Genomic DNA, 127,055 nt, shown 5'->3' with positions numbered 1-127,055 from the left:
TACCACCGCCTGACGTCATTCACACATGCAATAATAACATGAAAAATAATAAAGTCCGCCTCGAGGAGGAGGAGGAGCAGGAAGCGAAAGGGTGTCACGCCCTGGTCGAAGTATTTTGTGTTTGTCTTCATTTATTTGGTCAGGCCAGGATGTGGCATGGGTTTTTGTATGTTGTGTGTTTGTATTGGGATTGTAGCTTAGTGGGGTGTTCTAGATAAGTCTATGGCTGTCTGAAGTGGTTCTCAATCAGAGGCAGGTGTTTATCGTTGTCTCTGATTGGGAACCATATTTAGGCAGCCATATTCTTTGAGTGTTTCGTGGGTGATTGTTCCTGTCTCTGTGTTTGCACCAGATAGGACTGTTTAGGTTTTCCCGGTACGGTTTTTGTATTGTTTGTGTTTATTTGTTTATTAAACATGTATGAAAATTACCACGCCGCATTTTGGTCCGATCCTTGCTACACCTCTTCGTCAGAGGAGGAGTTAGAAGAAAACCGTAACAAAGGGTGAAAGCAGAAGGAGAAGAGGAGGTGGAGGAGCAGGAGGAGGAGGAAGGGTGAAAAAAGGAGGAGAGGAGGAGGAGCAGGAGGACGAGGAGGAAGGGTGAAAGCAGAAGGAGGAGAGGAGGAGGAGGAGCAGGAGGAAGGGTGAAAGCAGAAGGAGGAGATGAGGAGGAGGAAGGGTGAAAGCAGGAGGAGAGGAGGAGGAGGAGGAAGGGTGAAAGCAGGAGCAGAGGAGGAGGAGGAAGGGTGAAAGCAGGAGGAGAGGAGGAGGAGGAGGAGGAAGGGTGAAAGCAGGAGGAGAGGAGGAGCAGGAGCAGTAAAGGGAGGATGAGAGGAGGAGGAGAGGAAGAGGATGAGGAATGACTTTGATAGCAGCAGTGTGTCGTGGAAATTTCCTTAATTACCAAATGATGAGAGAGCAAATCACACACCAGTCAGAGTTATGCTTAATCTTCACCTTTAATAATAATTAAGCTTTTGCAATAGCATTTTGACTTTCAACATTTCAGTATCTCTAATGAAAAGTTGAGAGTGGTCAACATAATGGCAACTGAGATCTTTTATAACAAAGATCCACCCCCCTCGTCGACATGACAAACCACAGGTCTTAGGAACTTACACAAAGAAAGACTTTACTTCAGAGAGGAGTATCCCATAGCCAGACAGCATTGGCTATAAATTATCGTTCAGTTTGGTGTCCTAAACGAAGTTCTTATCTCGTTCTTGGTACAATAGACATTAGTTCTTGGTACCAAGACATTACCTCATCCAATGGTATATATCAATTGTCATTTTAGACACTCCCATCCCAAATACAGCAAGTGAGCCTCTAGGTCAAGATTAGGGCAACCAAAGAGGGAACATAGAATGGTTCCAGACACTGCCATCCTCCTCTCCCCGATGTGAAAAGTAGGGAGTGACTGGCACACAGACATTGTGGAGCCAAGAGATAATTGGTTCCCGCTCAATCATCCCTTCACATGGTTTAAAAGATACGTTTACATATGATGACAAGCCTGACCTCTCCCCTCTGTGTGGCCCCAGTAACTGAACCCTGACAGAGAACAGATAACTGCAAACGGCCACCACTATAGTACAACAAGATACATTCTAAATTAAAATATCTCACAAGCATATTCTGAAAATAAAACATCTTATCTATATTACCCAACTAATTCTGATTCATCCCCAACAAGTGAATCTATTTAGTTATTAAGTGGAGATCTTTCAGCAATCATTCTCATGAAAGCACATTGGTACAGTAGTCAGTGACAAATATCTAAGCTAAGCAGGGCTGGGCATGGTGAAAAACCTTGATGGAAGAACAAAAGGCATAGTTGAAGATAAATCAACTGTCCAGTAGGAAGTGCTGCCCATGCTTAACTATGGAAATCCATGCCTTTAAATGAAAATGTATATACAAATATTGTATTTTTCTTTTAGTATTTGGCATGTTTAAAAACAAATTAAAACCTATAAGGAAAGGGTTTATTTTGTAGAGTTTGCATTCTCAGAACATCACATTTTCTTATAATATTCATAAAATACTCATATAATTCATATATTGTTTCTAAAATATGTCATACCATATCTTTTTGGGAAATTCACCTAAGTCATGTACTAAATTGTGTATGTCATATAAGGCATATTCTTTAAGTCAACACATGTACAAATACTGTTCAACTCTGAAATATAAAGCAAAACATGCACAATCTTACCAGATCCTTATTAGATTACGTATTAGATTTATTTTCAATTTCGAGACAACAGTGCACAGAACACTGAAAAATACAGTAACCAAATAAAAAATAGAAAATAAAATGTTATTGGTCACATACACATGGTTAGCAGATGTTAATGCGAGTGTAGTGAAATATTTGTGCTTCTAGTTCCGACAGTGCAGTAATATCTAACAAGTAAACTAGCAATTTCCCAACAACTACCTAATACACACAAATCTAAAGGGGGGAATAAGAATATGTACATATACATATATGAAAGAGCGGCATAGGCATGGAGCAATAGATGGTATAAGGTAAAGTATATACATATGAGATGAATAATGTGAGATATGTTAACATTATTAAAGTGGCATTGTTTAAAGTGACTAGTGATCCATTTATTAAAGTGGCCAGTGATATGAGTCTCTATGTAGGCAACAACCTCTCTGAGTTAGTGATTGCTGTTTAGCAGTCTGATGGCCTTGAGATAGAAATAATAACTGTTCCAGCTTTGAAGCACCTGTCTTGACCTCGCCATCTGGATGGTAGCGGGGTTAACAGGCAGTGGCTCGGTTGGTTGTTGTCCTTGATTATCTTTTTGGCCTTCCTGTGACATCGGGTGCTATAGGTGCCTTGGAGGGCAGGTAGTTTGCCCCCGGTGATGCATTGTGCAGACCGCACCACCCCCTGGATAGCCTTGCGGGTGAGGGCAGTGCAGTTGCCATACCAAATGGTGATACAACCTGACAGGATGCTCTTGATTGTGCATCTGTAAAGGTTTGTCAGGGTTTTAGGTGACAAGCCAAATTTCTTCAGCCTCCTGAGGTTGAAGAGGCACTGTTGCACCTTCTTCGCCACACTGTCTGTGTGGGTGGCCCATTTCATTTTGTCGGTGATGTGTCATCAGAAAAACTTCTAACTTTCCACCTTCTCCACTACTGTCCCTTTGATGTGGATAGGGGGGTGCTCCCTCTGCTGTTTCCTGAAGTCCACGATTCACTCCTTTGTTTTGTTGACGTTGAGTGAGAAGTTGTTTTCCTGACACCACACTCCGAGTGCCCTCACCTCCTCCCTGTAGGCTGTCTCGTCGTTGTTGGTAATCCAGCCCACTACTGTTGTGTTCTCTGCAAACTTGATGATTGAGCTGGAGGTGTGCATGGCCATGCAGTCATGGTGAACAGCGAGTACAGGAGGAGGCTGAGTATGCACCCTTGTGGGTCCCCAGTGTTGAGGGTCAGCGAAGTGAAGATTATGTTTCCTACCTACACCACCTAGGTGAAGCTTGTCAGAAAGTCCAGGACCCAATTGCACAGGGTGGGGTTGAGACCCAGGGCCTCAAGCTTAATGATGAACTTGGAGGGTACTATGGTGTTGAATGCTGAGCTGTAGTCAATGAACAGCATTCTTTGACTTGTTTTTGGCCAGATGGGATAGGGCAGTGTGCAGTGTGATGGCGATTGATCATCTGTGAACCAGTTGGGGTGGTATGCAAACTGAAGTGGGTGTAGGGTGGCAGGTAAGGTGAAGGTGATATGATCCTTGACTAGTATCTCAAAGCATTTCATGATGACAGAAGTGAGTGCTATGGGGCGGTATTCATTTAATTCAGTTATCTTTGCCTTCTTGGGTACATGAACAACGGTGGCCATCTTGAAGCATTTGTGGACAGCAGACTGGGATAGGGAGTGATTGAATATGTCCATAAACACCAGCTGGTTGTTTTGAGCATGCGGCTTGGGATGCCATCTGGGCCAGCAGCCTTGCGAGGGTTAACACGTTTAAATGTCTTACTCACAAAAGCCACAGAGAAAGGGGGGAGGCATAGCGGGCCATGACGGTGGCACTGTATTGTCCTTAAAGCAGGCAAAGAAGGTGTTTTGTGGAAGCGAGATGCCAGTGTCCATAACGTGGCTGGTTTTCTTTTTGTAGTCTGTGATTTCCTGTAGGCCCAGCCACATACATCTCGTGTCTGAGCAGTTAAATCACGACTCCACTTTGTCCCTATGCCAACATTTCACTTGTTTGACTGCCTTGCGGAGAGAATTTTGAATTTGACCTTTATTTAACTAGGCAAGTCAGTTAAGAACAAATTCTTATTTTCAATGACGGCCTAGGAACAGTGGGCCTAGGAACATGGCTCTAACCACTAGGCTACCCTGCCACCCCGGAATAACTACACTGTTTATATTTGGCCATATTCCCAGTCCTCTTTCCATGGTTAAATGTGGTGGTTCGCGCTTTCAGTTTTGCGCGAGAGCCGCCATCCATCCACGGTTTCTGGTTAGGGTAGGTTTTAGTAGCCACAGTGGGTACAATATCTACAATGCACTTCCTTATAAACTCACCCACTGAGTCAAAACAATCTTGTAGCGCGGATTCCGATTTGTCAGACTAATTACCAAGGTAAATTCATATGTAGAATATAAGGGGTATACAGAATACCCATGAGTCAACTTTGTGATTGTGAAAGCCTCCTCTGATTTTGGCCCCTTTCCCAAAACTGATTGTATTGTGTTTGGAATGATACCATTTGCTCCAGTCTACAATCTCACTCTACATGCACAATAAAGATAAACAAGTAAAATAGTGATATTTTCCTTTCTTTTTGTTTTGTCTGCAGCCTGGCTGCTGTTCACTCTACCGTTCCTGTATTAGGAGCTGGAATTGATTAAAAAAAATATATATATATATATTTACTTTTTCATTTCCAAGTAACTGCTTATTTTGCACCTTTAACACGGGTTGAACCCTCTCCCTCTTGACCTTTAGTCATGCAGAGTTTTTATGACATTTATTCATTTTATTCACCTTGTTCTTGACCTCACATTGTTTTTCGTAGATATTTTCAGAACTACAGCTTTACATGAAAAACATTCCATGCAATGTTGTTTGTCCTGGCTTGTGCATTGACATTATTCAGTATATTTATTTAAAACTAGGAATAGGGACTTTGTTGGAAGGTTCAAAATAATTTTCTGTTGCCCACCTATGAAACATCAGTGGCTAAAATTCAGGTCACACTATTTATTTATCTGATTAATTATGAACTTTCTATAAAATTTTACAATCGACATTATCAACCTACATTTATGCCAAAATAAGTTTGTTTTCCCTGCATGAATGCAACGGCCTACAGCTAATAATGAGTGGGAGTCAATGGGAAGAGATTTAGTGATGTTAGGAAACAGCTAGCAGCATGGGTGTGAGTCACACCTGTCCTCATGCATCTCCTCACACACATAACTGCTGATGTCTCTCTTTCCTTAGGCACTTAGGCAATGGATTCCTCCGTCTCAGGGGTGATGGGCCTCTTTTAAAATGGCTGACTGTATTAACAGTTATTCTTCTCATACGATTGTAGGATCATCACTTACTGTATTTTCACCTTGGCCCGTGCAATGCGCAGACTCACAATGTATCAAAATCAAATCAAATTCAATTTTATTGGTCACATACACATGGCAAGCAGATGTTAATGCGAGTGTAGCGAAATGCTTGTGTTTCCAGTTCCGACAGTTCGGTTGTATCTAACAAGTAGTCTAACAATTCCACTACAACTACCTAATACACACAAATCTAGGTAAAGGAATGGAATAAGAATATGTACATATAAATATATGGATGAGCGATGACCAAGTAACATAGGCAAGATCATAAGCCAATAGCAAGTGGTGTGCCAGCCAAGGAGTGTTTTATAGGCCTATGTATTACAATAATACCATTACAAATTCCGATATTATATGAGACGTACTTTGAAATGTGTTAGCGTAACTGTATAGTATTTTAAACTATTGGGGAAATTGTTAGGGGTCTTAAAATAAGTTAATGTCACCGTGACATTATGAAACCAAAACAACTTCCTCCTCGCCTCTTCTTCCATCACACCATCCTTCCCTCTGTTGTGTCTGTTGAGCATGCTTCTCGTCATGTGTCTGGACAGAATGCTCCTGCTGTGTACTGTGATCTTTGGTGAGTTGCTTATGATGTTATATTTAAATACTAACTGCCATGTTTTAAAATGTGAAGAGCCTTATCACTAGGATAATAGGGATAGTCAAATTGTTTATCTTAATTAACAACTCCTCAACTAACTGTAAGTTGGTCACTTTCTTACATTGACATAACATTACATATGATGCAACATGGAGATTTGACCAGTAATCCAGTTTTATATTGTGGCATTTTAACATAAAGTAAGGGATATATTGACAAATATATATATATTTTTTAGATATGACAAAAATGAGCTGCAGAGCAGTTTGCCCCATGTATTGAGGCCCAGGACTATTATAAATAGAGGGAAAATTACTTCTGTACAATTCTATCCATTCACTGATGCAATTGTGTATTCAACCATATAAAAGGGGACAGAATAAGGAGTTAAAGCGCAGAGACCACGTTCGTACAGTAGGATGATAATGCAAGCAAAGCAAAACGAAGCATGCCCCTTCCCCTTTTCTTAATTTATCTCTATTGTGAAATGTCCCACCATGCCACATTGTACCAGACTACCCGGCAACAAACAGCCGGACAGAGAGTCATTATTTAAATGTTGTACAATTCTATTTAATTTCATTGTTCATTGATAATTGATTGTACTGTGAACACAATGTTCTTCCTCCATAGCATGACTTTAAGATTTAGTTTTAGCTAGGATTAATTGTCTGTAGGATGCTATTTGTTACTTCTGTTCTGTTATAGTGTGGTGCTACTATTTTTACTTGTACAGTATCTTCTTCACATCTACCAGACAGTGACATAGTTGCAAAGTCACATTGTTGCCAAGTCATATTGTTGCACTACGGGGCTTTAACTTTTGGTATAGCTCATGTTTCTCTGCTACTTCATCCCAACAGGCTTCTGGAAGGACACCTATGCTGTGTCCCCAGTGCCCTCTGTCCCAAACGATGTCCCTGCCTTTGCAGGCTCCTGCGTGGTCATCCCCTGCTCCTTCACTCCTCCAGCCTCTCACTCCATCCTGGGCAGGCAGGGGAAGGTGGTGGGCGTGAGGCTGCGCTACAGGACTGGTCACATCTTCCTTCTGTGGAGTACAGCTTTCAGTTCGGATGACAAATCCACGGTCAGCAAGGAGTTCCAGGGCCGGACATCCCTCCGGGGAAACACGGACGATGGAGACTGCTCTGTAATGATTGACAGGGTCCACCTGGCTGACTCCAATGTCTATCAGCTGGCACTGAAGGGCCATGGACAGAAAGACTGGGGGAAGGAGAGGAGTGTCAAAATCATTGTGTCAGGTGAGAGGGATCTCATTGCACAGAATTACATACACTGAGTATACCAAATATTAGGAACACCATCCTAATATTGAGTTGCATCCCCCCCTTTGCCTTCAGAACAGTCTCAATTAGTCTGGGCATGGACTCTACAAGATGTCAAAGCGTTCCACAGGGATGCTGGCCCGTGTTGACTCCAATGCTTCCCACAGTTGTGTCAAGTTGGCTGGATGTCGTTTGGGTGGTGAAACTGAGGGAAACTGTTGAGCTTGAAAAACCCGGCAGCGTTGCAGTTCTTCACACAAACTACTATAGCCCGTTAAAAACGTATGTTTTGCCAATTCATCCTCTAAATGGCAGACATACACAATCCATGTCTCAAGGCTTAAAAATCCTCCCCTTCATCTACACTGATTGAAGTGGATTTAACCGGTGACATCAATATGGGATCATAGCTTTCAACTGGTCACCTGGTCAGTCTATGTCACGGGAAGAGCAGATGTTCATAATGTTTTATAATCTATTGTTACTTAACAGAATCTCTGCCTCTCATCTGTTATTATATAGAGAAATAGTAACTGCTATCATTTTCGTTGTTAACATGTTTAATACGTGATAAGAGGGTTATTTTATATGGCTCATGGTAATACACCAATTTTTACACAACCTGAGTTGAATTATCGCTAATGCTAATGGACGAAACATTTACTTTATCCCCATTTAGACTATGTTCATCAAGTCAGTTCTTATCTCTCTTTGTCCCCATCACTGCCAGAGTCCCCAGAGCTCCCAGTGATCAGCGGTGTGAGGGCAGCTACAGAAGGACAGATGGTGTCACTAAACTGCAGCATCAGTTACTCCTGTCCCTCCCAGGCCCCCACCCTCCAGTGGCGGTGGGAGAGAGGAGCTCAGGAGAACAGCAGCGAGTACAGGGAGCCTCATGTACTCCAGCCCCAGGGTCAGGGGCCTACACTACAGACCTCTCTCACCTTTATCGCATCGTATCGCATCAAACCCAGAATGAGGTGTGAGGCAGTATATCCAGGAGGAAGAAGAGTATACACCGTAAAGGAGCTCCATGTGACATGTAAGTACTTTCTATGTAAATGTATGATTGTTTGCAATGCTAAGCTAGGGCCCATATTCATAGTGTTTCAGACTGCTGATCTAGGATCAGATTTTACTTAATTAAAAATACTTTATAGGCTGGGGGAGCTGATCCTAGATCAGGACTCCAACTCAGAGATGTTTTATGAATACTGGCCTTGATTGCTATTGCATCTCTCCTCTAGTCCCTCCAAAAGATGTCACAGTCCAGGTCCATACCCTGACTGTCCAGGAGGGGTTGAACGTGTTACTGGCCTGCTCCTGTAAAGCTGACCCGCCTGTGACAGAGTACAGGTGGTCATACACCCAACATGGGCTAACTGTAGACCTTCACCAGCGCACATTTACGGTCCGGGTATACAATGTGACCCGAGACATGAGGGTCCGCTGCACAGCCCAGAACCTCATTGGACGGGCAGAGTCCAAATTGACTTCCTTAAACATTCAATGTAAGCATTTTATACAGTCAATGTTTGATCGATTATTTTGCTTCCAATTCCTGCGTATGGATTTAAACGGCTGCTGTTTGTACACTTGTACACTTTACATTGTGATACAAGAACAATATTTTGGTACTCTAACGTCCCTGATACTTCCACGATGCTCTCTCTCTTTCTCTTGCTCTCTCTCTCTCTCTCTCTCTGTCGCTCTCCCTTCTTCTATCCCCCAGACAAGCCTGTCATCCTCCATCTCTCCTCCTACTGTGTTGTGGAAAGGTTGGAGGTTCTGTGTCGCTGTTCTGTGGACTCCAACCCCCGGCCTGCCGTCACCTGGAGTGTCAACGGTAGTGTTCCACCATACAGATACAACACATCAGTGTGCTCAGAGAATGGTACACTAACAGCCATGCTGAAGGGCCACATGGACACTCCACTGAGGGTAGTCTGCTTCGCCATCAATGCACTGGGCAATGACTCCCACACACTGCTTCAGGCAGAGGATGGTAAGCATCGGGGCACCACACCACACAAGAGAAATACATGGGTGCATCTTAATTGTATTTCCTTTACTCCTCACATCCCCTTTCCTCACTTCCTTCTCAAAGCACATTGGAGGAGAAGGTCAGAGGAAAGGATCCTCTGACCTTGTCCTCCAATATATATTGAGAAGAAGGCGAGGACATGTGGAAACAGGGAAACACAATTGAGATGCACACACATGGTGTATTGTAGGAAGCATCTGTACTGTGAGTAAAATATGAGGGTGAAATACTAAGCATGAATCGTTCAAGGTCGCTAAGGCCTATTCTTTCAGATTCTCCTTACAAATGTATGAATGATTCCTGCAATTTCACTAGTTGGTTGACCTGTTCCATTAATATAATATAATAATACAGTATAATATAAGATAAGATCATCTGTTTGCTGAAAGTTGAAGAGCAAAAAAGGTGATATCTTTAGTTTGCATAGCTGTGTTTTTGTTGTTGACTGACAGGTTCTCTGCTGTGGAAAGTGATACCTGCAGTATGCATCTCTTTGGCCACCTTCCTCCTCTCTCTACTCCTTCTGTTCTGCTGTCGAAAGAGGTCAGGGAAGTAAGAAACATATTTTCTGAGCGTTGCTTTCTCTGACTTCTCTAACGTCTGCCACCATTGTGCCTCAGTTACTTCAGATGTCTTACAAACTTGGAATAACCAAATGACATACCAGTACATCAAACATATGTTGTTTTATTTAAGATAACATTGAATAGAATTATGAAATAGGAACATATAAAACCGTTCCAAGAGGAGAAATTTTACATCTTAAAAGTAGATGTTTCATGATCATGTCCTCTCTAATCCAAACTCTTGTCTTTAACTTCATTCCTTAAAGACGTGTGCTGACCTGCAGACCTCCGGTGTATCCTGGGGACATGGGGATCTACCAGGATCGGATGCCCCTCTACATCAACTGCACTGAGGTCACCAACATCTACAACAATGGCAGTTACCAGTTGGTTTACCAGAACAGCACCCCTCTTTTCGTCCAGACCAAACAGGTACATCTACTATTGTACCCAAAAAGTATTTTTGCTTGTAAATGGGTATGTTACAATACAATACAGTAGCTTTATTATCCATTGAAACATAAATATCCAATTGAATGGCTGATTAACCACATTGTGTTGTGTCTCAGACACATCCGATGGGGAGGCGAGATGGGGGGAGACGAGGTGGAGAGAGGAGAGGGGGAGAGAGAAGAAGAGGTGAGAGACGAGGAGGGGAGAGAAGAGGAGGAGAGAGTCAAGGGGGAACGGTGGACAGAGGAACAAGAGACAGACAAAGCCCTGCCTCCAATGACAATAACACTGAAACAGCTATCTACCTGGAGATCATCTGAGTTCATCTCTCAGTGAGGTATGTCATGGATAGCTCTGGTCCAGATCGTTAGCACTAACGGCTTGGACTAGAGGTATGTCATGGAGTGGAAGAAAGCTCTTGCAGTGTATAACAATACAAGCACGAACGTACTGTTTGACTGATGAAGATAATGGCACAATGATATCATATCCATTTGATATCATTTTGCATGATTATACATACTGTTATGCAAAATTATACAAAATGGGTTAAGTGGCACATTAAGATGATCCTTCTCTCCTTTAAAATGATATATACAGTTGAAGTCAGAAGTTGACATACAACTTTGCCAAAAACATTTAAACTCAGTTTTTCAATATTCCTGACTTTTAATCCTAGTAAAAATACCCTGTTTTAGGTCAGTTAGGATCACCACTTTACTTTAAGAATGTGAAATCTCAGAATAATAGTAGAAAGAATGATTTATTTCAGCTTTTATTTCTTTCATCACATTCCCGGTGGGTCAGAAGTTTACATACACTCAATTAGTATTTGGTAGCATTGTCTTTAAATAGTTTAACTTGGTTCAAACATTTTGGGTCGCCTTCCACAAGCTTCCCACAATAAGTTGGGTGAATTTTGGTCCATTCCTCCTGACAGAGCTGGTGTAACTGAGTCAGGTTTGTGTGCCTCCTTGCTCGCACACACTTTTTCAGTTCTGCCCACACATTTTATATTGGATTGAGTTCAGGCTTTGTGATGGCCACTCCAATACCTTGACTTTGTTGTCCTTAAGCCATTTTGCCACAACTTTGGAAGTATGCTTGGGTTCATTGTCCATTTGGAAGACCCATTTGCGACCAAGCTTTAACATTCTGACTGGTGTCTTGATATGTTGCTTCAATATATCCACATCATTTTCCAGCCTCATGATGTCATCTATTTTGTGAAGTGCACTAGTCCATCCTGCAGCAAAGCAACCCCACAACATGATTCAGCCACCCCGTGCTTCACGGTTGGGATGTGGTCTTCAGCTTGCAAGCCTCCCCCTTTTTCATCCAAACATAACAATGGTCATTATGGCCAAACAGTTCTATTTTTGTTTCATCAGACCAGAGGACATTTTTCCAAAAATGATGATCTTTGCCACAGTGTGCAGTTGCAAACCGTAGTCTGGCTTTTTGTAATGGCGATTTTGGAGCAGTGGCTTCTTCCTTTCTGAGTGGACCTATCAGGTTTATGTCAATATAGGACTTATTTTACTGTGGATATAGATACTTTTGTACCTTTTTCCTCAAGCATCTTCCCAAGGTCCTTTGCTGTTGTTCTGGGAATTGATTTGCACTTTTCTCACCAAAGTACGTTCATCTCTAGGAGACAGAATGCGTCTCCTTCCTGAGCGATATGACGGCTGCGTGGTCCCATGGTTGTTTATACTTGCGTACTATTGTTTGTATGTTCCCAAGGATGAACCAGACTTGTGGAGGTTTCTTGGCTGATTTCTTTCGATTTTCCAATGATGTCAAGCAAAGAGGCACTGAGTTTGAAGGTAGGCCTTGAAATACATCCACAGGTATACCTCCAATTGACTCAAATTAGGTCAATTAGGCTATCAGAACTTCTAAAGCCATGACATAATTTTCAGGAATTTTCCACCAAGCTGTTTAAAGGCACAGTCAACTTAGTGTATGTAAACTTCTGACCCACTGGAATTTTGATAAAGTGAATTATAAGTGAAATAATCTGTCTGTAAACAATTTTTGAAAAATTACTTGTGTCATGCACAAAGTACAGTGGGGCAAAAAAGTATTTAGTCAGCCACCAATTGTGCAAGTTCTCCCACTTAAAAATATGAGAGAGGCCTGTAAATGTCTTCATAGGCACACTTCAACTATGACAGACAAAAGGATAATTTTTTTCCCAGAAAATCACATTATAGGATTTTTAATGAATTTATTTGCAAATTATGGTGGAAAATAAGTATTTGGTCAATAACAAAAGTTTATCTCAATGCTTTGTTATATACCCTTTGTTGGCAATGACAGAGGTCAAACGTTTTCTGTAAGTCTTCACAAGGTTTTCACACTGTTGCTGGTATTTTGGCCCATTCCTCCTTGCAGATCTCCTCTAGAGCAGTGATGTTTTGAGGCTGTTGCTGGGCAACACAGACTTTCAACTCCCTCCAAAGATTTTCTATGGGGTTGAGATCTGGAGACTGGCTAGGCCACTCCAGGACCTTGAAATGCTTCTTACGAAGCCACTCCTTTGTTGCCCGGGCAGTGTGTTTGGGATCATTATCATGCTGAAAGACCCAGCCACGTTTCATCTTCAATGCCCTTGCTGATGGAAGGAGGTTTTCACTCAAAATCTCATGATACATGGCCCCATTAATTCTTTCCTTTAAACGGATCAGTCGTCCTGGTCCCTTTGCAGAAAAACCCCAAAGCATGATGTTTCCACCCCCATGCTTCACAGTAGGTATGGTGTTCTTTGGATGCAACTCAGCATTCTTTTGTTACTTTGTTACTTTGGTCCCAGCTTTCTGCAGGTCATTCACTAGGTCCTCCTGTGTGGTTCTGGGATTTTTGCTCACCGTTCTTGTGATCATTAAGACCCCACGGGGTGACATCGTGCGTGGAGCCCCAGATCGAGGGAGATGATCAGTGGTCTTGTATGTCTTCCATTTCCTAATAATTGCTCCCACAGTTGATTTCTTCAAACCAAGCTGCTTACCTATTGCAGATTCAGTCTTCCCAGCCTGGTGCAGGTCTACAATTTTGTGTCTGGTGTCCTTTGACAGCTCTTTGGTCTTGGCCATAGTAGAGTTTGGAGTGTCACTGTTTGAGGTTGTGGACAGGTGTCTTTTATACTGATAACAATTTCAAACAGGTGCAATTAATACAGCTAACGAGTGGAGGACAGAGGAGCCTCTTAAAGAAGAAGTTACAGGTCTGTGGGAGCCAGAAATCTTGCTTGTTTGTAGGTGACCAAATACTTATTTTCCACCATAATTTGCAAATAAATTCATAAAAAATCCTACAATGTGATTTGCTGGATTTTTTTTCTCATTTTGCCTGTCATAGTTGAAGTGTACCTATGATGAAAATTACAGGCCTCTCTCATCTTTTTAAGTGGGAGAACTTGCGCAATTGGTGGCTGACTAAATACTTTTTTGCCCCACTGTAGATGTCCTAACCAACTTGCCAAAACTGTAGTTTGTTAACAAGACATTTGTAGAGTGGTTGAAAAACAAGTTTTAATGACTCCAACCTAATTGTATGTAAACTTCCGACTTCAACTGTATATACACTACCGTTCACAAGTTTGGGGTCACTTAGAAATGCCCTTGTTTTTGAAAGAAAAGCACATTTTTTGTCCATTGAAATAACATCACATTGATCAAAAATACAGTGTAGACATTGTTAATGTTGTAAATGACTATTGTCGACTGAAATGGCAGACTATTCATGGAATATCTACATAGGCGTGCAGAGGCCCATTATCAGCAACCATCACTCATGTGTCCTAATGGAACGTTTCGTTAGCTAATCCAAGTTTATAAAGGCTAATTGATCATTAGAAAACTCCTTTGCAATTATATTATCACAGCTGAAAGCTGTTGTTCTGTTTAAAGAAGCAATAAAACTGTCCTTCTTTAGACTAGTTGTGTATCTGGAGCATCAGCATTTGTGGGTTACAGGCTCAAAATTGCCAGAAACACAGATTTTCTTCTGAAGCTTGTTGGTCTATTTTTGTTCTGAGAAATGAAGGCTTTCCATTTGAAGAATTGCCAAGAAACTGAAGATCTTGTACAATGCTGTGCACTACTACCTTCACAGAACAGCACAAATAGAAAGAGGAATGGGTGGCCCCCGGTGCACAACTGAGCAAAAGGACATGTACATTAGAGTGTCTAGTTTGATAAACAGACACCTCACAAGTCCTCAACTGGCAGCTTCATTAAATAGTAACCACAAAACACCAGTCTCAACGTCAACAGTGAAGAGGCGACACCGGGATGTTCCTCTATCCAGTGTCTGTTTCTTTCACCCAACTTAATATTTTATTTTTATTGGCCAGTCTGAGGTATGGCTTTTTCTTTGCAGCTCTGTCAAGAAGGCCAGCATCCCGGAGTCGCCTCTTCAATGTTGACGTTGAGACTGGTGTTTTGCAGGTACTATTTAATGAAGCTGCCAGTTGACAACTAGTGAGGCATCTGTTTCTCAAACTAGACACTCTAATGTACTTGTCCTCTTGCTCAGTTGTGCACCGGGGCCTCCCACTCCTCTTTCTATTCTGGTTAGAGCCAATTTGCACTGTTCCATGAAGGGAGTAGTACACGGCGTTGTACAATGTTTACACTGTATTTCTGATCAATCTTCTGTTATTTTAATGGACAAAAATTGTGATTTTCTTTCAAAAACAAGGACATTTCTAAATGACCCCAAACATTTGAACGGTAGTGTATATATATATAAATATATTTTGTGTACATAATTGTAGACTTAGCAGTCCTTCATTCAGTCCTACATACAGTGCCTTGCAAAGGTTTTCATCCCCCTTGGTGTTTTTCCAATTTTGTTGCATTACAACCTGTATTTTAAATGGATTTTTATTTGGATTTCATGTAATGGACATTCACAAAATAATTCAAATTGGTGAAATTAAAAAAAAAATAATTACTTATTAAGAAAAGTTGAAAGAATGAAAAATTAAAAAGGGATGTGTGCATATGTATTCACCCCCTTTGCTAGGAAGTCCCTAAATAAGATCTATTGCAACCAATTACTTTCAGAAGTCACATAATTAGTTAAATAAAGTCCACCTGTGTGCAATCTATGTGTCACATGATCAGTCACATGATCTCAGTATATATACACTTGTTCTGAAAGGCCCCAGAGTCTAGCCTCGGGGGATGCCTTGCTTGACCACACCCTCCTTCCGTGTTCCCTGCCCTGCCCTGCCCTGCCCTGCCCTGCCCTGCCCTGCCCTGCCCTGCCCTGCCCTGCCCTGCCCTGCCCTGCCCTGCCTCTTCCACCAATCCAATTGTTTTTTTATGGACAGAAAAGAGCAGAGGCTCTGAGCTGTCTGATCAGGTCCATTGTCTACTGAGCCCCAGAGTCTGCAACACCACTAAGCAAGGGGCACCACCAAGCAAGCGGCACTATGAAGACCAAGGAGCTTTCCAAACAGGTCAGGGACAAAGTTGTGGAGATGTACAGATTAGGGTTGGGTTATTAAAAAAATATCCAAAACTTTGAACATCCCATGGAGCATCATTCAACCCATTATTAAAAAATGGAAAGAATATGGCACCACAACAAACCTGCCAAGAGAGTGCTGCCCACCAAAACTGAGGGACCAGGTCTAGGAGCTGCAGAGCTGCAAAACTCCACAGAAGAGCTTGGAGTATCTGTCCATAGGACAACTTTAAGCCGTACACTCCACAGAGCTGGGCTTTATGGAAGAGTGGCCAGAAAAAAAGCAGTTTAAGGGGAAACATTTAAATGTCTTGGAATGTCTTAGTCAAAGCCCAGACATCAATCCAATTGAGAATCTGTGGTATGACTTAAAGATTGCTGTACATCAGCAGAACCCATCCAACTTGAAGGAGCTGGAGCAGTTTTGCCTTGAAGAATGGGCAAAGGTCCCAGTGGCTAGATTTACCAAGTGTATAGAGACATACCCTAAGAGACTTGCAGCTTTCATTTCTGCAAAAGGTGTCTCTACAAAGTATTGACTTTTTTTTGGGGGGGGGGGGGGAATAGTAATGCACGCAGAAGTTTTCTGTTTTTCTTTTGTCTTATTTCTTGTTTGTTTCACAATATAAATAATATATTTTGCATCTTCAAAGTGGTAGGAATGTTGTGTAAATCAAATGATACAAACCCCCCAAAATTGTAAGGCATCCAGGTTGTAAGGCAACAAAATAGGAAAAATGCCAAGATGGTGAATACTTTCGCAAGCCACTGTAGTTTGTGGCTGATGAAGATAATGGTCCACACATGATATTCACCTATTTCATGCAGTACATTTTGCATCATTACATGTATAATGTCTGTATAATGATATTCTAGATGGGATGAACATGATTGTATGATGTGATGATGATAAAGGTGTTGGACACACTTCTCTTATTAAACAATCACTTTTGCATGTGTTTTATATAAATGTGCCTCTCTTCACCTCCCATCCTGACCTTGTACTCAAGAGGATTGATGGTTACTAAACCAAAAGCCATTCTTCACTACAGTAAAAAGCTATTTCATATTCTTCCATATGTATGTTCTGGTTCTATATTCATGTGACAAAATAAAGCTTTTTTCTGTGCTTTTAATGTTGTTAAGAATTTATAATATTTTGTTTTACCACCAACATGAAATACAATCCAATAAGTGGCAGAGTATACCCACATACTGGTTGCAATATACACTATCATACATAACCCCGTAAGAGCTTTGCTACTACAACCAATTCAATCTTCTGGGATTTCCTTTCCATCTGTGCGGTACAATTAATGACCATAGCAATAAATGCAAAGAAGCCAACCTTACTAAAGCACAAACTGTTCTGGTCACTCTGTACTGGCCTACTACTCACAGTGATCCTCTCAGTCTCCCTCCCCCTTTCCCCACCATCCTCTACTTGCTTCATTGCCTCAGAACCTCTTCTCAAACCCCCCTGTAGTTCTTCTGCCTAAAATCTCTGACCCCCAAAAACTTATTTGCTGGTTGTTTCAGAACCCACTATGGTGTTTCGGGTGCCAGGTTGATGGTCATGTTGCAACAGTATGTAGGAGGGAGATTCTGTTGTATGAAAAGTGTGCAGAAAGGCATGGGACAAAGGAGTGTGTAGTTTCAGTGGGAAAAGTGGAGTGTTTCAATTGTGGGTGTGGCCATGTTGCTTGGGATCAGAAATGTCCTGTGCGGTTGAGACAGGTTGACATTTCGAAGGTGCAATTAGTGCAGAAAGTGTCATATGTGTCCAGGTACCCATGCCGACAGCCTAGTGTAGTATCTGTTGGGGCCAAAGTAGTGGGAAGGGGTGGTGGGGTTTGTGGGGATAGTGGTATATATTGTATATATAAGTTTAGATGGTGGTGCAATTTCCTTTTCTCCCCATTTCCCTTTTTTGTGAACAATGTGCAATGCTCTTTTCGAACTGTTAAAAGGCAGAAATAAGCAACAAAGCCTCAAGTTGGCCGTAAAACCACACGAAGAAGAATAAGAAGAAGCGTCAACTGTTTTGATTGGCTAAATAAAATATCAACCGGAAGTCTCATCAGAGGTTATGAATTGAGAGGGATTTTGGTGTGAAATTCAGGGGGCACGGTTCAACTTCCAAATACGTTTCTGCTGTTTTTGTCCGCCTGTACATTAGAATAAAATTCACAGGGAAGTCAAATACAATGCATGAAACACATAAATGTCAGACAGGGTACTTCTATTGAGCATTTAGAGGCGTTTTGCTTTCTATAAACTAGCTATGAACGTGTTCCATTGTTTGTTTCCCAGGCAATTGCTAACTAGCTAGCAAGCGTAGAGGTTTGGTTTTGATTAGCTGAAAAAAACACAAATAAAGCGGCACCACTTTTTTGACAAGTTAAGTGACTAGCGCAAAATGCCGGAGATAAAACTCAAGCATGTAGTGTCTTGCAGCACCGAAGACAATGTAAGTTGTCCAACTACTATCTAGACTCATTAGCTAATACAGTATTCGTTAGCCCGCTTGCTAGCTTCCTAACGTGTTAGCTAGCTAAGTTTGCTTGCTGTCTGATTGAGAGATAATGTCGACTGTCTAGCCCTCTACTGTATATAAGTACAGTCTGACCATGGCTATTTTTTAAGCCCACCAGAACAAAATCATTGTGATAATACTGAGCAGTATTTGCATGCCCCATTCGAAGTAGCTAGCTAGCTACAGTACACTTCCCAGTCATTTCTTGTTGTCAAAAAGTGTATTTTCTTGAATGTAAACAGTAACACTCATTTCCAGTGGTGACAACACCAGATGGTAATTGAAGATCATGGGGTCCTAGCTATTCTTGTTGTTTCCTTGCAGACTCACAAGGCTGACAACCTGCTGAGCTCAGACACATACAGAAAATGGAAAGCAGCAAGGCCAGGGGAGAAACAAACCTCAGTCATTATACAGGTAATAGGCTACTTTTCCTCTGCTCTGTGTTTTCATGGGATTGTGTAACAATTCACTGACTCCAATTCATACAGTAAATTTGTGAGTGTTAAATTCTCGATTTTGAGGTCAAAAGTGTTGTGAGTGTTATATCTTAGTGTTGATTCTAGTGGGGTTAACACCAGTGGGATTTACAGGTGTCTTTACTCAACTGAGTTAATTTCTGTTAATTCTCTGTATTAAAAATACTTTGGACTGGCCCATCATATTTCCCAGCATGCTTTGTTGCGGGTTGATTTTCTGAATAGTTTGTTTTAATATGTCCTGTATATTTCTGCATGCACATTAATTAATTGATCTAAGACAAATAATGTGCATTTTCCTAAAATATTCCAATCTGTAAGTGGTTGGACTTATTGCACCCGTACTGAGATAGTTGTTCCAGTTTAGATGTTTTAGGTAGTCTTGTTTGATGAGTTCTTCACCATAGCAGTTATTCTGAATGCAGATTGTAGATAATCAATTGTTGAATATCTTCCCTACTAGGGGTGTAAGTAAACGTTAACATTTTTAAAATAATTGTGATTTTCAACCTTAAGAGAAAAAAACCTAACTGAATAACTATCACTAACAGGTCCCGATTGCCGTCATCATAAAGGGAAAGTAAAAGTTGAATAAATGGCAGAATAAATGGGGGATAAGTAAATAAGTTGAATAAATGGGGGATAGCGACCATGTCAACTTGTGCTGGTAGACCACGTACTGCTAGTTATTTATCATTTCATCTGATTACATCAGGTGCTCTTCAACCCCAGTTGGAGAGCTACTCTCCTATAGGTTTTCGCTCCAACCCCAGTTGTATCTAACCCGATTTGGTTTATCAACCAGATAATTATTATAATCAGGTGCTCTAGATTATAGTTAGAGCGAAAACCTACAGGACAGTAGCTCTCCAGGAACAGTTTTGGATAGCCCTGGATTACATAGTACCTGTATTGACTGCATCAAACCAAGGGAAGCTAGTTAAGCAAGCTAGCTAGCTAATGTTAGCTAGGCTAATTGAAACTATTTAACTTTAACTATACACTTTCTCCCCTTCTCAATCTTACAGTAACAATTCATATTATTATGTAGAAGCCTACCTGTTGGATCTTGGTGTTGTAGCCTGTCCTTCATTTAACTTATTTTTCTGTAATCTTAATTCTCCCATATATATATATATATATTTTTTTTTTACCATTAACTTGGCAAGTCAGTTAAGAACAAATTCTTATTTACAATTACAGCCTACACCTGACGATGCTGGGCCAATTGTGCGCCACCCTATAGGACTCCCAATCATGTCCAGTTGTGATACAGCCTGGATTCCAACCAGGGTGTCTTTAGAGACACCTCAAGCACTGAGACGCAGAGCTTTAGGCCGCTGCGCTACTCGATAGCCCAGTGGCTAACAACTTGCCACATGGAGGTTCCAGCTCTGACTTTAGCCTAGTGCCGGTATGATGACTTGTGATTGGACGACAAAAACGAGCAACATGCGACACGTGAAAAGCAAGAGCAGCAGTAGCGATACAAATTTCTCTCCGCAGGAAGCACGATGTAGACCATCTACATTGTGAATTCACTTGGAATTAGAGGAATGTTTCTTATAGTTTTAATGGAAACCAATAAAAAATGTCTGTTCACTGACAAGAAAACATTTCCAATTGTCACATCCCTACTCCCTAAAGATTGATTCCAATAGGAATGACAAATTACTAATTATCTAATTGAAAATTAGATATTTCTGTATTTAATTAGAAAACATTTCTAAAATCATGTTTTCACTCTGTCATTATGCGTTATTGTGTGTAGTTGGATGTGAAATACATCTATATAATCTATTTTGAATACTTTTCTGAAGGCACTGTATGTATTGTAACACTGTATTGCCCTGTTTGTTTTTTTCCCTAGTTTGTACTAAATACGGTAATGCTCTTTCCCCCATCGTTTCAGTTTGAGAAAGAAGAGCAGGTGTACAGCATAGACATAGGAAATGAAGGGTCTGCTTTTATCGAGGTGCTGGTGGGACACTCAACCTCTGTCAAAGACCAGGACTATGAGGTATGCCACCCCCTTACTGTATATTGTAGTACCTGTATACCTGGCTGATATCTACCACACCGAATGCACTGAGTGAAGGTACTAGTCTCTGCCTCTTTATTATGGACAATGCATACTGTAATGCATAATGTAATGCATACTGTAATTGCGCACCTGAATATAAACTGCACCCACAGAATCATTAAAAAATATGTATTTTGTACATAAATAAGCCGCACATGTCTATAAGCCACAGGTGCCTACCGGTACATTGAAACAAATGAACTTTACACAGCCTTTAAACGAAACACGGCTTGTAACAAAAATTAAACAGTAGCCTACCAAGAAAGTCATTGGTCACTATCTTCCTCCTCCTGTGTACTGAATCCACTGAAGTCATCTCCTTCGGTGTCGGAGTTGAATAGCCTCAGAATTCCTTCATCCGATGTTGGATCGCTGCCCTCTTCAACACGCAGCAGTCCAGCCTTTTGAAACCCGTTGATGATAGTGGATTTTTTGACAATGCTCCACGCTGTCAGCAGCTCTATTTCCTTTTCCAACAGCCAGATCGATCGCCTTCAACTTGAAAGCTGCATCATATGCATTTCTTCGTGTCTTTGCCATGATGAGGGTGACAAAATGACTACCATAATAAGAATGATGGGAAGTTTGAGCGCTCTCGATTTATGTCACATTATGTGACGGTGCTCAGTTTTTTGCCGGCATGAATTTTGTGAAAGCGGGAAAAATCCATAAATTAGCCGCGTCATTGTATAAACCGCGAGGTTCAACGCGTGGTAAAAAAGTAGCGGCTTATAGTCCGGAAATTCCGGTAGTTGTGGCTTTACTACCATCAGGTATAGTGTGCTGCTTAATTCCTAAGAGAACTTCTCACTGTCTCTCCCAGGTTTTGCTGGCCACGTCCTCCTTCATGTCCCCCATGGAGAGCCGTAACGGCACCAACATCAACCGCGTGCGCTTCTTTGGCCCTAACCAGCTGGTGAAGGCTCATGCCCAGGAGAAATGGGACCGCGTGAAGATTGTGTGTAGCCAGCCGTACAACAAGGTGAGCTGCACAGCACTAAAAGCGAACATTAGTGGACAGAGAGCATTGTGTGTCTATGTGATGCCACCTAAATCAATGTAAACCAGGGTCGTATTCATTAGGCAGCAAACAGACTGAAACAGGGTGGGACTAACAACACTTGTCCAATAAGAAACGTCCATTTTTGTTTTCCTTTGGCATGTCTTACATTCAGTGTCTCAGCTAGGATTTTGACATCATTGAATTTGAGGTTACGGTAATTGGCCAGGCCAAGGTCACTGGCATAAGGGGGGTCTGCTTCTTGAAAAAAGCCATTACACTTCATTATTATCATGGGTTTTCGTTGTTATTATTCAGGTTATTACTTATTAACGGAGTCAAAATAAAGATGTATGTCCTTTTCTGTTGGTTTTTCTTGCTGTTGGTTGTTCTTGCATATAATAAATTCTATACAGATCCTATTTCAACACAAAATCATTGAAATTAAGTCTGGTGGGTTTTCTACCACTTTCCCCTAAAATAGTCGCATAACGTCACAATCCGTGCTGCTGTCATTCGATGGCATTGGCATATGTTCTTCAAAAAGAGGACGCTGTAATGAGAGAAATAATGTAGCATAAGCTACTGAAATAGGCCTTGACAAGATTACATCATGACAGGAGTGTTTGATTTTATTAAAGTAATGGAGTCCAGACAGGCTGCTTTAGGACATTTTCTGAGTGGTCATATAGCCCTATAGAACCCCCCCCCAGGGGCGGTGTCCATAATACCCATAAAAACTTGGTCAAACAGGGAAATTGTTCCAATCGTTTTTCCACCATTCATTTCCCCAATAGGGTTTTTTATAAACACTTAAAATAGGGGCTGTGTTTCGTGTAGGCTTACCCTTGCGTGACGTTTTGATAACCATGTAAATCTCTCTCTGACTTTTTCCAATATTCCGCTCTATTTACTCTCTAATTTCAAAATTGACGTTATGTTATACTACCAATCCCTGCAATCTCTTACATGTCATCTCTAGCTGACACATTTGCTAACAGTTATTGTGTTAATTTTAAACTTGTACAAGACAGTTCATAGAATTGACAATTTTTTGAGAAATGTAGCCAATTGATTCATTGCTACATTTAGCTAACATTATATAGTTAATCCAGAGATTCTTACCTTTGCCTCAATTCGTCAGTCTCGTCCAGATCATCATGGCATTTGTAGTTCTTTATGACAGCCACATTAGCAGCTAATTAGTGTTTCATTTTTAGTGGGGGAAGTACTGTCAAATATATTGATAAGTCACCTTGTCCTAGAGCGATTTACACGGTTATCAAAACTAGAGGTCGACCGATTAATCGGAATGGCCGATTTCAAGTTTTCATAACAATCGGAAATCGGTATTTTTGGGCGTCGATTTCCGATTTATTTAAATGTTTTATTTATTATTTATTTTTATACGTTTTATTTAACTAGGCAAGTCAGTTAAGAACACATTGTTATTTTCAATGACTGCCTTGGAACTGTGGGTTAACTGCCTTGTTCAGGGGCAGAACGACAGATTTTCACCTTGTCAGCTCAGGGTTCCAATCTTGCAACCGCACAGTTAACTAGTCCAACGCTCTAACCATTGCACTCCACGAGTAGCCTGCCTGTTACGCGAACGCAGTAGAAGCCAAGGTAAATTTGCTAGCTTGCATTAAACTTATCTTATAAAAAACAATCAATCATAATCACTAGTTATAACTACAAATCCAGTTTAGCAGGCAATATTAACCAGGTGAAATTGTCATTTCTCTTGCATTCATTGCACGCAGAGTCAGGGTATATGCAACAGTTTGGGCTGCCTGGCTCATTGCAAACTAATTTGCCAGAATTGTATGTAATTATGACATACATTGAAGGTTGTGCAATGTAACAAGAATATTTAGACTTAGGGATGCCACCCGTTAGATAAAATACCGACCGGTTCCGTATTCCACTGAAATAATAAACGTTTTGTTTTCGAAATGATAGTTTCCGGATTCGATCATATTAATGACCAAAGGCTCGTATTTCTGTGTGTTATTATGTTATAATTATGTCTGATTTGATAGAGCAGTCTGACTGAGCAGCAGCAGGCCCGTAATCATTCATTCAAACAGCACTTTCGTGCGTTTTGCCAGCAGCTGTTCGCAAGCTGTTTATGACTTCAAGCCTATCAGCCTAATGGCTGGTGTAACCAATGTGAAATGGCTAGCTAGTTAGCTGGGTGTGCGCTAATACTGTTTCAAACGTCACTCGCTTTTAGATTTGGAGTAGTTATTCCCCTTGCGCTGCAAGGGCCGCGACTTTTGTGGGGCGATGGGTAACAATGCTTCGAGTGTGGCTGTTGTCGATGTGTTCCTGCTTCGAGCCCAGGTAGGGGCGAGGAGGGGGACGGAAGCTATACTGTTACACTGGCAATACTATAAGAACATCCAATAGTCAAAGGTATATGAAATACAAATGGTATAGAGAGAGATAGTCCTATAAATACTATATTAACTACAACCTAAAACCTCTTACCTTGGAATATTGAAGTCTCATGTTAAAAGGAACCACCAACTTTCATATGTTCTCATGTTCTGAGCAAGGAACTTAAACGTTAGCTTTTCTACATGGCACATATTTTACATGGCACATATTACTTTCTTCTCCAACACTTTGTATTTGCATTATTTAAACCAAATTGAACATGTTTCATTATTTATTTGAGGCTAAATTGATTTTATTGATGTTTTATATTAAGTTAAAGTGTTAATTCAATATTGTTGTAATTGTCATTATTACAAATAAAAAATTGTAAAAATAATCAGCCGATTAATCGGTATCGGCTTTTTTGGTCCTCTAATAATCAGTATCGGTATCGGCGTTGAAAAATCATAATCGGTCGACCTCTAATCAAAACGTCAAGCCAGGGTAAGTCTACACAAAACACTTATTTGAAGTGTTTCTAAAATGAATGTTGGAAAAACGATTGGAACCATTTCCCTGTTTGACCGCTAGGTTTCAAGGGTGTTATGACTCATTCTGTGGTTCCTCCCCCCATAAAAGCACCTGTCACTCAAAGCCACCAGTGTATGTCAGACACAAGACAATATTTCTCCTTTACTTAAAACGTATAAAAATAACCTTGGCCTATCTTAGGCTTTCCGAGGCTATAATATTTATTAATTTACTTTTATTTAACTAGGCAAGCCAGTTAAGAAAAAGTTCTTATTTTCAATGACTGCCTAGGAACAGTGAGTTAACTGCCTTGTTCAGGGGCAGAACGACAGGTTTTTACCTTGTCAGCTCGGGGATTTGATCTTGCAACCTTTCGGTTACTAGTCCAACGCTCTAAACATTAGGCTACCTGTCTAGTGAATGAAGGGAAGTATGAAGGGGACAGCTATCCTATAATATGAAGATTAAATTGACAATCCTTAAAATAGAAACAAATACACACAACAGCCTATTTATCAACAAAGCTGATTATCGAGAGGGAGAGTGTTGGAAAGATTTCTCAAACGACAACGGCTCAGCCACGAAGTGGTAGGCCAACACAAGCTCTCAGAACAGGACCACGAGCGCTGACACACTCACTTGCGAGTTAAAAACTGCCTCTGGAAGCAATGTCAGCACAATAACTATTCGTCAGGGGCGTCATGAAATGGGTTTCCATGGCCGAGCAGCCACACACAAGCCTATGATCACCATGTGTATTGCCAAGCATCGGCTGGAGTGGTGTAAAGCTCGCCACCATTGAACTTTAGAGCAGGAGAAACGCGTTCTCTGGAGTGATGAATCAAGCTTCACCATCTGGTAGTCCGACGGACGAATCTGGGTTTGGCGGATGCCAGTTGAACGCTACCTGCCCCAATGCATAGTGCCATCTGTAAAGTTTGGTGGAGGAGGAATAATGGTCTGGGGCTCTTTTTCATGGTTCGGGCTAGGCTCTTTTAGTTCCAGTGAAGGGAAATCTTAATGCTACAGCATACGACATTCTAGACGATTCTGTGCATCCAACTTTGTTTCAACAGTTTGGGTCAGGCCCTTTCCTGTTTCATCATGGCAATGCCACTGTGCTCAAAGCGAGGTCCATACAGAGATGCTTTGTCGAGATTTATGTGGAATAACTTGACTGGCCTGCACAAAGCCCCGACCTCAACCCCATCGAACACCTTTGGGATAAATTGGAACGCCGACTGCGAGCCAGGCCTAGTCGCCCGACCTCACTAATGCTCTTGTGGCTGAATGGAAACAAGTCCCCGCAGCAATGTTCCAACATCTAATGGAAAGCCTTCCCAGAAGAGTGGAGGTTGTTGTAGCAGCAAAGGGGGGACCGACTACATATTAATGCCAATGATTTTGGAATGAGATGTTCAATGAAAAGGTGTCCACATACTTTTGGTCATGTAGTGTTTTTCTATCAGTGCTCAGGTGTGCTTGCTCCGTCAACATTAACAGGACAGAAACCAGACGCATGCTCATTTCTCAGATGGAGAGTGTATGTGATCGTATGAAATAAACCAAAAACGTATTTCTCACAAGTGTAGCAAGTTGTGATCTCCGTAAACATTTCTATTCTGGGAATGTGAATGGTAAATTACTGTGATTAGTAGATGCATTAACAGAGATGAATGTAACAATGACAGGGTTTGACGGTAAATTGCTTGTTTTAAAAATGGAAGGCTACTACATGGGTATTCATAAAAGTGCATTTCGGACGACACTGTGTGTATATATTGCCCAGGTTACTATTCTACTTTGGTGGGGTAGGGGGGCAGCAATTTTTTCCGTCTCCTAGGGCAGCATATCGGCCAGGAACGGGCCTGATCAGCATTGATTAGTCTATAAATTAAGGAAAGATTACATATGAAGTTATACCATATCAGGTTGGAGAGGATTAGCGCATTGTCCATTTGACACATGAGTGCATTATATGCCTCGGAGCCAGAACAACCTTGTCGACCGCTGTTGAATAATTAATGAATAGTCAGACACCTCCAACTTTTTGTTTTTTTAAATAACAATTTATTTATTTACTAGCAAGCAATGAAAACATGCATTGTATAAAAGAAAGTCAACACATCAAAGCTTTTTTACTGAAGTGCCATAGCCTATAGCGCTCTACACCCCCGCTATTCTCTGGATTAGCTGCTCAAACATCAAAGGACAGTTGGAAAGAGGAGATGAAGAACATTTAGTTGACAACGTTAGCAAAATATTTGCTTAGAATCATTAGTGAACACTCCTGCTATTAGGTAAAGTTTATCTGCATGAAAATTAAGTTAATAAAACATTTTATAAATCCTAAAAATGAATGTCGATGACAGACTTCATCCATAACAGTCAGCTACACAGTTATTCAGTTACTGTCACAGCCCTAGTCTCAGCACAGTTCCTATTGTATACACTTATGAAAATGATTCAGGTTGGAGCGACATGACGACAAATGGCATTTTCCACCCTCAGAACATAGCATACGGAGTGGCCTTCGTGAAGTTCCATTCACCACCAGACAAAAGTGATCCACCAACCTCAACAACACCGGTAAGAGAAGCTAGCCGCAATCTTGAACCTTCTTCTACATAGCCAATGTCGTGGTAATTTCCTGTATTACTAAACATTGAGAGAGCAAACCACACACAAGTCAGATTATATTATAAAGTCCATATTTAATTATATATGAGCTTCACCATAGCCCTGTGACTCTCGGATCAATTCAGTGTCTATAAATGAATTCTCTGAGTGCTTACAAAACAGTTCATAGTATCATTTATAGCCAAGACACACCCATCTCAACTCACATGACAAAACACAGATCTCAGGAACAGTTCACAAAGAACATTTTACTTGAAAGAGGAGTATCCCATAGCCAGATAGCATTAGCTATAAATGATCGTTCAGTTTGGTCTCCTAAAGGAAGTTCTTATCTCGTTCTTGGTACCACTTAGGACCAAAACATTACCTCATCCAATGGCATATATCAATTGTCAATTCCAGATACTCCCATCTCAAATACACTTCCTCCTGGACAAGATAAGAAAAGACAGTGAGCCTTTTAGGTCATATACTACACTGCTCAAAAAAATAAAGGGAACACTAAAATAACACATCCTAGATCTGAATGAATGAAATATTCTTATTAAATACTTTTTTCTTTACATAGTTGAATGTGCTGACAACAAAATCACACAAAAATAATCAATGGAAATCAAATTTATCAACCCATGGAGGTCTGGATTTGGAGTCACACTCATAATTAAAGTGGAAAACCACACTACAGGCTGATCCAACTTTGATGTAATGTCTTTAAAACAAGTCAAAATGAGACTCAGTAGTGTGTGTGGCCTCCACGTGCCTGTATGACCCCTACAATGCCTGGGCATGCTCCTGATGATGTGGCAGATGGTCTCTTGAGGGATCTCCTCCCAGACCTGGACTAAGGTGGTGGATGGAGCGAGACATGATGTCTCAGATGTGCTCAATTGGATTCAGGTCTGGGGAACGGGCGGGCCAATCCATAGCATCAATGCCTTCCTCTTGCAGGAACTGCTGACACACTCCAGCCACATGAGGTCTGGCATTGTCTTGCATTAGGAGGAACCCAGGGCCAACCGCACCAGCATATGGTCTCACAAGGGGTCTGAGGATCTCATCTCGTTACCTAATGGCAGTCAGGCTACCTCTGGCGAGCACATGGAGGGCTGTGCGGCCCCGCAAAGAAATGCCACCCCACACCATGACTGACCCACCGCCAAACCGGTCATGCTGGAGGATGTTACAGGCAGCAGAACATTCTCCATGGCGTCTCCAGACTGTCACGTCTATCACATGTGCTCAGTATGAACCTGCTTTCATCTGTGAAGAGCAAAGGGCGCCAGTGGCGAATTTGCCAGTCTTTGTGTTCTCTGGCAAATGCCAAACGTCCTGCACGGTGTTGGGCTGTAAGCATAACCCCCACCTGTGGACGTCGGGCCCTCATACCACCCTCATGAAGTCTGTTTCTGACCGTTTGAGCAGACACATGCACATTTGTGGCCTGCTGAAGGTCCTTTTGTCAGGGCTCTGGCAGTGCTCCTCCTTGCGCAAAGGCGGAGGTAGCGCTCCTGCTGCTGGGTTGTTGCCCTCATACAGCTCGCATTGATGTGCCATCCTGGATAAGCTGCACTACCTGAGCCACTTGTGTGGGTTGTAGACTCCGTCTCCTGCTGTGAGAGTGAAAGCACCGCCAGCATTCAAAAGTGACCAAAACATCAGCCAGGAAGCATAGGAACTGAGAAGTGGTCTGTGGTCACCATCTGCAGAACCACTCCTTTATTGGGGGTGTCTTGCTAATTGCCTATAATTTCCACCTGTCTATTCCATTTGCACAACAGCATGTGAAATTTATTGTCAATCAGTGTTGCTTTGGACAGTTTGATTTCACAGAAGTGTGATTGACTTGGAGTTACATTGTGTTGTTTAAGTGTTCCCTTTATTTTTTTGAGCAGTGTAGATCAAGATAAGGGCAACCTCAGAGGGGACACACAATAGTTAGACACATTCCCATAAGAAGACAAGCCTGACCTCTCCCCTCTCTGGGGCACAAGTAACTTTACCCACAGAAGCATACTTATTTATCAATGTTACCTAAATACTTCTGATTCTGCCACGACACCCACTCTCCACTGAGACCAAGTCTCAATAGACTTATTCAGTATATAACTAAACTCAGCAAAAAAAGAAACGTCCCTGTTTCAGGACCCTGTCTTTCAAAGATAATTTGTAAAAATCCAAATAATAAAAATCCAAATAATAACTTCATGGATCTTCATTGTAAAGGGTTTAAACACTGTTTCCCACTGTTTCCCCATTCAATGAACCATAAACAATTCATCAACATGCACCTGTGGAACGGTCGTTACAGCTTTGTGGAATGGTCGTTATGGTCGTTACGGTCATTACAGCTTACAGACAGTAGGCAATTAAGGCTACAGTTTTGAAAACTTAGGCCACTAAAGAGGCCTTTCTGCTGACTCTGAAAAACACCAAAAGAAAGATGCCCAGGATCCTTGCTCATCTGCGTGAACGTGCCTTAGGCATGTTGCAAGGAGGCATGAGGACTGCAGATGTGGCCAGGGCAATAAATTGCAATGTCTGTACTGTGAGACGCCTAAGACAGCGCTACAGGGAGAACGGACGGACAGCTGATCGTCCTCGCAGTGGCAGACCACGTGTAACAATACCTGCACAGGATCGGTACATCCGAACATCACACCTGCGGGACAGGTACAGGATGGCAACAACAACTGCCCGAGTTACACCAGGAACGCACAATCCCTCCATCAGTGCTCAGACTGTCCGCAATAGGCTGAGAGAGGCTGGACTGAAGGCTATTAGGCTTGTTGTAAGGCAGGTCCTCACCAGACATCACCGGCAACAACGTTGCCTATGGGCACAAACCCACCATCGCTGGACCAGACAGGACTGGCCAAAGTGCTCTTCACTGACAGGTCGCGGTTTTGTCTCACCAGGGGTGATGGTCGGATATGCATTTATCGTCGAAGGAATGAGTGTTACACCGAGGCCTGTACTCTGGAGCGGGATCGATTTGGAGGTAGAGTGTCCGTCATGGTCTGGGGCAGTGTGTCACAGCATCATCGGACTGAGCTTGTTGTCATTGCAGGCAATCTCAAAGCTGTGCGTTACAGGGAAGACATCCTCCTCCCTCATGTGGTACCCTTCCTGCAGGCTCATCCTGACATGACCCTCCAGCATGACAATGCCACCAGCCATACTCCTCGTTCTGTGCGTGATTTCCTGCAAGACAGGAATGTCAGTGTTCTGCCATGGCCAGCGAAGAGCCCGGATCTCAATCCCATTGAGCACGTCTGGGACCTGTTCACAATGCTTCACTGTAGGGATGGTGCCAGGTTTCCTCCAGATGTAATGCTTGGCATTCAGGCCAAAGAGTTCAATCTTGGTTTCATCAGACGAGGGAATCTTGTTTCTCATGGTTTGTGAGTCCTTTAGGTGTCTCTTTTTTTAAATCGAACTCCAAGCAGGCTGTTGTGCCTTTTACTGAGGAGTGGCTTCCGTCTGGACGCTCTACCATAAAGGCTTGATTGGTGGAGTGCTGAAGAGATGGTTGTCCATCTGGAAGGTTCTATCATCTCCACAGAGGAAATCTGGAGCTCGGTCAGAGTGAACATTGGGTTCTTGGTCATCTCCCTGACCAAGGCCCTTCTCCCCCAAATTATCAGTTTGGCCCTGCAGCCAGCCCAGGAAAAGTCTTGGTGGTTCCAACCTAATTTTGTTTAAGAATGATGGAGGCCACTGTGTTCTTGGGGACCTTTAATGCTGCAGACACAATCCTGACACAATCCTGTCTCGGAGCTCTACGGGCAATTCCTTTGACCTCATGGCTTGGTTTTTGCTCTGACATGCACACACCTATATAGACTAGGTGCGTGCTTTACCAAATCATGTCCAATCAATTGAATTTACCACTGTTGGACTGCAAGTTGTGGAAAAATCTCAAGGATGATCACAATGGAAACAGGATGCACCTGAGCTCAATTTCAAGTCTCATAGCAAAGGGTCTGAATACTTATGTAAATAAGGTATTTCTGTTTTTATTTTTAATATATCTGCAAAAAAATCCAAAAATCTGTTTTTCGTTTTGTCATTATGAGGTATTGTTTATAGATTGAGGAATACAATTCAAAAAATCAATTTTAGATTAAGGCTGATTTTTAAGGTCTGATTAGATTAAAGTCTGATTGCACTGTAAGTCCATATGCCACCATCTGTTGCACAGATCCAGTAATATGCTTCAACAGCAAATTACTGGGTACTGTTTTATTTCTTTATTAGATGGTGCTTGTCTTTCCCATTCATTTGGGATTTATGCATAATGCTGGATCCACACAGCAGATGGGCTAGGCTGTGGAACCTTCTTTGATTTTGAGTGACCTGGAATTTATACCATCAAAAATGATATTTATGTGCACTGTCCTGTGCTTTCCTAACATGACTGACTGATCAGACTCTCTCACAACACTGTCTTTCTTGCCCCCTGACAGAAGTTGACCAAGCTGGGCCAGTTTCGGCTGAAGGATGAGTCCCCCTCGGCTTGCCCCAGTCTACAGCCAGGCAGCCTCTTCTTCAACAGAGAGAGCACCTCCAAAGCCAGCCCAGCGCTCAAGGGTACTACTACTGTACTCAAGCTAAAGGCCTAGTTACAGCTAATTTCAGATTGCATGTTTATTAGTGCGCATTGATGTGATGTGATTGAGTGAGCGAAAAGCACCATAGGGTCTGCTGGTGGGGTGAGAAATGTGAAACAATATTTCCCAACTTCTTTCTCTGTCTTGTCACCTCTTCTCCCCCCACAGTTTCGCCACAGACTGAGAAGCTCAGCTATGCAGCTGCCGCCCTGCAGTCTGGATCAGGGTCTGGCCACTCCTCAGCCCCACCGTCCTCCAACTCTCCCCCACCACAGGTAAGGACCAAGGCTTGAACTGCATCCCAAATGGCACCGTAATCCCTATATAGTGCACTACTTTTGATCAGAGCCCATAGTGATGCATCATTGGCTTCTCTAAGACCAGAACTGATGGTGAATCATTCATTAAGTCCTTCCAGGCTAGTGCGAACTGACCTGAATCTCCAGGCTATGATACTAGTTATGTCCCAAATGGCACCTTATTCTATTCCTATATAGTGCACTAGTTTTGCCAAGCGCCTTATGGGCCTTGGTCAAAAGTAGTGCACAATATAGGGAATAGGGTGCCATTTGAGAGGCAGATACCATATTGATTTCTTTAAAAAGAGGTACACGGTGATTGTTTTTTAGTCCTGCAGCTGTGTTCGGTAGACTGCGCCCTTGTAGCTAATGTAGTATAGATTTAATGTAAACATTGTAAATCATCGATAGTGAAAAGAGATGACGGTATTGAGGCATATGTTTGCTTGTGGTCCTTTTTTCCAGAGGCTCAGAGATGGAACATTCTTTCAAGACATTAATTTACATAAGTGTAAACATAATTAGGACCTGCGATTTGTTTGCTTGTTTGTTTTCTCTGCTAATTTCTGTCAGTTATCCCACTTATAGAAATTATAAGCCGTTGTCATTCTAAATTTCTTGTTTTCTTAATTGAAAAGTGAGTGTTCTCTTTGAGTACGTATTTTTCTCATGGTTTTACCGTAAGGACAAATTGCTTTATCCATCCTCTCCTTTTTCCTAGGCAGCAGTGAAGAGGAAGTTTGAGTTCACTAAAGAGCGTCAGACTGCCCTCGCCCCGCCCCCCTCAAAGAAACCCAGCCCTATGGGCTCTCCTGAACGGGGCACTACCACCCCCAAACCCAAGGCCAAACCCAGCACAGCCAGTACTCCCAGCCCCATCGCTGCCAAAGGTAAAGACACCCTGCAAGTCAGTCAGCTATCCAGCCAGCCACTCACTGACTCACTCTACACATTTTTCACCTATGCTTGTGTGAATAAAGTAAGTTTAATAAATCGATGCAAATACCCTGATTGTTATATATTCTTATTTTCCCCTCTCCTCATCTCTGTCATTCTTTTCACCCCAGTCTCCCCTGCCCAGAAAACCCCAGACACCAAGAAGAAGGAGAGCCTGTCCAAACCACAAGCCAAGCCCAGAGCCAAACCCTCCAAAGCCCAGTCCAGCTCTTCCGAGGCCACCGTTCCCCTCAACAAGATCATGGAGGGGGTGGTGTTTGTGCTGAGTGGCTTCCAGAACCCCTTTCGGGGGGACCTGAGGGACAAGGCCCTGGCCATGGGGGCCAAATACCGCTCTGACTGGACCCCTGACGCCACGCACCTCATGTGAGTGGAGGAGATGGAGATACTGGGAGGTAGTAGTTTGGGAAGTACTCTTAAGTTGGGTTCTCATTGTAATCTGAAATCTTATTGATAATTTAAAGATGCATGAAAATGGTAATAGAGTGAGGTAAGAACATATTGGAAACAGGTCAAAAAGAATTGTGTGGAGTACAACCAACAATGGGGCTAGTATTATAGCGGTAGTAATGTTTTTAGGAGTAATATTATCAAGTATATTCTCCATCTCATATACAACCAAGACTAGTGTAACTAGAGGAGTATCACGATAACAGCATGCAAAGCAAAGCAGACCATATCACCCTAATCACACTCTGCCATAGTAGCAGTGGGCTGTCCCTGGCTTCCTTCCTGTGCCTGCATCCCATATGGCACCCTATGTATTGCACTATACAGGGAATAGTGTGCCATATTTTGGATGTAGCCATGGTCACTTTGGACCCCCGTCGAAAGTAGTGCACGATATAGAATGCCATCTGGGACGCAGCTGTGCTAACCAAGGGTTTATCATCTGCTTTATCCAGCTGTGCCTTCTCCAACACCCCCAAGTACAGCCAGGTGAAGTCAGCAGGGGGCGTCATCGTCCGGAAGGAGTGGGTGCTGGACTGTCACAAGAGGAAGCAGAAGATCTCCTTCAAACGGTAAGGGGAGGGAGGGGGAGGCTGTGGGAGGCAGAACAGGGGAGGGGGGGACTGTGGGTGGCAGAATGAGGGGGAGGGAGGGGGAGACTGAGGGAGGCAGAACGGGAGGGAGGCGGAGGCTGTGGGAGGCAGAACGAGGGAGGGGGAGACTGTGGGAGGCAGAACGAGAGGGAGGGAGGCGGAGGCTGTGGGAGGCAGAACGAGGGGGTGACTGAGGGAGGCAGAATGGGGGGGGTGGCAGAGAGAGAGGGGAGGAAGTTAGACTGTGTTAAGTCTGCTTCAAATAAATGGGTCATTTGACTCATTGCCACCCATTCTCTATCAGAAAGCTTCTTTGAATTCAGTGAATTAAGTGAAGTTGGCAGTTAATGGTGTTTAGAAGCACCTATTGCCAAGACTTTACCTGTACCCATGCAGCTCACTGAAGAATGTTATCTTGAAGAGCTGAGGCCTGCTGTGATGTATTCAGTCAACTTCTACTAATGATTTTTGTCACGACAAGCGGACTCTGTGTAAAACTGTGTATTGAAGAATATGGCTGAATCTCGAGTTAGTCAAAGCAAGGCCTCAGATAATATGAAAAGGGTATTTGAGGGTTTCTTACCGCACCTTTCTTCAAAGTGAAAATGTCTTTCACATAAGGTCTTCACTTCTCGTCTGTCGCCTGAGGTGAAATCACTGCTTCCACGGGTAGTTTCGAGACCTGGTTTCAAATACTATTTGTAGATCAAAAAGACCTAATTTCAAATACGTTTTGAACGATATGTTTAGACAAAAAATGTTTTTTAAATACAAGTTGAATTTTGGAAAGTATTGACATGCATTTACAACTACTTATATTTAAAGTTGTTGTTTTGGGCTGTGTATTTCAAACTACTCAAATACACAGAAAAGTGTATTTTAAAATGCTTATAAGCGAAACATGCAACAATTTAAATACTTTTACTGAGTTACAGTTCATATAAGGAAATCTGTCAATTAAAATAAATTCATTAGGCCCTAATCTATGGATTCCACAACTGGACAGGAGTGCAGCAATGGATGTGCCTGGGCGGACTTAGGCCCACCCACTTGGGAACCAGGCCCAGCCAATCAGAATGAGTTTATCCCCAAAAAGTGCTTCATTACAGACATAAGTACAACTCAGCACCCCCCTCAGACAATCTCGCAGGTGAAGATGCCATATGTGGACGTCCTGCGCTGGCGTAGTTGTGTGACACAACTGGTGCACCTGTGTAATGATCATGATGTTTAATCAACTTCTTAATATACCACACCTGCCAGGTGGATGGATTACCTTGGCAAAGGAGAAATGCTCATTAACAGGGATGTAAACAAATGCACAACATTTGAGAGAGACAAGCTTTTTGTGGGTCTGAACATTTTTTGAGGATCTTTTATTTCAGCTCATGAAACATGGGACCAACACTTTACATGTTGCGTTTATATTTTTGTTCAGTGAAAATATGCATGTATTTGAACTTAGGTCTGGTACTTTCTTGGCAAGGTCAGGTCTCAGTGATTGCTGCCTGCATCAGTCACCTCCTTTGTTTTTCTACACAATTTCCCTACTCCTGTACAATGCTCTCATTTTCTCTAGTCAGTATTGGCATCATGTCTGTGTAATTGGCCCTCAGATACAAATGAATATCCGCTCATCTAATTTGATAGCGGTGTGCGAAATGATAAAGTACTATTGTAAGAGGGTGTCGCGGAAATAAGTCCAATTAACACTGTTGAGGTATTAACACGCTAATTGTGTGTATTTTTTCTCTGCGTTGGCATCATAATTCTACATTGGGACGCGCACACACACACCCCACTACCGCCGTTATTTGGCTGTGTTTACTGACCCCCTTCTGCTGTAGACTGCTCTCCATCTCCCTCAACCACTCTCCTTTTTGTATAGAGAATCCCTCTCTCCTCCTCATCTATCCTCACTCTCATCCCTCGTTCCTCATCCATCCATCCATCCATCCAAGCCATCTCGTCTCCATTGTGCAGCTCTTGTTTGGAGTGCGGAGCTCTAATGATTTATTCCTTATTTAAAAGCTGCATCTGCTATGGGTAATTGAAGGGTCCACTTCCTTTGAAGAACACTAGTGCTCACACACACACACACACACAGACAGAGACGTAGACACACACGCATACTCAAACGCAGAGAGACGGTCGTCGCACGCTCGTACACAAACACACAGGCCAACTCAAACCAGACGAACACTGCTATGCATCTAAATGTTTTGGGCCTTTTGTCCTTTCGAGAACACTTCAAAATGAAAGGAGGAACAGAGAAGAGGAGAGGAGGGGCGCACGCTTCCCTCAAGTGGCATCAAGATAAACCGGCAACACAATGGAATGAATGGGGGAAAAATAAGTAAACTTTGCGTTAGTGTAGATTATTGAAGGTTCCGTCTATCTGTAACATCTGAAGTGCCTCGGAAACCTTTTTAGATTCCCTTTTAGTTATCACAGACCTAGGTTGCATCGCAAATTGCACTCTATTCCCTAAATATATTTTTTTCTCTTAACAATTAGAGCTTTGAGAATTCTATTCCTTAACTCAATTCAATACATTTCTTTAGGTAATTCGCCATACTGCATATGAAGTGAAGTGTCCTAAGAGGATTGAGAAGCTTAGAGAGTCTCAGACCCCGTCTCTGTAAGCTAAGCATATAGCCAGTCCTGTGTGCACCTGCTACACTACATTAGGAAACCCTCTACTTTTTCATTTTCCAATCTAAACCGTGCTGTAGGATATGAGGACTCGATGCACAGAATAGAGCGGTAACAGTGTGAGTAGTGATGACCCTTGATAGCCGTATTTCATCTTAGCGGTCGTCTTGGAGACTTGAGGGGCTGGAGAGTGTGTGTGTGTGGAAAAGGTAATGCATCTTTGATTGAGAATGAAGTGGCGTGTGTGTGAGGGTTAGCACTGTCGCTGTCGAGGCTGAAGCTTCATTTCACCTGGGTGCCACAGCCAGACGCTTTTCCGCCGCACCTCTTTCTCCTCATCCAGACGTATTGTTTTATTCTGTCATATATTCGCTTCACAGACAGCCTAATCTAATGCAATTTAAGTCATTTAACTTTTTCATAGTGCACGTTAGCCGTTCAGTCGTGCCTGAGTGGACAAGATTAAGGACTTTCCCTCAAGGGCACTGCCACCAGGCTCGCCCGTCATAGGACCCTCTCAGTCCCTCTCTGTGGGGTGGCTCGGAGGGCACCGCCACCAGGCTCGCCCGTCATAGGGCCCTCTCAGTCCCTCTCTGTGGGGTGGCTCGGAGGGCACGGACACACCGGCGCCCCTTGATAGGTGTCTCAAAACCCATTTACTGTTGTGAATGGCCTGGTTCCATTCCAACAAGGGCAATTGTCTTGTCAGTAAAGGACTTTGATACTGCAGTAGACAGTATGTCACGTTCTATTGATGGTACGGAGGTAGATGTAGGCCCAGTAAAATAACGTAACGTCCACACACTTACTTAGTTCGACCGCCTTTGAATTCCTCACGGAACATAGCTCATCGAATTCAATGTAGTGCATAAATGTTTGTGTTTCCGCCCTGTTTGCGTAGTAGCACTTCTAACGTTTGCAAAACGACATGTACAATTACATTTACAGTAGTGTGTCAAGTGTATATCTTCCATTAGAGCTGGAACGGTAAACCGAAAATGATCGACACCGACCATAGCGATCACTTATCACAGGTTCATCCCTTTGCTGCCCATCTAGTAGGAATCTTCTTGTTTAACCCAGTCAGATGTTTTGCTTCTTTTCCCTTCACCCCTTTTTTTTGTATTTCTTTATTTAATGCGATCTTTCTCTTCTTTCCCGCATTCCTCTCTTACTGCCAGGTACCTGATGCACGGAGCGGCGTCCAGCTCGGAGGGGAGCGACGTAGAGGAGGGTGAAGAGAGTGAGGAGGAAAAAGAGAGAAGGGTAAGGGCTTCTTAAACCGTTCCACGACCTAGCAGTATGACATGATGACCCAAGAAAGAAAAAAAAAACACAATTCTGCTTCAAGTAACTGTAATTGTTTTGATTTACATGATTGCATTTGTTTTATTCCCACCCCGGTACTGCCTTCTCCGTCGTTGGCAGACTCCACAAAAGAGGAGAGAAGAAGAAAGGCAACCCACTCCCAGAAAGACCCCCATCAAGAAAGAGGAGGAAGATCTGTATGGTGGCTCCACAGACGCAGATGAACCAGGTTCCCATTATACACACCTCCATTGGAGCTGGGACGATAAACCTAAAATGACTGATTTTGCTACACAGTGTTCCTGTAGATTGTTCTAAAATAATTTGGTCAACAGTAATACCCTATGTATTATCTTGATTCCTGTTATAAAAGTATCTGCCTGTCCTTGTTTCTCTATCAGCTGCTGACTCTCACTCCCTCTCCCCACTGTGCGCACAGAGGAGCGAGAGATGAATTCTGAGAAGCACAAGCATATTGCTCAAAATGCTAATACGGAAAAAATAGTTTTCAAAGGAACTACTGTTCTATACTACTGAACTACTGTTCTATACTGCAAAAATGTAAAGACACCATGCAACAATTTCATTGATCTTACTGAGTTACAGTTGGTATGAGGAAATCAGTCAATTTAAATAAATTCATTAGGTCCTAATCTATGGATTTCACATTACTCTTTTTAATATGCCTTAAAGAAATGGGCCTCATGATCTCGTCACGTTTGTTTTGAGCATTCACATTGCCATCAATAAAATGCAATTGTGCTCGTTGTCCGTAGCTTATGCCTGCCCATGCCATAACTCCCCTGCCACCATGGGGCACTCTGTTTACAACTTTGACATCCGCAAATAACTCGCCCACATGACGCCATACACGTGGTCTGCGGTTGTGATGCCGGTTGGACGTACTGCCAAATTCTCTAAAACAACATTGGTGATGGCTTATATTTGAGAAATGAACATAACATTTTCTGGCAATAGCTCTGGTGGACATTCCTGCACTCAACATGCGAATTGCAAACTCCCTTATCGCAATATATTTTTTGGTCCATTTAGCCCAGCTCTATCTAGCACCTCCCCAAATGTTTTTTTTACTGTAATTTATCACTTATTTATCGTTGGAGAAAAAGTGTAAATATATCACTATGGATTTTTGGCCAGCTCTAACATTACACACTGCCTAGGTCCAGACAGACAGAATCACTGAACAAAATGCATCTCAACGCCTCACCCCCAACCACTGTCTCTTGATTTTCCCTGGGGTTGAATGTATGAATGAATTAGTTAATGCGTGAATGAATTAATGCTTTAATTGTTCTGTAGGGAACTCTGATTGGCAACATATGTGACATTAAAATTAATTAGTTCATTCATTTGTTCGATAATTCATTCATTTGTTCGATAATTTATTCGCTCATTCTTTCATTCAAATGTTGTTTGACAAACTTTAATTGGATTTCACTCCCTACGACTTCCCCGTTAAAGGTAGCTAATAGTAAATAAATACTACCACAGGAGATGGGCCTAACGTTGAGGATCAACTGCTAGCTATGGCAATATTTTGTGTAGTGCTGTTAGAGGCACTAGCAGAGTAGTCTTACTTAAGAGAGATTCCTGCTACATCTGAGACAGAGGTGAGAGGAAGGATGAACAGATTGGGAAGGAGGGGGAAGTGTGGAAATGTATGAACTCACTACATTAAGTTGCTCTGCATCAGAGTGTCTGCTAAATGACTTAAATGTAAATGTAAGTGGACAGCCAGGATAGAGGAAATGGAGAGATGAGCTAAGAGTTATTTTGACTGATGGGCGGGATAGAGGATTCTGAGGGTGACATTTTTATCATCCTAATCATTGAGGCTGTAGTCAAACCAGTCAGGATCACTTCAGATTTTCAGTGCAGCACTGCTTTTGAAACGAACAACAGAACAGATACTAATTTGCGTAGCGGACATTATTCTCTCCACTTATTTATGTGTAAATCATTGCTGCCAGTTTTCTCACAACGGACAACTACACACTTTTGATAGCAGCTGAATCACGTGTCAGAATGGATGGACCCTGACATGGTGTTGGAAAGGATAGGAGAAAGGAACATACTCTCTGGCCATACTCATTTCCAGAGACTCGTTTCATCACCTTTTCCTGACAGCCATTATTGCCGTAAATGTGTTTCGATGACCATGTAGTGAATGAAATCGCTCAATGGGCTTAATACATTTGCTCTAGTAGAGGAAGAAAGAAAGACTAACCCCACAAAAACTAACCCCACAAAGACTGAAGAGGATGGACATGAAAGAGGGTGAAATGGACAGAGGGAGAGAAGTTGGGAAAAGACTGCTTTAATGAATTGTGTGGAGGGATGGACGGATTGACAACGCCACCATTTAAAAGGACAGGAAGAGAGGGATGCGTGTCGAGAGGACAAGGAGAGTGAAAGAAGCACTTGCGTAGAGCAATTGCTGCCGAGAGACTTGTGCATGATTCTAATTTCTATGTTAATGAAAGGCCAGCAGTAAGTGGTCTGGGCGCATTAGTGCGCCGAGAACGTCTTTACTAACGCATCACATGCCTGGAAAGAGGGAAGAAGAATGAATCGCGACTGGGTGGATTTCAATAGTCTAGAAGTAGCTTATTTTCCTTGTCTCCATCTGCACTGGTTGGAAAATACATATGAACAGTATTAAGGGAACCGAGCCTTTAACTAGGGCCTAAGTACAAGGCCTTTTAATTTTGGAAGAGCAAAGCTTAGAGAGGTATGGGTGAAACACTTAGATATGTTTCTACAGCGTAGTATAGACTTAAGTTATGACCCGATGTAGATTAGTAAAATGGAATGCTTCTGATGTAGGTTATGTTCTTCTGATGTAATAATATGTTGTAATTCTCCTGTCTCCTACAGAAGATGAGTCTGGCATGGACACGGAGGACGAGCTAAAGAGGTAACTAACATCACGAATGGGATAGTGTTCATGTTTGACTGTAGCTGGGATCGAAGCCATGTCCTACTGCAGGACCTCTGGGTTGACAGTGCTAGCCTGGTTTCAGATCTCTGTCCTGTCTCTGTGCTGTCGGAGTTGCCCAATGACCATAGGAGTTGCCCAATGACCATAGGAGTTGCCCAATGACCATAGGAGTTGCCCAATGACCATAGGAGTTGCCCAATGACCATAGGAGTTGCCCAATGACCATAGGAATGACCATTGCCCAATGACCATAGGAGTTGCCCAATGACCATAGGAGTTGCCCAATGACCATAGGAGTTGCCCAATGACCATAGGAGTTGCCCAATGACCATAGGAGTTGCCCAATGACCATAGGAGTTGCCCAATGACCATAGGAGTTGCCCAATGACCATAGGAGTTGGCAAGACAGCACCAGGGTCTGGGTCCATGACACCTTGATCCTCTTGTTGCTCATCATGGTTATTATTACACATATTTGTTATTTTGCTGGGGTTGCCAACTCGCCATATATAATTTTTCCATCTGTTCTCATTTTGATTTATTAGTTGTCGGATTGCGCTGTCGTCGTGAATGTAAATGAATTGCCGAGCTTGTTGGTGGAAAGGATTTTTGTTGTAGAGCATCAATACAAGTCTTAAACTCCACAATACTGAAATGGTCTTGCATCAAACATTCCCCTCGCTCTTGAGCTCTTTCAGTAATCTGAAAAGTGCGTGGGTGTTTTGTTTTTGTATGTGGGCTGAAATGTCTGGTTCTGTCAGTTGTGTTTGTTGTGCTGCATCACAACAGAATGAACAGATGTGGTGTCTCTTCAGTCAAGGACACCAGCAGAGCATCAATCGGTAATTTCTTAACCCCCATTTCATAAACAGTTTTTTTCTCTCTCATCGGCAGGGTGGAGAGCGCGAGTCGGCAAAAGGAAGTAGAGAAGGAGAGAAAAGGAGTGAAGGAGGAGGACCCTTTTGGGGGGTCGACTGACGAGAACACTGACGCTGAGGCCGAGGAGGACAAGCCCATCCCTGAGTTACCAGGTCTGTCTCTGTCTGTCTGACCTTGTCTGCCTCTCTCTGTGTGGTCTGTGCTGGCTGTGTGTGTCAGTTTGTTCTTGCTAATTGTTCATGTTATTCAACATCAATAAAGAACTTTTCTGTAAGCCACGCTGGCTTTTCACGACGCTTGCAAAACCTAATCAAATTGCACACCATTTCTTCTCTTTTTTTCTCCATCAGTGATGAACAATGAGGATTACTGTAATGCTCTACAGGGAGTCTTTGCACTCATGCTGATCTATAATTTTCTTACTACCCTTTAGATTTCCTAACTGGAAAGCGATTCTTCCTCTATGGCAAGTTCCCCAACAATGACAGGCGCCTACTCCTGCGGTACATCATCGCCTTCAACGGGTAGGGAGAAGAAAGACTCCAGAATGAGAGTAGGGCAGATTTTCCTGTAACAGTAGTACTTTACTAGTACTTTTAGAGGTAATGCAAGTGATCAGCGGATGAGGGCTTGTGTGTCATTGTACCTTTTATAAAACAGTGTTTGGGATCTCCAGCGAGACGTGTAGCTTTCTCACTCTCTTCCTCCTCTTCCCCTCCCAATATCTCCCGCTCCCCTTCTTTGTTCCTCTCCCTCTCTTCAGGGAGGTGGAGGACTACATGAGTGAAAAGGTCCAGTTTGTCGTCACTGGCGAGGGATGGCACGACTCCTTTGAAGACGTGAGTGTTCTCTCCCTTTTGTTTCCTTCGAAAGACCTCTTGATTTGATGTTAAACACACAAATATGAGAGTGCGATACACAAGCAGGCAGGCACACACTCGCACACCACGAACATGATTTGTGGAACACACACACTTATAAAGGTCTCGTCTCTTTGTTAAAAGGTAACGACTCCAGGGAGTTAGAATGCTAGTCATCTATGTAAAGTGCTCAATTCATAGTCTGCGCCCAAAAAAGAGACAAGAGAAATGTATAATGATATTTTCCCCTTTTGAAAGACTTGGAATGAAATGGAAGTGCCACTCTAGCTATCACGTGATCATCTTAAGTGAAATAAGTAGTACATTTTTCCTAATGAGGCCAGACAAAGTTGATTCACTGTTTTAACGTATTTTCCCCCCAGAAAAGTGAGGCGAGCGAGTGGGGTAAAAAAAAAAATAATAATAATAATCCTAATAATAATCATTAGGTGGATAAGGTATAACAGTACTTTACCACGCTGTCCTAGGCTATATGGACATTAACAATAGGCAAAATGTTCCATTTCAGACTATTATCATTAATACACGATTTAACATTAACATTATTCACATTGAATGTAATAATAGAATGCATTATTCTATCATTTTCAAAAATGATTGAAAACAAAGTCATGTATGAATATATTATCAGTTCATTAATCTACTTAAATGTATATCCTACCAAATTCAGGAATGATTAACAATAAATAATTGTAATCAAATTGAAATGTTGATGCATAATGAGTTCATTATCTGAATGCATCTCTATAGCCCAGGCGTTAACAAAATATTCATACAAATACGATTAGACCCTCTCATAGGCTAGGCCTGGTAGAAAGAGGGTCTGCCAAATAAATGTGGCACTGGAAAATAATACATCAATCCAGCCATAGAGTATAACCTTTCATCATCCTTTCATCATCATCCATATAACATGCAACAATTAGAAGCATCAATCTATATAGATGAAGTGTGACTCAATTCGAGCCCAGTAACTTTGCTCACCGCATCCTCCTTCGACTGCCTCGTCTGGCTGTCACGAGAAGCATGTGGGTGCCACTGGCGATGTACTTTGCTGGACACGCTAGCTGTTCTAGGCGGCGCGTCATCACTTCAAACGCATTCCTTCGTGGTGTTATCGTTTGGCCTACTACCAGTCAATTGGTTAAATGACATTGTTGTTTTGTCTATTAATCGCTTCTCATAGATCTGAAAATGATGCAATAGCCATGAATTTAACCGTCTGTTTGTTTATAATGCGGGATGTCCCATGTTTAACCTGGACACACAAATAGTAGGAATTTGCGCTGGCTTCAGCCATGACCGCATGAGAGAGAAATGAAACATCTGCACGTCACCTGCAGGTGCCAGCGTGTGTGTTTCACTGTCCAATCTGAGGCTCGAACGTGATCTAAGCATGTGATCTGAGTCTGTTTGGTCTCTTGGGCATCAACTTGGGAAAGCCTCAAGGCAGACCGGACAGTGCATGATAAACAAAACAAACGGACAGTGCATGATAAACAAAACAAATGGACAGTGCATGATAAACAAAACAAACTGACAGTGCATGATAAACAAAACAAACAGACAGTGCATGATAAACAAAACAAACGGACAGTGCATGATAAACAAAACAAATGGACAGTGCATGATAAACAAAACAAACTGACAGTGCATGATTAACAAAACAAACTGACAGTGCATGATAAACAAAACAAACGGACAGTGCATGATAAACAAAACAAACGGACAGTGCATGATAAAACAAATGGACAGTGCATGATAAACAAAACAAACGGACAGTGCATGATTAACAAATAGCTGCGTATATTGGCCAAAAAACAGCACATCTGATTGTTATTATGTTTAATTTTTTGGGGGTGTGGAGAAAAGTGAGGCGTGGCATCCGTTAAACAGTAATTCAACTTTGTTCGGCCTAAGTATTTATTTATATTTAGAAAAAATATCCCAAAAAGGACGGATTCTAGGACATGGATTATTTTAGGAATACGTTTGATGTTCTGTTTACCTACCTCAGGGCCTTTTTTGTGCATCACTGATGTTTGATTTGATATTGGACATGCATGGTTAGTTGCTTTTTGATGTAGGTCTGTTACACAGACATCTGTGTTCCACACCAGCTCATTTGCAATGGAAAGTGCTTCTGCCAAGTCACGAGCTATTGAAATACAGTGGGGCAAAAAAGTATTTTGTCAGCCACCAATTGTGCAAGTTCTCCCACTTAAAAAGATGAGAGAGGCCTGTATAACTTTCATCATAGGTACACTTCAACTATGACAGACAAAATGAGAAAAAAAATCCAGAAAATCACATTGTAGGATTTCTAATGAATTTATTTGCAAATTCTGGTTGAAAATAAGCATTTGGTCATCTACAAACAAGCAAGATTTCTGGCTCTCACAGACCTGTAACTTCTTCTTTAAGATGCTCCTCTGTCCTCCACTCATTACCTGTATTAATGGCACCTGTTTGAACTTGTTATCAGTATAAAAGACACCTGTCCACAACCTCAAACAGTTACACTCCAAACTCCACTATGGCCAAGACCAAAGAGCTGTCAAAGGACACCAGAAACAAAATTGTAGACCTGCACCAGGCTGGGAAGACTGAATCTGCAATAGGTAAGCAGCTTGGTTTGAAGAAATCAACTGTGGGAGCAATTATTAGGAAATGGAAGACATACAAGACCACTGATAATCTCCCTCGATCTGGGGCTCCACACAAGATCTCACCCCGTGGGGTCAAAATGATCACAAGAACGGTGAGCAAAAATCCCAGAACCACAGGGGAGGACCTAGTGAATGACCTGCATAGAGCTGGGACCAAAGTAACAAAGCCTACCATTAGTAACACACTACGCCGCCAGGGACTCAAATCCTGCAGTGCCAGACGTGTCCCCCTGCTTAAGCCAGTACATGTCCAGGCCCGTCTGAAGTTTGCTAGAGAGCATTTGGAGGATCCAGAAGAAGATTGGGAAAATGTCATATGGTCAGATGAAACCAAAATATAACTTTTTGGTAAAAACTCAACTCGTCATGTTTGGAGGACAAAGAATGCTGAGTTGCATCCAAAGAACACCATACCTACTGTGAAGCATAGGGGTGGAAACATAATGCTTTGGGGCTGTTTTCTTTAAAGGGACCAGGATGACTGATCCGTGTAAAGGAAAGAATGAATGGGGCCATGTATCGTGAGATTTTGAGTGAAAACCTCCTTCCATCAGCAAGGCCATTGAGGATGAAACGTGGCTGGGTCTTTCAGCATCACAAAGATCCCAAAGACACCGCCCGGGCAACGAAGGAGTGGCTTCGTAAGAAGCATTTCAAGGTCCTGGAGTGGCCTAGCCAGTCTCCAGATCTCAACCCCATAGAATATCTTTGGAGGGAGTTGAAAGTCCGTGTTGCCCAGCAACAGCCCCAAAACAGCACTGCTCTAGAGGAGATCTGCATGGAGGAATGGGCCAAAATACCAGCAACAGTGTGTGAAAACTTTGTGAAGACTTACAGAAAACTCTGTCAACAAAGGGTATATAACAAAGTATTGAGAAACTTTTGTCATTGACCAAATACTTATTTTCCACCATCATTTGCAAATAAATTCATAAATGTTTTCTCATTTTGTCTGTCATAGTTGACGTGTACCTATGATGAAAATTACAGGCCTCTCTATAATTTTTAAGTGGGAGAACTTGCACAATTGGTGGCTGACTAAATACTTTTTTCCCCCACTGTTAATATGTTGTTGACCTATTTGGTGTACCATTTTAAATATTGGTTCAGTCTCTAGCCCTTTATTATTAAACAGATTCCCACCTCCTGACATTTTCCTCTCGCTTTCTCTCTCCCTCTCTGCCACAGGCACTGATGGAGAATGGTAATTTAAGCTTTGTCAAACCCACATGGATTTTTGCCATCAACGATCGACAGAAGATGCTGCCATATCAGCCCTACACTGTTGTCCCTTGAGTCTTGCATTTGCTAACGCGCTCACACACAAACACACACACACAACAGTATTGTACCTGTCCAAAGGGTAGGAGAGGTCTTCATTGAAGCCATAGACACTAGCTCTTCTCAGATCCTCAGGTAACTGAAACCAAGCCCGTGCCATTTTGGTACAAATGCCTTAACTTTACTTGAGGCCATCCAGAGAGCTGGATGAAATGGTTTCCTTACCAGAGATGGCATATCTTCATAGACTTATCATTACCGGTGCACAAAAATAACTCCCCCATCTGCCTCTCTTTCAGGGCTTTTAAAAATATATTTCTCTGCTTCACCTCCACTTCCTCAGGGTCTATGTGGAAACTTCAGTTATCACTCATGTCCTGAAAAGCCACTGGCTTTGATAGAGGAGGGTGTATTAGTGTTAGGAGCAACATAGAGAGTCCGAGGTGTAGCCGGAATGGCACCCTATTCTCTTAAATAGCCCTATGTGTCCTGGTCAATAGTAGTGTACTACATAGGGAATAGGGTGCCATTTACTGACGTAAAGGTGTTTGTTAGTTTTTTAAGGTCACTGACACTCGATGCCAACGACCACGAAATATGAATAGAAAATAAGGCCTTTGTCCTTGTTGCTCGGTAGGAATATGAAATGGACTTCAAGGATTGGTTGGTATTCCTCATCTTATTATTTATTAAGTCCACTTTGGCGAAATACATGGGATTGTAGTGTAATTTGTAGCATGTAGTGCTGTACAATTACGTGTACTTTTGTTTTATTCATGTTGTATGTTGTTTGAACTGTACACACAGACTACTGTGTGCAAAAGTGTGAGGATCCAATAAGGCCTGTTTTTGCTTGGTTATTTCTGGAAGTATATGATGTGTGTTCATTATCCTTGTTTTTCCCGTCTCTTAGCTTTGCTTTCTAATTACCCCTCCAAAAATAAATATTTGATAAATTAAAATAATGGATTTTTAAATTAATTGCACACCCTGCATGTTTTTATTGATCAACTAGACAGATTTAAGCGGATTTGAATGGAACCCATCCTTCTTTCCTCTATATATTCTGTTTCCATCCCTCCATTCTCTATCATCCCCCCTCCTAATTCAGTTCTCCCCATGTTTTCCTCTCCAGACAAGGGGATTAGAGTAATGGAAGAAGAGCAAGAGGGAGAAGAGAAATTATGATCAAATGTTTGAATTCTATGCCATGATTATTTTGAATAGAAATGATTTACATTTTGGGTGGGGGTGGGGGTATGTCAGTGGTGTAAGATTAATGCATACAGTTTTAGACATTCATTACCTGACCTGACACAACATTGTTAAAGTTGAAATGCAATTTATAATATTTTTCACAAGCCTTTTAGGAGTGTATACTTAATTCCATTTGGAGCCCCAGATGGATTCATAGATGTTCCAAAAGCTTTTATTCATTTTGTGGTCTCATATTCCTTTAACATATTTGGCATGTCCTTGAAATCGGGAGACCGGTAGATCTGAGAGTTTAGAATTGTGCAAAGTATCATATGAGTATCATACCGTAGTCAAGTATTCCTGTTAGTGAGCTGTGTGTATCAAAGTTCTCAGTCTTTTTATCCAGCTCTACTTCCTCAAGTTGTCAATGTGCAGACTGAACCATTGTCTGGACCACCTGAGGTACCTTTTCCACAGTTTCTAAGCTTGCTTTCTCATTGGCTATGTCCCGATTCTCCACCCTTTTTAAAGCATAGGAGTGTAAGCATTGGCTGGAAGGAGTTTACACCATTGTAAAAATCCATGAGAGAAAGTGTGTGCACACTTTGGAAGAACGGTGAAGAATTGGGGCTCAGCTATACTGTGTAGATCACATTATGCTCCCAATGAGGGACATTGGTGAGAGCTTTGTGCACGGAACAAACCGGCAGTCATGATCATTTTGAGTGAGTCATTTACTGAGATACTGCAGTTGGATGAATTGGTTTTGATGGACACAGAGAGGCTTAAAGGTCTGCTTCATTGGAGATGGTTTAATAACCTTTCCAGATAGTGTGCTGTCTTATCTTAACTTCTAAGGCAGGGGTGGGCAACTAGATTCAGCCGCGGACCGATTTATGTCAGAGCTGATGGAGTGCATAATTATAATAATTTGTACACTGCAAATTGACCAAGTAAGCCCAAAAATATATATTTTTAAATGAAGTCATTATTTCATACCTTGATTCCATTGAGACACGATCACATACTGTATGGCTATCTTTTTATTTGTGGGAATACTTGAACAGATTTCCTAAATTAACATTATTTTTTTATCCGAATTCCTGCTGATTTTTCAGTCATTTTTGACAAAATAAATTACTCGTAGGCCGAAGGTGTGTTTGTCTGTAAGATGAAAAACAAACTGAGCGGATAGGATTCATTCAGTACTTGGGCACTAACCAACTTCACTGAACTATAATTATGAGATATGAGTCTTACTCTCACTGCGCTTTCAAGTGAGTTCGATAACACTGCCCATCTCATACTGCCTGCCCTCATCCATTGCTATCCCCGTTTACGCATTGATGATGAAGCATATACGTTTTCCCCTTCGAATTGTCTTCCTCGTCTCATTTCTCTCTGATGATCTCCTCTGTTGCTTCTGCTCATTGCGAGTGCTGCCAAACGTATATGGATGATTTTAATTTGTCGACCAATTGGAGCGCTTTAGAGATCTTTTTACCCACGCGGTTCATTTGTTTTCATCTTTCTGTCTGTTTTCTTCTTCTGAATATACACACACACACTGCTCACTGGCTAATGAGGGAGGAGGAGGGGGGGGGAGAGGGAGGGTAATGCTAAATCACTTGGAGGAAAGTACAGAGTGTGAAAACCAGAGGGGTGGCGAGAGGAAGGGATTTACTGCTGGAACACTCATTGAGGAGTAGAGGGAGTGAGTGTGTTGCATGTTATAGAGGTTGAGGTGTGAGCTCTGACAGGAGAAGGGTTAGCAGGCTCAGAAGCAGACTGAGTGGTGACTGACTGACTTCACTCTGTCATTTTCCGCTTATTCAGAGCGTCTTACGCTATAGTGAGTGCATACATTGCCATATTGTCTGCTGTATGTTGCAATTCTCTGTTTGGAGGGAATGGGACTGACTACCACTACAGCCGAGTGAGGGTAAGTTGCAGTTTAACCTACTTTTTTACTCATCATTTTGTTTTTACGTTATAAGGTGTATGTCTCTGTGTCTGTGTGTACTCGTTCACTCATTCATGCACATATGGTGGATTTACACTGCGAGCTTGAGAATGAGCTGCAGCAGGAGATGGGTAGTTCAGGAACTAGCCCTTTAGAATGTCAGGGAGCAGGTCTGCGTCCCAGCAGGAGCATAGAAAACCCTTTGAGAGTGGTCGACTGGGATTAAATATACCACTGTTTGGTATAATGACTGAATACATTGTTAAGACCTAGTAATGAGTCCCGGGGAAGTATGTATTAAAAGTCTGAGTCGGAGTGCTTATTTAGGATCAGTTTAGCCTTTCAGAAGACAGGATCTCATAGATAGGGCCGACCTCGTCCTAGATTAGCACTCCTACTCCCAGATGCTTGATGCACCAGAATTTCTACTTCGAAATATGGGACAAGTCAAGTACTTCGTTAGTCCTTCAATAAATGACCGTCTTTGCTCTGCCCCCCCCCCCAGACAAAAACACACACCACACATTGGGACAGCACAGGGTCCGCCTCAGTGTAGCGACCCTGGAGCCATGTACGGGTTAAGTGCCTTGCTCAAGGGCACAATGATGGCAGGTGGTACCTGGGATCTAAAAGGAGCAGCTTTCCCTCTGCCAGATCAGGTTGGCAGATAAGGGTGATACTGATTGTAATATTCAGAAACAGTTTTTACATGTGTATACTGTAGAACTAGTTTTTGTTTTGGGTATCATGAAGCATTGATACACTTTTAATCCCCACCCCTAACCCGCATGGGGTCTCTTGCCAGGCCGTCATTGTAAATAGAAAAACAATTATTAATTGACATGCCTGGTTAAATCATGGTCTTAATAAGAAGTGAGAGGAATAGTAGATCATGGAGCGTTGAGTCTGAGAGAAGTGAGGGATTTAAAATATACCAGTCAGTATTTATTAATGAATTAATGAATTTCCCACTAATGCGGCAGCCAGCCCAGCCACTACACTGAGTCCATCCTCTCTCAACACTGATGATTCATTCACACTGCTCAATTTCCTCCCTTTCCCTCCGTTGATTGTCGCTGCCCAGTGAATATCTCGCCTAGAACAAGATTGGGTACACATTTTTTAAAAGTATTTTGTGTTGTGACCAAGGCCAAAGCTGTGCTAGACCTGGCTAGAGTCCATGTGACAGACAAGGAGGGAGAGAAGACGGAGAGAGAGAGCATGGAAGAACAGAGAGGTGATCTAGTCCATGGGTTGTTGTCACCACATATTTAACAGCCACAAGTTGAAGGGCATATACTAAAAAAACGAGGTGGCTGTTAAATATCTCTTTCCAAGCACAACCATTTTTAGGGGGAAAAGGATTGTCAGAAAAAGAGGGCGAAAGAGGGGGTTTGAAGACACTGTTCTTATTTAATGAAAAGTCTAGACTGTATGTCACTAGATATTTTGAGTCTTTAATTAAGTATGGCTTGAAGAAGCGCTGACACAGACAGTATAAAACAATAAGGTTAAATCCATGAAACAAGTCTTAGAACAGCTTTGTATCCACTATCCATGATTTCCCATAAGCACTGCCGGGTAGAGCTTTTTCACAACAAGCCCAATTGCTGAACAGTACTGACCTTGTTAAACATATTGATTTCCTGTCAGTCAAAGGACTATAGAAAAATATATATCGTAAATAATGGATAAAAATTATATTCCCATACGAAAAAAGATTGCAGTTTTCAAACAGCAGTCGACTGTGGTATTTTGAACGCAATAATTGCAGAATAACTGCAGTTGAACTTCAGTTACACTGCAAAATTACTTCATAAAAAAAACGGTTTGTAAGGGTTGAAAGCAGATGCTTCCAAGGGGTGTGGTTTCTGAATTGAAGATGATCGTGGACTACAGGAAAAGGAGGGCCGAACACGCCCTCATTCACATTGATGGGGCTGTAGTGGAGCGGGTAGAGAGCTTCAAGTTCCTTGGTGTCCACATCCCCAACAAACTCATGGTCCAAACACATCAATAAACTCGTGAAGAGGGCACGACAACCCCCCCCCCCCAGGAAACTGAAAAGATTTGGCATGGGTCCCCAGATCCTCAAAGTTCAACAGCTGCACTATCGAGAGCATTTTGACCGGTTGCATCACCGCCTGGTATGGTAACTGCTCAGCATCTGACCGCAATGCGCAACAGAGGGTAGTGCGTACGGCCCAGTACATCACTGGGGCCATGCTTCCTGCTATCCAGGTCCTCCACTAGGCGGTGTCAGAGGAAGGCCCCAAAAAATTGTCAAGGACTCCAGTCACCAAAGTCAGACTGTTCTCTCTGCTACCGCACGGCAAGCAGTACCGGAGCACCAAGTCTAGGTCCAAGAGGCTCCTTAACAGCTTCTACCCCCAAGCCATAAGACTGCTGAACAATTAATCAAATGGTCACTTGGACTATTGACACCCCCTCCCCCCCTTTGTTTTTACCCTGCTGCTACTCATTGTTTATTATCTATCCATAGTCACTTTACCCCTACCTACATGTACAAATTATCTCGACTAACCTGTACCCCAGTGCATTGACTCGGTACCGGAACCCCCTGTATGTAGCCTCATTATTGTTATTTTTTTACTTTACTTTAAAAAATTATTATTTTATATTTTCTTAACCAACAATGCAGTTTTAATAAAATAGAGTTAAGGGCTTGTAAGTAAGCATTTCACAGTAAGGCCCTGTTGTATTCGGCGCATGTGACATAAAATTTTATTTGAATTCGTTAAGCAATTAACATCCCATCATGCTTAGGGTCATGTATAAAAATGCTGGGCAGGCCATTATTTTGGCTATGGCTATGCCCCCATAGGGTACAATCTTTCCAGCACTCTCCCCTAACCACCGAGCCTCAGGGTAAAAGTGGAAAATGTAATGCTCTGAGACTATATATTCTGTGGAAACATCATCAAATACCTGAACACTTCTTCTCCCTTGCATAAATAAAGCCGTATGTCTGGAGCTCACTGGTGCAGGAATCTGAGGGCCCAGAGTAGTTGACAGAAGGGCTAGAAAAAGGCGGACTGGTGGAGTAGAGGGAGGTACATGCAATTGAAAGATCCTGAACCAACTGCCATGTGGTGTAGCCAATATTTTCTTTCGGCATATTTTCTTTTAAAACGAAAATGCGCATATGAAAATCGTGATAGAAATGGTCATGTAAATTGTCACTCCACATGAAAAAAAAGTTGCTGACCACTTATAAGCTTTAATTTATACATTTTTCTGTAAAATAGGCCGACTATACCAGAAGCAGATTGGCCATCTGGAAAATGCCAGATGAGCTGGACCATTTTTTTTGGCTGGGTGTGTTGGTAGAAATATTGTTTTAATATACAAATAAAACAAGTCCAGTGGTACATGCGCCTTTTTTTTGTTGCCGTACCAGGCGGTGATACAGCCCGACAGGATGCTCTCAATTGTGCGTCTGTAAAAGTTTGTGAGGGTCTTAAGGTCCAAGCCGAATTTCTTCAACCTCCTGTTGCGGCTTCTTCACCACACTGTCTGTGTGGATGGGACCATTTCAGATTGTCGGTGATGGAACTTGAAGCTTCTCACCTTCTCCATTACGGTCCCGCCGATGTGGATAGGGGCATGTTCTCTCTGCTGTTTCCACGATCAGCTCCGTTTTGGTGAGGGAGAGGTTCTTTTCCTGGCACCACTCCGCCAGGGCCCTCACCATCTCCCTGTAGGCTGTCTCGTCATTATTGGTATTCAGGCCTACAACTGTTGTTTGCAAACATGATGATTGAGTTCGAGGCATGCGTGGTCACGCAGTCATGGGTGAACAGAGAGTACAGGAGGGGGCTGAGCACGCACCCTTATGGTGCCCTAGTGTTGAGGATCAGCAAAGTGGTTGTGTCCTACCTTGGGGCGGCCCGTCAGGATGTCCATGACCCAGTTGCAGAGGGTGGGGTTCAGACCCAGGACCCTGAGCTTAATGATGAGCTTGGCGGGTACTATGGTGTTGGCTGAGCTATAGTCACTAACGAGGGCAAGGAGGTACAGTTGGACAGGCACTGTCCTCTAAGGCCTGCACACAATGCCAGTCCTGACCGACACACATTTTTTAGAGGTCAACGGAGGTAAATAGTGTGATTTAGTCCAATAGGAACTCCGGTCATAGATTGTGGCCCTCTGAGACACTCCTATTACCACTCTGTCATTGGATGGAGTATGGATCCAATAGACTCTGCCTGGACAGCTAAGTCTGAGATTGTGCATTCGGAAAGTATTCAGACCCCTTGACTTTTTCCACATTTTGTTTTAATTTAGACTTATTCTAAAATGGATTAAATAAATACAAATCCTGACCAATCTACACACACAACCCATAATGACAAAGTGAAAACAGGTTTTTAGATTATTTTGCACAAATCAAAAACAGAAATACCTTTTACATAAGTATTCAGACGCTTTGCTATGAGACCCAGAATTGAGCTCAGGTGCATCTTGTTTCCATTGATCATCCTTGAGATGTTTCAACAACTTCATTGGAGTCCACCTGTGGTAAATCCATTTGGAAAGGCACACACCTATCTATATATAAGGTCCCACAGTTGACAGTGCATGTCAGAGCAAAAACCAAGTCATGAGGTCAAAGGAATTGTCCATAGAGCTCCGAGACAGGATTGTGTCAAGGTACAGATCTGGGGAAGGGTACAAAAACATTTGTGCAGCATTGAAGGACTCCAAGAACACAGTGGCTTCCATCATTCTTAAATGGAAGAAGTTTGGAACCACCAAAACTTCCTAGAACTGGCCAACTGAGCAATTGGGGGTGAAGGGCCATGGTCAGGGAGGTGACCAAGAACCCGATGGGGACTCTGACAGAGCTCCAGAGTTCCTCTCCAGAGAACCTTCAAGAAGGACAACCATCTATGCAGCACTCCACCAATCTGGCCTTTATGGTAGAGTGGCCAGACAGAAGCCACTCCTCAGTAAAAGGCACATGAAGGCCCGCTTATAGTTTGCCAAAAGACACCTAAAGACTCTCAGACCATAAGAAACAAGGTGCTTCAACAAAGTACGGAGTAAAGAGTCTGAATACTTACAGTACCAATCAAGAGTTTGGACACACTTACTCATTCAATGTTTTTTCTTTATTTTCACTATTTTCTACATTGTAGAATAATAGTGAAGACATCAAAACTATGAAATAACACGTATGGAATCATGTAGTAACCAAGGAAGTGTTAAACAAATCTAAATATATTTTTGATTCTTCAAAGTAGCCACCCTTTGCCTTGATAACAGCTTTGCACACTCTTTGCATTCTCTCAACCAGCTTCATGAGGAATCAATTCCCAACAGTCTTGAAGGAGTTCCCACATATGCTGTGCACTTGTTGGCTGCTTTTCCTTCACTCTGTGGAATAACTCATCCCAAACCATCTCAAATGGGTTGAGGTCGGGTGATTGTGGAGGCCAGGTCATCTGATGCAGCACTCAATCACTCTCCTTGGTCAAATAGCCCTTACACCGCCTGGAGGTGTGTTTGGATCATTGTCCTATTAAAAAACAAATGATTGTCCCACTAAGCGCAAACCAGATGGGATTGCGTATTTTCTGCAGAATGCTGTGGTAGCCGTTGTCGTGTCTTGACTATCATTAATGTGATTGACTGTTATTTTATGAAATAATTACATGCCACGTAAAAACAATTACGCTATTAAATCACTCATGTAACAATTAAGTAAGTAATTTAGGGCACCACGGACAAAGTTATTTAACAACTTATCTCCTGACTAAACTCTAAAGATATAAATATCTTTTACATCAGTCACAGCCAATTCATTAATTCTTATTTACTTTGTCTCATTCTGAATGTCGCAAAATCCTTGCATAGCTGCACGAACCATAGCATAAACGGTTAATCAGCGATATAGAAATTGGCTTAATTAGTTATTTACTAACTAAATAATCACACAGAATTACATTAACACACAAACAGAATCGCTTACCCATTGATTACTACATAATGCAAAGTCAAGTCCCTGGTGGACTAAAATCGATATGACGGCTTGGTAGACAATGGAAAGGGGTGGGGACAGATAAAGAGCGGGAAAGACAGACTGCACCAACTACATACATACAGCTGAGAACTATGCTCATGGAAATGTGAATACTTTGCACATGAACAGCCGCTCATTTGAAAGAATTGCAATGTACATATTTACATTTGTATGTCTTTGCTGTCTCTCTGTTGAAACCACTTGATCCTCTAGGGGAGTAATTCTACAGAGTATTTCTTAGTTGTAGCTTGCTCAGCGGGCTCTGTTATAAAGGTTGTTTGATAGGGAAATGTTCTTTTAGAATGGATCTTTCAGAGTACCTCCCGGTGCTTCTCGGTCGAGTTTACTAGACTAAAGTACTTAAACAGCTGCAGACTGAACGTTCCTGTGTAGTCTTCTTCATCTTCACTCGTGAAAGTTTTAGAGTTTCTAACCATTTTGTACCTTTGATGATCTTCATCAGATGGCACTCAAAGGACTTCATGTTACACAATAGATGTATGTTTTGTTCGATAAAGTTCATATTTATATCCAAAAATCTCTGTTTACATTGGCCCGTTATGTTTTGCCTCCAAAACATCCTGTGGAAGTGCAGAGAGCTACATCAATTTACAGAAATACTCATCATAAATGTTGATGAAAATTCAACTGTTATGCATGGAATTAAAGATATACTTCTCCTTAATGCAACCGCTGTGTCAGATTTCAAAAAACTTTACGGAAAAAGCACACCATGGAATAATCTGAGTAAAGCGCTCAGAGACCAAAACAAGCAATACAGATACCCGCCATGTTATGGAGTCAACAAAAGTCAGAAATAGCATTATAAATATTCACTTACATTTGATGATCTTCATCAGAATGCACTCCCAGGAATCCCAGTTCCACAATAATTGTTAGTTTTGTTCGATAAAGTCCATTTATGTCCAACTACCTTCTTTTTGTTCCCGCATTTAGTACAGTAATCCAAATGTGCAGGCACTAGGTCCAGACAAAGTCAAAAAAAAGTTATATTACAGTTCGTAGAAACATGTCAAACGATGTATATAATCAATCTTTAGGAAGTTTTTATCATAAAACTTCAATAATGTTTCAACCGGAGAATTCCTTTGTCTTTAGAAATGAAAGGGAATGGAGCTAACTCTCACGGTCACGCGCCTGACCTGGCCTTCTGGCAGACCCATGACTCAATCAGCTCTCATTCTCTCCCACTTCACAGTAGAAGCCTGAAACAAGGTTCTAAAGACTGTTGACATCTAGTGGAAGCCTTAGGATGTGCAATATGACCCCATAGACACTGTATATTGAATAGGCTAAGACTTGAAAACCTACAAACCTCAGATTTCCCACTTCCCGGTTTGATTTTGTCTCAGGTTTTTGCCTGCCATATGAGTTCTGTTATGCTCACAGACATCATTCAAACAGTTTTAGAAACTTCAGAGTGTTTTCTATCCTAATCTACTAATAATATGCATATCCTAGCATCTGGGTTTGAGTAACAGGCAGTTTACTCTGGGCATGCTTTACATCCGGACGTGAAAATACTGCCCCCTACCCCAAATAAGTTAAGTACCAAAGGGCCCTTCAAACTCTTTGGATTACAGAAATATTGTTTCATTATTCAACCTTTTGATGTTACTGTAATGCAACATCTCTCTCGTGAGTAACAAAGGGATTTAAGTTCTATTTCTGAAAGAGTGGGAGAGAGAGTTTTCTTTCAGGTATTTACGACAGTCATAAAACTGTGGTGGGAGAGGGGGGGGGGGATCTGGTGCATTTGATCCTCACCCAAAAGGGCAAGTCATGACCTCATGCCGGTTATGTGTGCCTTGAATTCTAAATAAATCCGTGACAGTGTCACCAGCAAAGCACCATCACACCACCTCCTCCATGCTTCATGGTGGGAACCACACATGCGGAGATCCCCTACTCTGCGTCTCACAAAGACTTGTCGATTGGAACCAAAAATCTCAAAGTTGGACTCATCAGGCCAAAGGACAGATTTCCACTGGTCTAATGCCCATTGCTCGTATTTCTTGGCCCAAGCAAGTTTCTTCTTCTTATTGGTGTCCTTTAGTAGTGGTTTCTTTGCAGCAATTCGACCATGAAGGCCTGATTCACGCAGTCTCCTCTGAACAGTTGATTTTGGAATGCCTGTTACTTGTGTAGGCTTTATTTGGGCTGCAATTTCTGATGCTGGTAACTCTAGTGAACTTCTCCTCTGCAGCAGAGGTAACTCTGGGTCTTCCTTTCTTGTGGCGGTCCTCATGAGAGCCAGTTTCATCATAGCGCATGATGGATTTTGTGAATGCACAAAGTTCTTGAAATGTTATGTATTGACTAACATTCCTGTCTTAAAGTAATGATGGACTGCCGTTTCTCTGCTTATTTGAGCTGTTCTTTCCATATTATGGACTTGGTCTTTTAACAAATAGGGCTATCTGCTGTATACCACCCCTACCTTGTCACAACTGCTTGTCTCAAACGCATTAAGAAGGAAAGAAATTCCACAAATTAACTTATTAACAAGGCACAGCTGTTAATTGAAATGCATTCCAGGTGACTATCTCAGGAATATGGTTGAGAGAATGCAGGAGTGTGCAATGCTGTCATCAAGGCAAAGGGTGGCTAATTTGAAGAATCTCAAATATAGAATATATTTTCATTTGTTTAACACTTTTTTGATTACTACATGATTCCATATGTGTTATTTCATAGTTTTGATGTCTTCACTATTATTCTACAATGTAGAAAATAGTCAAAAGAAAGAAACAACCCTGGAATAAGTAGGTGTGTCTAAACCTTTGACTGGTACTGTATGAACATTTGATATTTCCTTTTTATCGTATTCATAAATTTGCTCAAATTTCAAATAACCTTTTTTTGCTTTGTCCTTATGGGGCATTGTGTGTAGATTGATGAAGGGGGAAAAACGATTTAATATATTTTAGAATAAGGCTGTAATGTAACAAAATGTGTGGGGAAAAAAGTCAAGTCTCAACTCTTACCGAATGCACTTGTACATGTGCTTATTCAGCGTAGTATAGACTAAGTTATGACCTGATATAGGTTAGTAAGATGGTATGCGTCTGATGTAGGTTATGTTCTTCTGATGTAATAATATGTTGTCATTCTCCTGTCTCCTACAGAAGACGAGTCTGTGGGATTCATTTTAGAATTAAGGCTGTAATGTAACAAAATGTGGAAAAATTCAAGAGGTCTGAAAACTTTCAGATTGCACTATATGTAGGCTGGTGTAGGTATGTAGGGTCATTTAGAGGGTCAGAGAGGGAGCTTTAGATCTCTCCCTTTTAATTATGTATCTCAAAGCCAATCTGAAACATTGGATGGTGGAGGTGCTGTGGTTAGTTAGAGAAATGGGCTTAAGGGGGAATAAAACTGCCAGTCGAATGCAGAATCCCACTGTAATTCACGTAAAGTAGAAACATATGGTAGATGCTTTTATCCAAAGTGACTGATGCCTTGTAACAACAAAGACATTTGATATGTGTGGCCCATGTGGGAAACAAGTCCACAACTGATATTGAAAGCGCAATGCTCCAATCTATTGAGCTATCAGCACCGCACCAACTAATCACTTCCTTTACAGGATGTAAAACTCCAATCTGCATTGAGCTGAGATAGTTGACAATTGTACATAAATCTACTGTATGTGTTGTGTAAATACAAGGTACAGAGTTGTAGAGCTTTGTGTGTGAAATTGTGAGTTATAACTCTTGATGTTATTAGTCTCTCCTGTTACTTTTCCAGACTCTTCCAGACACACTGTCCAGAGGAGCATGATGACTACTTTCCCCAATGAGACAGAGGAGACAGGCTTCTCCTCCCTCTCTCCTTCATACCCCCCCTCCCCCTCCCTAACACCGTCCATCTTCCTCACCTCAAACCCTTCCTCTTCCTTTGCCTTCTCCCTCTCCACCTCCTCCTCCTCTCTGTCCAACTGTTCCAGCTCTCCATCGCCTTCCTCCCCTCCCTATAACTTCTACGCTGTGCTGCTGGTGCTGCTTATCTTCTGCGTGGTGTTTGGAAACATGCTAGTTTGTGTGGCGGTTTCGCGAGAGCGCGCCCTCCAGACCACCACCAACTACCTCATCGTCTCCCTGGCTGTGTCCGACCTGCTGCTGGCCACTCTGGTCATGCCCTGGGGCGTCTACCTGGAGGTGAGTGGGTAGGTGTGTGTGGAGGTGGGTGTCTGTGTGTTCGTACGTGTTTCTATCCATCTGGTAGCCAGTGTTTTTCTCTCTCTCACATTTGTCTGTCTCGTCCATGTCTTTACCTCCTAGTCTCTCTACACTAGTTCATTCGTAGGTGTTTCAAAAGCCCTCTCGGTTAACCTTTCTGGAAACGGGGGCAGTATTACTCAGGCCCAGAAGATAGGATAGGATATGCATATGCATGGTAGTATTGGATAGAACACACTCTAAAGCTTCCAAAACTGTTAAAATAATGTCTGTGAGTATAACAGAACTGATATGGCAGGTGAAAATCCATCCAGGAAATGCTATTATTTTGAAATGGCTGTTTTTCCATTGAAAGCCTATCCACCATACAAAGACTTACGACCCAGTTCACGAGCCCTAAGGCTTCCTCAGCATGTGGCCAATCTTTAGGCATTGTTTCAGGCTTTTTGTTTTTGAGGGAGAAACTCAATGTAAACAATGAAGGAGAAACACCACTTTCAATGAGTGGACAGTGGAAATTGCCAGAGATGTTTGCTGCGTGTGACCGGGAGCGCGCATTCTTGTTTTTTCTTTTCTATTGACGAAGATATTGTCCATGTGAAATATTATCGATTATTTATGATTGATTATAAACATTGTTTGACATGTTTCTACAAACTTTTATGGTACTTTTTGAATTTTTCGTCTGCCTGCTGTGAACGTGCTTTGTGCCAATAGATTACTGAACAAAACTCACCAACAAAACTGAGGTTTTTGGACATAAAGAGGGACTTTATCGAACAAAACAAACATTTATTGTGTAACATGGGGTCTTGTGAGTGCAACCATATGAAGATCATCAAAGGTAAGTGATTAATTTTATCGCTATTTCTGACTTTTGTTACTCCTCTACTTGGCTGGTTACTGTTTGTAATGTTTTGTGTTCTGGGGGCTGTCCTCAGATAATCGCATGGTATGATTTCGCCGTAAAGTCTTTGAAATCTGACAATGTGGTTGGATTAACAAGAAATGTATCTTTAAGCCGATGTATAACACTTGTATGTTTAAAAAAAAAATCTGCTAGCGGAACACCTATCCCTAATAGGTTTTAATGTCAAGGTAGCATGATCAATAACAGAAGCTACAGTTGGTTCCCATCAACAGTTTCTTCCCATCAACAGTTCCTTGTTGATCTGAATCTCTGAATCTGTCTTTGTTCTCCTTTCCTCCAGTCTATTATTCATAAGCATAACTGCATCCCAAATGGCACTTATTCCCTATCTAGTGCACTAATACTGTATGTGTCTCTTCCTAGGTGGTAGGGGAGTGGCGCTTCAGTCTCATCCACTGTGACATCCTCCTGACCCTGGACGTCATGATGTGTACTGCCAGCATCCTCAACCTCTGTGCCATCAGCATCGACAGGTACTCACACTTCCTCTCTCAATATACAGTATACTCTCTATATGTCTGTCTGTCTTGCTCTTTCTCACTCTCCCCTCATCGCTCTGCTCTCACACTCTCTCCAAAATTTGGATTGATTTCATAGTGCCCTTGCAGCAAAAAAATTTATTGTTTGCTTTCCCATAAAGAAAAATCAAAAATGTCCATCTTTTCGGGTAGAATCCTCACTTCTCAAGTATCATTTATCTTCTTAACATGAGCTTATTTTGTCCAACCAAACCCATACCCTTTTAAAACCGTTGAAGGAAATTGACAATTTCAGCAGCCTCAATACTTGTAGCCTTGTTTGTCCTTTTGTAGACTGAATCCCTCTAAATGTGAAGCCATATCTCAGGGATTAGTGTGGGTACTGTTCTTTGTTTGTGTCTGTCCCTGACCACCAACTCTGTGGAGGGATGACTGTCTCCTCTTCTCACACCAGGCTTTCTATGGAGGACACTTAGATTGGTTTGTCACGCTGCTGCACTGTGAAACTGACTTGGACAGCTTTTGTTTGTGTTTGCCTGGTGAATGAGAGGAACTGACAATGCAACTTAACTTAGTGTGGGCGGTGGTGGACAAGGTGTTTATGTGCATGTGTAGTTGGTTGTGCGTGTGTGTAGGTGTTAGCTCTAAATACAGCATATGTGTGCAGGTACACGGCGGTGGCGATGCCCATGCTGTATAACACCAGATACAGCTCCAGGAGGAGGGTGGCTCTGATGATTGCTGCCGTGTGGTTCCTCTCCTTCGCCATCTCCTGCCCTCTGCTGTTTGGACTCAACAACACAGGTCTCTGTTTGTCTTTCTCTCATTTTCTCTGTCTCACTCGCTGTCTCTTTATCCCCCTCCCCCCTCTTTCTCAGTGACCACATTTACATGCACACCAATATCCTATTATTATTCGGGAGTTGACGCATATAAACGTCATATTCCGTTTACAACAACCCGAAAAAGCTTGTATCCAGGTAATAATAAAGCCGGGTAAGATGCCTGGGATATGCTGATATGCCCCAGATGATTTAAATAAAGTAATGCTCACCAGAACAATGTCTTACATCGATAGAATGAATGCATTAGTAATCTAGTTAAAAGCAACAGTAAAGTTGTCTGTTTCGATTAGGGGCCCGGGAAGAAAATGCAATAACTCCAAAACAGTGGAAAGATTGGTCCTGTGCAAAATGTCCAATTGTCATCAGTTTGACCGGTTTTAAGGAAATTAAAAGCTGAGAAAAAGTCATTTCTGATAAGACTTCAGTTTGTCTTGGGTGCATATTTTATGTGGTTGAAATATTGTCTGCTTGCGTAAGTGTCAAATATAACACATTACACGCGTATTCGCATTTGATGGTTAAAGAAATCTTTCTCCACTCCTGTACCTGAGTCAAAATTTTACATTTGTATAATTTCAATGCAAGAAATGCATAATTATGCAGGAGTTAATATGATATTACGCTACATGTGAGTGGTCATAGGCCTACATTCAATGCAAATTGTATTTGTCACATGCGTGAAATGCTTACTTACAAGCCCTTAACCAACCATGCAGTTTTAAGAAAATAAGAGTTCAGAAAATATTTACTAAATAAACTAAAGTAAAAAAAGTAACACAATAAAATAACAATGATAAGGCTATATACAGGGGATACAGGTACCGAGTCAATGTGCGGGGATACAGGTTAGTTAAGGTAATTTGTAAATGTGCTGAAGGTAGGGGTAAAGTGACTATGCATAGATAATAAACAGCGAGTAACAGCAGTGTAAAAGCAAAGAGGGTTGGTGTCAATGCAAATAGTCCGGGTGGCCATTTGATTCATTGTTCAGCAGTCTTATGGCTTTGGGGAAGAAGCTGTTAATTAGCCTTTTGGACCAAGACTTGGTGCTCTGGTGCTGCTTGTCGTGCAATAGCAGAGAGAACAGTCTATGACTTGGGTGACTGGAGTCTGTGACAATTTTTTTGGCCATCCTCTGACACCGCCTTGGTGTGTTTAGTATAGTAGGTCCTGGATGGGGGCAAGTAGTCCATGATCTTGTCCCCAGTGATGTACTGGGCCACACAGTCGCAGGGAGTACAGGAGGGAACTACCTGAGGGGCCCCGGTAGCACCTTATGGTTGGATGCCGAGCAGTTGCCATACCAGGCATTGATGCAACCGGTCAGGACACTCTCTGTAGGATGCTCTCTGGTGCAGCTGTAGAACTTTGAGGATGTGTTGTTGCTTACCCTTACCACCTGGCTGCGGCCCGTCATCTTTGTGGGCACTATGGTGTTGAACACTGAGCTGTAGCTGAAAAGAAGGTCGACGACATCCGATCCTCGTTTGCTAAAGTCAAACGACACCGCTGGTTCTGCTCACACTGCCCTAGCGGACTCAAGCCAAATCTTTTCAGTCTCCTGAGTTGGAAAAGGAGTTGTCGTGCCCTCTTCACGGCTGTCTTGGTGTGTTTAGTCCATGATAGTTTGTTGGTGCTGTAGACTCCCATTGATGTGAATGGGGGCGTGTTCGGCCCTCCTTTTCCTGTAGTCCATGATCAGCTCCTTTTGTCCCTATGGGCTGTCTCAATGTTAATGACTTAACGATGGTGTTGGAATCGTGCTTGGCCACACAGTCATGGGTAAACAGGGAGTACAGGAGGGAACTAAGCACCAACCACTGAGGGGCCCCGGTTTTGAGGATCAGCATGGCAGATGTGTTGTTGCTTACCCTTACCACCTGGCTGCGGCCCGTCAGGAAGTCCAGGATCCAGTTGCAGAGGAAGGTGTTTAGTCCCAGGGTACTTAGCTTAGCTATGATCTTTGTGGGCACTATGGTGTTGAACACTGAGCTGTAGTCAATGAACAGTATTCTCACATAGGTGTTCATTTTGTCCAGATGCGAAAGGCCAGTGTGGAGTGCAATTGAGATTGTGTCATCTGTGGATCTGTTGGGGTGGTATGCAAATTGTTGATGGATCTAGGGTTTCCGGGAGAATGGTGTTGATGTGAGCCATGACCAGCCTTTCAAAGCATTTTATGTCTACCGACGTGAATGCTATGGGGCAGTAGTCATTTTAGGTAGGTTACCTTTGTGTTTTTGGGCACAGCGACTATGGTGGTCTGCTTCAAACATGTAGATTTTACAGACTCTGTCAGTGAGAGTTTGAAAATGCCAGTGAAGTCACTTGCTCGGGGTACATGTCCTGGTAATCCGTCTGGCCCCACACCCTTGTGAATGCTGTGGCCTGTTTAAAGATCTTACATCAGCTATGTAGGGGTGCTCTCATGCATGCTACAGTGTTGCTTGCCTCGATGCAAGCATAAATGGCATTTAGCCCGTCTGGTAGGCTCGCGTTAATGGGCAGCTCTCGGCTGGGATTGCCTTTGTAGTCCGCAATAGTTGGCAAGCCCTGCCACATCCGACAAGCGTAAGAGCTGGTGTAATAGGATTCAATCTTAGTCCTGTATTGATGCTTTGCCTGTTTGATGGGTCTTCTGAGGGCATAGCGGGATTTCTTATAAGCGTCCGGATTATTGACCCGCGCTTTGAAAGCGGCAACTCTCGCCTTTAGCTTGGTGCGGATGTTGCCTGTAATCTATGGCTTCTGGTTGGATAATGTACGTACGTACGTACGTACGTACGTACGTACGTACGTACTTGGGGATGACTCGTCAATGCAGTTATTGATGAAGCCGGTGACTGAGGTAGTATACTCCTTCTTTTCCATTGGATGAATCCCGGAACATATTCCAGTCTGTGCTAGCAAAACAGTCCTGTAGCATAGCATCCGCGTCATCTGATCACTTCTGTATTGAGCGAGTCACTTGTACTTCCTGCTTTAGTTTTTGCTTGTAAACAGGAATCAGGAGGATATAATTATGGTCAGATTTGCCCAATGGAGGGTGAGAGAGAGCTTTGTACGCATCTCTATGTGTGGAGTAAATGTGGTCTAGAGTTTTTTTCCCTCTGATTGCACATTTGACATACTGGTAGAAAGTAGGTGGAATGGATTTAACCCTTGTGTAATCTTAACATTCTGTATACTCCCCTTGTCCTAAGGGTAACAAATGACTCGCCTTCACTTTACCCCTAAAATAAAGAATAAAATAAGAATAAAACAAGATACAAAACAAAAACATGAAGAAGATTAATCAATCCACTCTAATTAGCACATGTAGGACAGTATGTAAGTGTATGTGCGCATGGACTTTGCAGATGTATTTCTCACATGTACAGCACATTAGTATTTGTTTTTACAGTCCTTCTTTGGGGGGTAGACGTGGCATCTCCTCCTCTTGCCTGCCCCAGCTGCAGCCTCAGGTGGATCAGCACAAGATTCAGCCCCTTGAACAGCTTTCACAAGCGCTGCAGAGGCTGCTGTGCGGGGAAGGTGCTCCCTTCTTTGAATGTGTGGGTTTACAAGTGCCTTTCCCAGCTGCTCCAGGAACACCCTCCTCTTGTTCCGCTTATCAGGCATCCAGGTAGGGTTGATCTTGTTACATATCACAAAGGCATTGTATGAGGACACATCAATTATGTTATGGATGATGGATTCTAATGAAGTGAAGGATAAAGCCGATATTGTAGTTTTTTTTTAACAAGTACGTCGTATCTGCTGGTTCAGTTTTTGATCATGGTGGGGCCCAGGCAGGTCCAGACAACCTGGACCCCTACCTCTTAAAGACTGCAGCTGCTATTATTACTGAACCTGTGGCTCACATTTTCAACGTGAGTCTCTTGACCAATTCCATACCCAACATTTGGAAATCAGCTTATGTCCTTCCAATGCTAAAGGGTGGAGATCCCTCAGATGCTAATAACTATAGTCCTATCTCTAAACTCCCTATCCTGGCCAAAGTCTATTAATCCCTAGTGAACTCACTGTTCAAAAACATCTTAATTGAAAAGAACATACTGAGTGGGGTTCAGTCTGACTTTAGATCGGGGCATAGCACCGCAACTGCAGCTACGGAAGTGGCAAATAACATTAATGCACTTGATAAAAAGCAACATTGTGCTGCTCTGTTTGTGGATTTATCAAAGGCATTTGATTCAGTTGACCATGAATTGTTGCTAGCTAGACTCTATCTAGCTAGACTTTGTCTTTCTGACAGAACACAATGTGTATGTACTGACAATCACAAGTCTAGCTTTCTTGAGATTAATAGAGGTGTGGCCCAGGGTTCCATTTTTAGCTCCTGTGTTCTCAATTTTGATAAAATATTTGGTAAATTAGATGCAACCAGCATAGTTACATCTATATGCAGATGATACCGTTATATATTCATGTGCTCCTTCTCTGGTTCAGGCTGTTGAAGAGCTCCATACTGTTTTTCAGTCACTGCAGGCCTCTATGGTCTCAAACTGGTCTTGAATGTACAAAAAAACAAAATTCAAGACCTATACCAGAGCTAGAAGTCTTCCAGAGAACGTTAGCATTGTCACATCTGGTGGCTTATCCGTTGAAAAGGTGTCATCCTACAAATACCTCAGTGTTTGGTTGGATGACAAGTTGTCCTTTAAAGTTCATGTGGATAATCTTGTGACAAAGCTTAAATTGAAATTGGGTTTTTATTTTTGTAATAAGGCTTGCTTCCCACTTATGGCTATAAAGAAGCTTGTTCAGGCCACTTTTCTCTCTGTAATTGATTATGGTGACTTGTTGTATATGCATGCAACCACCTCCGTCTTACAGAGACTGGACTCTGTTGTCATGCATCCTTGCGCTTTATTACAAATGCCAAGTCACTCACCCACCATTGCACCAAATGGTAGGTTGGACCTTACTTTATATGCACAGAAAGTTACATTTGTATGTGTTCATCTATTAAATCCTTTTGGCTAAACTCCCTCTACCTCTGTAGTCTGGTCTCCTTCACCACCAGCAGTTACCATACCCGGTCTGCTAGGTGGTTGCTACTTAGTCCCCAGGACATTCACAGTATTAGGCAAGACTGCCTTCTCTGCTTGTGCACCAGACGCATGGAATAATCTACAATCCATGCTTCATCGAGATATGTTAGTGCCACTGAATTGGTTAAAAATATTGATGGGAGACTGTTACAGAGGAGTGTAAATGTTTTTTTGTTTTTTTGACTGGATCATGTTGTATTGTTGTATGTTTTAATTATGTAATGTATTGATTGGGGCGGCAGGTAACCTAGTGGTTAGAGCGTTGGATTAGTAACCGAAAGGTTGCAAGATTGAATCCCTGAGCTGACAAGGTGAAAATCTGTCGTTCTGCCCCTGAACAAGGCAGTTAACTGACTTTTCCAAGGCCATCTTTGAAAATAAGAATTTGTTCTTAACTGACTTGCCGAGTTAATAAAGGTAAAATAAAATACAAAACATTGTTGCTGCCTTCTTGGCCAGGTCTAACCTTGAAAAGGAGACACTGCGTCTCGATGGGCTTTTCCTGGTTAAATAAAGGTTAAATAAAAAAATGGAAGATGACCAGGGGCCAGTGGGCAGTCATCCTCCTGCAGCTGTAAATTCCAATCACCTTGTCCAGGTAGTCCACGCCTCCTTTGTTGTGGTGGTATTCCATGATGATGGCTGGCTTCCTGTCCTCACGATCACTGATCGCAGCCTTTTTGTGCAATGTGCTCAGGGGGACCACTTTCTTGTTCCTCTTTGAGTGGCAAGAAACTAGAGTGGTGGTGGGGATGAAGGCAAACTTTGATGAGAAGGTCTCTCTCCCCTTTGTTGCGAGGAGTGCAGGGGGGAACTCAGGCTTGTTCTTTCTAACTGTGCCAACCATGGTGATCTTCCGCTTCAGGAGATGCAGGCTGAGTTCAATCAGTAGCACACATAATCTCAATTTCTCATTGTGTGTGTGGGGGGAGTGTTTTTGTGGTGTAAATAATTGTATAACTGCAGAGTCAAAAAATAACCGTAAGACCATCTTTGTACCCTGGTGGTGTACAGCTTTCATGAAAATATGATCAAAGGTGATGTTTCACTTCTTCTAATGTTGGTGTCACTTTAGGAAAAGTAATCAAATTTCAAGTTGAAAAAATATAATTTAGGGGGTTTTCTCTGCTGTTAAACATAGTGGCGGGTCATTTTTTACCCTTAAGACAACACAATGGTTATGTTTTCTTGCATTAAAGTCCCCAGCCACTAGGAGTGCCGCTTCTGGATGAGCATTTTCCTGTTTGCCTATGGCCCTATACAGCTCGTTGAGTGCTGTCTCAGTGCCAGCATCGGTTTGTGTTGGTAAATAGACAGCGATGAAAAATATAGATGATAACCTCTCTTGGTAGGTAGTGTGGTCTACAGCTTATCATGAGGTACTCTACCTCAGGCGAGCAATACCTCAAGACTTCCTTAATATTAGACATTGCGGACCAGCTACTATTGAAAAATAGACACACACCACCACCCCTCGTCTTACCGGAGGTAACTGTTCTGTCTTGCCGATGCACGGAAAACCCAGCCAACTGTATATTATCCGTGTCGTCGTTCAGCCACGACTCGGTGAAACATAAGATATTATAGTTTTAATGTGCCGTTGGTAGAATGGTCTCGAACGAAGCTCATCCAGTTTATTCTCTAGTGATTCCTCATTGGCCAATAGAACGGATGTAAAGGTGGGGTTACTCACTCGCCAACTAATTCTCACAAGGCACCCGGATCTGTGCCTCCTGTATCGCTGTCTTCATGCGAATTACAGGGATTTGGGCCTGGTCTGGGAGCAACAGTATACCCTTTGTGTCACCCATTAAATAAAAAATCTTTGTCCAGTTCGAGGTGAGTAATCGCTGTTCTGATATCCAGAACCTCTTTTCTGTCATAAGAAACGGTAGCAGAAACATTATTTACAAAATATGTTGCAAAGAACAACACGATTGGTTAGGAGCCCGTAAAACGGCAGTCATCCCCTCCGGCGCCATTGTTCATCAGTGTTCATATTTCAGATACTATTCCATTTAACCCATATAATTAAATGATGAACATTCTGTTTATTCATGGATACAGGGATACTCATGGGCAGAATATCAAAGGTGCATGTAAACAGCTTATCCGGAATAAGACCTTAAGCGGGATATGAGCTAATATCCAGAAAACTTTGAACGTGGTCAATGACTCTAGGCCAAGGCTACAGAAACGTTATTTTTGCCCCTGTCCCGCCCCTCCTTAAACAGAGTGACTGAGCACTGAGCAGCAGCTTAATAGGGGTCGACGAGTGGATCCCTCATGCACAGAAATCTCTGTGTTTTTTTGTTGCGGCAGCAAGTCGTGTTCCAGAAAATCCAGAACCACATCCACTCCAATGAATCTATTCAATGGAATCACAAGTGCACTAGTCTCCTTTACTCATTCGTTCGAGGAGAGACATAAACATGGCACGGGAAGACGCACGTGAAGAAACCCACGCTCCGTTTGTTATTAGCTGTGTAAAATAAACATTGCAGTCTTCCAGTCCATCTGTTGTGAGCCTGGAAGATTGCAGCCCTACTGGATATCTGGGTATCGCCAGTTGGTGAGAGACAAAAAATGAATAATTAGTTAGATAGGGTTACATCTGTTTAGTCATGATGCGCAGTTATTTATTGAACTGCATTGTTGGTTAAGGGCTTGTTACTAAGCATTTCACGGTAAAGTCTACACATGTTCTATTCGGCGCATGTGACAAATGTGATTTGATTTGCAGTAATTGCAATCACTAAGAACACCATGCATGCACACACACACACATACCACACACACACACACTACTGCTTACTAACAGCTTTCAGCTCTGTATGCTTTAATCAGTCAACACGTTTCAATGAAAGAGGGACTCATTGATTGGCCTGTCGGTCCACATCCACAATACAGAATTATTTACCAGTGATGCGGTGATGTTTACCAGTGATGTCATTTTAAGTCGGAGGACGTGCCCATCATCACGTTTCGCTCAATATGGTATATTGTTTTTAAAAATGTTTGCGTCGTCTCGTCGGAGCGGTAGCTCGTGCGAAAACAAGGAAACTGAGGTTTGGAACATAAGCTCCTACCGTGAGGATGGGGCTGAAGAGAGTACTGCTTTCGTATGCAAAGGCTGCATAGCTGGATGCAACTGGATGGCAACAACCACTCTAGCTGGAGTGGCCAACACTAAAAGCCATTTTATGCTTGATCTGAAAAATGTGGTCAGGAGGTTTCGTAGGGAGGGTGTGACGCAATTGTGGAGCATCTGGAGGCACGCAGAGGCCAAATCAAGCTCTGTTCCGCATGTCTGTGTGCCTCTCAAATTTTGGAACAATTCGAAGGGCTTCATATAGCTCCACATTGACGTGATTGGTTGACTGTCCCTGAGGGCGAGAACACAAACTCATTTTCTTGACAGCGTCCTTCACAACAGCTCTGTGCTTCTCGGCAAAGCGCAAGAAGTATAAATGCCCTGACATCTGTAGAGGCCATATCGCAGTAAATGCTCTACGTCCACTGCAGATGTCGGATTGACCATTCAGCGCCTTTAATCCGCATGTTAACATTCAGTCACCTTTTGAGAGCGCCTCTAGCCTTTGAATACGTTGCTGGGAAAACAAGAGATGATGTGGCGTTCAGGGTCATCATGTGTCCTATAGAAAGGCTATGGTTATACTGTATATGGGGAAGCTTGAGTTTATTGGATTGGACCTACCACCTAAATGTCCAATTCAACAAAAAGGCAGTATCTTACAGTGTGCAACATATAGTCATTTGCTAGCAGCTGTATAATGTTGAAAGGATTCAACGAGACTGTAGTGTGTTGTGCTATAGGCCGTGGCCTGGCCTTATAAGAAGCATATATTAAATGCCTTTCAAATGTTGCATCCAGCTTGAATATGAAGAGGAAAAGCAAATGTTGAATGCTTATGTACCCGTCTTCTCTGGAGCTAAACCAGGCATTTACTTGGTTGCCACACCATTACAGAGTGGACTTAGCCAAAGATGTCAATGCGGTTAAATATATCGATCTGACCTGAACTGTAGAGGAAAACTTCTCTCTTGCCTTAACATCCACCTCCTCCCACCTGTCCCCACTCCCAAACAACATCTCTGTGTTTCTATCCACCTCTTCTCATCCCCTTCACTCCATCAGCCAGTCGGGAGGAGACCAAGTGTGCCTTCGCTGATCCGTCCTTCGTGGTCTACTCATCCGTGGCCTCCTTCTACGTTCCGTTCATTGTGACCCTGCTGGTGTACGCCCAAATCTGTGTGGTGCTGCGGAGGCGGGGCCGACGCACTGTGCCCCGTAGACACGGCCTGCACCCACAGGGAGGAGGCAAGACGGGGGAGGGCCACAGGCACAGGAAGGTTCATGACTAGTCAATCAATCTATCAATCAACTAATCAGCCAGTCATCAATCAATTAACCCCATAAAACTGCCAGCCAATAAAGCTTGATTTTAGAAGACAGTAGGTCCAAAAGCAAGCATCTTTGACTTTCTATCCCTCATTCTTTTCTCTCCCTTCATCTTCTCAGAACAAGTGTACTCACCCTGAGGATGTGAAGCTGTGCACTCTGATCATGAGGCCCCCCACCAGCGCCCCCCAACGCAAGAAAGTGGTAAGTCGCTGAAACACTGTGAGCCACTGCACAGGGGAACTACTGTGACCATAAAGTTGGATCCCGAAATCTCCTATAACATGAGCCATATATTTTAACTACAGTACACATCTCTACATCTCTCGCTGTTTCTCTGTCTCCATTTGTCTCTCCCTTCCCATCTTTTCTTCCTGTCCCCCCCCCCTATTAGACGTTAGTGAAGGAGGCGGTGGTGCACCCCCTGGATGAGGAACCTGTGGGGCGTGGTTTCCTGTCCCAGTTAGACCAGAGCCTCCCCCCACCTCACCACCCTCCCGCCTCCGGACGAGCCACCAAGGTCTCTCTTTCGATCTCGGTGGCGCCCGCGCCCTTCCTGGCCCTTTCCCCTTCGGTGGCACCACGCTCCGCCCTCGTACCCCGCCGTGCCACCTTCGAGGACGGCGTAAGTGGCCGCGAGCGATGGAGGGAGCGAAATGCAGACAGGGAGAAGGGAGCGAAGGAGAGGGTGAAAGGGACTCTGTCGCAGCAGAAGGAGAGGAAGGCGACCCAGATGCTGGCTATCGTGCTAGGTGAGAGAAACTGGAGGAGACAATGAGGGTGGCTGAATAAAGTGTGTTTCAGACAGTCCCAATTCACTCCTTCCCCCTTCCCCTAGGCCCTTCAATGTTTGATGATCTGAAGGGAAGGGGCAGAGAGTGAATTGAGACTGAATAAGTCGTCACCTTTTAATTCTCCTCACTCCTCTGTAAGGTGTGTTCATCATCTGCTGGCTACCCTTCTTCCTGACCCATGTGCTGAAGGCCCACTGTGCCAGCTGCTGTATCTCCCCCTCCCTGTACAGTGCTGTCACCTGGCTGGGCTACCTCAACAGTGCCGTCAACCCCGTCATCTACACCACCTTCAACATCGAGTTCCGTAAGGCCTTCATCAAGATCCTAAACTGCTGAGTACAGGGAAGAAGAAGAGGAGGGGGGAGAGTGGGAGGAAGGACAAGTGTGAAAAGTGTTTGAGTAGTGGAGAGAGTCAAAAGAAAGGTCATAGACTAGAAATGAAACTAAAGAAGTGAAAGAGAGGGGTGGAAAAGACAAGAAGGGAATGGAAGGAGAGATAGAGGGGAATGTAGAGAGGCAACAGAGAAGATAAAAAAAGATAATTTATGAGGTCAAACAGAAGAGCAAGTGAATCAAATTTACAGAAATACCAAATCAAAAACAGCCCTGGGAATTATAAAGAGATGTACACTTCTGTAAATATAAAACATAACCGGGTGGAGAGAGATATTCGGAAGGTTCTATGGGAAGAGATGGGAGTCTCATGGGGTAGGGCACAAACAGTGGCAAAATACAGACTACAGTGGCAGAAGACTGTCCCACTACGTACGAGGATGACTAAGTAAATGTATTGCTCTCTGATTCCTACTCTCACATATAATGTCAAAGCGTCTGCAGACATTGTCCTGTTTTTACTCTGATACAGTTATTTACAGTTTGTAAATGACGTTAATTAAATTACAGAGGTAGTCTTTTAAGGAGATACACATTCAATCTGCACCATCAAGCGCAATTTTTCTCCAATAGCCGTCTTGTTGTGCCGTCCCAGTGTAAACAAGCCTATAAGAGATGTATTATATTAAGAACATGATGATGTTGGTGAAGATATGATGCCATGGTGATATGATGAGCGACTAATCAAGGTTTGTTCATAAAGTATATGTATATATTGTTGTTTAGAGTTTGTTAATGTGAGCTCTGCTGTAAATATCTGTATTACTGTTATTGTACAGATACATGTAATAAATTATATATTCTACTCATGTTGTTGCTAGTCTATTTCAAGTTTGCTGTGGGTTAGGGTCAAGTCGGATTGAAGTCAGTCAATTCTGGAAATAAAGATATTTTACAATTGAATAATAACTTAGAGAAAAGTTGTATTTTCAATGACGACTTGTTCAGCTGAGGAGAAGCTATTTCAAAAGTCTAGCCGTTTTTGTATTTTAAATTAAAACACTTCCTGAATTGACTTACTTCAATTCAAATTGACCCCAACCCTGCTGTACTGGTCAAACAATAAACAGAATTTGACTAATTGGTTTTCAAAACTGCATTTGCTCTCTACGTTGATCTTTGGCTCTTCTCTCGCCACTTTAACCTCACCCCTCTGGTGGTGAAGCAGTGGATGCTCCCTATGCTTGTCTGCCAACACCGAACTGTCTGCTACAGTAACGTGAGAGGCCAAACAAATGCTGCTGATGTGAAACAGAACTCATGCACACAGATATAGTTGGTCAGTGTAAGTCATGGTTAGGTCACTGACTGCGTTTGTGCGTGCCCCCCATTGGTAACTCCTATCCCATCAATAAACATTGCGTGTTAAACTGCGTGTCAAACTGCCCCATACAAATCATGTGTTTTTGTCATACTGTATGCAAACTAACCTAGGAAATCATATAAAATTGAGAAGCCCTTCAAATACGAATGGCTTTATTGTATATTTAAAACATAAGTATGTTTGTTTTCATTCAGTATACTGTGTATGTGTCTGTGCACCTCTGTAACTGAGTATCTGCGAGTGTAAATGACTCAGCGGTATAGTATACATTACCCTCTGTTAAACTCTGACCCTGGCTCACAATTATTCACGTGCATATTTCATGATCCCCGATGACAAGAGTGCGTAGATCTGTTACAGCCCTACCTTGTTCAGGACTGCTCACACCTATCTACAGAGGAGAGAAAGATGGTGTAACTCATGAGGGGAGGGATGATGGGGGGTGAGATAATGAATCGATTAGGAAAGGAACATGGTTGGGTACGGAAGGAGGAGTGCTGGTAGAAGAAGAGACAAAAGAGGAGCGGCCTGGTGAAAATAAACTGAAGAAGACCAAGCTTGGGATAGACAATGCATTTGACAGAATTGTTGCCACTATTTGAAAGATGTTTTTATTGTGACTTTGGAATTCCAACTGAGTGAAGGAGCAATAGATTAAGTTGAATAATCCCTGATGAAGTAGAGACAGCTCTCTATGGCTAGTATCTACACTCTTTTTTTGTAAACAAAATGTCCTTGCCTAATCTACAATGGGTGGTATTTGATTGATTTCCCAGCAAGCTTCTAATTCTTTATAGCAGTTATGCTCTTTCTTATCATTTTCTATTTAACTCTCATTCATGCACACAATTCTGTCGATTCAGAACCGACAGCACAAAACTTCTGGAGGACAATGTGTATACAGATACGTTAATAAATCCTATGTGTGCTTGTAAGAACAGAGATTGTGTCAAGATGTAAACATTCACACTTAAAACACATTGTACAGGTTCTTATAAGCGTGTCTATATCTCTGCTGAAGGGCACCTGTCGTACCGCTGGTACCAATTCATCTGACATAGGCCCAGAGCTCCCCTCTGGTCTGCTCTCCTGCCCAGCCGCATACCCTCTCTGCTCCTCCACCACCTGTCACACGCCTCCAACCCCTACAGCATCGGTCTGCTATCACCCCCCTCGCCCAGCCACTCCTCCTCACACCACCCCCCCAGAAACTCCTATACCCAGACCTCACAAGTATAGATATGAAGGCCTTAATTTTCCTTCCACATGCACAACATCCATGCAATGAGCCCCTTTCCCCATCCCTCGGACCCTGCCCCTCGGTTTCCCTCAATGTTGCCACTGGGGATGTACCAGTGGGGGTATTCCAGGAACCATCCTCTACACTCTTTGCACTCATGGGGAATACCACTTACCACTTGGGAATGGGCATACCACCACCACCTCCCAATGCCCATCAGACAGACACAACCCCAACACCTCACCCCTCTGAGAGGAATCTAAAGACCCAACAGCCCCAAACAGAAGCACGATTCGACCCCTCTACGTCCTCCTCTGAGGTACCCATGGAGGCCCAAACCCCAAAGGTAGTCCCCTCGCCCCCCCCCCAACCCCCGGACTTGGCCTGCTCAGAGGACCCAAATTCAGAGACCTCCTCGCCCCTCCCTCCCTGTAATCGCCCTCTGGAGGTCCCACAGAGGAAGCCATCTGAAGTGGATGAAGGATCTGTTGGGCTAGCACTCCCCAAAGTGCCCTGATGAAGAGCCAGGTAGGCTACTGTGCCGTATTGGAGAGAGAGACTTGAATACACGGGCATATTCATTACGGAAACTGTTTACCGTTTATAAACCAAACAGAGCAAAACAAGAGTTTCTATTGGACAAATTCAGGTAGATCCCTTCCCATTTTGTTCCGTTTGCTTCCATTTAATCCAAATGTTACCAAATTTTGCAACAGAATTGGAGTAATGAATATGCCCCAATTCTTACTAGGCTTTTGGTCGATTATCTTGTGTTCATGTCAAGTTGTGATTTATCTATGCTTTGCATCCATAGGCACCTAAACAACTTTCACTGTAATGAGATTTTTTTTCTTCATTTTTTCATGTAGGTGAATGTACCTTTTAAGCGTCTGTACTTGAGCACCACAGTCCCCCTGGCTGTACCATGAACCTTTCCATGGTTGTATAATACACATTGTTGATTGCATAAATGTTCCAACTCATTCCTGGGCAACCATGAAAGTTTGCAGACGTCAACCACACAGGGCCAGACATACATCTTTGAAACGTATTGTTCTTTTCCATGAAGGTTATGCGCATTCTTGTGAAAAGCACTTGAATGTTCAAGGTATCCAAAGAATGCAGCAGTTTATTCAAAATAATGGATCTTTTATTCTATTCTATTCCCTTCTTACTGTAGATCTTGAGCCCCCGTGGTGCACTGGCCCCTCATGTCTGACAATGTTGACGACCTTCATCGCCGTCCTCATCCTTCTTTGCTCTTGTAGGTAACTTCAATGACAATACAGTGCTTGTAGACCCGGGCTGTGTCTGAAAACATCACAAGCCTTTTTTCACTCAACTCCTCTCAAAGCTCATTGGGGGAGGAGGTCCCTTGCATCCTCTCCTCCAATAAGCTTTGAGAAAGCAAGGCTAGTAACATTTTCAGACACAATGTCATATCTTAATATATTTACAGTCATTTAGCAGACACTCTTATCCAGGCCGACATACAGGCACCATTAGGGTTACATTGACAGATTTTACAGGCACAATAAGGGCACATCGATTGGTTTTTGACCTAGTCAGGTCAGGGATTCGAACCAGCAATCTCTCAGTTCCTGGTCCAGCGCTCTTAACTGCTAGGCTACCTGCCGCCCAAGACAAGCTGCATTTGACAGTAAAAAAGGATGCAAGCATTCAACAAACACCCATTTTACCTCGTCCTCGCTCACTCTCCTTTGCATCTTGTATGTCTCCTCCTCAGTCAAGTTCCTGTGTTTCCCACCCAACCTGACAGACATTGTGCAGCCTTGTGGCGTTAAAGGGAACTGCAGTGTCCCAATGCCAGTCCTGCTGCCCAAGCAACCCATCAACCAGACAGGCAACGCCAGTGCAGGTAATGCCATCCAATCCGCTGATACATCAGAATTGTATAGGTCTTACATTTACATTTACATTTAAGTCATTTGGCAGACGCTCTTATCCAGAGCGACTTACAAATTGGTGAATTCACCTTATGACATCCAGTGGAACAGCCACTTTACAATAGTCTTCTTGGTACATTCAAATGAACAAGCAATCTGTAGACAACTGGCTAAATGACTGGCTATCACACAATGACATTAAGTAACTGATCCCACAAGTCAATATTGTACAAACTGAACAATGACTTGCATAACCGAATAAGGTGTTCAGGTTATGTATGTGTTGACAGTTCATTTGTTGAAGCACCCATCCCCCATCCCACTCTCCCTCAGGTTGCCTAGGTCCAGTTGGTGCTGGTCGGAAGCCTTGGAGGATTGTCGGGGGGATGTTAGCAGAGGACAAGTGGGGCTGGCAGAGCAGTTTACACTGGAGAGGGAAACGTGTGTGGGGGGGGGGGGCATCATCACCCCACGTTGGATCATTACTGCAGCCCACTGCTTCATCCAGTAAGGGGGAGGGAGAGAGAAAAAATGCTTTATTTTTTTTTATTCCGATGTCCATATTATGACTTCCTCAACAACTCCTTTTGACTCTGAGGCTGTCTTAATATGGAAACAGTACTTATTATATTATATAATATGTGCCTTCTATTTCCCTGCATTCTCCATACCCCAGGTACAACATGTTGCAGGAGTCAGAGTGGCAGGTGGTTTTGGACACGCTCAGTTTGACGGACACATCAGCGGGCCAACACTACAGAGCACTGGAGATCCTCTATCACCCCAGCTTCTCCATAAACAACAACGACTATGACCTTGGGCTACTGCGCACCGTGGCTGACATGGGCGGTGAGAATAATTAATGATGAAGGTTGTTCAGCGGAGGTTATATGGCTATATGTATGGTTCCTCCTATTCTGATTTCACTTGCTCCTGTTTGGCATTTGTCATATTCATGGTTTCTCTCCGGCATGAAATCTAACTGACAACTTAACACTATATCAACACAACAAGTATCTCAGTTGGTAGAGCATGGTGCTAAGATGGTGGGTTTGATTTTTTTAATATTAAAAGTAGAATGTGAAAATACTACCTCTCAGGGCCGCTTTTTGATTTAACCATTGATTCATTGGGTACGTGTGAGCTTATCGTCAGTGCAGTACAGTCAATGTGCTGCACAAAACTAAGAAAACTGTCAGAAATGGGGAGGTACTATTTGAACTTGTCTAATAAGAAACTCTTGCTTTCTGTTGCAAAAAGTTTTGCTACAGTGTGTCCTAAGGAATATGACCATGGTGTTGTGTTATGTGATGCTTTAGGTGGGGTTTGACCAGTGTGTATGCCCAGTCCTAGAGTCCTTCCTTCCTGGTGCCCCCTGTTGGATCACTGGCTGGGGCTACACTAAAGAGGGGGGTGAGCCACGTTCACAAATATTCTCACACCACTTCCTTATGATTTCAACTGATTGCATGATCACTCTAATTTATTGCGCCTTGTCTTTATCCTCTCCCTTTTCCCCACTTTTTCCATAATCACAGAATGAAGACAATGTTCCCTTCCATCCCAGAATCTCATTCAATAACCTGATGATTGTCTCTTCATTCTCTTCCCATTATAACATTCCTATTTGTATAATCTCTCCTTCATCTCTCTCCTCTGTCTCTACTCCATCTCGGTCTGTCTGCCTCTCTCTCTCTCAGGCTCTCTCTCCCAGGCTCTATATGGTATCCCATTTAGACAGACGCGCAGGTGTCCAAAGTGATTACCCAGTCCATGTGTTCCCACCCAAATGTCTATGGCTCCTACCTCACTCCCAGGATGCTTTGTGCTGGCACCATGGAGGAAGGAGGTGGACCCAGTCATGTGTTCCAGTACACACACACACACATGAAGGAAGGAGTGGACTCATGCCAGGTACACACACACACACCAAAAACTGCATATATGAATTCATATGTGGTCTTCTCTGGTTTTAAGGGAGACAGTGGAGGGCCGCTGGTGTGTGAGACAGGGGAGGGGGACTGGAGGCTGACTGGAAGTGAGCTGGGGAGATGGTCACCCAGCTGCTGCCCTGGATGTACAAATATGTAGAGGTACATAGCTACAGTAGATGCACCAGTCACACAGAACTGGGTCAGTGCTTCTCTGAATGTGAAAATGCTCCACTCCATGTTATGATTTTGACTATTTTACAGGTGGACACATTTGAAGAATCTGGAACCCCCAAAACAATGAATTGTAACTCTGACAGCTAGATTTTATTAGCAGCAATATGACCACTTACATTTCTGCAAAATATTAAAGTTTGATGTACTTTTGCTTCACATTCCATTTTTGTATGAAATAAAAATGTCCTTTAATCTGACAATAATTTTATTGAAAGCACATTCTTATACGAAACATTATATATGGTTAATTACCATACTAATGCATGGATTGTTGGATTCAACTGGGACTGGGTTTGTTTCCTATCTGGAGTTGCTGACAATAGTCACGTATTGTAAAGTACCTTGTTAAATGAATACACATGTGCACAGTCATAGTGACACACCGAACTCTGACCCCCTATCTCTCTGTGTGTGCGCGCGCGTTCGTGTTGACAGCTTGCACATGTTCTCTGCTCTAGTGCTTGGAGGTTCTCAAGGAGTAGGCTCCCTTATCAGATTTCTGGGACTTCCTGGATACACTACACATTTTAGTGCACAATAAGTCAATATAGCTACAACATTTGTGGCAACCATACTTCTACGGCAACGGACAGTTACAGAGGATTGGGGCACAACAAACTAGTCAAACTCGTCTGCTCAGTTTTGGGATTTCTACCCCTGCCCATCGCCCAGTAGGAAGACAAAAAAGTGTCAGTTAAAAATAACAGTGAAGAAAAAATGTGTTCAGTTGTCAACCGACTGAAACCTGCGCTGGCCTATACGCTGTGGCTCCAAACAACCGGGTACTCGCGTAAAGTTCCAGCCCACATCGGCCCGGGCTTACGCACGAGCAAGCAGCCTCTGGAATCGGTCATCATACGACCTTACTGCTCCAGGATGGAGTTGGGAAAAGGACCTTTCTTCAGGCAGGTGAGTTAGCCACTGCAATCATTTATATTTTTTGCTGATGTTTCAACTGGGTTCCGCCGACTTGTTGAAAATAATTTTTATTTTTCAGTGCAAGTAATCAAGTATTTTGCAATTGGTCAACATGAGAATTAGGGGGAACGTATTTTCCAGGCATCCTTCGTTATTGCATTGTTTAAAAAAATGTGGAACAATGTAACGTTAGCAAGCTGTAGTAGAGGGGGCGTGTTCAAATCGCCACTCGTATGGAGGGCATGTGTTTACACATTTTCTGGCAAAAAAAATCACTCGATTAGTGATAACTCCAATCTAGATAAACCAAACTAAACTAAGAACCAGGTGAAACCAAGAAAAGCATTACATTATAACACAAGTACGCCATCTTCATGCTTGTGTGACACTTTATATTCTGGATTTCCCCTGATTGTCTGTCTATGCGATTAAAATGTGTGTCAAAAGGGAAATAAAAGTATTGAGAATAACACTGTCTACCGGTGTCCTAGATAGCTAGTTAGCTACTAGTGTCGCCCCCCCCCAGTCGTTAGCAGAACTGCGGGGGCGAAGTACACGGTCTACCGGTGAGCGAGCTACCTCTCCCACCGGCTGTGTACCGGAGTCCTAGCTTGTTAGCTAGCACCAAGTGTCCAAAACGCCTTCTGAACAACTATCGTTAACAGAAATACGGGAAAACAGTGCCCGACAAGCAGGGACGAAGGACACTGTCTACCATTACCCTAGCTAGCCACCGGTGTTGTCGCCCCCGCCTCTTCTGTGGAGTTTATCAGCGGTTGGCAACTTTATGGTGCATTACCGCCACCTACTGTACATGAACGCCTCCATACGGGAGTCATAGTATAAAAATGGACCAATAGAAGGATAAAGAGGGGTTCCTGCAGATGCAGGAATGCCCACATGTAGGACCGCCTCAAAGTATGAAAATGCACCTTGACGCTGACTCTTGACATAGACTTGCAGCCTTAAAACAACAAACCCCTTATCACCATAAAAGACTACACACTCATATATTATCATTCTTGATCAATATACAGGCATGATGTGTGTTATGTAATAGAATACTGTACTGCCCCCTCATCGTTTATAACCTATGGTTACTCACTCACCTGTCCTTGCTTGTTCCAACCTTTACAGCTGTTTGAGTCGGTGAGCAGCACCTACACTTATCTGCTGGCTGATACAGAGAGCAGGGAGGCGGTCCTCATTGATCCAGTACTGGAGACAGTGGACAGGGATCTGAAACTCATAGAGGAACTGGGTTTCAACCTGAAAGTGGCAGGTAACTTGGATGTCTCTAAAACATAGACAAACACACAAGCATGCGCTCGCTAGCACGAGCACGTCCACACACGCACGCACTAATCCTACATACATTTTGATCTCCTTGTTTATCCTACCCTTGTTTAAGATGCCATATGACTCACACTGTACCCTGTTCCCCCCTATTAGTGAACACTCACTGCCATGCAGACCACATCACAGGTACGGGACAGCTGAAGAACAGGCTGTTTGGGATGAAGAGTGCCATCTCCAAGCACAGCGGGGCCAGTGCAGACATCATGCTATCAGAGGGAGATAAGATCAGCTTTGGCAAACATGTGAGGACAGACCTACCTACAGCTATAGAGAATACAGTATGGGTCTGGGCCTACCCCAAATTGTGTTCACCCAAAATCCCTGGTCCTGGAGAGTCATAGGTTTACGTTTTTTTTTTGTTCAACTGAGTAAGAGTGCTGGGCTGAAACAAAAGCCTACACATCATGTACTGTTGCTCTCCAGTACCAGGGTTGCTGTCCACTGCTTTAAATGCTTCGGCCTTATTCACCTTCATCTCTCCTTCACACTCCCTTTCTCCTCTTTACTTCCCCCTCCCTTGTTCTCTGTAATCCCTCTTACTGCCTCTCTCGTCCCTCAGTATCTGACGGTGAGGGAGACTCCAGGACATACAGACGGCTGTGTGACGTTGGTGACAGGGGACCAGAGCATGGCTTTTACTGGGGACACACTGCTAATCAGGGGCTGTGGAAGGACAGACTTTCAGCAGGGTAACGTTAACCTTTTCCACACTACTAAGCTAAACCGAGCAGAGCCAAGACAAAATGTACTGCAATGCACTGGCCTGGTTGGGCATCCACAAGACTGAATCCATGCTGGACATAACAATGCGAAAAGCAAGTATCTAAGCCAACACAGTACTATAGTGTGACTCAGTCATATAGTCTCTGATTTTTGATCTCTGTGGTGATATATCTATACATGGACATATTATCAGGGTATATCACAGACTTTCATCCCTATATGCTATTGTTTCCTAATTCTTTGGTCGGAACTGTTTTTAAACAATGCATGAGAAGTTTGTGGATCATTGCCTCACCCACACTTGTTGCATTGTTTTATGCTTAGTGGACACAATGTGGCAGTATTGTAGACTTTTTTCCCAGTGTAGTCTGATCTCAAATAGTCTCTGAACCGTAGTTTTATGTTCAATAGGACATGCGACGGAAAACATTTTGGAACGGAAAAACACAAATGAGTGTTTCTTATCAGACAAGTCCAGGTAGTCCCTCCCTGTTTCAGTCCGTTTGTTTCGGGTCCAATGAAAACAAGCCTGATCTGTTTGTTTATCTCCTTCCCAGGCTGCTCTAGGAAGCTCTATGAATCAGTCCACCGGAAGATCTTCACATTACCTCCTCAGTGCCTCGTCTTCCCTGCACATGACTACAAAGGTTGACAAGACATCCTCTTTATGCAAAAGTGTTATTGTATTCCAGTGTTGTGTGTATATCCCCTGACCCCTTTCCTTGCAAGATTTCTCTTGTTTTACATCTATCTTTGGGGATAGTCTCACCAATAATTTCGTACAAGCATACCCAGAAGGCTTGTATACTCTTGCAGTGCTATGACACTCCTTTCGATAGACTTTACAAAGTTAATTTGTCCGGTGTACTGTACCACCACCCTTCGCCATTTGTCTACTTTCATTTTCAACTCTCATTCCTAAGCCAGATCAGACCGTGGGTTCTACAGTTGCGTGTAGTCATTGAATCATCATTGTGATGTATTGCTAACAGGTTTGTTGACCCTGTGCTGCAGGTCAGACGGCCTCCACCGTGGGCGAGGAGAGGAGGTTTAACCCCCGCCTGACCAAGAGTGTGGAAGAGTTTGTGGACATCATGAGCAACCTGAACCTCCCCAAGCCTGCTAAGATAGGTATCTCAGACAGTCCACCCTCTTCAGTGATTCTATTACAATAGAAACTGTTGTTGTGTATGATGTAATGATATTATATTACTATAGGGCCTATTAGTATCTAGATTATATGCAACTATTGTGTTACAATAGAGTTATTATCAGTGGTCTTTCACCTCACTTAAACCTTATCACGGGAATGAGCATGACAAAGCTATCCGTGAAGAGATGGCAAAATGTTACACATACTGTACTCTTTCAAACTGTCCTTTGCACATCGATTTGATTACTTGTTAGTGTAAACTCTTCTTAATTCACTGATAGAAACAAGATGTTGATTTGTTATTTCTCTCTCTGCCAGATATTGCAGTGCCTGCAAACCTGGTGTGTGGACTCCATGAGGTTTGAATGGCAAATTGGTTTTAGGATTTCACTTTAAGCACTCTTGGGAGGAAGAAGGAAATTATTTTCACCCAGCCACAACTTAATGTTGTGTATATTTTATTTCCAATTTGAACATACATTCCTCCTTGTTTGCCTATGGGAAAAAAAGCAGTGGTCATGATTTGGTGGGTGTACATATACTGAAATTGTATAGTAAAAGATGCATTAATGATCATTAAACATTGCCATGTACATTGTAACAATTTATAATACAATCTCTTGCAAAAATGTGAACATTAAGATGACCTAGTTTTATATTAAATCAAGGTTGTTCAAATGTAAATGTCTGAATTAACTCTTTGAATACACCTGTATAAATTGCAGAATTGCAGTGTAACTTATGGAAAATGCTCTGATAGAAGGTTCCGTTCATGGTTTAGTATTCATGAATGCTGACTGACACAATTGAGCTCTTCCACATGGCCTTTCCAGCATCCCCTAGTCAAGGCAATACACACACACACACACACACACACACACACAGTACTCTGACTGTTGCCAGCCATGGCCGTTTTGCATACCAGGAAAACCTAACTCTTCTATTTGCATTTGAAATCACTGTGGGCCAAGTTTCCATTGCGAGAGTCCAAAACACGTCATTGCCATGCCTTTGTGTGCTTGTTTCTCTATCTACCTCTTACTTATCCGGTATCATCCTGTTATTCTCTCAGCCACTTTATATAATACCATATTGTAATGTCCTGAATACATCAACATAATCGGCTTAGCCTTAGGATTCCTCTTAGCTGTGTGTCTAGCCTAGTAGCATGCTACATTCGTTTTTGTCCCACGCCCCATTGACTAGTCTCTACCTGGTAGACAGGTTTGGGGAGATGGGAGTGTCTGGCTCTGACTCAACCGTGTCTCTGTCTCTGAACCTGTCTGATCATTTCATAATAATGGTCCACTGTGAGCTCATACTTCTCAGATACTTCTCAAAGGTACTGTACCCTTCCTTCTGTGTGTAAATATTTGAGTATGGTTACCTGAGCAGTTCATGCCTTTGATGCTGTGACAAAAGTGACAGCTTGGTTTTGACTGCATTGAATGACACCGGACACACCATGTGTGAAATGACTGAACTTTTAGGTTTCTACTGTAACCTTCGGATGGAAATAGAGAAGATGTATTCAAAGTGAGAGAAAAAAGAAAGAACTAGAAGTCTGAAGAAAAATTACAATGTGTTGTTGTCACATACATCTTCACACCACTTCATCTGCCAGCTGTCCCTGTCACCACTAGAGGCAAACAGAACATCCACATTAGGCAACTCTTCTTTCACCAACCGACTGACAGAAACGCCTGCGTTCATTGTTTTGAAATGCACAGGGTGTAACCAGTGTTGCCATCACACCTAAGCTATGTTTTATTTTGTACTTAAAAACGCAAAAACATACATAGACAAACAATAGGCAACTTAACATGTTGTTGTGGCAGTGTTTCGCCTGTGAAAAAAAGGCACCATTCTTTGACTTTGTTGTGCTTTTTACAATTCACCAGCTGTTCTTTCACCCAGTCTGTACTCTGCCCCTTCCATCTGCTCTCTCTTTTACCCCTTTCACTCTTTGCCCACTCACTGTCTGCTACCAACCCAAACTCCAGGCATTCTCTCTCACCCTGTCCACATGCCCTTGTTTAGGGGAAGACTGAGGGAATAGTCTACGATTACACTATCAGCTCATTGAGACAGAACTGTTAAAGGAGGCAGGGGCTGATAAAGGCCCTTTGGGTATAGTAAAGAGAGTGGAGGAGAGATTTACGTGGCAGCTATTGACGCTTTCCAAGGGCCCTTGGCATTGAGTGACATAAAACCCGCGAGGCGTGTTGGCAGGGTGCCAGGCCAAACTGCTTTTGCGTTAGCCTATAGCTAGCCTATAACGAGTGCATTACAATGACAAAGCCATGTCGTCGCGGGAAATCCCAGATCAGAGTTCTCATTTCGGTGCGGAGCCCCCTCACGAACAGACCACAGAAACTGTGTAGTCGGTTAGTGACGCGCTCGGGCGCATTTTCACACCAACTTTGTGTGGGTCAGTGTGACCGCCTCACATGCATTCCATTTCACCTGTTGACGACATCTCACTACCATCTGTCATTTTCACTGGGAGTGATTTGAAAGGATTGAATCAAACCAGAGAGTAGAGAGGAAAATATAGACATCAAAGGTATTCAGACGGGATATGACAGCAAACAGAAACTCTGAAAGTTATCTGGATATAGTTCGTATGATTGAAAGCGAAAGCGCGCGCCCGGTCAAAACCCATCACTTCTTTATTTAGTCAATTGTTTTTATGAGCGTCTATTTTCTTTAAATTCAGCGACAACAATATACGTTCCCCACAACAAAAACGCATTTGAAGAGAGAACGGCATATTCTCAGGTAAGGCATTAGTTCTGTGTTTCTGTTCTGTGTCGCTGTAGTTTGATACATTGTTGCTGGTAAATGATCGCGATTTGATAACGCTAGGATTATTATTCCGCAGTAGCTACCTACAGTGTAAGTGGTCGTCTGTTTATACATTAACTTCATTGGTGTCATGAGAAGGAATGGTCACTTTGAACTTGACAGAGCATGTAATACATGGAACACAGTATCTCTATGATTATGTTTACAGAAAGCCAGTAGACTACTGTAACCTACTTTCTAAACTATGTATATAAGTAAACGATAGGCCTATGCCATTTATATAAATGGACTATAGTAAATAATACAGCTCATCATTAGTCTGTTAGTTCACATCAAGCCAAATTACCTACTTTAAAAAAAAACTATTTATGCAAATTGTGTACATGCTATAACTTAAAGAACAACTTTTTGGGGAGTTTAGTAGTTTTTAAAATGTCAGAATGCTTGGTTGTATGATTATGAACATCCAGATACTCAAGATTCTATGACAACATTCTATTTGATTAGATGGGCTAAACATGTCCTCCAGGCCTATAGCTTTTCAATGTATAATTTTCACTGTGAAACGATGAGAGGACCATATCTGGTTCTAATTCAAACATGTTTTTCTTAATGTCCCAAACCTCCTTTCCCATGGCATTGTTTTCCTAGGATATGTAAACTCACATTTGTTTACCAGACTCTTCTGATATGTGGTTTGTCATTGTTTATCATTTCCATCGGGCGCATCGTGTAAACAAAGGAGAGGGGAAGTATAGGATGACGCTGACAGAGGTGGAGAGAAAAGATTGCCTGGGTGGGTAGCCGTCAGGGGAGTCGGGAGCACGTATCTCTCTTCTGTGTTCAATCTCTCCTTCTTTCTTTTTCTCTCACGCCCCTTTTTTTGGCTGCACTTGTACAGACAGCTCTAGATCTGGGACCTAGCCTGTCATTAATGGGCCGTTATTTCGCTGACCTCAGAACGGAGAGATTTGCTCAGCCCACTGGAATCTCTGATAATGTTGTTGAACTAGCATATATTCAACGTCTGTGTAATTAGTGGTGTTTTCGGACCATTCCAGGCCGTTTTGCAGTGTTGAAATATGCACAAGTCACATTTGCGTGAATTATTCTATTAATGCAGTGGTATCATAGTGTGAAAATCTACTTTATTGGAGAAACAATTAGTCCTATAGGGTATCTTACTTGCTAATTAACTTACAGGAAATACAACTAATCATCTTCCCTAAAAATCAATGATCCTAGCTTGTATTTTAATCCTCAACCCTTTGGTCCCCTAAAATAAAATAAAAAATGTATTTCCCAACCGTAGCCAGTTGGCTCAGCTACAGTATCATTCCAAGAGTCTAACAATAGGCCTATCTGTCCTCACACCTAGAAGACAGTTAGTCATGATATCTCACCTCTCATCTGACAGACAGACAGACAGACAGACAGACAGACAGACAGACAGACGCCTCACAGAGCTGTCCAGCCTAGGTTGTATTCACTTGGTACCAAAGGGGAAAAAACAGACTGAAGTGTGGAGGGACTTCCTGGACTTATTAAATAAGAAACGCTCATGTATGTTTTTAAAACATGTTTGGGTGCCCTAATGAATATGACCCTGGTTCCTCTCACCTGCTCTTCCTGCTCAGGTCCCAGTGTGGTAATGACAGTTTCCTCTCTCAGCCCATAGTCCCCCTGTAGTGGGCTCTGTCATAGCTCTGAGGTCATACAGCTCAGACTGGTCACCATGTATTCCTGGGAAGCTGATGTGTCAGGACACAGCGTGGTGATGACAGCTTCCTGTTAGCCCTCCTTAGACTACTGTAGCCCTCCATAGACCACCGAAGCATTGCTAAGTGGGCTCTGAGGTCATACAGCTGAGACTGGTATGGTCACTACCCACTGGGCATACACTGGTTGAATCAACATTGTTTTCACATATTTTCAATGGATTTACTTCGAACCAGGAATAGAAGTTGAATTGACATCTGTGCTCAGTGGGTAGGGTCCAAAATGGCATCATATTCCCTATATGGTACACTACTTTTGACCAGGTCAAAGGTGACCATAGGGTGTCATTTCTGACATACACAAATGTATCATGGCATCGGAGAGGATGGCTGCTGTTTTATTGGTGTTTAACCAACAGTGCTATTTTTTTTATTTTTTTTTTACATAATGTTGTTGCTACAGTCTCTTATGACTGAAAATAGCTTCTGGACATCAGAACAGCGATTACTCACCTTGAATTGGATGAATAATTTTTCTTTAATGAGTCGGACGAGAGGGATTTACCTCAGACACCTGAACAGGCCCTCATCCCCGTCATTCGCAGGAGAAAGAGATGGAGATTTTGCGGAAGGAGATCGGGGTGCCTTGTGAGGATCAGGCGAAGAGTGTCTAATCTGCCTTTGCCATCCGTACTATTAGCCAACGCACAATCACTGGAAAATAAACGGGACAAACTAAAAGCATGTATAAGCTACCAACGGGACATTAAAAACTGTAATATCTTATGTTTCACAGTGTCGTGGCTGAACGATGACATTAATAAAATACAACTGCCGGGTTATATGCTCTATCGGCATGATAGAATAGCAGCCTCTGGTAAGACAAGGGGTGGCGGTCTATGTATATTTGTAAACAACAGCTGGTGCACGATATCTAAGGAAGTCTCAAGGTTTTGCTTGCCTGAGGTAGAGTATATCATGATAAGCTGTAGATCACACTATCTACCTCAAGAACTTTTATCTGTATTTTTCGTAGCTGTCTCCATACCTCCACAGACCAATGCTGGCACTAAGACCGCACTCAATGAGTTATACCGCCATAAGCAAACAGGAAAACGCTCATCCAGAAGCAGCGCTCCTAGTGGCCGGGGACTTTAATTGCAGGGAAACTTACCTAATTTCTATCAGCATGTTAAATGTACAACCAGGGGGGGGACTCCAGATCATCTTTACTCCACACACAGAGACGCGTACAAAGCTCTCCCTCGCCCACCATTTGGAAAATCTGACCATAATTCTATCCTGAATCCTGCTTACAAGCAAAAATTAAAGTAGGAAGCACCAGTGACTCGATCAATAAAAAAAGTGGTCAGATGAAGCAGATGCTAAACTACAGGACTGTTTTGTTAGCACAGACTGGAATATGTTCCAGGATTCTTCCGATGGCATTGAAGAGTACACCACATCAGTCACTGGCTTCATCAATAAGTGCATCGATGACGTCGTCCCCACATTGACTGTACGTACATACCCCAACCAGAAGCCTTGGTTACAGGCAACATCTGCACTGAGCTAAAGGGTAGAGCTGCTGCTTTCTAGGAGCGGGACTCTAACCCGGAAGCTTATAAGAAATCTCGATATGCCCTCCGACAAACCATCAAACAGGCCAAGCGTCAACACAGGACTAAGATCGAATCAACTACACCAGCTCTGATGCTTGTCGGATGTGGCAGGGCTTGTAAACTATTATAGACTACAAAGGGAAGCACAGCTGAGAGCTGCTCTGTGACAGCCTACCAGACAAGCTAAATAACTTATATGCTCGCTTCGAGGCAAGTAACACTGAAACATGCATGAGAGCATCTGCTGTTCCGGACAACTGTGTGATCACGCTCTCTGCAGCCAATGTGAGTAAGACCTTTAAACAGGTCAACATTCACAAGGCTGCAGGGCCAGACGCATTACCAGGACGTGTACTCAGTCTTCACTGACATTTTCAACCTCTCCCTGTCTGAGTCGGTAATACCAACATGTTTCAAGCAGACCACCATAGTCCCTGTGCTCAAGAACACTAAGAACCTACCTAAATGACTACCGACCCGTAGCACTCACGTCTGTAGCCATGAAGTGCTTAAAAAGGCTGGTCATGGCTCACATCCTCACCATTATCCCAGAAACCCGAGACCCACTCCAATTTGCATACCGCCCCAACAGATCTACAGATGATGCAATCTCTATTACACTCCACACTGCCCTTTCACACCTGGACAAAAGGAACACCTATGTGAGAATACTATTCATTGACTACAGCTCAGGGTTCAACATCATAGTTCCCTAAAAGCTCATCACTAAGCTAACGGCCCAGGTGGTAAGGGTAAGTAACAACACATCCGCCACGCTGATCTTCAACACGGGGGCCCCTCAGGGGTACGTGCTCAGTCCCCTCCTGTACTCCCTGTTCACTCATAACTGCAAGGCCAGGCACAACTCCAACACCATCATTAAGTTTGCCGTTGACACAACAGTGGTAGACTTGATCAATGACGAGACAGCCAGTAGGGAGGAGGTCAGAGACCTGACCTTGTGCTGCAAGGACAACAATCTCTCCCTCAACGTGATCAAGACAAAGGAGATGATTGTGGACTACAGGAAAGGAGGACAGATTACATGCCCTTTCTCATCGACAGGGCTGTAGTGGAGCAGGTTGAGAGCTTCAAGTTCCTTGGCATCCACATCACCAACAAACTAACATGGTCCAAGCACACCATGACAGTCGTGAAGAGGGCACGACAAAACCTATTCCCCTTCAGGAGACTGAAAAAATTGGCATGGGTCCTCAGATCCTCAAAAGGTTCTACAGCTGCACCATTGTGAGTATTCTGACTGGTTGCATCACTGCCTGGTATGGCAACTGCTCTGCCTCCGACCGCAAGTCACTACATAGTGTAGTGCATACGTCCCAGTAGATCACAGAGGCCAAGCTTCCTGCCATCCAGGGCTTCTATAACATTGTCAAAGACTCCAGCCACCCTAGTCATAGACTGTTCTCTCTGTTACCACATGCACGTTAAGCGGTACCGGAGCACCAAGTCTAGGACGCGTCCTAGGTATTCCAGGGCATCTGATCTGTCAGATGTCACAATGTGCTCATGGCTAACAGGTCCGGTGGGGGTTGGATAGTTCCGCTGTAATCCTCTGGAGAGTACTAGAGACCTGAGCAATACAGTAACTGTAGTCTATGGAAATACCCTTTATTGTTACTGATGTAAATGTACTTCATTGCTACAATTGACCGCTATTGACATTCTGGGCTAGCCCATTGTGAGGCCGACAGACTAGTCGGTTTGAATGGAGCACAATTCATCATAATCACTATGTTGATTACATACTTGTCCCTCAATATGCAGAATGGCATACACGGATGACAGTAAGTTTCATTTTGTAAGTCTCCTGGACTCAAGGAAGAGATACACTTTAGCTACTTGAACTGCTGGTGGGTTATGGATGTAACATTGTAACACGTGATGCCTTTCTTGAGGATAGTGCAGCAAAGTGCTCACCACTTTGGTTTTATGTTTCTCAGGTGACAGCAGCTTTTGCTCAATATCAGCCAGACAAAGGTTAAAGGCACAGTCCATACATTTCATTTTCACCCTGAAATTCCCTGGAAGACTGTGGAGTGTGTGTTTGCTAGTGTACCCTTCTTAAAAAACTAAGAGTAAGACAAATATGACTAAACATGTACAAATAATATACTTATACTTATTGGTGTAAAAGGTTTTGTTTGTTTGTGTTTATACTTGGTCTGGCCACCAGGGACAGTGAGAGTGTGGACTGTACCTTTAATTGAATGTTTAATTGAACCCCTAGCAGGATAGTTGTGTTCATGTGTTGTGTGTGTAACATTTTTCCCTGATGCCCTTGCTTTGAACGCATAGTGAAAACAAACCCTCTGCGTTCAGGCACGCATACGGTATGCCATACTTAAGTATTTTGTTTCCTAAGTTTGTCGCGCTACAGTGTCTTGCAAAATTATTCACTCCCTTTGGTGTTTTTCCTATTTTGTTGCATTACAACCTGTAATTTAATTAGATTTTTATTTGGATTTCATGTAATGGACATACATAAAATAGTCCAAATTGGTGAAGTGAAAAAAATAACTTGTTTCAAAAAATTTACAAAACAGAAAAGTGGTGCGTGCATATGTATTCACCCCCTTTGTTATGAAGCCCCTAAATAAGATCTGGTGCAACCAATTACCTCCAGAAGTCACATAATTAGTTAAATAAAATCTGTCACATGATCTCAGTATATGTACACCTGTTCTGAAAGGCCCCAGAGTCTGCAACACCACCAAGCAAGGGGCACCACCAATCAAGCGGCACTATGAAGACCAATGAGCTCTCCAAACAGGTCAGGGACAAAGTTGTGGAGAAGTACAGATCAGGGTTGGGTTATAAAAAAGATCAGAAACGTTAAACATCCTATGGAGCACCATTATTAAAATATGGAAAGAATATGGCACCACAACCAACCTGCCAAGAGATGGTCGCCCACCATAACTCACAGACCATGCAAGGAGGGCATTAATCATAGAGGCAACAAAGAGACCAAAGATAACCATAAAGGAGCTGCAAAGCTCCACAGCGGAGATTGGAGTATCTGGTCCATAGGACCACTTTAAGCTGTACACTCCACAGAGCTGAGCTTTACAGAAGAGTGACCAGAGAAAAGCCACTGCTTATAGAAATAAATAAGCAAACGTGTGGTGTTTGCCAAAAGGCATGTGGGAGACTCCCCAAACATATGGAAGAAGGTTCTCTGGTCAGATGAGACTAAAACTGAGCTTTTTTCCCATCAAGGAAAACGCTATGTCTGGCGCAAACCCAACACCTCTCATCACCTCGAGAACACCATCCCAACAGTGAAGCATGTTGGTGGCAGCATCATGCTGTGGGGATGTTTTTCATCATCCGGGATTGGGAAACTGCTCAGAATTGAAGGAATGATGGATAGCGCTAAATATAGGGAAATTCTTGAGAGAAACCTGTTTCAAGCTTCCATAGATTTGAGACTGGGTCGGAGGTTCACCTTCCAGCAGGACAATGACCCTAAGCATACTGCTAAAGCCAAACTCAAGTGGTTTAACGGGAAACATTTAAATGTCTTGGAATGGCCTATTCAAAGCCCAGACTTCAATCCTATTGAGAATATGTGGGATGACTTAAAGATTGCTGTACCCCAGTTGAACCCATCCAACTTGAAGGAGCTGGAACAGTTTTGCCATGAAGAATGGGCAAAAATCCCAGTGGCTAGATGTGCCAAGCGTATAGAGACATACCCAAAGAGACTTGCAGCTGTAATTGCTGCAAAAGGTGGCTCTACAAAGTATTGACTTTGGGGGGGTGAATAGTTATGAACGCTCAAGTTTTCCAGTTTTTTTGTCTTATTTCTTGTTTGTTTCACTTTTTTATTTATTTTGCATCTCCAAATTGGTAGGCAGGCAGCTTGTGTAAATCAAATGATGCAACCCCCCCCTCCCCCAAATCCATTTTAATTCCAGGTTGTAAGGCAACAAAATAGGAAAAATGTCAAGGGGTGAATACTTTCGCAAGCCACTGTACATAGCCTAGCTATTGTCACTTGTTTTGATTGTGAATGTACGTATGGTTCTGAATAGGCTACACAGTGCTTAGCCTACTTTTTCTTTGTAATTTCTCCATACAATTATATTGGAGAACTATGGTCACAGTCAGTGTGACTCTGTGAGAGACAGGCACATGCTCTTCCTGTCTTAGTGTTTTTGTGTCATTGTTGTTCTGAACCCAATGCCTGCAAGTTGTTGTTAAATTCGTGTGAAATTTGTGTCATTTAATTACCTGTTAAGATGTTGCTGTCTATTGCTTAAATGGCAGGTAGCCTAGTGGTTCGAGCGTTGGGCCAGTGACCAAAAGGTTGCTAGAGCGAATCCCTGAGCTGACAAGGTAAAAATCTGTCATTCTCCCCCTGAGCAAGGCAGTTAACCCACTGTTCCTAGGCTGTCATTGGAAATAAGAATTTGTTCTTAGCTGATTTGCCTAGTTAAATAAAGGTTCATTCAAAAATGTAACTGAATAATCAAAGTCATAATTGCTCAATTAATTTTTTGTACAGCTTTGACAGTGCTACTGATAGTAGTGGTGGCGCTTGGCTTGCACGTGAAAATTCAGAACACACAACATTCTATAATAGAACTGTGTTATTTGACGTGTCAAATTAAAAGCTTATTTAACGCGTGAAATAATGTTATTTGACATGTATTTTTTTTGACACGCAAAGACCCAAACAGAACTCCATAGTATGTCGTGAAGCTAAAAGCAGTGACGCTATTACTGTGTAACTCCAGTAGGGCAACATCTGAACAATAGTGCACTTGGTAACGTTAGTGTGTACCAGTGCTCACCAGTCGCGAAAGCCAACATCACCCACGACAGTGAATGGTTAATTGTTAAGGGCAATGAATACCATTATCTTGGTTAAACTAGACATCGGGCCGATACTGATGTTGGCATTTTTAGCTAATATCGTCCGATTCCAATATGTTCACCGATGTATCGTGCGTCCCTAATTGTAGGAGTACTGCTGTATTCTGCTGTCACTGAGTTGGTCAAATGATTCTCCATGAACATGAACATCTTCCATGAACATTCCAACACAAGACAAAATGGCCACCATCAAATGATCAAACAGAGTTTGTTGAACTGTATATCTATGACTGTGGCTGCAGCCTGTCCACTTCAGATAGATAAGGCTGATAGGCCGACACATGAGCGTTGTCACCCAGAAAGGGGGTTGATGATGATTCCGTCAGCTGAGGTTTAACAGGATCCAAACCTGACCTCAAGTCAAAGGTCAAAAGAACATTAGCTCACACACACACTCAACAACATTAACACACACACACACACACACACACACACACACACACACACACACACACACACACACACACACACACACACACACACACACACACACACACACACACACACCAATCAATCAGTATCCTATGGCTGCTAGCAATAATTGCCCCTCAGGGATGAATACAGTTGATTGAATTGATTTGAATCACAGTCCTGTAATCCTGTTAACACAGGTGGGTCAAGAGTGAACAGGCTTCCACTTCTTTAGATATGATTGCATATTACCAACTGCAGTGAGAGGGAGGAGGGACAAGTATGAATGAACCTCAATTGGGTTCTTTTGTTCCCTCGCTCTCTTTCTGTGTGTTTGTGTGTCGGTAGTAAGGATTGTGGAATCGAATTATTGTGGAATCCTTGCTTCTGTTCGTGTATGATCGATCACTGTTGAGAGGGCATGTGTGTTCTTGTGTGTGTACTAGGGGTATGATGCTTCAACTGTTGCTGGTTATTGCTGAGTGGAGGGGAAAGATTAGCACTACAGTGTGAGAGATTGAGTGAGTGAGTCTTCAGACCTCGGACTTGAGGGTTACGCATTGTGTCACCTCCAGATAGGACAGTAGTTGAATAACACAGACTAGAGCTGGGGCCATGAACTGAAAATGATCGACACGACCATACCGACCATGCTGATATTGTTCATTGCGATAAGTAGCCTATACTAGAGAAGTTTGAAATGAAATACATTTAGTTAATATGGGTGATAGTTAATGGGACACATGATGCTACAACCATCAAACTAGTAGTAGTAGTTTAAAGCGTAATACAAAAAACTGGTGCACATTAATGTTATAAACTTATCAATCTTTTTATTGGTATCGCACAAGTTCAGGAAATTTAGCGCAACTGGATCGCACAGCTTTAACACACACACACACACTCACACTCACACTCACACTCACACTTACACTCACTCCTTGGGACTGCCTCGGTTTCTTCCACTCTCTCATCTCTCCTGCCACTCCTCTGGAATCAATACCTATTTTCAGCACATTAACACAAAAATGTTTAATCTTCCTCTCTATTATACCTTTGCCCTTTCCCCTTAATTATGTCCCTTTCTACTCACTTTCTTTTTCATCCTTTTAAGTTAGTCTCTTTGTGTTCCCTCCCTCCCTCCCGTCCTCTCTTTTCTCTGTATTGTTGTCCATGGGCCCTGGTCAAAAGTAGGCAATAGGGTGCCATTACAGACTCAACCCTGGTTTGTTTGTTTAGCCTTTGTTTTGTTGCTTCTGAATAGCATCTGTGTTGACATGACAGAATGGACTTTACTCCTGCATGACTCTCTCTCCAACACTACAGTCTCTCTTACTGTTGATAGTGTATCTCAACCGGATAATGCAAACGTCCGTTTGGGTCATATGGATGTGAGTCAGTCTTGGTTTAAACAAAGATTTCTCCTCACCAGCATTCACTCTAATTTTGCCCTCTTCCCAAAGCATGACCTCCATGTGGTGTCCATTACATGTAATATTTACATTTATGGAATGGAAGTAATAGTAACTAATAACTTCACCATATGGAATTTGGCATACGGTATTTCTAGGTCAGATATGTATGTATGCATACACACACACACACACACACACACACACACACACACACACACACACACACACACACACACACACACACACACACACACACACACACACACACACACACACACACACACACACACACACACACACACACACACACACACACACACACACACACACACACACACACACACACACACACATTTAAAAACACAGTATATACATATGCAACATAGTATTGTATGTCCTGCGTACAGCGCTATGTAGTTATATGCCACACACTGACTGTTTTCCATCTCCTCACTGGAAATATGACACTGGCCTCTGACATTTTAGAACCCACTTCCTCCCCTACCCCCCCCCCCCCCCCACCCCCACTTGTCTCCTCTCCTCCTCCACTCTCTGGCCCCCTCTCTCTCCCTCCTCTGTCTGTCTCTGTGTCAGTGTGCCAGTCTGTGTTGGGAAGCCCTCACTCATATCAGAGTTGTATATTTATCTCCATGCCACCACTCCCCCAGGCCCCATCGCCTAATAAGGCCTGTGCAGGGAGAGAGAGAGAGAGCAGGAGGAGAGGAGCGAGAAAGGGAGAGAGAAGAGAGGAGTTCAGGGAGACGGAGTGAGAGGAGTAGAGAGGGAAAAAGGAGAGGGTGGGAAAGTTTTGGACAACGGGAATCCAGACTGTTTTCCCACGTGTGTGTGTGTGTGTGTGTGTGTGTGTGTGTGTGTGTGTGTGTGTGCATGCATGTGCATGCATGCATGCATGTGAGTGTGTGTGTGTGTGAGTGTGTGCACTTGGTTTGCTTGGTCGTTACATATTTGCTGCTATTTTACTACTGATTACACTCGTATGAGCAAGTGACATAAAGACATTAAATGACCTAGTAATCGCTGAGATTTCTCCGTCTAAGACCTCACCAGTGATGCATATCGTTCATAATGTGGCTTTGTGTTGTGTGGGAGCAGTGTATAGTACTATGTACAGTGAATAGTACATCTAAGGTTAATCCCCTTGTTTCTATGTAGATCTGTGTATGGTTATTGTAAGACCACATCATTGCACTGACTCAAATTTGTGTGCCATGCTTCCCCACAATGCACTTCAAAAAGCTGGGACGTGAATAGGCATTGTTTACTGTACAGTACCCTCTGTCCATTCAGCAAAAGCCTTGTGCTAGCAGTCCTGAAATACAATCCCAAACCACCTTCTCACATCCTGTGTTCTCTCCTCTCTTTCACTATCGCTTTTTCCTGGGTGTTTTCTGCATCAACTGTTACATCTTTTCTGGAAGTCAGGGGGATATTCTGCTTTAAAGTGCTTAGTGCTGCTGACACTGCTCATGGTGTAGTATCACTTCTGTGAACTGTCACCTGGTTCCTTCAGCTCTTAACCATGCGGTGTATTGAATTACCACTATAATTCAATACACCCAGGAACCCTGTTGAAGTTGACATTTAAAATGGGCAAGGTAAGGGTTAGGGGTACTGGTCAAGGTTAAGGACGTCCAAGGATCCCAGATAGCACTAACCCTATTCCATCAAGTCATGTACCTCCCATCATCCCTTCTATCCTACAGAAATGCACCTTCACAATATAGACACCCCGAGGAGCCGATGGGAGCAGGGCTTGCGGCCGCCGTGGGTCACCCGATTGGCTGGAGGGCAAAGCCCCGCCTCTTCAGGGGTGGAGTCAGACACCGAGAGCAGCAGCACAGAGAGTGAGAGGGTAAGGAGGAGTGGGTCTCACGTTAACTTGCATCGACAGTGGTTGGTTGTTTATTCTGGTAATGTGGTCAGAGTCAGACCCTGCTATCCAAAGCAACTCAACATATACATTAGTGTATGTGTCCATGCTGGCATTGAACCAGTAACTTTGGCGCCGCTGTCCTCGCACTCTAACCAACTGAGCCATCGGAAGGACTTTTAGATATTTTGTGTGTCTCTTCTTCTCTTCTCTACCTCTCAGTCTCCAGCCAAACGTTTGGAGGCGCGGTCACCGAGGATCCTACTATTGCCCTCCATGCTGCAACAGCGAATCACAGAGATCGACCAGCAGAGGGAGGAGCTAAAGATAGAGGTGAGACACCGATGGATTAATGAATGAACCAAGTTAAACCCTGATTGTGTCTCATGTCAAACAATTTTTATGAAGAGTGGTGGCTGTTCAGTAAATGTACCTGATGAAGTCTGATTCTGGATCTGTTCAATTTCAAACCAACTCCTTTTTTCTAATGTCTCCTTCAAAGGCACATTCTGCATTATTCTTTGTGGGATTAACCTCTCTCTCGCTCTCTCGCTCTCTCTCTCTCCTGTCTGCCACTCCAGCTGCAGTTGGAGATAGCCCTGTTGGAAGGGGAGCTGCATGAGGAGAGGAATGAGCTGCGCAGACACACTCTGGATCTACAGACACTGCAGGAGGAAGGCAGGCACAAGGAGACACACAGACAGAAGGTCAGTAGTACTGTACACACAAGGAGCCATGCAGACAGACAGACTGACGGACAGTTAGCGGTACACAGACAGAGCTCCATTCAATACCATCCAAAGCTTCCTGTCTTCAGGCGGTATGTTTGAATCTCATGGTGTGGGACTCGAGAGTGATATGGCCTGAACATGAGTAGCTATATATCAGTGAGGTAGACACTGAGTCACTCCATGTGACACTTTACACTATAGGCCTAAGCTTTGTGACAGTGGAATGATCTGACAAACAGATGGATCTTTATATAAAGGGATGACTGTTCCCTCTCTCTCATCCCTCATCCTCCTCTTTTCTCTCTCTCTGTAGGAGCGAGCCAGTCTGGAGGTGGAGAGGGCCCGGGTTGAGGAGCTGAGGAGTAGGTTGGAGGAGAAGGAGACACTGATCCCCAGTCAGCCAGAGGGCCAGAGAGAGCACCTACTGGCCCAACTACAACAGGTGATTTACTGATCCAGGAACAGTCCACTGACTGGGTTGGTATTCATTAAGGCACGCAATGTTTTAAAACATTTTGCAAAAGAAAAGAAAAAGAGCGCTTCTTAAGTCCAGGTTGTCCCTAACTGTTTCAGTCCGTTTTCTTCCGTTTGGCACCTTATGAATATGATATGGTTTTATGCCTTGCCACGAGACTGTGTGTAAAAGAGAATGCACTGCATCTTCTTCCTGTTTGTCTGGCTAGATGTAGTAGGGGTAGTTCACAGGTAGCCTAGCCTGGCAGAGTGACATCACCTGCCCCGAGACCTGAAGTGAAGTCAACTTTGTGCAGTGGAGAGCTAGCTTTTGCTCTAGCCTCATATACAGTTGAATTCAGGTGCCAGTGACAGCATGGTCTCACACTGCCTCTGGTTGGGAACCCATTTAACATCATGTGTTCCAATTCAAATCTCCCTGGTCATGGTTATAAAGGATTGCATGAGAACCCAAGGGGAAAGAAGAGGAAAGAGTACATGAAGACGAGGATACAGCGTAACAAACAACAGCGCCATAGAACATAACCCTAGCCACATTCACGACTTACTGCCTTGGGACACGATCGCTAGCTAAGCTTGCCTCAGGGACACAAAGACATAGTTCCGTTCTATTTGACTTCAGTAACTGTATGTTCTTTCTTGTCGGCGGTACTAGTTATCTTTGTAGTACCTCTTCATACCTGATAGGTCAAAGTGTCATTGAGGTGTCTGAGACAGACATGCAGGCAGGCAGACAAAGGGTTCATTGTGCATTTTGGCAGTGACACTGACAATGGCGTGTCATTCTGATGACAGAGGATGTGTCCCACATGGCACCCTATTCCCAATATAGTGCAGTACTTTTAACAAGAGCCCTATCGGTCCTGGTCAAAGGTAGTGTACGAAATAGAGAATAGGGTGGCCTTTGGGACACAAGCTAGAGACCTAGGACTTAGGGTTTATGGTCTGTGTTTAATTAATGTTCTTGAATGGAGTGGTCTAACCAGTTGTTTTTTGTTTTAGTATTCTAAGCCACAGGCTCTTTCTGTACTAATCGACAGATTTCTTCCATTTTCTGTCTATTCCTCTCCTTCTGCATCTTTCTTTCATCACTTTCTCTCTCTCTCTCTGCATCCCTCCATCACACTCTCTTTTTCCCTCCGTCTCTCTCTCTCCCTCCATCCCAATCTCTTTCTCTCTCTCTCTGTTCCATCTCTCTTTCCCTCCGTTCCATCTCTCTTTCCCTCCGTCCCTCTCTCTCTCTCTCTCCCAGGAGAAAGAGATGGTGGATGCAGCCTGCCGGGTGTTTGAGGAATGGGAATTCCGTGTCCTGGAGTGCGAGGCCGGACTAGAGGAGGAGGAGAGCGAAGGAAAGATAGAAGGGAAGGAGAGAGGGAATGACGAAGAGAAGGAGAAGGAGATCTCATGCCAAAAGCATGCTGTCAACTCAGCGCAGGTAAGCGAGGGTTGTCAAATAAGAAGACAACAACATTTCAGAGAATCTCACATCTACAAGCAGGTTCTACTGGTTTGGTTTGAAGCGTATCCCCCACCACAGACTCTCTCTAAATGCCCTCTTCCTCTCCCCCCACTCTGTGCCCCCAATGGTAGTCACTCTCTGTTTGGAAATGGCTGTTCGCAAGTAACCCCCATCCCCTCATCCTCCTCTTCTCAAACAGAGACATGAGCGTGAACTCTCCCTTCTCCTCACACTCTACGGCATCACCCTCCACTGTCACATGACTGCACAAACAAGTTAGGCAATTGCATCAGAAGCACCTGAGGGAGGGAGGGAGGGAGGGAGGGAGGGAAAGTGGAGAAAGATGTATAGATGAAGGGAGAGCTGGTCAATAGAGGAATTGGAGGAGAGGAGAGGGACTAAAAGTAGAGAATGGAGAGGGAAGGTAAAGGGGAATGGTGATAGTGGTGGGGAGGGGATGAAGGATAAAAGGAAGGATTGTATCGTGAGGAGAGAGAAGAAAGAGGATAAACTTAGGATATCATGTGATGAGGTGGAAAAGTGGGAGAATAGAGAAAGAGAGATGAAACAAGTGATAGTGATGGAAAGAGGGGAGGAGAGAGTGGGAGAGAGTTGACTCAGCTGCACTGTGGCCTTGCTTGGGTTGACAGCTCATCTCTATACCTCTCTCTCTCTCGGTCTCTCTCTCTGTCTCTATCTCCTCCTCTCTGACATATGAACTGTGCTGAGTTGACATCACTAAATCTTTCTTCCTTGCCATCTCTCACTCCTCTCCTCTGTTATTCGTCCCGCATCTCCTCTCATAACTCAAATGGGTGCTGGAAGGTGTGCCATTGAACATACCTAGATTAACATAAGACATGAGACATAACAGATAAGGTACTGCGCATATTTAACACGACAACTCTATAATACTAACAACAACATCCTCTGTCTAACATGCCACTGAACACACAGTACAGGAATGACAGGAGACAGAATGACCCGGTGTTTAATATTAAGTTCCTGACGTTTCATTTGTCGATTTCTTTTCTTTATTCATTGCTTTCTTCAGGAGCGAGTCCAGCAGCTTGAGAAGCAGTTGAAGGAGATGGAGAGAGAGAAGGAGAGAGGGATGAATGCCTTGAGGAAGGAGAGGAAAGAGTTGCTCCACCCCACTCAAAGGGTAATAAGGAGAACAGAGACTGATGACCAGCAAATGTCAGAACTTTAACTTTATTTATTTATTATTTATCAGGGAAATTATTATGTCTTATATTCCCGGTGGCCCAAGTATGATCAATATGATACATTAAATGAAGTGTCTGAAGTCCCGCTTGTGCCGTCAAACCCCTGCAACTTATCCAGAACACTGCAGCCCGCCTAGTTTTCAACCTTCCCAAGTTCTGTCATGTCACCTACTGATCTACTGATAGCTACGTTATTGAGGAAAAATGTACTTTCTATGCCTGTTATATGTGGTTGTACCACCGAGCTATCTTGAAATGAATGTTCAAACTGCATCTGCTAAATGACTAAAATGTAACATTTAAATGAAGTGCTTGGAAGCTAGATAAGAATGTCCATTGTTGCCAGTGTTTTTATTCAATATTCATAATGGTTGTCCGAAGTGCCAAAGTGTATGATTTGTCAACTCCCTGCTTGAACAGTGATATGGTTTGTTGTTGAACCAATGACATGCCTTTGATTAGTATTATAACAGGGCAAGTTGAAAAGGGGGAGGAGACTAGTTAGAGACAGGGAAGAGCACAACTAAGCATAGAGAGTGAGCGAGAGAGAGGCATGACTGGAGGGAGGGAGGGAGGGAAGAAACAGGGAAGAGAAAAGCAGAACAGGGGAGGGTGACTATGAGGGAGAGAAAGAAGGAATGAGAGAAGACAAGCTGAGAGAACTTAAAAACGTCGCAACAACACCCGGTAAGCTGAGAGACACCACAAATCAAATATGCATGCTTCAAGTGTCTGTAGATTGGGTTAATCAGAAATGGGATTTAATACAGGCTAAGTGTGTCAGTTAATACTAGGACGAGAGAGGGAGTGAGGGAGGGAGTGGCAGATGGGGGAAGAAAGGAGGGACAGACAGTGTGTTTCTGTACAACTGCGTCTGAATGCAATATGACTTTGTATGACATGCTAGGGTAGTCATATGGGTAGGAGTCACTAATGAGAAGACATGGACCTGTTTTTGGAAGAGAGAATTTGATTTCATTGTTCTTCCAGACAGGAGAGAGAGACTGAGACGGGTTAACGGAGAATGCATGCCGCTTCTGAATTGCTCATGTGTCTGTGAGTCAGGGAGAAGGGGTGGGAGGGAAGGAGGGAAAGCGAGATATAGTGAGAGGGAGATCCTGAGAGCTGGCATTCATTTTCCATTCTCAGTGAGTTGCAGAATGTATTTTGCTACTTGTTACACTCCCACTATGTCATTTCATGATGTGCCATGGCTAAATGTTGACACAACCGTCTTAGTGTGTCGTGTGGTCATCCAGGTCTGATGACTGACGGTCTGGCCAACCTAACTGACATGTCTAGGTCATTATAACAACAACATTCACATGTCTCTTTTTCATTGTCCTCTTCATGGCTGAGTTTATGCCATAACCGGTTATATAATGGTCATACTCCCATCTCTTATCAGGTCTTGAAAGAGAAGAAGCCACTCGCTGATTGGTCCAACATCCCCAGCTCGGTCCCTTGCACGATGTCACTCTCGCCGCTGACCATTCACAAATCACCTCAGGTGTGTTGCCGGGCCGTTACTATTGACACGGATCATGTTTGCCACTTGTATGTGACACATACAGTGGCAAGAAAAAGTATGTGAACCCTTTGGAATTACCTGGATTTCTGCATAAGATGGTAATCAAATTTGATCTGATCTTCATCTAAGTCACAACAATAGACAATCACAGTCTGCTTAAACGAGTAACACACAAACAATTATACGTTTTCATGTCTTTATTGAACACACCGTGTAAACATTCACAGTGCAGGGTGGGAAAAGTATGTGAACCCTTGGATTTAATAACTGGTTGACCCTCCTTTGGCAGTAATAAACTCAAACAGACATTTTCTGTAGTTGCGGATCAGATCTGCACAACGGTCAGGATAAATTTTGGACCATTCATCTTTACAAAGCTGTTTCAGTTCAGCAATATTCTTAGGATGTATGGTGTGAACCGCTCTCGAGGTCATGCCACAGCATTTTAAATCGGGTTGAGGTCAGGACTCTGACTGGGCCACTCCAGAAGGAGTATTTTCTTCTGTTGAAGCCATTCTGTTGTTGATTTACTTCCTTCAATTGGCGGACAGATAGCCTTTCATTCTCCTGCAAAATGTCAAGATAAACTTGGGAATACATTTTTCCGTCGATGATAGCAAGCTGTCCAGGCCTTGAGGTAGCAAAGCAGCCCCAAACCATGATGCTCCCTCCACCATACTTTACAGTTGGGATGAGGTTTTGATGTTGGTGTGCTGTGCCTTTTTCTCTCCACACATGTTCCTTCCAAACAACTCAATTTTAGTTTAATCTGTCCACAGAATATTTTTACAGAAGCACTGTGGAACATCCAGGTGCTCTTTTGCGAACTTCAGACGTGCAGCAATGTTTTGTTTGGACTGCAGTGTCTTCTTCCCATGAACACCATTTAAGTTTAGTGTTTTACGTGTCGTAGACTCATCAACAGAGATGTTAGCATGTTCCAGAGTTTTCTGTAAGTCTTTAGCTGACACTCTAGGATTCTTCTTAACCTCATTCAACATTCTGCACTGTGCTCTTGCAGTCATCTTTGCAGGACGGCCACTCCTAGGGAGAGTAGCAACAGTGCTGAACTTTCTCCATTTGTAGACAATTTGTAGACTGATGAACATCAAGGCTTTTAGAGATACTTTTGTAACCCTTTGCAGTCAACAATTTCTAATATTAGGTTTTCTGAGATCTCTTTTTTTATGCATGGTTCACATCAGGCAATGCTTCTTGTGAATAGCAAACAAACATTTTGTGAGTGAGTTTTTTTTATAGGGCAGGGCAGCTCTAGCCAACATATTCAATCTCATCTCATTGATTGGACTCCAGGTTAGCTGACTCCTGACTCCAATTAGCTTTTGGAAAGTAATTAGCCTAGGGGTTCACATACTTTTTCCAGCCTACAGTGTCAATGTTTAAATTATGTATTCAATATGGACAAGAAAAATACAATAATTTGTGTTATTAGTTTAAGCAGACTGTGTTTGTCTATTGCTCTGATTATGATGAAGATCAGACCAAATTTTATGACAAATTTATGCAGAAATCCAGGTAATTCCAAAGGGTTCACATACTTTTTCTTGCCACTGTACATAAACACTGATTTGATTCACTTGTTGTTTTTCTCCCAGTAATGTACTGAAACACAAACTCACAGTGTTATTCCCTAACTTCAGGAACAAGCCAAAGAATCCGCCAGTTTACCCCGGAGACGGAGCTCGCACCGCAACAATAAGTTCGCCGATAGGCCGGTCTCGGCGCAAGGTGACCTATTATTGGTGTTTAATTATGAATTCATTTTTTTCATTTGCTTTACCTCAGAGCATTTTTACATTTTTGCTTTCTCTTTCTCTTTGATCCTCTGTCTTTGTCTGTGTATTTGTTTAGTTCCACCCCATCTCTCTCTCTCTCTCTCTCTCTCTCTCTCTCTCTCTCTCTCTCTCCTACTCTCTCTCTCTCTATCTCACTGTCTCTCTCTATGCTTCTCTCTTTCTCCATCTCTTTCTCTGCGTCTCTCTCTCTGCTTCTCTCTCTTTCGCCATCTCTTTCTCTGCGTCTCTCTCTCCCTCTGCTTCTCTCTCTTTCTCCATCTCTTTCTCTCTCTCTCTGCCTTTTCAGTGTCTGCTAAGACGTGTCAGATGTAGCTGTGTGTTATTACCATGCCGTGAGCAGGATATAGCTGTATGAACTGGATGAGCCAGTGGGGCTACTAGTCTATGGCTGTTCTTTAGAAATTCTGTTCAGTTTGTTTGCTCCAATGTTGCCTAAATCCCATTTCCAGGCTCTCTCTCTAACTAACCAGTCATCCAATTCTCCCCCTCTATTTTTTCTCCTCTGCTCTCTCCATTCTCTCCCCCTTTCTCGTTCTCTCCTTACCATGTCTCTTATATAATATAATAAGTGCTATGTGTGCTGTTTTTGTGTCCCTTCCTCTTTCTCTTTCTATCTCTCTCTCTATCTCTCTCTCTCTCTCTCTCTCGCGCTCTCACTCTCTCTATCTGTCTCTCTCTCTCTCTCTCTCTATCTATCTGTCTCTACTCTCTCTCTCTCTGTGTCTATCTCTCTCTCTCTCTCTCTCTCTCTCTATCTGTCTCTACTCTCTCTCTCTCTGTGCCTCTCTCTCTCTATCTCTTTCACAGGGCTGGTGAGAATGATTCCTGACAGTCCGAGCCCAGAGCGCTTCACTTCCCCCCTCCCCTCCCACCGGCACAGCAATGGGCACAGCAACGGGCACAGACCTGGGCCCAGCAATGGCAGTGGTCTCCTCACCCCCTGTAACAGTGCTAGTAGCTCCCGTGCTGCCAGGTCAGTGGAGGGAAAAAATGTCTAAAGTCACACAAAGTTTAAAGGAACACGTTAGTGTGATTCTATTGTGAGTGAATAAGAGGAGGTATCTGATTGGCTGTCAGGAGGAGAGGGAATGTGATGAGTTGTCTGTGGAAGATTGATTGGGTGATTGGGTCAGAGTGGAGATGTAGTTGATGTGATGTGGAGTGTGATAGACTGGCCAGGTGAGTTTGCTAGGTGTGTGTGAGTGAAATATAAACGCTGCTCTCACTTGGTGTGGGCGTGAGTGCACGTTTCTGTATGTTTGTACATCTGTGTCTGCATCCCTGACGACAATAATGCCAATAACTCTGATGATATTTATGTATTTTTCCTTCTCCCTCCAGCCCGAGTCTGGGACTGTTAAACCTGGTTGAGATTGAGAGGAGACTGAAGGAGGCCAAGGCAGAGAGAGAGAGGCTTCTCAAAGAGAGGGTGAGTCACCACCACTAACATCCCTAATCACCAGAGACACACAGCTTTAGACATGCCGGGTCATATTCATTAGGGCACACTGTAACAAAACGTTTAAAAACGTTACTGGACGATTAATTCAGGTAGTCCCTCCCTGTTTCAGTCGGTTTTCTTCTGCTTGTTGCTTAATGAACACAACCCTGTTGTGTGACAACTGACTGATTACCATAGATAATCAACATGACCACCAGAAGAAAACAGACTGTGAAATGGAAGAACACTTCATAGAAAACAAACAAAACCGAACTATGGCATCATTACTGTGTCTCCAACACCGAGCAAATACACTCCCCAATGTATTCATTTGGACAGTGAAGCTAAAACTTGTTTTATATGAGGCGTCAGTACAGAATTTCACCTTTTATTTTAGGGTATTTTCATGCATATCTGTTTTACCGTTTATAAATGAATGCAATGAATGTGTCTAGTGCCCCCATTTTGAAGGTGTCATGACAATTTCACTTATAGTGTATTAAATGTAGTCAAAAGTTTAGTATTTGGTCCCATATTCCTAGCACTCAATTATTACATCAAGCGTGCGACTCTACAAACTTGTTGGATGCATTTGCTGTTTGTTTTGGTTGTGTTTCAGATTATGTTGTGCCCGATAGAAATGAATAGTAAATCATGTATTGTGTCATTTTGGTGTCACTTTTATTGGAAATAAGAATAGAATAGATTTCTGAACACTCCTACATTCATGTGGATGCTACCATGATTACGGTTAATCACGAATGAATCGAGAATAATAATGAATGAGAAAGTTACAGATGCACACGGATCATGCCCCCAAAACATGCTAACCTTTTAAGTGAATTTGTCTAAATACTCATGACACCTTGAAATGGGGGTATGTGCATAAAGTGCTTTCATTTCTAAACGGTAAAACATATGTATGAAAATACCCTCAAGTAAAAGGTGACCTTCTGTACTGATGCCTCATATAAAAAAATGTCATCTCAAGTCCAAAATGCTGGGCGTATCGAGCCAAATGAACTTTTAGCTTCACTGTCCAAATAAATACGTAGGGGAGTGTATATGCCTCAGCCCAGATATTGTACTTAATCTTAACCCCCCTGTTTTCAATAAAAGTATGCATCTTTCTAAAAAATGAAAAACGAATTGAAAAAGGTCTTTGAAGGGAGGCACCTCTACGAAGGGAGGCAATATGATTAATAAGGACACGAGGAGATAGGATACAAGTGGATGATTGAGATAGAGCATGTGTGTTGATCCAGGAGGAAAGGAGGCAGGTGATAGTGGAGGAGAAGAGGCAGAGAGAGCTGGATGGCCGAGGAGCAGCAGAACCAGTAGAGTCCCAGACCAGGCCGGTCCCAGACCCAGAGGAGCAGCCAAAAACCACCAGTCCAGTCCCCAACTCCCTTGAGGTACGTCCGTCCGTCTGTCCGTCCGTCTGTCCGTCCGTCTGTCCGTCTGTCCGTCTGTCTGTCTGTCTGTCTGTCTGTCTGTCTGTCCATCTGTCCATCTGTCCGTCTGTCCGCCTGTCTGTCTGTCTGTCTGTCTGTCTGTCTGTCTTCTCTATAGTGCTATACATCCTTTCTCCAACCTCTCCTTTCTCCCTGTTTATTGCTCTCAATCTGTCTTTCTGTCTGTCTCCTTCTCACTAACCTTGTAACGTTGATCCGTTTAATTTTGCATATTTATAATGAAACAATATACATTATACTTTTTTTTCTTTCTCAGTGCTCCCTACCTCTTTTCCTCTCTGCGAACTTTGACCTGCGTGCCCACGTGGAGTCGCTGGGTCACGGGGTGGCGGGGTGCATGGGCCTGCGTATGTCCCCTCGCCGCTGTGCCGGCTTCTTGACCAAGCGAGGGGGGCGGGTCAAGACCTGGAGGAGGAGGTGGTTCCTCTTCGATATGGACCACAGGCGGCTAGCCTACTACACAGGTGAGGGGGCTGGGAGAGAGAGACTGTGTGGGTGTGGTGGGTATTGGTATGTATAAGCCTAAATGCTAGGGCTGTTGTGGTGACCCTATTACCGCCTCACCGGCAGTCTTGAGTCATGGCCGCTGTAAATTTCCATGTGAAGTTGAGTTAATCTCTTGTTATGCACTCTGGACATGCTTAGATAGTACCCAACTTGCTAATGATCATCAGTTCCTAATGGCCTGGTATTCAGGGCTCTGTTATCCCTCTAACCACTCTGACATCAATGCAAATCACATCAAACACTTTTCATCAAAACAGTATCGTGCTTTTAAAACCTTACCTCACTCTGAGGATCAATTTGAAGAAAGAAGTTCAACAGCAGGTTGAAACTGATTGTAAAACATGGTTATTGTAGATGTTGTTTCAAAGCCTAATGGACAGCTTTCTAAGGTGATGATATTTTAAAAACACCCGTAGGCATATTATAGCTTATGCATCAAAATCAAAACAACTTTATTTGTCACATGCACCGAATACAACATGTGTAGTCCTTACCGTGAAATGGTTACTTACAAGCCCTTAACAAACAATGCAGTTCAAGAAAGAGTTAATAAAATATTTACCAAATAAAATAAAGTAAAAAATTATAAAAAGTAACACAATAAAATAACAATAACAAGGCTATATACTGGGGGTACCTGTACCGAGTCAATGTGCAGGGGCACAGGTAAGTTGAGGTAATTTGTAAATGTAGGTAGGGGTAAAGTGACTATGCATAGATAATAAACAGCGAGTAGCAGCAGTGTAAAAAACAAATGTAAATAATCTGGTGGCCATTTCGTTAATTGTACAGAAGTCTTATGGCTTGGGGGTTGAAGCTGTTAAGGAGCCTTTTGTCCTAGACTTTGGTGCTCCGGTACCGCTTGCCGTAACGGTAGCAGAGAAAAAGGTCTATGAGTTGGGTGACTGAAGTCTTTGACAATTTTTGGAGCTTTTTTCTGACACCGCCTAGTATATAGGTCCTGGATGGCAGGAACTTGACCCCAGTGATGTACTGGGCCGTAAAGGCACTACCCTCTGTAGTGCCTTGCGGTCAGATGCCGAGCAGTTGAAATACCAGGCAGTGATGCAACCTGTCAGGATGCTCTCGATGGTGCAACTGTAGAACATTTTGAGGATCTGGGGACCCATGCCAAATCTTTTCAGTCTCTTGAGGGGGAAAAGGTGTTGTTGTGCCCTCTTCATGACTGTCTTGGTGTGTTTGGACCATGATAGTTCATTGGTGATGTGGACACCAAAGAACTTTGAACCTCTCGACCGGCACCACTACAGCCCTGTCGACGTTAATGGGGCCCTGTTCGGCCCGCCTTTTCCTGTAGTCCACAATCAGCTCATTTGTCTTGCTCACATTGAGGGAGAGGTTGTTGTTCTGGCACCACACTGCCAGAACACTGAGTTTCCCCAGTGTGGAGTATCAGTGTAGCAGACGTGTTGTTGCCTAACCTTACCACCTGGGGGCAGCCCGTCAGGAAGCCCAGGATCCAGTTGCAGAGGGACGTGTTTAGTCCCAGGGTCCTTAATGATGAGCTTTGTGGACAGTATGGTGTTGAACGCTGAGCTGCAGTCAATGAACAGCATTCTCACATAGGTGTTCCTTTTGTCCAGGTGGGAAAGGGAAGTGTGGAGTGTGATTGAGATTGCATCATCTGTGGATCTGTTGGGGAGGTATGCGAATTGGAGTGGGTCTAGGGTATCCGGGAGGATGCTGTTGATGTGAGCCATGACCAGCCTTTCAAAGCACTTCATGTTTACCGACGTGAGTGCTATGGGGTGGTAATAATTTAGGCAGGTTATCTTCTCTTCCTTGGGCACAGGGACTATGGTGGTCTGCTTGAAACATGTAGGTATTACAGACTATGTCAGGGAGAGGTTGAAAATGTCAGTGAAGACACTTGCCAGTTGGTCCACGCTTGCTCTGAGTACATGTCCAGGTAATCCATCTGGCCCTGCGGCTTTGTGAATATTGACCTGTTTAAAAGGTCTTGCTCACAACGGCCCCCAAAAGCATTATCACACAGTCGTCCAGAACAGCTGGTGCTCTCATGCATGGTTCGGTGTTTCTTGTGTCACTGGGTAGCTGGGTTTCCCTTTGTAGTCTGTAATAGTTTCCCAGCCCTGCCACATCCGATGAGCGTCAGGGCCGGTGTAGTAGGATTCAATCTTAATCCTGTATAGACTCTTTGCTTGAATTATGGTTCATCTGAGGGCATAACGGGATTGCATACACATAGGCATATGAACCCAAGCCCAATTTCTTTTAAAATAAAAATTATTATTGTGCAGATATACAGTACTTACCGCTTATTATTCATGGAAGAAAAACATAAAATAAAATAATTGGTCGAGCCTATACAAATTTGAGTAATCAATCGCCTTTGAGTGTGAATTGTATTAGTATGCATAGTGGATGGACCTTATGCTATGTTCCAAAATGTCTATCAACGAGTCTGGGAGAGAACGATGCAGTCGGTAAATGCAGTCGGTAAATTGATTATGCAGGGTGATTTTGAATAGCCTAGTAATAGGGAATTAATTGGGTGGCACATTACCTTTAGCTATACAGAATATCTCACTACCATGCATTTCCATCTCCTCCTCTCTCCTTTATTCCTTTCTCGAGCAGGCAGATGGGCTGTCAACAGTTTAATGAAATATGTTTCTTTGTGAACTATCCATTTTCCCGCAAATATTTCACTTGGTTTTCCAAATTAAGCAATGGGTAGCTGCAGTAACAGGGTTAGCGAGCTCATGGCATAAACAATTTGGGCGGAATATCACCTGTGGCGCAGCTAGAGCATGCTCCGGAAAAGGAGTGAAATAAAGCTTCCTTATATTTATTTCTCAGCTGCTCATATTAAGCATATGCTCCACTATATAACTGAAGTAGCTACCTGTCATCAATGAAAAACGGACCGGTGGAAAAGCACTCTGCCTCCATTCGCTATTCGAGAGCATACAGATGACTTGTTTTTCCCCTGCCCCTGTTCCTGCCAATTTGATAACGGGCATTCTAAATTAAAACTAATTTTACATATTAGTAAAGACAAGACTAAATTAAGAATAGTTTAATGGGCAGGAATAGTTTGATGAGAGAACAGCTGTGCAGCCTGAGGCAAGTAACAGAAATGCAAGCCTTTTTTAAAATACTTTCTTAAATCATGAATAGCCTATGGTCGCATCATGCAGGGGCGCAACTTTGGTTTTAGAAGTGGGAGGGATATAATTATTCAAAAAAAGTTAAGTCAGATAAACACTCCAAACAGCCTAACCGACTGCTCGGAGGCGTCCGCATGGTCCTAAAGCACAACGTTGCCTAGTTTTGTATCACATTCCAAAACTGGGGGTGGACGTCCCCAGTGAAAGTTGAGCCCCTGGCATGCAGCCCATATATGTTTTGATTTCTAAGAAATTCTAAGGTTTGTATCAATAACTCTGAATCTAGCATAATATAGGACCTGTTTTAAATTATCACTTTTACGCTCAGGGACAAATTAGGGGATTGATTTAGACCTGGGACACCAGGTGTGTGCAATTAATGATCAGGTAGAACAGAAAAGCAGCAGGCTCCGGACCTCGTAGGGTCAGAGTTGAGTATCCCTGACCTATGGCATTGAGCATAGCCAGATAACATGCAGTAGGCCAAATCATATTCTGTTCCTCCGAAATACACTTTCTTCATATCATAATGTTTCTTTAGACCTGCCTAAAAATAAATAATGGATTTGTTGTATTTGTGAATATTCAATTGATTTATTCTACTTTTAAAAAATGTAGATGTTCCAAGGTGTGTATCAGCAAGTTTGTACGCAGGTTGTATGCGTGGAGGCCTGGAGATACTAAATGTGTTTATGTTAATTGCCGGTCAATTACCATGAGACTGGCAGGCTTTTGCATGACAATAACCGGCTGACAAAATGTAATGACCACCACAGCCCTACTAAATGCCTATGTGATTTGTGTCTGTCACTCTCTTTATTTCTCTCGTTCTCTCTCTAATTGACTATTGTTTACCTTCAGACTGTGATGAGAGGAAGCTGAAGGGGGTGATCTACTTCCAGGCTATAGAGGAAGTCTACTATGACCACCTGCGCACAGCCACTTCAGTGAGTCCTCATATACAGTATTTTATCACCATAGAGAGGGAACAATGTGCCCATGATATCACCACAACTGATAAAGAGATTATCCATTCATGCACTTAATGCTTGAACCAAATCCCAAGAATTATTGCTCTCTCTCTCACCATTCATCTCTCTCTCTCTCTCTCTCTCAGTCTCCGCGGCCCAGCCTTACGTTCTGTGTGAAGACGTACGAGCGCCTCTTCTTCCTGGTGGCGCCCAGCGCCGAGGCCATGAGGATCTGGATGGACGTCATTGTCACAGCAACAGATGAGCACAGCCGCTACTGACTTTGACTTTACACCTGTCCCCTTACCTGTGTCTGTCTGACCTACCCCTTGGGCTGAACCTCCATTCACCTGGCTGACTTGGGTAACCTGGCTACAGTTTCAGCAGTTTACATTGTGTGGGGAAAACTGCAATCTTCAACCTCCACCCTACAATGCGTGTAGGACCCAGCTAGGCAGCCATTTTGATGCCTGAACTTTACCTCATATGAGTGGTTATGTGGAGGTGAGGAGTAATGAGCAGAACATAATGTTCAAGAAAGCGCTTCCTGAAGGAACTGACATTTGATTCTGGATAGTTTCTTAGGAGCTTTGATGGCATGGGACTGAGTGGCAGACTGTTACAGGCTCTGTGTGGAACAAGAGATGTTGAGAGGATGGAGGAGGAACAAGACCATGGGAATATAAAGACGTGGATGTGCAAGCTGGAGCAACCATTGGACATCTTAGAGTCAGTGCCAACCGTGATATACTGACAGACAAACCTATGATGTTTTTTATTAGTCTCAAATCAGGATTTAATGGTTGGTGTCTCTCTATCAGCTGTGTTTGAGCTCCCTCTTGTGGCCAGATTGAAGTATTGAAGTACTACAGCTTCCATTGAAATATACAGGTAGCCGCCAAAATAAAGGAAACACCAGCATAGTGTGTCTTAATTGGCCCGAGAAAGAACAGCTTCAATGCACCTTCATGTGGATTCTACAAGGGTCTCGAATTCTATTGGGTGGATGCGACACCATTCTTCCATAAGAAATTCCATACTTTTGTGTCTTGTTGATGGTGGTGGAAAATGCTGTCTCAGGCACCGCTCCAGAATCTCTTATAAGTGTTCAATTGGCTTGAGATCTGGTGACTGAGTTGGCCATGGCTTTACATAGTGTTAATGCTCATCAAATCATTCAGTGACCACTCGTGCCCTGTGGATGGGGCCATTGTCACCCTATGGTGGCATAGCCATGTGGGACAAAATAATAGCCAAAGTAAATGGCCTGCCCAGCATTTTTATACATGACCCTAAGCATGATGGGATATCAATTGTTTCAATAACTCAGGAACAACACCTGTGTGGAAGCATCTGCATTCAATATACTTTGTATTCCTCATTAACTCAAGTCTTTCCATTATTTTGGCAATAACCTGTACATTAATATATATGTTGAATATATGTATATTTTTCATCTGTCAAAAGGGCTGTTCAGAGTCAATAAAAACACTGACCGAGCATTCCGATCTCAAATGGATTGTTTTTTCTATTACTATCAACACAGAAATACTATATACTTATAAATATGTATTATTACTATTATTCTTTTTTATTATCATTAAAGGTCATTCATACACTTTTGTTGACTCGGTGAAAACAACCTTCCCTTCTGATTCCCGTTGCTTCAATGTCTTCCTGAAATCGACTTTTTAATCATGCTTCTATTTTTACTTTTCTGCCAGACAGCTATCGAGCTATCTCAACTGGCACCCACAATCAGATATATTAATTATGGTATTGACCGTTTCAAATTGATGGGGATTGAATAAGAACCATGTTTCTCTTGCCCCCAGCAGTTGTAACATGAAGAGAGGAGAATGTATTATTTGTTGAATTACAATGACCATGACCTCAAAATGTATTTCCATGTCTCAGCCGTACACCGTATAGATAAAGGTCTCAGAGAGCAATGCAGGTAAGAGTTGAACAATAATAAATGTTTTTAATTATTTCAACTTATCATTAACTACTGTCGTATTTCATTAATGTCATGTATGTGATCATGCCCAAGAAGCCGGTGTTTGGAGGATATATTGGAACGGGTTCGTCTCGGGCCGGCAAACTGTGCCAAAATAACATTCAAACACCGGCTTCGAGGGCATTATCACTTGTATACAACGAGTTACCAACGTATTCAAATAATGATTGACATATTTTCATTAAAAACGTCATTTTGATGATTTTCTTAATACTATTTCATCCTTCCACAAGACATAGTCCCAACACATATCTAGGGTTGCTATCCAAGCAGGCTGGTCGTTCGTTCTATCGGTTCGGTTGCCAGAGACGCGAGCCAGTCATTAAGTATTTTTGTTATTGTAGCAATAGCCTAATAAAGTTTGCTTAAATATATATATTTGTCTGCCGTGACTACAACACAAAGCTGTTCTGTATCTATCAGTCGTTGGTTCTAAATGTGCCATTGCCATAATTGGCTGGCGACGTTCTTAGCCGAAGTTGGCTAGCCAGCAAGCAAGAGATAACTGACAGTCACGTCAAACAGTGTAACCAGAATAACAGCAAAGTTGTTTTCTAGTGATATTTATTTGGTTACATCCATAACAATGAGCTACCGAGTCGCGATTTTGCCTGGCATAGAACATGTACTCTCTTGTTGAAAACTAAATGTTAGTCCAAAAAGAAAGTGAAATCATCTCGAGAGGCTTTTTATAGTGGACATCAAGTTTATAAAGTGCCTGGCTGAGTTGATGAGACAGTGGATTGTGCCGTCAGATGGAACAGAGTAAATAGGCATTTTAATGTAATAGATTTAGCCCGTGGTAATTTGTGGAATAAACACCGGTTGGAATGCAGTTTTAACCAATCAGCATTCAGGATTAGACCCACCAGCTGTATAAACTTTATTATACTGTACATTGATTGTACAAAACATTTCACATCCTGAGCATCCCTTATCCCTGTTCCTACCTATCCCAATATTACCTGAACCTTGAATAAGACAACAACAGTCTTCCATTTGTGTTTCCTGAAAGCATCAATATTGATGTTAAAGGTACATTATTACTATTTACAACAGTTCTGTGTTTTTATTTCTGGTGATTGAGTTTATTTTCTGTGTTGACATGTTGATGCGGCAGGTTTATTCATAAATTGGAGAAAGAGTTTTCATGGAATCCAATGGGCTGCTATAACGTTAGCTAGTCTAGCATGTTGACGAAAAATGTAGTTTCGTAAAAAACTTGCAGTATTTCAATCTTCTTGATTTGTCAGTTAGGATAATGGGATAATCAGGAGTACAGCACCATCCCTGGATTGAGGTACGTTTCCCAAGCCGTATTTTGTGCCGGCTCCACGGTGTCCACATTCTGGCATAGAACCGTTCTGACTAGAGAGATAAGTAATGAATGGCTAAGGTTACACCTTGACGACACCGGCTACATTGCGTGCGTGAATATTGCAAAATAAATGTACACACATGTTATTCAATCATCCACACTGCTCGCATGCATCAACGAGTGTCTGATGCCAAATGCTAAAATAGAAGTTGGGAGTATGGCGTTTGTCAGAACCCACGCTGTTCTCAGGGCATGTCTGCCAGTTTTGACTAGCAAAAGTGACTTTTCATTTTCGTAGCAGGTAAAAGAACTTACGCAACAGGTTAGGAGAATTAACATGGCAGTTTAGGAGAATTAACATGGCAGGTTAGGAGAATTGTCAAAATTCAATAAAGAACCAGCTAGAAAGGGGACAACATTTTTAGCTGCATAATCAGGTAAAATAACAACCAAATGTTCATCTCTAGCTAAATGACCATGAATGTTTTATGTGTGTTTCGACCTGTCCCCAAATTAATATGGTTGGTTCACATGGTGGCACCCACTGAATTGACTTTTTTCAAACATTGTCTCTATCTTTTTTTTTTACAGATCATCCCAGGAACAACACCTCAGTATTAGCCAGGCACTAGTGGTAGAGGGCAGCTCTGTGACTGACCTGCAGCAGCAATGCCAACCCAGCATGAAGACCTACACCTGGTACAGAGTCAGTGGGAGCAAAATAGTCCCCATAGAGTCTAGATCTCAGTGTCTGGTTCTGCAGGATATCAGTGAGAGTGGACTGTTCTGTTGTGAAGCACAGAATAGCTATGGCAAAGATAGGTCCAAGATCTTTGTGCATCTGCACCTCCACACCTGCAGGTAGGCCTGCTCCTGTAACAATCAAAGCATATGCGTTTTGAGAATGTACTTTATTCTCATCACAGATAAAAACAGATTGCTGTGTATTTTTAAGTGTAAGCGAGATGAGACTCTATACACAACGATTACATTAACGGCATATTACGCCACATCAGTTTTTTTATTTGTAATTTTATTTATTTTTAGGGGGTGGATCAGCTTTAATATTGCAGATAGATTGTTGCTTCCATCAATGTAATTGTCTGCATCATTTCCAATCCTCCATATATGTTTTGGGGTAAATATATATACAGTTGAAGGTTTACATACATCTTAGCCAAATACATTTAAACTCAGTTTTTCACAATTCCTGACATTTAATCCTAGTAAAAATTCCCTGTCTTAGGTCAGTTAGGATCACCACTTTATTTTAAGAATGTGAAATGTCAGAATAATAGTAGAGTGATTTATTTCAGCTTAATTTTTTTCTCAGTGGGTCAGAAGTTTACATACAGTGCCTTGCGAAAGTATTCGGCCCCCTTGAACTTTGCGACCTTTTGCCACATTTCAGGCTTCAAACATAAAGATATTAAACTGTATTTTTTTGTGAAGAATCAACAACAAGTGGGACACAATCATGAAGTGGAACGACATTTATTGGATATTTCAAACTTTTTTAACAAATCAAAAACTGAAAAATTGGGCGTGCAAAATTATTCAGCCCCTTTACTTTCAGTGCAGCAAACTCTCTCCAGAATTTAAAAGAAACTCGTCAGTCTATTCTCCTTCTGAGAAATAAAGTCTATTCCATGCGAGAAATTGTCAAGAAACTGAAGATCTTGTACAATGCTGTGTATTACTCTCTTCACTGAACAGCGCAAACTGGCTCTAACCAGAATAGAAAGAGGAGTGGGAGGCCCCGGGGCACAAGAATGGTGCAATATTAATCCCTCAACTAACTGAATATGTACCTTTTATGCCATATCTTTGGTGACTGATTTTGAGTTTCTTACAGTCATTTGAATGGGCATAGTTAGAGTGCCACAATACTGAAATGCAGCAACCCAAAACGATATCAATTATGTTAATTGATGCATCATAAAGTATGTTTATTTAGTTGACCAATCAAGTTCAAATTACTAATTTTTTTTCATATCCGCTTCTAAAATGCATTGCCAAGACATGCTCTGCAAGCCGGTTGAGAATAGGTTTAAAGGGTTTATATATATATTATGTTCTATATGGCTTAATGTGTTACTGCATTCTAGATGCAAGCCATAACCAGTGTGTTTTTGCTATTTATCTCAGTCTAAACATTCATTTGTGATTTTCAGGTGCTCTGTGCCAAAAGGGGAAAGTCTTGATACCCAGCAGGTATAGAGGCTTTGAGTGGACCTTATGTGCTCATTCCATGTAGATTTACATTGGAGCCTAAATTTGAGTCATCCCTCTCTCGTCCATGTAAAGGAACATGGAACCGAAGATTTGTGAAACCCGTGTTAATGGCACCCACAAGAGATGACTTGCTTGAGAAGGACTGCACTAGTATCCTGAACATCCCTTATCCCCCTCCCTACCTATCCCAATATTTCTTCAACCTTGACAAAAGTCTTCCATTTGTGTTTCCTGAAAACATCAATATTGATGTTAAAGGTCCATTATTACTGTTTAAAACAGTTCTGTGTTGTTATTTCTGGTGGTTGAGGTTAGTTACTGTGTTCACATGTTTATGCAGGGGGTTAATTAAGTGGAGGAATGATCAATTGGGTGGAGAAAGAGTGTCTAAGTTCTTGTCACTAAATTCAGGAATACTACTTCAGCAAAAATGAAACAAATGCTACTCAATACATTTTCATGCATTAGAATATGCCCTTTCTTTGTGCCATGTCAGTTACAGTAATACATTGATGTAGCCTATGTCTGTTTGTGTTATAAACTAGATTACATCTTTATCTCCTGAAGACACCCCCCCCCCAGCCCACTCTTATCCCAGCTACATTGAACGTGAATGAGGGGGAATCAGTGAGTATGATCTGCTCTACTGTAGCCCCCTGTCCCATTCTCCTTCCAACTCTGACTTGGACCCCCAGACTGGGTGACAGTGTGGAGAAGAAAAAATACAAGAGACGGGACCAAACTGAAGTCGTGAGTTCTACTCTGACCTTCTACTGCATCATACCTCCATCATGGACAGACAATCTCCTGCACTGCTCTCTACAAACGAGAAGCTGGCAACAGTGATGTATCGTCTGAGAAAGGTCTCACGATCACTGTTTGATGTATGTCCAATTGTTTTTCTGGTTATAATGGAATAAGTTAGGCCACATTTGTGTTGATAGGAAAGTCATGCTATTTTTCTTTTCCCCCAGACCCTCCCAAGTACACCTCGGTGTCAATCCGTCTGTCCCTCTGTGTTAGAGGGCAGCTCTGTGACTCTGACCTGCAGCAGCAATGCCAACCCAGCAGTCAATACCTACAACTGGTACAGAGTTCATGGAAAACAGTTCACATCAACGGGGTCTAAAAGAGTTCGTACTCTCCAGGTGTCTGCAGACAACAGACAGTTCTACTGTGAGGCCAGCAATTATCTTGGATTGCAGAAGTCTATTATCATTCAACTAGGTGTGCCATGTACATTTTTTTATTTTTTATTAAACCATAAACTATATTGTAGCATGAACCAGATTGACCCACTGCTAGCAATGGGTCAGGGTGAAATGGTGCCCACCACAAAATTTAATAAAAAAATTGAATTTTCTCTAACTTTTTACAGCCCTTCCCAGGAACACATTAGCGTCAGTCAGTACCTCTAGTTCAGCGTTAGAGGGCAGCTCTGTGACTCTGACTTGTATAGCAGCAATGCCAACCCACCAGTGAAGAGCTCACACCTAGTACAGAGTCAATGAGAGCAAGATGGTCCCAATGGATTCTAGATCTCAGTTTCTGGTCCTGCAGGATATCAGTGAGTTCTGTTCTGCTGTGAAGCACAAAATAGCTATGGCAAAGATAGGTCCAAGTTCTTTGTGTATCTTTGTGTATCTGCACCACTGCCCCTCCACAACTACAGGTAGGCATACTGCTGTAACAATGAGAATGTACTTTATTTCCATCATAGACGAAACAGATTATTGTGTGTAATTAAATTAATTAAGATTAAGATTATGCTATTACCTTTATAAATTCGTTATAAAGACTATTGGTAAACATACAAAAAGTATAGAGACTGGATTTGGTAACTAACATAGTAACTCAAACATGTCTTGTAGCTCAAATATCAGTTTCATCCATAATCTGTGGAATGGTCATTGTCCTGTGGATTCTATAAATATACATATATCAGGTAAAATGGACTTACTGTAATTGCTAAGCAAGTAGAATCTTGTATTTCATTATTTCATGGACATTCTTCAGAAATAGTCTTATATATATATATATATATATATATATATAATATATATATAATCTTGGTTAACCCAGAACTAAAATCTAGCGTAATTTGGTCATTGGTAGTCTGTCAGTGAGAAATGAATATATCCATATGGTAATATACACTGCTCAAAAAAATAAAGGGAACACTTAAACAACACAATGCAACTCCAAGTCAATCACACTTCTGTGAAATCAAACTGTCCACATAGGAAGCAACCCTGATTGACAGTAAATTGCACATGCTGTTGTGCAAATGGAATAGACAACAGGTGGAAATTATAGGCAATTAGCAAGACACCCCCAATAAAGGAGTGGTTCTGCAGGTGGTGACCACAGATGACTTCTCAGTTCCTATGCTTCCTGGCTGATGTTTTGGTCACTTTTGAATGCTGGTGGTGCTTTCACTCTAGTGGTAGGATGAGACGGAGTCTACAACCCACACAAGTGGCTCAGGTAGTGCAGTTCATTCAGGATGGCACATCAATGCGAGCTGTGGCAAGAAGGTTTGCTGTGTCTGTCAGCGTAGTGTCCAGTGCATGGAGGCGCTACCAGGAGCCAGGCGAGTACATCAGGAGATGTGGAGGAGGCCGTAGGAGGGCAACAACCCAGCAGCAGGACTGCTACCTCCGCCTTTGTGCAAGGAGGAGCACTGCCAGAGCCCTGCAAAATGACCTCCAGCAGGCCACAAATCTGCATGTGTCTGCTCAAACGGTCAGAAACAGACTCCATGAGGGCCCGACGTCCACAGGTGTCCACAGGTGGGGGTTGTGCTTACAGCCCAACACCGTGCAGGATGCTTTTCATTTGCCAGAGAACACCAGATTGGCAAATTCGCCACTGGCGCCCTGTGCTCTTCACAGATGAAAGCAGGTTCATACTGAGCACATGTGACAGTCTGGAGACGCCGTGGAGAACGCTCTGCTGCCTGCAACATCCTCCAGCATGACGGGTTTGGTGGTGGGTCAGTCATGGTGTGGGGTGGCATTTCTTTGCGGGCCGCACAGCCCTCCATGTGCTCGCCAGAGGTAGCCTGACTGCCATTAGGTACCGAGATGAGATCCTCAGACCCCTTGTGAGACCATATGCTGGTGTGGTTGGCCCTGGGTTCCTCCTAATGAAAGACAATGCTAGACCTCATGTGTCTGGAGTGTGTCAGCAGTTTCTGCAAGAGGAAGGCATTGATGCTATGGACTGGCCCGCCCGTTCCCCAGACCTGAATCCAATTGAGCACATCTGGGACATCATGTCTCGCTCCATCCACCAACGCCACGTTGCACCACAGACTGTCCAGGAGTTGGCGGATGCTTTAGTCCAGGTCTGGGAGGAGATCCCTCAGGAGACCATCCGCCACCTCATCAGGAGCATGCCCAGGCATTGTAGGGAGGTCATACAGGCACGTGGAGGCTACACACACTACTGAGCCTCATTTTGACTTGTTTTAAGGACATTACATCAAAGTTGGATCAGCCTGTAGTGTGGTTTTCCACTTTAATTTTGAGTGTGACTCCAAATCCAGACCTCCATGGGTTGATGCATTTGATTTCCATTGATAATTTTTGTGTGATTTTGTTGTCAGCACATTCAACTATGTAAATAAAAAAGTATTTAATAAGAATATTTCATTCATTCAGATCTAGGATGTGTTATTTTAGTGTTCCCTTTATTTTTTTGAGCAGTGTATATGGTAATATATCAGTTTCAATATTTCCGTTCTAATCTTTGTCTTCATCTCTATTCACTATCAGATTATCCAGAGGACTGAAGGTATGTCTGTAGCACTTCATCTCATAGTACAGAAAATACTTTGGAATGACCAAGAAATTACATAATAATTGGTCATTTCTTTTTGTTTGTACAAGTTTTGAACACAGTAATAGGTATCTTATTGTAATTACCTAGAAATTACATGGTAGTAGTCTTTATGTTTTCTTTTTATGGTGCTTAAATACTGTATTACAGAATTACTTATTGTGTGACATGTCCCCATGTCTGCCAACAGGCAGTAGGTGACACATATGCCACACTACAGATCTCCAACGTGACCTCTACTTATGAGGTCATACAGGCGAAAAGCACTCTTTAGGCTAGTATTAGTGATTTGCACACCAAAGAAATCAAAGTAGTTCTAGCACTTTTGGAATTGTGTATACAATTATAATTTATTTGACCACACATGACATACATGTGTGTGTGCATGGGTGCGAGCATGCACGTGTTTGTGTGTGTGACAGAGGAAAGAGTGTGGCTACAGAGGAGCATGGAGAGAGCCCAGTGGCAGCGATATGTGAACGCTGCAGAGGGGAGAGCGGCAGTCACACCATGAGCGTAGCTCTGCATTCACGGTTTCCTCTCAACCTGAGATACGTGAATACAGGGACTGTGGTTATAGACCTCATCAGAATTGTTTTAATGTATCAGATAAATGTAAATAACAAGCTTAAATCAAGCTTTTCACCTTGTCATCTCCAAATATTTTAGTTTATCCATCCATTTCCACCCTTTATGTTTCTTTCAGTTCATGTATATTTCAGATTTTATTGCAAATTTCTATATAGCCATCTACAAAATATCGCAGCACCCCTACCCCCAAAAATACTTCCCATGGCTAAGCAAGAGGGAACTACGTATACACATATGAGTGGCCCTCGTGTTGAGGGTCAGAATGGCGGTTGTGTTGTTGACTACGTAGTGCTACAGGGCGATAGTCATTTTGACAGGTTACCTTGGCGTTCTTGGGTATGACAGACTGGGTCAGGGAGAGTTTGAGAATGTCAGTGAAGACACTTGGCGGCCAAATGGCTATTATTCAATGACATTCATGTTCTTGGAAATTGCATATTATGTCCATGTAGGCTGTAGCCTGCCAGTGTCCTCCAATCCTTCTCGCCTCTCCTCTTCAGATGAAGAGGAGGATGAACGTAACAGAATCACCGACCAACCAAGGACCAAGCGGCGTGGTAAAGGAGAGCGACGACAGCAGCGGCAGCAGCAGCAACATCAGCGGCCAGCATCACAGGACTCCTGGACATGGGAGGAGATATTGAACGGAGAGGGACCCTGGGCACAGGCTGGGGAATATCACCGCCCCAAAGCAGAGCTGGAGGCAGCGAAAGCTGAGCGGCGGCGATATGAGGAGGCAGCACAGCAGCGTGACAGGTACGAGAGGCAGCCCCCCCCAAAATTTTGGGGGGGCAGACGAGGTGTGGGGCTAAGCCAGGTAGCAGACCGGAGCTCACTCCTTGTGCTTGTTATAAGCAGCGTGTTACTGGTCAGGCACCGTGTTATGCGGTTAAGCGCACGGTGTCGCCAGTACGTGCCCATAGCCCGGGGCGCTATAGGGCAGCCCCCCGAAAGTGCCATGCGAGTGTGGGCATCGAACCAGGGCGTATGGTGCCTGCTCAGCGTGTCTGGTTGCCGGTACGCAGTTTTGGTCCAGGGTATCCTGCGCCGGCTCTGCGTACTGTGTCTCCGGGGCGCTGGGAGGATGCAGTGCGTCCTATGCCTGTGCTCCGCTCGTGCCGGGCAAATGTGGGAGTGGAGCCTAAGGAAGAGGTGCACGTAGTAGGCACTATATCTCCAGTGCTTACCCACAGCCCGGTTCAACCTGTGCCTGCACTCTGGAGGATCCGGGCTAGAGTAGTGATCCAGCCTGGGGGAGTGGTGCCAAGGCTGCGCACCAGAACTCCAGTGCTCCCCCACAGCCCGGTCCTTCAGGTGCCTCCTCCTAACACCAGGCCTCCTGGAGGTCTCCCCAGCCTGGTGGGTCCTGTGGCAGCCCCACGCACCAGGCTGTCTCTCTGTCTCCTCCCTACAGTTGCTCCCGCCTGTCCGGCGCTGCCGGAGTCTCCCGCCTGTCCGGCGCTGCTGAAGTCTCCCGCCTGTCCGGCACTGCCTGGAGTCCACACCTTTGGGGGGAGGTACTGTCACGTTCTGACCTTTATTTCCTTTGTTTTGTATTTATTTAGTATGGTCAGGGCGTGAGTTGGGGTGGGCAGTCTATGTTTGATTTTCTATGATTTGGGGATTTCTATGTTTCGGCCTAGTATGGTTCTCAATCAGAGGCAGGTGTCATTAGTTGTCTCTGATTGAGAATCATACTTAGGTAGCCTGGGTTGCACTGTTTGTTTGTGGGTGATTGTCTATGTTGATTGCTTGTTTCAGCACAGTTCGCATAAGCTTCACGGTTGTTATTTCGTTTATTGTTTTTGTATAGTGTTTCAGTGTTTTTTTTTAAATTAAAATTCATGATGAACACATACCACTCAGCATTTTGGTCCTCCGATCCTTCTCGCCTCTCCTCTTCAGATGAGGAGGACGAACGTGACACTACCCTCCTATGTCCAATAAAAAACACCCTCCCCTCCCCTGTGTCCAATAAAAAAACACCCTCCCCTCCCCTGTGTCCAATAAAAAAACACCCTCCCCCCCTGTGTCCAATAAAAAACACCCTCCCCTCCCCTGTGTCCAATAAAAAAACACCCTCCCCCCTCCCCTGTGTCCAATAAAAAAAAAACACCCTCCCCTCCCCCAATGTGTCCAATAAAAAACACCCTCCCCTCCCCTGTGTCCAATAAAAAAAACACCCTCCCCTCCCCTGTGTCCAATTAAAAAACACCCTCCCCTCCCCTGTGTCCAGTAAATAAAAAATTAAAAAAAAACACACCCTCCCTCCCTAACCTCCCCTGTGTCCAATAAAAAAAAAAACACCCTCCCCCAATCCCCCTGTGTCCAATAAAAAAACACACCCCTCCCCCAATCCCTACCCTGTGTCCAATTAAAAAACACACTACACCCTCCCTCCCTCCCCTGTGTCCAGTAAATAAAAAAACACCCTCCCCTCCCCTGTGTCCAATTAAAAAACACCCTCCCCTCCCCTGTGTCCAGTAAATAAAAAAACACACTCCCCTCCCCTGTGTCCAATAAAAAAACACACTACCCTCCACTGTGTCCAATAAAAAAACACACTAACCTCCACTGTGTCCAATAAAAAAAAACACTACCCTCCACTGTGTCCAATAAAAAACACACTACCCTCCCCTGTGTCCAATAAAAAAACACACTACCCTCCACTGTGTCCAATAAAAAAACACACTACCCTCCACTGTGTCCAATAAAAAAACACACTACCCTCCCCTGTGTCCAATAAAAAAACACACTACCCTCCCCTGTGTCCAATAAAAAAACACACTACCCTCCCCTGTGTCCAATAAAACAAACACACTACCCTCCCCTGTGTCCAATAAAAAAACACACTACCCTCCACTGTGTCCAATAAAAAAACACACTACCCTCCCCTGTGTCCAATAAAAAAACACACTACCCTCCACTGTGTCCAATAAAAAACCACACTACCCTCCCCTGTGTCCAATAAAACAACACACTACCCTCCCCTGTGTCCAATAAAAAAACACACTACCCTCCCCTGTGTCCAATAAAAAAACACACTACCCTCCCCTGTGTCCAATAAAAAAACACACTACCCTCCACTGTGTCCAATAAAAAAACACACTACCCTCCACTGTGTC

The 127,055-nt window shown here is 43.0% G+C and overlaps 5 protein-coding genes across 7 annotated transcripts; all 5 read left to right on the top strand.

Annotated features, from left to right (window-relative positions):
• Nucleotides 1-6,134: 6,134 nt before the first annotated feature.
• Nucleotides 6,135-12,750, top strand: LOC135522356 (sialic acid-binding Ig-like lectin 5). 2 transcript variants are annotated; one of them, XM_064948519.1, is made up of 8 exons: nt 6,135-6,192; nt 7,080-7,478; nt 8,233-8,544; nt 8,750-9,013; nt 9,235-9,507; nt 9,999-10,089; nt 10,379-10,544; nt 10,682-12,750. In XM_064948519.1, the coding sequence occupies exons 1-8, from the start codon at nt 6,138-6,140 to the stop codon at nt 10,883-10,885; spliced, it is 1,764 nt and encodes a 587-aa protein (XP_064804591.1). In that variant the 5' UTR covers nt 6,135-6,137; the 3' UTR covers nt 10,886-12,750. The 2 variants fall into 2 exon arrangements, with proteins under 2 accessions (XP_064804591.1, XP_064804590.1); XM_064948518.1 differs by having other exon boundaries at nt 9,999-10,098.
• A 5,369-nt stretch (nt 12,751-18,119) lies between these two features.
• LOC135522355 (DNA repair protein XRCC1-like) lies at nt 18,120-48,225 on the top strand. The gene is made up of 17 exons (XM_064948517.1): nt 18,120-18,516; nt 18,907-18,999; nt 20,974-21,081; nt 21,968-22,126; nt 27,572-27,649; nt 32,167-32,290; nt 32,479-32,585; nt 33,331-33,499; nt 33,677-33,932; nt 34,472-34,588; nt 38,446-38,530; nt 38,693-38,801; nt 41,471-41,510; nt 42,429-42,565; nt 42,847-42,937; nt 43,177-43,252; nt 47,152-48,225. The coding sequence occupies exons 1-17, from the start codon at nt 18,466-18,468 to the stop codon at nt 47,257-47,259; spliced, it is 1,908 nt and encodes a 635-aa protein (XP_064804589.1). The 5' UTR covers nt 18,120-18,465; the 3' UTR covers nt 47,260-48,225.
• Nucleotides 48,226-57,287: 9,062 nt separating this feature from the next.
• LOC135522354 (D(2) dopamine receptor A-like) lies at nt 57,288-74,379 on the top strand. Its single transcript, XM_064948516.1, has 7 exons — nt 57,288-60,631; nt 61,947-62,056; nt 62,730-62,866; nt 72,124-72,338; nt 72,508-72,591; nt 72,782-73,139; nt 73,321-74,379. Exons 1-7 carry the CDS (start codon nt 60,191-60,193, stop codon nt 73,515-73,517), a joined length of 1,542 nt encoding a protein of 513 aa, XP_064804588.1. The 5' UTR covers nt 57,288-60,190; the 3' UTR covers nt 73,518-74,379.
• Nucleotides 74,380-80,649: 6,270 nt separating this feature from the next.
• Nucleotides 80,650-85,050, top strand: LOC135522353 (persulfide dioxygenase ETHE1, mitochondrial-like). The gene is made up of 7 exons (XM_064948515.1): nt 80,650-81,122; nt 82,269-82,413; nt 82,584-82,732; nt 83,050-83,179; nt 83,771-83,860; nt 84,228-84,344; nt 84,685-85,050. The coding sequence occupies exons 1-7, from the start codon at nt 80,931-80,933 to the stop codon at nt 84,729-84,731; spliced, it is 870 nt and encodes a 289-aa protein (XP_064804587.1). The 5' UTR covers nt 80,650-80,930; the 3' UTR covers nt 84,732-85,050.
• Nucleotides 85,051-85,669: 619 nt separating this feature from the next.
• LOC135522352 (pleckstrin homology-like domain family B member 3) lies at nt 85,670-115,423 on the top strand. 2 transcript variants are annotated; one of them, XM_064948514.1, is made up of 15 exons: nt 85,670-85,708; nt 98,967-99,115; nt 99,356-99,466; nt 99,715-99,840; nt 100,178-100,306; nt 101,591-101,773; nt 102,852-102,962; nt 104,435-104,536; nt 106,219-106,306; nt 107,182-107,347; nt 107,716-107,803; nt 109,081-109,230; nt 109,547-109,754; nt 113,814-113,899; nt 114,070-115,423. In XM_064948514.1, exons 2-15 carry the CDS (start codon nt 98,969-98,971, stop codon nt 114,202-114,204), a joined length of 1,830 nt encoding a protein of 609 aa, XP_064804586.1. In that variant the 5' UTR covers nt 85,670-85,708; nt 98,967-98,968; the 3' UTR covers nt 114,205-115,423. The 2 variants fall into 2 exon arrangements, with proteins under 2 accessions (XP_064804586.1, XP_064804585.1); XM_064948513.1 differs by lacking the exon at nt 85,670-85,708 and adding an exon at nt 86,538-87,147.
• The last annotated feature ends 11,632 nt before the right edge of the window (nt 115,424-127,055 follow it).

This window comes from Oncorhynchus masou, chromosome 30 (genome assembly GCF_036934945.1).
Source record: "Oncorhynchus masou masou isolate Uvic2021 chromosome 30, UVic_Omas_1.1, whole genome shotgun sequence".
Taxonomy (NCBI): Eukaryota; Metazoa; Chordata; class Actinopteri; order Salmoniformes; family Salmonidae; genus Oncorhynchus; species Oncorhynchus masou.
The sequence above is the reverse complement of the archived record's forward strand: the minus strand, read 5'-3'. Positions and strand labels throughout refer to the sequence as shown.

What these genes read in the sequence shown, in the direction of transcription:
- LOC135522356 (XM_064948518.1), top strand. Translation starts at nt 6,138, where the DNA reads ATGCTTCTCGTCATGTGTCTGGACAGAATGCTCCTGCTGTGTACTGTG. An exon ending in GCTGTGTACTGTGATCTTTG is followed by an intron (nt 6,193 to 7,079) that starts GTGAGTTGCTTA and finishes TCATCCCAACAG; the next exon opens with GCTTCTGGAAGGACACCTAT. An exon ending in TGTCGAAAGAGGTCAGGGAA is followed by an intron (nt 10,099 to 10,378) that starts GTAAGAAACATA and finishes CATTCCTTAAAG; the next exon opens with ACGTGTGCTGACCTGCAGAC.
- LOC135522355 (XM_064948517.1), top strand. Translation starts at nt 18,466, where the DNA reads ATGCCGGAGATAAAACTCAAGCATGTAGTGTCTTGCAGCACCGAAGAC. An exon ending in AAACCTCAGTCATTATACAG is followed by an intron (nt 19,000 to 20,973) that starts GTAATAGGCTAC and finishes CCATCGTTTCAG; the next exon opens with TTTGAGAAAGAAGAGCAGGT. An exon ending in GCCCATCCCTGAGTTACCAG is followed by an intron (nt 42,566 to 42,846) that starts GTCTGTCTCTGT and finishes ACTACCCTTTAG; the next exon opens with ATTTCCTAACTGGAAAGCGA.
- LOC135522354 (XM_064948516.1), top strand. Translation starts at nt 60,191, where the DNA reads ATGTTATTAGTCTCTCCTGTTACTTTTCCAGACTCTTCCAGACACACT. An exon ending in CCTGGGGCGTCTACCTGGAG is followed by an intron (nt 60,632 to 61,946) that starts GTGAGTGGGTAG and finishes GTCTCTTCCTAG; the next exon opens with GTGGTAGGGGAGTGGCGCTT. An exon ending in AGGGCCACAGGCACAGGAAG is followed by an intron (nt 72,339 to 72,507) that starts GTTCATGACTAG and finishes TCATCTTCTCAG; the next exon opens with AACAAGTGTACTCACCCTGA.
- LOC135522353 (XM_064948515.1), top strand. Translation starts at nt 80,931, where the DNA reads ATGTGTTCAGTTGTCAACCGACTGAAACCTGCGCTGGCCTATACGCTG. An exon ending in AAGGACCTTTCTTCAGGCAG is followed by an intron (nt 81,123 to 82,268) that starts GTGAGTTAGCCA and finishes CAACCTTTACAG; the next exon opens with CTGTTTGAGTCGGTGAGCAG. An exon ending in AGATCAGCTTTGGCAAACAT is followed by an intron (nt 82,733 to 83,049) that starts GTGAGGACAGAC and finishes CTCGTCCCTCAG; the next exon opens with TATCTGACGGTGAGGGAGAC.
- LOC135522352 (XM_064948514.1), top strand. Translation starts at nt 98,969, where the DNA reads ATGCACCTTCACAATATAGACACCCCGAGGAGCCGATGGGAGCAGGGC. An exon ending in GGGAGGAGCTAAAGATAGAG is followed by an intron (nt 99,467 to 99,714) that starts GTGAGACACCGA and finishes CTGCCACTCCAG; the next exon opens with CTGCAGTTGGAGATAGCCCT. An exon ending in ATGCTGTCAACTCAGCGCAG is followed by an intron (nt 101,774 to 102,851) that starts GTAAGCGAGGGT and finishes TGCTTTCTTCAG; the next exon opens with GAGCGAGTCCAGCAGCTTGA.